A 144179-nucleotide genomic window follows, 5' to 3' on the forward strand; every position below is an offset into this window, starting at 1 on the left:
CCCCATTCTCCCGGAGCTCCCTAGCTGCTCCCAGCCCCAGTCTGTGCCCGTATCCTGCTCCTTGGCGTCCACCTCCTCACAGCCCCTCTCCCTACCCCTTTTCCCTTCATTCCAAATAAACCTTTTGTTTTGAACTGAGTTGTGCGTTTGGGTCCGTTCTGTCACGCCCCGTAACATATACTGAGTATAGGCCTACCTGCGTATCACGTAGACTATTCCACTGGTAGCTACTTGACATTAGCTAACTTTAGCGGACCTCTATAACCTCAGTTAAGTTAACCTTAACCAGACGTGTTCTATGTGGAAAACAACATAGATTTCTTATTATGATTATGTAAGTCACGCTGCCCTTGCCTCCTTCACTCAAACTCCACTACACGCCAAAACAGTAACAGAAAGTTGAGAGAAAAAACTGACAATGAAAAAAGAGTGACATGACACTGAAGTCTTATCCTTGTTATCCCAAATTACACGTTATAAAGGAGGACAGGGGATTTTTATTTATTTTTTTTACACCGTGGTATCGACTTTGGTATTGAGTATCGTGTACTTTTGGTGGTATCAGTACAGAGTACTAGATTTTTGGTATTGTGACATCCCTAGTTGGTCGTCACACTGATTCCGACCAATGGTGGAACTTCATCACTCATTGACAGAGCGACAGAATTTTGACTCAAAAACATATGTACTCAGTTACCTTTTGTGGTATCTAGCAATGCAAATAGATTTCCCAGGGAATATTTGGGAATATTATTCAACAGCAACTTTTTTTCTTAATACAAACACATAAGTATGCGACACCGTTGCACTGGGTAACAAGTACCTTCATTACAATGAACACACACACACATTTTGATTCAATCTGCACTGTCCTGCGGCTTTAAATAACCACAAGGGCCCAGTTTTTCAAAAGCAAAAGAGGGCTGTTCTGGTTCTACATCAGGCTCCAAGAGTCCAATAGGGTTAATATTGCTTACATTTTAAGTAAAAGTTATCATTGTTATCATAACATTGTAATAGAAGTTAAGGTCATTTGCCTTGGTATGACCATTTGTTATTGTGGGCAATGCTAAGGCAGAATACAGTAACTTCTGAAACATGGTCAAAAGTCAAATTTTTTTGTATATAGATTAATACAGGTATACACTACAAAATGTGAAAATTACAATATTATACCTATAACTCAATATTTACCCGGGGTTTGTAATGTCTATGGGCACGCAACTGTTAGAAACACTGTTGTTGTTTTTGCACAGTACCTTTTGAAAAGATGCCTTGGAAGTCTGGAATGTGTCTGGGGACACTAGTTGTTGCACTATGACCATTGATTGCACTTTATTATGTCGTTGCTATGCTCTATTTCACGTTTTGCATGTCTTGTTATGACATTTTGATATTTTTTAAATATTTTAATAAAGAAGTTCAAGTTTCATTTTGTATCATGGTATCGAAATTGGCATCGAGAATCGTGTTATTTTACTGGTATTGGCACAGACTACTGAATTTTTGGTATTGTGACACCCCTACTCGCAAGTAGTTAAGACACGCAAACAGAAAAACAAAAGAGCAGAAGTTCAAATTGAACTGGGTAAAGAACAAATCTTGCTTACCCAACTGCAGCAGACAAAAGTGCAGATGGAGATACATCTCCTAAAGGCAGAGATGTAAATGATTTTTGACTATTGGATAGTATTGTTTTTGTTTTGTTATTTCACATTATAACAAAATAAGGAATGTAAAATGTTTTTGTTTCTTAAAATTAAAACAAACAATGGCTATTTGTGGCCACAGGTATTTGCCTACCTGTTGTTCTTTGCTAAGCCAGTAGGCTACACTGTTGGTTCCATTTAAGGCTCTGGTAAACAGGATTTGGTAATCCTGAAATTTGGTATTTGGATCACAGTGATCCAATCCAATGTTCCTTTAAGAGCCTAGAGCACCAAATGTAGTTCAAAATAGTCCCAAACAAATAAACAAGTCACACCTGTTTAAGGTACATTAGCTAACAACTACAGGGCCCTGCTGTTTTAGAAAAGTAAGCCTTTATCAAAAATAACTCTTTGTGACCTTTGAGGGTCCCATATTGTAATAAGTGAGATGTATCAAAACGCTCTAACCACAGAAAAATGCACACGGCCCATATTCAGAAACGGTTGTGATGTCGAAACTATAGTAGCTATACAGTAGATAGAAAGTGCAGCTACAGTGCCATTACAGTCATTCCCTGGCTGCAATGATGATGCAGAGACTCAGAGAGCATTGATATATATATATATAATGGACCCACAGACCCCGTTGCTCTGGACGGAGACCAGTGAAGGCTATTAGAAGCACTTTTCCGGTGATCTCTTGCTTTACTGCGCAGCCTTCAACTGAGAGAGACAACATAAATGTGACGTGAGCAACGTGTCTGAAAGTTGTAAGTCTTCTGGTAGCTGTGCCAAGAGAAATCTCAATCATTCCCAATCTTACAGAGACGGAGAGCGTAAATATATGTAAGGAGATAACATAGGCACAGGCAAATTATTGCTAACTAAAATGCTAGTTAACATCAGTAATTAAACTTAAACAGCTCATGTAAATCCAAGCTGCCTGCGAGCTTCTCCTGTACTATACGGTAATAAGATAAGTACCTCTACTATGTGACAGTAAGTCGCTTGGTTATGACACAATCGTTTGCCTATTTTTACAAAAACGTCTGCTACGGAGCCATAACGTGAGGTACAAGGTAATGGAGCATTTAATTTCTTTAGAAATGAACAATGGACAAATAGAGTCTTTAAACGGTTCAGATGTAAAGTTATTCACTGTCAAAGTGACGTCAAAATGAATGGCAGTCAATGGAATGCTAATGGCGGGTGATCAATTGTTAGCATCAAAATGGCGCCGTAGGAGCTAAGCATTCCAGACACTCGCTTACCCCCTTTTCAGAGAGCGCAGATGCGGAAGACCCGGAAACACTGACCAATCAGAGCAGACTGGACTTTTTCTGGAGTCTGGCTTAAAGAGACAGGCGCTAAAACAGAGCGTTTCAGACAGAGGGGGAATACAGGTATATTCAGATAGGCAGTATGAGAAAAATAAAGATTATTGTGAACATTAAAAAAGGTAAACATGTTCTAGTAGAAACCCCAAATCCAAGTTTGAACCTGAAAATGAGCATAATGTGAGACCTTTAAAGATTTCCCTCTACACTGCCACAGACAGGGTAGGGAAGTCAGAAAGTATTCTGAGGCAGACAAGTGCATTGTTTGCTTTTTGTGGGATTGGTTGACAATAAGAAAAACATATTAACATTTTATGAGTTGTCATAGATGGAATTTTGTCCCTATATAAAGAGGACCTATTGTAAAGAGATGTTATTACCTCAAAAAGGACCACCATAGACAAATATCTGTGGAAGCTCATAAACCACAGTTTACTGATAATACTAGTCCAGCAACATTTTTTTTTTTTTCTTTCTAAGATATCAGGGTGTGTATAGATATCATTTAGATTAGAGATCTTCAATAGGGGGTTAGGGACCCCTAGGGGGTCCTCAGAGTTACTGAATTTGTCTCTTAACATGAATTCAACATATTATTAGCAAATATAAATCAGCCTATTTGTGAAAAAAAAACATTGATGATAAGCTTACTGGCCTATAGGTAAGGTAGTCTCTGAAATAGCTAGCCACAGATAGTTAATCCCGAGGATTCACTGTGCCACATGCATGTTAAATTAAAACACAATTTATAAAATCATGCCAAAAATTATTTGAATAGCTTAGTATCCTAAAAAGCGTTTTAGGCCACTGATTTAGATCACATAAAAAAAAAGAAAAGAAATTCCACATGGTGTGTAACTCAGTGTTCATTTGCTTTTCATGCAGCGGTTATAAACGGTTTTCTCATTCATCTTTTACAAAGACACATGTGCATGCTTAGAGTCACACACATTGTACAGTTCAAAGCGTTGTGGTCTGTCCATTCATACAATCGGGGGAAGCCCAGTAGAGATGCACTGGTGTGTCCCTGTACACGCAGGCCCCTCTTCCCTTCAGCCAAGCACAATAAACAGCCTGAGAGGTCGGCTTGAATCACCATTTCTTTGGTTTGAATCAAGTGGAGACCAAAATCACACCCAGCCGTGGTAACATAATAAAAGAGTGAAAACAACCCACCCTCAGGACCCCAGGCGTCTGGGTGGGGGCCACCAAACATCCCCTCTCTGTCAGGGGGCTTCAAAGGGATTGGTGGGGGTTGAGACAGAAAGGCAGTGGTCAATAGTTTTCATTTTCCAGCTTGTTCCTGCCCTGGTTCACGCTAAGACAGGATTTAGGCTAGGTGGGTCTGCAGGAGGAACAATGGGGATGTAAACATTCCCTAGAAAGTTTATATAGCAGCACCTTTGAAGGTTTCAGACTTCAGTTTGGTATTTTCTAGCATTTTAGATTTGGTTGTAAGTTTGAACAGATGTCATGACAATTAAAATGTATCACACTCCATAGCAAAGCACTCCTGTCATGGGGACACAAATACAAAAACACACAGAGATATACATTCTGTTTACATCCCACATTACTTTATTGATATACATCTATTAATACATCAGTCTTTTTAAAATCATCTTTACATCTATATCATGTCACATTTTTGGTGGTTTTCTACATACCCACACCAGCAAAACACATCCTGTGGTTGCATAGCTGGGCGGGGGCCTATAAGAAACCATCCAGGAGCAAAGCATGCTGGGAGGGTAGAGGGGGCCTAGTGAAGCCCTGCAAGGCAGGAATGTCGGCTGCCCACCAGACAAATAAACAGCTAACTACGGCATACAGTTTACAGCATACACCTGCTAAAACATCACACTGAGCTACAGAAGGCAAGGAAAGATGTAGCATAAAACATTATGAGGTAAATACAGCATGATGACAGCTTTCGGTTATACGTTCATGTTTAGAAAGGCAGACAGTGATACAAGTCAGGAAAAGATGCAAGAACAGGGAGATTTTAAACTTTAGAAGATGTAACTGTGATGCAAAAAACACTTATTAGGAATCAAATCCTTGAACAGTCATCTTTAAATGTTTTCTGAAGAAGGCTGCTTAGACATTTTTCACAGACTGGATAGACTTTTTTTTTTTTTTTTTTAAAGGCATAAAAAAGGAAAATTAATATGAGTAAAATGCCATGACACATGAAGGCAAATCATGGTACACTATTCAAATACAGCTGTACAAGATGAAGGCAGTACTGGGTCCCTTGTCTCCGCGTTTGTATAATACATTGAACAAAGATTCTGTATTGCATCAACAACCATGCAACATTTCAAAGGGTTGTTGATGCACCCAAGTATACTCCTTCGGCGTTTATCCAGCAAATCTGCTGCCTTCACCACAAATTAACATCATTCAAAGCACATTGCATAGCGTCAGATATTCTCAATACATATTCAGTTAAGTCTATTCAATGTGGGGCTACATACTGGGCCTCCCCTGGGAAGCCAGTAGGGCCGTGGAACAGGGTGTGTATGCCTGATGAAAGCGTCCATGCATGAGGGGAGGAACAGCTATTTCTAAAGAGGTGGAGGGCCAGTTTGGACAGTTACATTCTCCCTCAGGGATTATATAGACAGCCGTGACCCCTGCTTTCCTGGTTTGTAGTGCAATGATATTCGTTTTCAAAATTTAAATCAGACTAACAGTTCATTTCATGTCGTGTGTCCAAATCAGAACTTTTATTGCTCTTCCCCTAACTTTTTATTTACCCTCCTACATCTCTTCCCCCTCTTTTTTCTCAAACCTCTCCTTCTCTTTCACCCGGTTCACCACAACTGCTGGACGCAAGCCAAAGCAGGCAGACCACCAGACTTCTTTATATAATGCAAATTTGCATAAGATAGCTCTTAATTACAAAATCCTCATCTGCACTGTGTGTGCAGTGTTGTTGGATTACATTAAAAACACACAGAGGAGTGCTTGATTTACCTTACTTAAGTGTAGGGCTTCTGAAGCTCCGGATAAGGTACTAATATCATTGTTTATATAAGATCTCTGGTTTACAGTGGCCTTTAACAAACACCATTCCCCATAAACCCATAGCTCAGACATGTCTGTAATAACAGTGAAGAGAGGTGAATGCTGTAGGAAATTTTAGACTAGGGATCGACCGAATATAATAATAAATAATTTTGACTAAAAGATTTTTTACTGTATTGTAAATGCATATCGTTTCCAAATATCCGTTATCGGTTTCATTAACTACTAATGATCGGTAACGATATCGGCCCTGAAAAACCAGTATCGGTCAACCCCTATTGTGACAGTACAGATTACAGCCATAAAATTGGAAAAATGACTTTAGAAGAAAGCTTTGCTGATTTCTTTTGGAGATGAATGAAACCAAGGAATGATGACGTAAGTCCTTGCACTTCTGTGCCTGTAAACTGCGTTGGGAGCTGTAGTTTCTTTTTCTGTCCTCGCAAAGTTGTTTAGCTTCATTAAATCACAAATCTCAAAGGCAGCAGCTGCTGTTGCTGATGCCACTTTCACTAAGAATATGGAAAGTAAAGCCTAGGAACATGCTTCATTTCTCTCAGAAAGACCGATGAAAGGATTTCTGAATGAAAGATTGCATTGAGTTACAGAGGCTAGTGAAACAGAGGCTAGCCCAGACATGACTTCAGCTCACTATAGCAGTGCTAGACAGGCAAGGTGATACACCATGCTGTTGTAGTCAGTTGGTCCCGCTGTGTCAATCCAGCTCGTTTAGAAAGTCTCCTCTAAAACAATCATAATCTTATGAGTCTACCACAGTTATACATGGTAGTATCATTTGTGCGTTCTAACCTAATTTGAAAATTTGAAAAATGTAGATGTAGTTTAGATTAGTTCAGAGATTCTACATTACAGTACAATATGTGTAGTCTATATCCTTGACATTCCACTTCCGGTGCCGCCGGAAAATCCGCTGGATTTCACTCATTTAGGCTGGATATCCGTTGCCCTGGGCTTCCTTTGTGTTGGCATTTTAAACTCCGGTCGATTTATGAGGTTAACAGGTTAACCTTTTCTCAGATCTCTGCAGGGTAAATCCAGACAGCTAGCTGGACTATCTGTCCTATCGGAGTTTTCTGTTGCACGACTAAAATAACTTTTAAAACGCACACGTTACACCAAAACAAATTCCTTCCGAGCCTATTTTGCACTGGCACCGCGGCTTTTCTCCGGTGCTTAGCGCCGCCCAAGACGACTGTGATTGGTTTAAAGAAATGCCAATAAACCAGAGCACGTTTTCCTCCCATACCCGAATGCTATGTGGAGTAGCCAGACCCTCCTCCAACGCGCTTTGGAGGAGGGTCTGGCAAAGCAAGACTACAATATGTGTAACTCTTTAAGCCCTTTCCCAAACCAAAAAACAGTAACATTAGATTTGTCTTATTATGTTACTTTGATTCATCTTATGCCCTATTTGCACAGGACTAGTGTTACCTGGGGACCTCTAGTAACTTGCGTATATATTGCAGAGGTAGTCTGAGATCTTAATCCCCTACGAATCTGCCATGTCTGTAATTTGTCGAGTCAAGTGCAAATAACCTACCATATTTTGCCAAACACAGAGGTTGCGTGATAATGATAGTCCCCTGCAAATCGGCATCTGTGATTTTGGGTCGTATTGGTTGCGTTGGCAATTATAAATTAAAGTTTTGACTGCCGAGTCATAAACTTGACTGAGTCCATTTATTTTATTCAAAAAGATGATAACCACTGTACTTGAACCATACCTTATTGGAACAATTGTGCGTCTGTTTGTTTGTGTGCGTGTTTGTGTTGGAGAAACTCTGCCAATAGCAGTGATTCACAGAGATAATATTAAAGTGGTCATATTATGCTTTTTGCCTTTCCTTTGTGTTATATATCGGTTTTGTGCACATTATAGGTTTACAAAGTGAAAAAGCCCAAAGTCCACCCCAAAGGCACTTACCATCTCCAACAGAAAACACTGTTCACAAACTGCTCCAAACAGCTCTATTGTAGTCTAGCCTTTACTTCCGTGACGAACGTGCTTCACTTTGTAACACACGTTATAATGCTCGCCTAGCTGCTAGCATGGCAGGCCCTCATACTCTGCTTCTGACTGGGCAGTAGTCCTTACCTAGCTACTGCGCATGTGAGACTCCCAACAAAGATTGAATAGAAGTGTGATGCCTCACTCTGTAGCCAAATAAGAGAGCTCAACACACAGGGTGAAAAGAGGAGCTGCAGCAATGTGCAGTACAACAAAAACATGGTGTTTTTTGAAACTTAAACCATGTAAACCTATTCTGATATAACCTCTAAATACAATTATGAACCTGAAAATGAGCATAATATGAGCATTTTAAGGCACTGTGGTGGTTATGGTACTTAAAATGGATGTAAAAAAAAAAAAAAAAAAAAAAAAAGAGTCATGGAAGAAAACTGCTTCTTTCAATCAGAATATTCTGAAAATGCATGTATGTGCTGCTACAGTAACCTGGGATGTTTGTCTTTATTAGTAACATATTAATAGGTCTGAGTAGAAGATCCCAGGCTCAGTAGAGTTCCTTTAATACTTTAATGTATGTGAGGGATTTCTGAATGTCACATACTGAAAGAAATAAAGGTTTCTGAATGTCAGATGTAATGCATATACTGTAATATAATCTCTTTGTAACAGATACAAAAAAATATACATTCTAATCATTTTCCTAATGTATAGATGACCGAATTAATGATAAACCCAATAACCCACCATATGGAATTTAAAAAAAGCCCTTGATGATATTAGATACATTTTTTGATATATTATGTATTCTACTGGAGAGACACACTTCCAAGGTGTCCGTTAAAATCTCCTGGGCTTTCTGCTGTAAACCAGCAGCAGCTGTGGTTTCCTAATATGGATAAAAACATCACCACTGCTGTTGAGTTTTCACATCAGCTTAGCATAAATACAATTCCAGTTAAGAAAGTTAGTAAAACTACATATTTTCCACACAGCAAACATCCCTTATTGGTTATTGGTCTGCAACACTCCAAAAAAAAATCAAAACAAATTAAAAATCTCAACTACCCAGAAACAGAAGTATCCCTACATCATCCACGTAAAAACGCTTTACCGTTTGTAATTAAAAAATGAATAAATTCTCTTCACTCTATGAAAGAAAAAACAGCAATAAGTATAACTGAAGGTCCTCTGAGGAATCTTCGTCATACTTAATATGTTTTCTGCTTCAAATGTGATGACAGACAGAGAAAAGAAAAAAAGAATCTTGGCAAATGATCAAATAGTGAAGGCAGTTTTGGTATGGTCACTGCGTGTACCAGTGGTCATGGTGTGCGTTACTGTGTGTACTGGGTCCAGCGTTGTCAGTGGGTGAGTTTGTCGTCTTCAGCCGACGGCGCCTCCTGTAGGAAAGGAGTGAAAGAAGAGCGGACGGTGCGACCGCAGAGAGACTGCTGCACACGGAAGTTGTTCACCATATTCTTCTGTACTTCCTCCTCAGCTGATGTAAACAGAAGGCTCCGGAAGACAGCCAGCTAAAGGGGGCAACAGAGAAAATGGGATTCAGAGTCTTAAAAAGGTCCCATGGCATGAAAATTTCACTTTATGAGGTTTTTTAACATTAATATGAGTTCCCCCAGCCTCCCTATGGTCCCCCAGTGGCTAGAAATGGCGATAGGTGTAAACCGAGCCCTGCTCTGCCTTTGAGAAAAAGAAAGCTCCGATGGGCCGATCTGGAATCTTGCTCCTTAGGAGGTCATAAGGAGCAAGGTTACCTCCCCTTTCTCTGCTTTGCCCGACCAGAGAATTTGGCCCACCCATGAGAGAGCGACATCATGGCTTTCAAACGAGCAAAGTGGCAGTTGGTCAAGGCCACACCCCCACCCTCCACCTTGCCGCCCCCCCCTCTCTCCTCCTCAATAGCTACAGACATAGAAATGGCACATCCTATGGAAAGCTCATTGTGGGTCTGGCTCTAGTGGCTGTAATTCTACACCAAGGCTGAATTTCAGGAAAGAGACTTCAGGTACAGTATTAGGGGACCACTAAGGTCTATATAAAAGCATCCAAAGAGCACCATGTCATGGGACCTTTAAACAAGCTTATAAAAAAAAAAAAAAAAAAACATACACAGACTGATTTACTTTGGCTATGTTCACACCGCAAGTCTTAATGCTTAATTCGGATTTTTTGCTCCGATCCAATTTTTTGTTTGACTGTTCACATTATCTTTTAAAATGTGGCCTATATCAGACTCCAGTGTGAACTGTTTGCGGTTTTGAACTGACACACATGCGCAAAAGAACAATAACAATGACATCAGACGCAGCACGCTGTTGCACTAAAGTTAGGGAGCTTATGGAGGAAGTAAGCATTTTTACTTTTATTTCAAAATGTTTGTGTAATGGCAGCCGTAACATTAATGAGCAGGTGCTGAGGAGAAGAATGAAGAGAAAGAGAGCCAAATTGGCTATTTTGGTGGGACTGTGTTGTGAATAGCTTAGGTCTAACACCTCACTCTCCCTCCATTGACTTGCTCTATCACTGTTCTCCCGCCGGCAGATAATTGTGACAAATGCCTTAGTTGTTCATACATTAAAAAAAAGAAAGAATAAGTCTGACCTGGTCACTTGACCAAAAAAAGAAAAATCTGATTTGGGCCACTTTTGACCTGTTAGGTCTGTTTGGCTCTCCACCAACTCCTCCGAAAAATACTGTCTAAATGCTGCACTGTTCACCAGGTAGTTGCTACCTTTGTCTGTCTGCTGTTTGGTGTGGCAGAGATTTTAACAGAGATCTTTAGCTCCCTCCATTGTCTGGGTACAGGGCTGATGAGAGCGGAGACTGTAGGCCAGAAATTCAACCAACAATTAGCTAAAAGAGGCTAAAAACTCAGATGAATTAGATTATATATTCAAATGAATGTATTCTTTGATTTTGGGGTGCTAGAAAAGAAAATCCTGACAATGACTCAATTTTAATTAAGGGTAACGCCGACTATATACAGACTCAAAATCAAGCATTTTTGCTGTATCAAATTGTTTGCAGAATTGGCAAAATATAGCCCCACATCAAAAAGTCCCACAAATGAACCTGGAAATAGCTACATTTCTAAAAACTTGAGGTGCGGTAAACCTTGGTAAGTTCAGCTACTGTATGTAAAATATATATAGTTTATATGTATGGGAAACAAAATTGAGAGAGCACAATGTTCTTCATAGATCTAGCCTCTTAATTTTGTGTGCACCAGATTGATGCATTTAACTTTAGAATGTACAACATTTTCTTGTGGCCCCACAAATCCCTGTGGGAAACACTGAAACTTTAAAGCCAAATTACAAACCTTGACAATTATTCATGTACACACATACCTGGTCGTGGCTGACTTCTATATGCTGCTTCATAACGATCCAGGTGACGGATTCTGTCAAAGGGGGTGTTGTCAGAGAGCCGTGGTAGGTCCAGTAGTCATCGGTGTTGCTGGGTAACAGACAGACCGGGTCGAACCTGTTAAACTCCACTATACTGTCCTACAGACAGCCAGAGACAGACACAGGAAGAAAACAACACACACGGTCATTTAACCCTCGGAGGTCTAAGAACATGTTCACATATCTTCTTAAATTGACCTTTTAAGAGTATTCGCATAAAACTGATCCCCATGTGCTTCGTATCAAAATGTTCAGAACAAACTCAGCTTTCCGTAGAGTGACGCGGTTAGAAAAATTATGCTTTAGAACGGTTTTGCTTCAGTTTCTTTGTTAAACCATTTGCATCCAAACTGCTGTTTCAGTATTTCTGTCTTTCATGTGTTAATCATGAAAGCTGAGTGACCTCACAAAGAGCACAGGATGTATCCCTGAGGGCAGAACACATAATGTGGAGGAGATGCCAGGCCTGACCAGATATAAGAAGAAAGCTACTGACTGCATGAACCGAATAACTAACTTGACTCCCAACTCCTTTAAAAAGACACTGTTGTGAACAATCTTCAGTTATGCTAAAGTGCTGTAAACTGACTCTACTTGTTGCAAGTAAACTTTTTGTCCATTCTTTGATAAATAATTATCCTAACAAACACCCACATTTTTTCTAGCGCAATGTGTAAAGAGATAATTTGGCACCAAAGCTGAAACGTTGATGTTGGCTTTTTAAAAGTCCTCAAATCTCTTTTGAAAACAAACCTTAAGTTATGATGTGTTGTACCAATTTTTCTGGTGCTTGAAATGAATTTACCAATGTCTTTATATAGGTTAATAGTAAACCTGAAATGTCTGAAATTAAATTTTGTAACATCGCATTTGGATGAGAGACAAGCAAGAACATCGCTGAAATGTGTTACACTGTTCACACAAAAGTTCTCATGATTAAAATAGAATACAATTATATTTAAAATATTCATATAATAATTATATTAATAAATGTGCTGCAATCTTTATCTGTAAAAAACGTCAGTATCATTACAGCAAAGATAATATAATGCTACAAGACTGAAGCTTTTATCTAAATACACAACTATCATTATCTAATCATTATCCAAGATAAAATACACAAGTGCTATATACTGAGGGTTATACAACTGTCGCATTTGCTCTTATTGGACAAACAACGACCTTATCAGACACTATTACTGATAAGCAGTGTAGTAGCAGTGATGTGAACGAAGGGAAACTATTACTTCCAGCCAGTCCCCTAAACATGTACAACCACCAATATACAAAGATATTTAAACCAATTTTCACACACCGCTTCAATTAGAAGTTAGAAGCTCATGCTGCAGTTATTGGGTCTGAAGAGGTTAGTTATACAGAAGAGAAGCCAGTCATCGGAGTGTGGCAAAACCTTTCACAATGCTCGTTTTTCATTTTGTGACTTTCGATTATATAAAAGACTATTTTTCCAGTCATTTCTTAATTGAAGTTTTCTTTAAAATAGTGTTAAACTCTTGTCTCGTTCTCGTGAACCCAATCTGATGTCTCGTCTAGTGAGCTGAGTGTCTCGTCACACCCTTAGTAACTACCAGTATAAAGAAATGCCACTGAATGAGAAGGCTGTTTTATGTTGGATGGCTCCGATTGGTCGTTTTATTGATTGACTTTTTGTTTGAAAAAACAATTAATTACGTACTTTTCTTGTACGCACACAATAAACGGTGTGCGTACAAGAAAAGTACGTAATGAATTGTTTTTTCTGTTGGAAATAAAGTTTAACAGAGAGAAGACGTTAGCTACCAGTTCATATTGTGTGTGTGTATGTATGTATGTGTGTATGTGTGTATGTATATATATATATATATATATATATATATATATATATATATATATATATATATATATATATATATATATATATATATATATATATATATATACACACACACATAATGCATAAGGGAATTTATGGGAATATGGTTAATTTCTGTTAACTGCCCTGACTGAACTAAACTACCGTCATGCGCTGTGTATGGTGAGGCAAGGAGGCAGGTGTTAACAAAGTAAGGCTAACCCCCCTGTTACGAAAGTAGTCAAGCCAGAATGGCAAGTGCCTTAAAGGAACACGCCGACTTATTGGGAATTTAGCTTATTCACCGTAACCCCCAGAGTTTATACAAGTCGATACATACCCTTCTCATCTCTGTGCGTGCTGTAATGCGGTCTGACGGCTCCAGCGGCATCAGGCTAGCACAGAACATGCAGGTAATGGTTCCAGTAATCCTACTGCTCCGAATAAGTGACAAAATAACGCCAACATGTTCCTATTTACAGGTTGTGATTTGTGGAGTGACAGCGTGTACAAAAAAACAACATAACATGAGACACAGCCATTTTCTAACCGTAAACAAACATGTTGGCATTATTTTGTCACTTTTGTCACAATTCGGAGCAGTAGGCTAGTTGGAACCAGTTACCTGCAGGATCTGTGCTGGGCTAAGCTAATGCTGGAACCGTCAGACAGCGTTACAGCACGCACGGAGATGAGAAGGGTATGTATGGACTTGTCTAACTCTGGGGGTTACGGTGAATAAGCTAAATTCCCAATAAGTCGGCGTGTTCCTTTAAGTGAGGGACGTCAGTGCCTGTGTGGTTGCACAAGGAGAGCGAGTGCGCTGCCCCCATCAAAATTCCATAAATATAAATGTATACAAAAATGATATAAAAATGAAATAAAAAATAAAAAATAAAATAGTTTACTCATAACTGGTAGTAAGAGCCTCAGCATTTAATACAAACTGGCTTTAATCGGTTAACTATTTTCTATGTTTCAATAGGTTTCCTCCGGTTTCTTGGCTGCAGCATAGGGCTGCAGGGACGCCGGCCAAATGGATGTGTATGCGAGTCCTTAAACTTTTGGCCAGCATGTGACCTGAAGCTGGTCTCTAATTGGTTTCTTAAAAATTCTCCTCCGGACGCACCTCGCTGCGTCCCTGGCGAATCAGAATTGGAGACATGTTATTTTATCCAATCTGATTGGTTCTCAACACCTGTCATTCAACTCTTCCCCCAGCCGCTACCGGAGAGAGAAGGTGGACACAATAGTAGCGCCAGCAGGTTGCTCTTGTGTTGCTGAAATGGTATAACCACTTTGATTAAAGTAGGAAACTAGCAACAATAAACAAGGAGAGATTCGTGAAAGAGAAGTTATACAACGTCGTGGAGCTGCCGGCCCCGTCCAAACGGCGTGTGAATTGAATATTCCGGTGAGTTATCTTAGCTGCTAGCTAGCTAACACTAAATTACTACTATCGGTGTTGATAACCTTGAGAATTGTTGCTTGATTTGTGTTTTAAAGCCAGTCGGAATTAGCTACTAACCTGATAAAAGGGTATGGTTAATATTGAAATTGTTGTTGTAAATTTTAACTTAGCTGTTGGTTAATTCAGCTAGACGCGTATGTATTTTCCGTCCTTTAGTTGTGACTGCTATGTTTTCTATAAGCTAGTCAATTAAGATGGACAAATAACATTGAGTTTAAGCTAAAATGTTGAAGTGAAATATGGTTAAAATGTGTAGAATGTAAGAATATGTTGTATCTTGAGGAGAAACCAGGTGAACTGTTACGATGGACAACTGAGTGATTATTCTTCACGTTTTGTGCAGGCTGTTTTTTTTGGTGAGACTCTACTGGGAGACAGAACTGTGCTGCTCAAGTCACCGCCGCCATACTGCCTTCTGGGTTTCATCTTCATCACCACCATCTTCTTACCGCTCACTAGACCTTCGCCATCATCATCTCCACTACTCACAGGATTTTCACGTCGTTTCCCTACTCTATTCTCTGAGGAGCCAGGATGGACAGTTTTACCTGCTAAGGGTGGTGGTAGGAACTTGAGTGCACTCAAACTAATGAAACAGGGTTGAACAAACAGACTGATTTAGTATTCCCCTGGTTATCTTTAAGTTGTGGTTTGAGTACATTGGGTTTGAACCTAATTGGCCTATCTACCAAACTGATTTTGATTACCATACTGAATCATTTAGTTTAGCCATGCTAGACTTCTGGTAAAAGATTATTTTGCATAATCTCAAGTTTTAAAGTAGTACTGGTCGTGGGTGTTATTTGTTTCATGCCCAAGCTACGAGTTAAATGAAGACAGGAAAAAAAAATAACCCTACAGTTAAGTCAAGTTACTCTGTTGTGAGTTAAAAAAAACTCAGTGAGTCACAATCTTATGTTTGTAACTTGAATCTTGAAAGCTCTTTTTAAATACATAGTTGTTTAAATAAAGTTGTGCTGGTTGTTTTGCCCAGTTTCAAAGTACTGCTTTGTATTTATTTGCCCCCACCACCAAAAATAAGTGCCCCCCCAAAAAATAATTATCACCAGCCGCCACTGGTGCTGAGAGTAGTGTATGAGTGCGGCTGTGATGAAAAGCAAGAGGAAAAAGAGATTGCCTCCATACCTAGAGATTGGCATGGTTTTATTGCAGTTAGCTTAATAGCTGGTTTGATTTGCATTGAGAGATGATTTTATGGAAAGTACCCCATGCCAGTCTCTAGGTATGGTGAAGGGTATGTGATAATGTGGGGCTATTTTAATTCCAAAGGTCAAGGGAACTTTATCAGGATGCATAGTATCCTGGATCCATGAAATAACTGGCCTTTAAAAATAAAAAAACTGCCTGCCTCTATGGGAATTTAACATAGGGGTGTACTTACTTATGCCCCCTGTATTTTAAAGGAAGAACATTTATTTATTTACGATACATTATTCAATCAAAGAAAATTGGTGTCCTTAAAAGGTCGGATTTTTCCTAATTCTTTTTATTAAGGCATTAAGATCAATTCCCAAAAGAAGATTTTTTTTTTTTATTCCTCTTTTTAGTCAACTTTAACATGGATTCATAAACTTATGAGCACCACTGTACATTGTTGTAATTATTGTATACGCCTGTCTGACCAGTCCTGTAATGTCTTTACTGAATCACTAGAGGGAGTCAGAATTTACCCTCTAGTGTGTGGTTACTGTTCATAACCAGATTTTAAATGGATTTTATAAGGGTCAATATATTTGGACGCTAGACTATATAGTACATTTCAGCACGTAACTTAAAAAAATTCAAATAAATAATGTGGTATTTATGTGTGTGTGAGTGGACAAACCTTGTGTCTGATAGCAGGCAGAGCATCTACCAATTTCTGCAGCCCCTCATGTCTCTTCCCCACCTACACAAGGATTAGACATTAATCTGGATTGTAGTCACAGTTTAAACTGCATATATAACACACACACCACATAATGTATACAGCATTGCTTTTCATAACCAGGTCATCAACCAACTGCAAAATGTGTATGTGTACAGTGTCATTGCACAACAAGGTAGACGGAAACATGTCTGTGTACATCAATCAATCTTTCTTCTGTAAATATTGCAGGCATTTTAAAGTGCACACGTGCGTAGCGTACCTTAAGAAAGACTCCAATAACAGCCAGTCCGTTGTCCTCCATCACTGCCTCCTCGAACAAACTGTACTTGTCAGAGTTCCAGTGGACCAAGTGGAGCTGAGAACACACAGAGAATACAAACACTTTAGTCTGTGTGTGTGTGTGTTGACTGTAAACCATTACCTTGGCTGCGGTCGAACAGTCAAAGACAACAATGTCCTAACCACTTTTCCTTAACCTCTATAGAAAAACGTCAAAACGTGAAGAAAAGATGTGAAGGAGAATTCATAAGGACTTGGGAAAAGCCAACCATGGTGCTAAGAGAATCCGACCGCCATTACACTTGGTTACGTAATTATGTGAAATGCAGATGTTGGGTCTGCCTTGGTGAAACTACAATGTTCCGAGGATGGATTTTGCCCTGTGTGTTCTTACGTGGACAACTTGATGGAAACTATTACTTATTATAATTTTATTTTCAATCTTGTTCGGCTTTAATTACAGCATTCTATCCCTGTATTTAAGTTCATTTTATGTCTATTTTGAAGGCCTCAGTGCATGCAATACTATTATCAAGTCGGTTTTATCGATGTCTATTCATGTGAAGCACTTGGTTTATAGAATTTCCTTGTTGTAGCTGTAATGAGCTGTAACATCATTAAAGCTACATTGTGTAAAAATCCTTGCTCCTCATGAGCTCTTTCCATCTTGGAAAAGCCACTCCAATATTAACTTTTGGTCTTGTTGCTTTGCTTCTCTTCTTCTTTTAACTTCCTTGGTGACTCCGTTACATGTCCTCGGGAATAGGCGTGATCCTCCATCTTCAACAGGCTTTCAAATCTACCGGCAGTTGTGAGTAATCTCCCCCGGCATTCCTCACGGTGCTACTGCAACATGGCTGCCGCCATTTGAGCGACTCACTCGTATGTATTCTGAATGGCAGATTCTACGCTTACGAGAATACTTTGATTAGTTGGTGCAAGTAATTACACATGAATGAGCACATATTTTTCAAAGAACAAAAAGGGTTTTTGCAAAGAATCAACTCAAAAAATTACACAATGTAGCTTTAATGATGAAAACATTAATAATTTTCTAAAATGTGAACATGTCAGAGAGCAGAGCTGCTGCTGTGCGCATTTACGCACAAGGAAGAGCAGTCAGCATCACAACCTCATTGATTATTTACAGAAGCTAAAAGTTTAGTTCTGCTTCCTCTGTCAAATTTCTAACTACAGTTTTTAGTTTAGCTGCTTAAATTTCCCACGATATTTGCTGCAGTGACATTACTGCGCACATGGAAACGTTAATTACTGAAAGCGGCCTTTCTAATCATTAAAGGAAATCGTTAAAGAAAACACTTGCATATCACTACAATACATAATTTAAAAAGCAACATAGCCTAAAGGGACTGGTAGAGTGGGAGTGAAATGTAGGAATGGACAATACATGCCAGTTAACAAAATTCGATATAACCACAACTCTAATCATTTGCACGTTGTCACTGACAGCAACAAAGATGGCACAAAGTTGTCAGTCTGTACTGTAACTTGACCCTCCGCACACACACAAAGACAGCTGAGTGATGACAACAATGACACGGACACATACCCAACAAGAACTTGGCAGAACACTGGACTGACAACACACACAAACAGATACTCACACATCATATGCACACACACACTCACACGTCATATGCACACACACACACACACACACACACACACACACACACACACACACACACACACACACACACACACACACACACACACACACACACACACACACACACACACACACACACACACACACACACACACACACACACACACACACACACACACACACACACACACACACACACACACACACACACACACACACACGTCATATGCACACACACACACACACACACACCTTGTTACCTAAGTGTTATATAAGTTAATGGAACAACATGAAAATAGATGTTCTGGGGTCAAACGCAAGGTTGGACAAACAGTATCATATTCAAGTCCCACCCGCTGAGAGCCAAAACACTGCCTATGTTTGACTTTAGCTATATTGCTATAAAGTAAAATGGAGAAAAGTTCTGCTGGATCAAAGACCCTGGCAGCATGCCTGATACCAGCTAAACAACCAGCAGAATATAGACATAGCATCATAAAGCCTGTCCTTCTCTAAACTTGATGTCTTTGATACAGTGCTCTCAGTATTTTTCCAGGCATTTCAAGGACACGTGGATAGAACATAAACGGGACTGCCAAGTAAATCAACATTTGCAATGTTTAAACAGTGCAGTGTTACATTTATTTTCCTCCAAGTCTCCTTTCTTCTTTTAACCCTTAACAGATCATTTGGCCAAGTGGAAAGTAATTACAGAGAACTATCTGTAATTTTAGTCTCTATCTTTTCATTAACTGCTTTCTTGAGCACTATACAGTATATATTGGCTTTTTATATTCAACCGCCTGGTCACATGGTCATAGACACATACCTGCCATACATAGTACTGTACATGCTACATTAATATCGTCAGTCTAGCCCTGTACCTACAATTGCTTCAAAAATGAATAAAGCTATTGCTTAGCACCATGTTGTTCCCATGTAGCACACACCATGACATTGCTTTGGGCTCAGCCTTAGAGATAAGGTGAGGAGCTCAAACATCCGGAGGGAACTCGGAGTACAGCTGTTGCTCCATCGCTTCAAAAAGGAGCCAGCTGAGGTGGTTCGGGTATCTGGTAAGAATGCCTCCTGGGCGCCTCCCATTGCGCGTCCAGCTGGGAGGAGACCCCGGTGTGGACCCAGAACACGCTAGAGGGATTACATATCTCATCTGGCCTGGGAACGCCTTGGGATCCCCCAGGAGCAGCTGGAAACCGTAGCTGGGGAGAGGAATGCCTGGGCTACCTTACTTCACCTGTTGCACCCGGAACCCGAACCCGGATCAAGAGGATGACAATGAATGGACGGATGGATGGTAGGGGTGTAAGAAAAAAATCGATACACTTGAGTATCGTAATGTTTTATTTTGCAATACTGTAGCGATTTTCAAAAAAGCAATATGGATTTTTATTTATTTAGAATTTAAATTTTTATTTTTTTTAGTTTATGTGCAAAAATATTCATGTAAGACAGTGGTTCAAGTTTATGTTGTGTTTAAACCCCCTACCGCTAGATGGCTATGCTGAGACGCACCAGTAGTGGTGGTACCATGCTTCCTCTAGGCAATATTATTAGGAAACACTCAATTAACTTTCACTGTTATGCGGATGACACCCAATTATACTTGTCAATCAAACCAAACGAAACCAGTCAGTTAGCTAAATTTCAAGCGTGCATTAAAGATATGAAATCCTGGATGACCTATAATTTTCTGATGTTAAAAAAACTGAAGTTATTGTGCTGGGCCCTAAACACCTCCGAACCTCATTATCTAAAGACATAGCTACTCTGGATGGTATTGCCCAGGCCTCCAGCACTACGGTCAGAAATCTAGGAGTTATTTTTGATCAGGATATATCCTTTAATGCCAATCTAAAACAAACCTCAAGAACAGCCTTTTTTCATCTTTGTAACATTGCCAAAATTGCCAAAAAGGAATATCCTGTCACAAAACGATGCTGAAAAACTAGTCCATGCATTTGTTACGTCCAGGCTGGACTATTGTAATTCCCTACTGTCAGGTTGCTCAAATAAGTCCCTTAAGAATGCTGCAGCGCGTGTTCTCACAAGAACTAAGAAAAGAGATCATATTTCTCCTGTACTAGCTTCTCTGCACTGGCTTCCTGTTGAATCCAGGATTGAGAATCCTTCTCTTGACCTACAAAGCTCTAAATGGTCTAGCACCATCATATCTAGAAGAGCTCTTAGTACCTTATTGTCCCACTAGAGCACTGCGCTCCCAGAATGCAGAGCTACTGGTGGTTCCTAGAGTCTCTAAAAGTAGAATGGGAGCCAGAGCCTTCAGTTATCAGGCTCCTCTACTATGGAACCAGCTCCCGATCTGGGTTCGGGGGGCAGAAACTGTAATCGCTTTCAAGAATGAACTTAAAACTCTTCTATTTGATAAAGCTTATAGTTAGGGAGTAAGGAGTTGCAGTGTTCACCTAACTGGCCCACCTGCTTCTCTTCATAATTGTTAAATTAATAATACATAAAGTAGAGGGAGACAGGCCAGCCAAGCCCGATCCGGCAGGGGGAGAGTTCTAAGCCCGAAAAAGCTACCTCTCCTTATAACCTGTCTCTCTTAGTTACGCTGTTATAGGTACGCTGTTATAGTTCTGGACTGCCGGGGGACTTCCTTCCTTCCTTTGACACACTGAGCTGCTCTCTCTTCTCCCTTTCTATTACTATTACTATTTGTGTGTATCCCGTCCCAGAAATGCTTGTTATTAATCCTAGTAAACTCCCCAGAGTCCTTATGTTTTTTTCCCCAGCGTATTTCCTTGGAGAACGTTGGCACCAAGATCCTGGTTCCAGCTGTCGCCGTGCTCCTGCTGCACTCCCTGCTGAGCTCAGCGGTGCCCTGCAATGTCATGCTGCTTCCTGCTGAACTCTGCAGCTTCCCGCTACATCCAGTCACTGTTCCATTATTAATGTGACTATTATCGCCACTGTTCATCACACCCCCAACCGGCCCGTCAGACATCGCCTACCAAGAGTCTGGGTCTGTCCGAGGTTTCTTCCCAAGAGGGAGTTTTTCCTCGCCACTGTCACACTGCTTGCTCTTGAGGGAATTACTGTAATTGTTGGAATTGTTGGGGCTTTGTAAATTATAGAGTGTGGTCTAGACCTACTCTATCTGTAAAGTGTCTCGAGATAACCTATGTTATGATTTGATACTATAAATAAAATTGAATTGAATTGAATAGTGTCCTTGCGTAACAGTGCCTAGCAGTGCCTGACTTTTTGATAGAAGCTAACAATGTAGCTATGGCTGAACTTCGGCCTACTTCAGCAAATAAAAATTTGCTCATTGTGAACCACAATCCCAAATTGGCAGTTTGATTTTCTGTGTATTGAATTGTTTACCTAAAGTAAACTTCTTTGACTTTTATGCACACCATGTCTTTTTTTAAATTAGTTTTTCTAAAATTATACTTTAAAAAAATCCCAATATATCGCCTTACGCACAGTATCAAAATATATTGCAATATATTGAATCGTGATCAATGTATTCATGATACATAACGTATCGCCAGATTCTTGACAATACACAGCTCTGATGGATGGATGGATGGATGGATGGATGGATGGATAGTGGTATTTGATTGATATCATATTGATATTATCGAGAATCGTGGAATTTCATTGGTATTGACCACTACATTTCTGGTGTCGTGAAATCCCTAATCACATCGGTCCGCCCTAGCCTCAATGTAAACGGTACAGCAAAAAAAGTGAAACTTAAAATGCTTTAAAGGGCAACTATTATATAGCATTTCAGGATAATACTTGCATTTTGTGTTTGTACTAGAACATGTTTACATGCTTTAATGTTAAAAAAGCCCATGGCTGCTGCACCTGTATTCACCCTCTGTATGAAATGCTCTGTAGGAGCGCCTGTCTCTTTTTAAGCCCCCCTGAAAAAGCCCAGTCTGCTCTGATTGGTCAGAGTGTTTCCTGGAATTTGCACTCCACTGCTGTTTCACTAGTTGAAGCTGGAGCTACTGTAACAGAGTATAGCACGACTTTGTACCGTGAAAAATCACCAATAAAAAGGATTCTAAACCAAATATTACACAACCGGACACGTCCCAGCAGTAAAGTGATCCGAATTTGGGGAGAAATGACCAGCATTGGCCGCGAAGATTACAGCTATGAAGTTTTGGCCACGTTTAACATGAAAATCCAACATAAAATTGTAGATATGACAGAAAATACGGAAAAGCATAATATGTCCACTTTAAATGTATCACTGCATCAGAGTGGCTTTGGCGATGTTCTGTAGGACTGTATTATACTGTAGTAGTAAGTGTTTTGTATATAATTGTGTACACCCCCTCTACATGCTCATAATATTGTGAGGCAGATAAAAGCATTGCCTAAAGGGTATAGGACACATAATATTATAAAGAGAGAGAGATATCCCACTTCCTGTCTGTTTTGTTTTTTAATCAATGTGTTTTACAGCAAATTTTCTTTTCTATCTCATTTTTATGTTCTTGACAACATTACAGGAATGTGCCGCATACCAATGTCCCTGCAGGAACGATTTAAGTTTCATGCTCACTACCTGCTGTCTGCTAGTGTATGCATGTCACAGCACAGTACCTCTGCAGGGAACAGCCTCCTGTCCACGGTGTGCTCTGACCCCCAGGCGTTGCTCTCACCCCAGTGGAAGTGGAACTGGCACAACCTGAATTTGTCTTGCAGGGGGCCACCTTTCAGCGCTGACCAAAAAAGTAAAAGGACATATAGATCAGTGCATCATACTTTGACTTTACAGATCGCCAATCCTTTTAAAAGAATAAAATGCTCGTCCTCCAAAAGAATCAGATCATATCACTGTCTAGTATTTGTTTCCTTCTCCAAAAAGAGGAAGTTATCCCACACAAGGGCGTCAGCTGAAGACGGGTTGTTCAGGCACTAACTCTGACCTAGAAACATCCAGGAAATATTGTGTAGCAGAGACAATCACCTTTGCAGCAATGAGTTTTTATTATGCCTGTAAACGGTTAATCAACACTAGTACTACTACCATCAGATACGGAGGAGATACGGCAGCATAACATGTTGTAGTCAAAAACATCCATTTGAAGACTGAAATCTGTAGTTGAAGTACCTGCAGTTGTGCCTAGATCACTCCATTGTTTCTCTGTTTATTGTACTGGTGATAAAATATGGTTCTCAACATTTCAACCTGTTTTTGTTCTCTCAGTACCAGACTAAGCTCATAATACAAAGCCTGAGGGCATGTGACACCTATGAAGTGGTGCATTTTGCAGCTTTATAACATTTGTAATTAGTTTTAATGGTTTGGAAAGTTATATAGTGGATTTTGGTGTAGCCCAGCAATTATACATAAAATGACCAATACTTTAAAGACAGACTATATGACTACATAGTAGCAGGACAGACACGTGAGTCACATGACAGTCACCAGATCCACATGACATTTCAGCAGCTTTAAGTGTAGCATTGATTACAGGATTTTCCTACAGACAGAGGGCTCTTTAAGGGGGGTGAGGAAGGAGATAAACCTTGTGTAGCTCAAAACATTGCATTCCCCTGCCGAGATCTCCTTTAAGTCCATTCAGATTTAAAGGGAAACTACCGACTTGCTCCCAACCTAGTAGTTAATGATTGAATTAAAAGGAACAAACCATTATTTACTTTTTTAAGACAATATAGATATAGAAGACACAAAAGAAGACTTACTGGACTTGTCTGTAGTGTCATCATACTCGACCAGAAAGGAGTAGCCATTGTTCCAGATCTGTTGGCAGGTGTGGGGGTCATAATCTGTGACCAGAGGCTTCAGCTCCGAATCGAAGACGCTCTTTCGCACAACGATGTCGATCGGAGACTGACGATCACCTCCTGGTATCGCGAGGGGTCCCTGCCACATGGGATGCACTGGAGGAGAGAAGGGAGGACGAGAAGAAGTAGTTAATCACAGAGGAAAGTCAGAGAAATTTTAAATGTAAAACAGCCAGAATTTACAGTCTATGCTGTTCGTGAAAAGAAAAACTAAAAATAAAAATGCTGACACCTACTTTTCATGTTGTGCTCGGCTGCTTTCTGCATTTTAAGACAGTCCATTTTGAAGCACAAAAGCTCTAAGTTGCCTCATTAAATAAATACAAAAACTACACTGTGTCAGTGCTAGATAGGCACACACAATCCTTCCTTGAGCAGTTTGAAGGAACTGAATGAAACAGGAGCAAGTGAGGAAATACTTCCTTTTAGTCCTCTTATTTTGTAATTTCCTTTTAGAAAAAAAAATAAGAGAAAAGTGGGCTGGCTGTATAGAAAGTACGACGCGGAATGTCCTGGCACGCCCCCAGCGCTGCTCCACAGCAGGGGAATCAGAGCAGGACCTCTGGCCGGTCAGACCGTCAGTTCGGGCCAAAGTCTGTCAACGGACCTGACTTCTAATTACCCGAAACTCCGCTCATTTTTTTTCTACCTCCCTCCATCTTATTTTCCTTTACCTTTGAAATCCACCCAAAAAAACATGACCTCCACTTATAAAATGTTGTACTTATAAATCAAAAAAGCTCAGTTTAAAAAAAAAAAAAAACTTTCCCTCCCTGACCAAGATCTACACAAAAAAAATAAAAAATCTTTCAAGTGTTGTTGTCAAAGGGCACAAAAGCAGCACAGTCCATTTTCCTCTCCTTTCATCCAGCACCGGGCTTAAGGTTTCCACTGAGAGCCAAGCTGAACAGGTCTGGCTGGGAGATGACCTGCATCTACGCCAGATTTCAGCGGCTCCTCCTGGGGGAGTTGGCTGCCTGACTCTGTTATTGCACGGACACACAAAAACTGCTTGCAAAGCCATTCATGCTCACTCGCTGGGTAATTGTCAACTGTGAAGATATTGAAGTAGATGTGTTCAGCTAGTTAGTTAAGCATAAGAAAAGGCTTTGATTTGGGGTAATGAGGAGTAATTTACATTACTTGACATTGTTTTCCAAAGCCTTGAATTTTTAAATATGTTTTTCCTACATTCCAGGCAGCCACTGGTTTCCAATTATTTCTGGACAGTAAGAAAAACCACTTGCAGACAGCAGGTGAAAGTGTGGACCCATTTGAAAAGTCTGCACTGCACTACCATGTCACAACAGTGTCTTTTTTATTTTCATACACCAATATCCTCCTATTGACCAAAGACAGGCAGGTTAGGTTAACTGGTGTGGGAAATGAACATTTTAGATTCAGTAATCAATTAGGCCTATGATTATATGTGTTTTAAGTTGTAAGATTGTTAGATGATCACGATGAGCAACTATTCTTTTTATATATATATATATATATATATATATATATATATAATTGGTCAAGAATATCGCGATATCTGATTTTCTTTACTGTATATCACCCAGCCCTATTGGGGAGACAGAAACTGCATCATAGCTTTAAAGTTATAAGAAAAAGTAATGCTGTGAAACGTAATATTATTGAAGAAAATGAATAAAAATGAACATAGCCATGCTGAGAAATACAGAGTGTTTTGGGAGCTGATAGTCTTTATTAGCTTTGTATCAACTCATTTGGCAATGGCTTGAATGTAACGGACATTCATTCATATAAAAAAAGTTACGAACTAAAGCTTTAACAAAATTCACATACAAACAATATGGCTCAAAATTCTTTACAGTATTAAAAACGAATCAGCTGCATACAAAAAGTGCAAATGTATAAAACCAAATAAAGAAAGAAGAGGGTAAAGCAAAACAATAATAAATACAATAAAAATAAAGCTATAGGGCTTTTTTGTTTTAAAAATTTTAAATTACTTAAATCTAATAAATCGGGAAGCCTCTGTATGTATGTATGTATGTATGTATGTAGGGTTAGGTGTGTGTGCGTGTGCGTGTGTGTGGTCTGTCTTTGAAATATCACATGAACCGTCCAATCTACTTCACACTTGGTTTCCTGGGTACCCAATGAACTTGAACTGGAATTTGGAGCAATTTGGACAGCGTTTGATAATTAACTGAATAAAACTAAAAGGCCGCAAACAAAAGGTTGAGGGAAAAAAGAAATGCTGGCTCTTCCATATCTACCATTCACAATAAAGGTCCATCTTAAATCCACTCAGCATTACGCTAAGAGAAAACTCAATGACAACCTGATTTCCACCCTTAATAATAAAAGCACAGTTTAAATTCACTTGGATCATTTCGCTTAGAGGAAACTCAATCAAAAGGCATTTTTGCTGACAGTGTATCGTATTAAGTTACTGTGAGTTGTAAATTCACCACTTCTTACTTCTCACTCAGAAGTCCTGCTAAGTAACACTAATACATTACCCCCGCGAATCAAATCCATACTTCAACGTTAACCGTCAAGCACCTAAGCCTGTTTGAAGATTACAAATTACCTCTGTTGAAGTGTTAAATTTGTTAAATATAGGCTATATGACGAGACAGCACCGCCGTCATTAAACACTGACTGTGGGCGATATCAACATGCAATATCAACATGCAATATCGTTGGCGAAAAAACACTAAACTGTAGTTAAAGAAAAAAACTCTTTATTTGCATTGCCTTCCCCCCCCTCCTCTGTCCACACACACACACACATCCTAGCTTTACTATTACCTGGTCCATTTTACAAAATATATATTTATTTGAAGGTAGGCAATGCTACTTTTTTAGAATTAGCTTATTTTAAGTTCTAATGGGAAATTTATGTTTACATTAAACAAATATTAACTATATCTATCAGATTGAATCAAGTCAATTTGACATTGAATCAAACTGAATAGTTTCATTATAAAATGTATTGTTCCTGAACCGTATCGTAGTCCATGCATCTAGATACGGATCGGATCGCCTTATAAGGAAGAGATGCACACCCTTACTTATTATAGTGAGATTTTTGCAAGGATCTGTACCAAACAAATATGTTTTCTCATGTCTGTAGAATATGATGCAGCATGACAATATTTTTAGTTTAAATTGGTATTTTGACTTCAACAAATATTGCGACTCCTGCAATTTGAAACTTTGAATATGATGCAGCATGACAATATTTTTAGTTTAAATTGGTATTTTGACTTCAACAAATATTGCGACTCCTGCAAGTTGAAACTTACAGTGGGCCATATTGCGCATATATATATATATATATATATATATATATATATATATATATATATATATATATATATATATATATATATATATATATATATATATACACATACACATACATACATACTCTGCGATCTCAAGGAAAACAGAACAAATCAGAAATCACACCTTGCCTAGTCACTCTCCTCTATTTCTTGTGGCGCTGAGGTCATTAGGTCTGATATTTGTGCTGCTGTGCTTTTCCATAGGCTGATAGTCGATTATTTGGCTTTGTTAATCCTTGCTGTAGAGAGCTCAAGCATAACTATGTCTAGAAAATACGCCAACCACTGTTTTATACAAAGCAAGTGAGGGGGGAGCCAGCGTTGAGCTTTAATTTTTTTAGAGCTTCAATGACTTTAGAGACATAGGCTATCTCTTCTGAGGAGTCCAATATGTCCTATGACATATGTTGAAGTGGATATACTGGTGGTTTGGATTCTTGGAACAGTGGAAAATGTTGTCCCAAACTGTCTCCCAATAAATACATACGGATACTTGCATCAGTTTAGCATACATCTTGGACACTAATCCTCTCACAAGAAAATCAACAAACCATTTAATGACTGGGTGCACCTCAAGACTCTTTCCCCATGGCACTCCATAACATTTTAGAGTTGATCTTAAGCGAAGTTAAAAGAAGAAGGATGTCCTGGGGATCTCAAACCTAGCTCTCAGGTCTCTGGAAAACGTTTTAAACAATGAGTGAATAAAGCGTGCCATGTGAATACAACGTCTCCTGCAGCGGGGAGTGAGGCAGACAGACCGCAGGGTGCGCTAGCTTCTCTGACAAACAGTAAATTGATCAAATTCAGTGCCAATAACGCTATTTTTTAAGCTACTGTAGCGGTCATATTTCACTGGGACATGAGCATGGTTTTCATGGGATATCAGCCGTAGAGGCTTTCATCGCCATTTGTCACTGGTCAACTGTTGGTTGAGGAGAAAATGCTGTACTCGTGGTTTTCATAACTTTGCGAGTCCTGAACTGTTCCACTTTCTCACCCTCAAAGGAGAGAGAGCCTACATACCAACGGGCTTACCAACGGGCGTACCAACGGCGTAGATTTCACGCAGAAACATAAATCAGGACTAAGGTGTTGGGTCTGCTAAACCCACAGAAGGAGGCCAGATTTGTAACCTCTTTACCTGAGAGGACCAACTCAAGGATCTAAGTTCTCAATCCCTACACATCGCATGTTGAAAGGACGGCATCATGCCTCCATACTTCAGGAGTGGGGAAAGCAGAAAGGTCTTTTTACCAAAGAAAATAGCTTGACGACAGTAGGCAAGGGCAATGGACAAAGGGAAGGCCAATGGAATGTCAAGAAACCTAATTTCTAGTGGACCACTTCAAAGCCAAACCAAAAGCCCTTCTATAAAACTTTGGACAGGCAGTGCCCAGTACAACAGGCTTGTTAAAGTTAAATATGAACCTTGTTTATTATCATGGTTGAAAGCTCTGCTACACTGGCCTATTTTTCCACTTTTAAACTTTTTGTTTTTTTGCCTGTTGACTGAGGTTTCAGTTTGCATGAGATGGCATACAAGGTTGGGTGTCTCGAATGTTCCATGGGCACATCAAAATTAAAGGGATGGTTTGGAGTAATTTCACCCTAGGGTCCTTTGCACCATGACCTTGAGCCAAACACCCCCCCAGAAGCTTTTTTCCCTTGGTCGAACACTGGGAGACTTAGCGCTATCAGCCGAATGGCTTAGTGCAGGCGCAAATTGGAACTAAAGGTGTATCTCGTAAATTACCCCACTAATAATGCCCGGAATGGTACCAAACTTCTAAAGTAGTACACATAGGTTCTGTACTCATAAAACGAGGCATTGGAAAGTGTAGAAGTACACCAGGAGTTTATTTAAATTCACTTGTTTAAAAAACACTGCCTGATGGCTTCTACTCTCTGCTGCTACCGCTGCGTTAACGTTCCTTCCGTGATTTGGGAAAAGCCCGTGAAAGTCCTGATAGAAAGCGATGCATAAGAATGTAGTCTAATGACGCCCAGTTCCAGGAATGCAGTAATATTTTGTTGGTAGTACCAGTTTGAAACAATTATTAGTCAACACTAAGTTGTAAACACTTCGGAAAAAATAATTAAAAACTTTGGATATACCAAAAAACTTTTTCCAGCAACACCGGGTGATCGCGCGAGATCACACACAGAGCACACACAGAGCACGACATCCCGCACAGAGCACGACATCCCGCACAGAGCACGACATCCCGCACAGAGCACGACATCTATTGCCGGAAGAGACTACAGGTAAAATAGTGAAGAAGGAGCAAGAAGCGAGAGAAGAGTAGAAGAGATCAACGAAATGGCAGAGTTTGAGGTTAGCATCAAACGCGACTAGTGCTGGGAAATATGGAGAAAATCAAATATCACAATATTTTTGACCAAATACCTCCATACCGATACCGCAACGATATTGTAGTGTTGACTATTGGTGCTTTCACAAAATATTTACACAATGACATTTTTGATAAATAGGCCTAATCATCAGTAATGTGGATATAATGACTAAGTGGGTAAAGGCAAATAATAGAACAGTTAAAACAGTCTGGTAAGTTCAGAAAATGTCATAACTTTACTGTAATGCAGCCTTTAAAACCAGGAAAAGACACCACTTATGCTATATTACGATATTACAATATCCAAAATCTAAGATGATATCTAGTCTCATATGACGATATCGATATATCGCCCAGCTCTAAATGTGACAATGACAATTTCGAAGGTCGCCCGTACCTATTCGAGCCCGAATACATGGACGAAGAGCTACAACTAAAGGAGGAGAATCGGAGAGCTGCAGAAGAGTCTGACCATTAATAAAAAGAGCTTTTACATTTAGCTTTAAAATGCTGTACTCCGATCAAACAAAAAATACTGCTAAATGTGGTTTAAGGAGTACTTCAGCTACCAGGTTGACTGTTGAAATGTGAACTTGACTGGGCACATTGAACTTCTTGAAATTAGGCCCTTTCTTTTTAGAACTGTGGCCACTACAGTCCATTCAACAGAACTTTAGTTTTGTGTCAGAATCACATAATGGATACACATTTATGGGTGTGTGTGTGTGTGTGTGTGTGTGTGTGTGTGTGTGTGTGTGTGTGTGTGTGTGTGTGTGTGTGTGTGTGTGTGTGTGTGTGTGTAACCAGTTCATAATCCACCACTGGCTGGAATCTGTACATTCTTTTGCAGAAACAGAAGCTGTTCTACGTGTTTTGGAGTGAGCATGCTCCGCTGTGCAGTTGCGATGTCCCCGGCAGCTGAGAACACTCTCTCTGACGCAACGGTGGGAGTTTAGAGCATTGACTGGCACGGTACTTAAGGTTGTTGTTCGTCCACGTCTTTAATGTTACTCTCTGGGTGATGCCGTACCATGCGAGTTGTCAAGTTTGTGGTGTTTCCAAAATACTTAAGGTAATGTCATTTCAGGACAATAGTGTCACAACGAAGAAAAAAAAATAATATGAATCGATTTTGAATCTGTAGTGCTTGAATCTCGATTTAAATCGATTTTTTTGCACACCCCTATACAGAACCTATTTGTACTACTGTAGAAGTTTGGTAACATTCCGGGTATTACGGGGTCATTTACGAGATACTCCTTTGGTTCCATTAGCGCTGCACTAAGCCTTTCGGCTGATAGCACTAACTCGCCCAATGTTCGACCAAGGGAAAAAAGCTTCTAAGGGGGTGTCTGGCTTGAGGTCATGGTGCAATGGACCCTAGGGTGAAATTACTCCGAACCATCCCTTTAAGGGAAATGACTAAAGCCAGAGGTCTAACATTTTTATCATTACTTAACCTCAATAAAGGATATATACAGTGGAGATGTGATTGCATAGAATAATAAGTGGGTGGTTTTATTTTCAGATGGCACACATTGGAAAAGAACAGGCTCCAAATGTTCTGTGTGCATTTGCAAACAGCATCCCTGATACTTAACATAATAGTGACTTATAAAGGCTCCTATGTAGGTCAAAGGGCTTCAAAAGGTTCCTGTAGGGGTTTCAACACTTGTTTGGAAAACCTGGAGCTAGACTCTGTCTCAAACACAGATTAGTCAACAGAGTGTGTTGGATCCAAATCCAGTAATGAGGAAAATCCAGTCCGGTGCTCTCCATGCACATGGATGACAACAAAAGTAACCATTAACTGATGCTGTGTGACCCACAATGATAGGCCTTAGAGCCTTTTTACATCTTCAAAGTAAGCATTTTAACCTCAGAAACTTTCGCCAACAGCGGCATTGTGTGTGTATCAGCATGGCAGTGGTTGGTTTAGCGTTTCATTGAGCTCAAAATGTTCCCTTTGAAGCTGTATGATAATGCCGTGTCGACACGCTGGAAAAAAACAATAAACATTGTGTAACTTACAGCTACAATACATGTACTTACTCTGCGACAGCACATATTTGCTTGAGCACGCAGTGAGGTTGCATCTCCTGACAGGCGTTATCCGTTGACTCTTGGCATGTCTGACGAGCTGTCGGTTAAGGTTGGAAGCGAGAGGTCTTATTACGGATGACAGAGTCACCATATTTGTCAAGCTGACGTTATATCAGGTTCACAAGAAGCGCTTTAATGTCTTTCGTCGCGCTGTTTTATTTGAAGCTAGTGGTTAGCTAAGCCTTTTTAGCTCCACAAAAGTTAGCTCTCCCTACAATGCCTGTTCAAAACAAAACTATCCGTTCGGCTGGCTGTTTTCCTCTGTCTCTGCCCTCCTGCCGTTTGCCTGGAGGCGGGGGAAGGGGCAGGCTTTCGCTTTACACACATTCAAAATGTGGCCGCAAAAACCAACAAGCGTGAACTCCCGAAGCTGTAGTGTCGGTATTTAACCCGGTTAAATAGCGTCCTTGCGGGCCCACACAGACACTCGACAAATTATAATATAGGGCCGCTGTTGGAAAACAGTTTGCTCTGCAGGACGGAAGGGGGGGCACAGTGTTGACCAATCAGAGGCCTCCACTGAGGGGCGTTAGCAATGATGATGATGATGATGATGATGACGACGTGTTTTTTATGCAAATTAATTATATTTGTATCTTTACATAATAATAATAATAATAATAATATATATTCCACAATTGTAGTCATCATCATACTTCATACATCGTGCTTCTTTTTTTGTTTTCCTGTAAATCATTTTATTAATTCTGCTTTTGTGGTGTAAATGTAGTATTTCTGCTTTTACTTTCTGTGAAATGGACTAAATTATTAATTAATTAAAGTACATGAGTATTATTAGTAATATTTAGTAATATGTATCCAAAGTAGAAGTACTCATTATGCAGAATGGTCCTTTCATGCTGCTAAATGATAATGTAATATAGTTGTAATATAGTTATATAATACTGCTGCTTTAACATGAAACCATCATTTTAGTGTTGCAGCTCTTTGGGAAGGAGTGGGTATTTCAATTTTAACAACGCATCATATTTTATAGCTGATCATATGATTTGTATGAAAAATCTTAATCAGCTACAATCATTATAGCTATAGCTAATTTTAGCTGTCAGTAGGCCTATAGTGGGTTAAAAAGTGTAGCTTTCTTTTAAATGAAGTGGACTAAAAGTATAAAGTAGCTTGAAAGGGAAATTCTCACGTAGAGTACAAGTACCTCAAAATTGTATTTAAGTACAGTATTTGAGTAAATGCACTTAGTTACCTTCCACTTAAATAGAACAGAGCCATCATTATTAGTAACACCTGTGCATTATCTTTACCTATCCTGTATTTACATGTCTCTGCTCTTAACTTTTTAATTTCCTTGAAAAATCTTTTAATTTTATTGCATTGTAAGGTTTAGTTTTTGCTGTTATCCCTTTTTAATGTATTATTGTCAATAACTTTGAAATTTGCCTGTGTATGAAATATGCTATACAAAGACTTGCCTTTCTGCTACAGTATGACAAGTCAAATGTCTATGAAAAATGTATTTTGCAAAGCCCGAGCCTGTGAACATGTTCTGCTTGCTCTATATAACTGTTCATGCAGATGCAACTTCAAATTTCTTCCGTTTCTTTATATTTATTTTTGTTTCGACTGTCCGTCTTTATCCTGGGGCCTGTTTCACAAAACCAAGATAAGGGATTAAGCCGGGATTTCCTAGTTATCCTGGATGAATTTAGCCTTGACTCGGTTTCACGAAAGCAGAGGCACATAAATCACCATGGAGATTTATTCTGTGCCGCTAGCCTGGTCCTGACCAGGCTAACAGCCAGGATTTATTTAATCCTGGAACCTTTTCTGTTCACTCAGCAGTGGTTTTACCCTTTTGTTATCAGCCTGGATTAAAATACAACAGGTGCATATTGCTGTTCATTTAAGTACTGTTATTATTTAAAGTTGTGACTCGCGGTATTTTGAGGAAATCCGTGGACGCGAATCTATCTGAATTAGTTCAGCCTGGCTCGACCTAGTCGCTTCTCCTCAGCCTGGCTTGGCCTTTGTGAAACGCACCAAGCCAGGATGCACAGATTAGACTAGGTCAAGCCTCGCTTTATCAGTTATCCCGGATTTATATATTCTGCTTTTGTGAAACAGGCCCCTGTAAGCTGACTCATCATCCCAAAGGAAACGCTGAAGTTTCATCTAATCAAACATTTAGACATCAAGCTTGTTTACAGTAAAGTGCTGTGTACGTGCGTTTGTGGAGGGGTGTAGTGTTGCATCATGGTTACCTTTCTCAAGAATGTCACACTCTGTACAGAGTTGACCACATGACTGTCCAACTTTAATCCCTTAACTGAACAAATGTATTCAGAACACCAAAACACAGATTCATGTGCCGAAAAAAAAAGCTCTATCAGACATGCTATTCTGTGTGTGATTTTAGGGTTTACTTTAGAATTGTTTTATATCAACATGAAAGACAGACAAATAAACAAGACAACACAAAGCCTCTGCATTTGTTGAGTTTATTGTCTTCACCAAATTGGTCCAAAGGGCTCTCATAACTGTTCAACAACATTATCATCACAATGAAATAATGGACACTGAGACGAGAGTTAGACTGGAGAAGACAGCAGGAGCTCAACTGCTACACTTTGTGCAAGACGTTATGTTATTTCAGTGCAGGACTCCACTGCTATCATCTGCAGTATGAAAAGGAATGACTGGTTCTGGTCAAAGCACTACTCCATCTCTGGTTCTAAGTTCTCTCTTACCTTGAATTTTCTTGCTCTAACAGAACCAAGTCATACTAATAAAAAGCAACTGTGACATGTTAACATTAAACTACTACTAGCCTGGATCTAAGCCACTTGTGCTTAGCCAGAGCCTTTAGGATACAGTGCAGTTATTGCAGTTTCACAGGGAGCCATATTAGCGCCACTGTGCTGCTCTGAAACTTTTTTCATTCTCTAAGAGCTGGATGCCTCATCGTGGCGGTGTTATGGAGAGCATGGGCACAAATTTGCAGCCAAAAAAATTTTAGGTCTAGAAAAGAGGTAGCAAATTAACACCCCAATGGCACAATGTGGCCAAACTCTCCATCAGTGCCTCTGTGCTTTACCAACCCGATCACAGACATCAACAGCATCTACCAACAGACACGCTGGTAAGAGTACCACAGGCTGCAGACTTCTGTCTGTCGGTTACCGTCCCTTCACAATGACTGAGATCAATATTACAAGAAAATGTTTTGGTTTTTAAATCTTTTGTTACCGACAAAGCACAAAAACACCCTGACTTGTATAGCATGAGAAATACAGTACGTTTATAAAAAATACAAAAAAAAAAAAGAAGCATTTTTTTTTTTTATAACTATGAAGAGAAGCATTTTATAAGGACCAGAACTGAATAACAACAAAATAAGTTGTATGTATTTTTCAAAACGTAGAATCTATTTACAGCATCATGTGAGAGCAGAGGGAGTATGAAAGCACAAACACAGAGAGGGGGGAGGAAGTGAGGAAAGACGAACCAGGGCAGTCAAAATGTTCTTCATAAAAAGAGGTGTTTTATTCAAACCTACTGTCAGTCTTGAGTCAAAATGAAAAGCGTTCAAAAGAGTTCTCAGTCCTTCAGCAGACGAGGGAGGAGGGGTTAGTCCAGAGCGATGATGTCATCATCGTCATCGGCTGCTTCACTTGATTGGACCGTCCGCGGGCGCTTGGTGGAGGTCTCGCCAGTTTCTGCGTCCGAGTGCTTCCTCTTGGTGCCGCTGGTCGCTGCTGCGGAGCTAGACGCCGCCCCTTCTTCCTCGTCAGAGTCGACGATCATGACGTCATCATCTTGTGCTGGAGCTGAAAGGGGGCGGACAACAGCGTACATGGATGAAAAAGAAGCAGATACAAATTTGGTTCTACAAAAGACAAGAACAGTAGTAAAGGTCAGTTTAGGGCAGAAGCACGTTTCACACAGCCTGTTCAAGGCTTTTAAGTGGCTTGTGTGAGAGGTATGAAGACAGAACGGGGGGGGGAGACAGAGTTGGTGCGCCTTTAATACCTCTTTCACACCACTGACCAGACTTGGGCCTGGGTCGTCTGATCAGGGTTCAACCCTCCTTTTGGAAATTCAAACCGAGCCAGTCTACATGGGTATTGTCCCTGGTCATGACAATTCAGAGATCAACTGGGTCACAACCCAGGGCTTTACGCGTCATATTCAGTGAACAGCTAACTTGTAACATGCTCCCCGACCAGCTGTATAACAAGACATAAACATTAAAACACTTATCAGATCATTTTGTGATCCTCCTTTGCATATTTATTGCAGCAGCTGGACAAGGGGGTTCCTCTATCGATTTTTGACCATTTTAAGACGAGGGGAGAACATTTGATTTCATTAAAAGTAAAGTTGGGATTTGCTGTTGGCTTCACAAGTCATAAAAAAAAAAGAAAAAAAAAAGATTCGCACTATCCAGCAGTCGCGCTGAACTGCAGTCTGCAGACGGGTGTCGGTGGTGTCGAAATAATTAAACTTAAAATGTTTATATGTTTACGTTCTAACGCAGGTTTTTACAGGCACTTTTGCCTGTAAAACTCTGTGCGCCAGACAACAATCTTCTGAACATAGCCATACTGAGAAATACACAGAGTTGTGGGGAGCTGATAGTCTTAATTAGCTTTGTAGCAACTCATTTGGTAATGGCTTGAATGTAACGGAAGTTCATTAATGTCAAAAAAGTTACGCACTAAAGCTAAAATACGTTATGCTGTGTGGCCCCATTCACAGTACATTGCTTAGGGTCCGTGTCGGCACTCCTGCCTGCTCATCCAAAATGGGGGCATGCAAGCTGCAATCTACTGTAGCACAATGTAGACAATGGTTAAGTACCTTATACAACCCCACTTCAAAAGATCAGAACTATCCCTTTATCTGAAGTCATGTCATCCAATAACAGAGTTGCAGTAACAGCACTTTCAAACCCGCAGCTCTACACCCGCACCACATACTGGCAACAGTGGTTACAGCCGCAGCATTTAGGACTGCACCAACTACAGGCGACACTTTTTTGACACTTGAGTTTGTGACTCAAACACACATTCGCACTGCATAGAAAAAAAAGGCAGCGCCCCCCCCCTCGTTTGAATGAGACCAGTCTGCCGATGTGGAGGGGGTGCTGCGTTGGCCAATCACATAGGTGCGAGAGCACATTCCTGGTGGATTATTTTGTAACATGAATGCTATATTTCTACTGCTTACTTCATGATTATCACAATGAAAGATAAAATATCTTTCCAGAGTTGTAAATCCTATCTTGGAGTATTACAAACCATTGTGCAGTGTCTTGGCGTCTGATAAGCCTTCAGACTCACAGATCAGACTTTGAAATCACTACAAAATAATGAAGGCCAGTAAACACACACCGTGGAGCAACAACACAATATAGCACATACATTCCTGCTCAGTGTATTTAACAAAGAGACAGGACTACACAAAATTAGCAAGCACTGTGATTTGAACTAAGAAAAACATTTCTCTCCTGCTGACCTTTAGAAGAGGTGGATGGCTGAGCGGAGTCCTTGTTGCCATTGGTGATGCTGTTAACATCTTCCTGGTTAGTCTGAGGGGGCGGAGCTTTGTCTGGGGCCTCGCCTACTACCTCAAACTCTACATCCCGCTCTAGTTCCTCACTGCCAATGAAAAGACACACACACACACACACACACACACACACTTCATTTGAATGTCACCATAAAAACAAAACATGATACATTAAACATACACATGCAAATGTGCACAATGTACCGGTATTTCATTCATATGCACAGAGGTACTTACGTATGCAGGACATTAACGAGGAGTGTGTAATCTTGGAGGAAGTCATCAACTTGGAGACGGCTGCCGTTACGGATCCCAAAATCAGCAAGGAATTTGCTGTTGTTGGCTTTGGAGGGACAGACACGACCCAAACACATTAATACTCAAAGGCCAAATGTTAAAGACTATACAAGACGATACCTTTCGAAAAAGAAAAAAAAAATTTAAGGATTGGAACAAGCCCCAACTCTATAATAGTGTATATAGAATTTATTAGCTATTCCTACATTTTTTATTTTTTTTATCTCCTCCTGTCCGGATAGAAGGTGTGTTAGTTGAAGACTAATTGACAGATGTTGCCACAGTGCCCTCTTCTGTCTGAATGACAGAATCATTGTGTATGATGCATTGCTTTCTATTTTCCCCTTCCTCCTTACTTTCCGTCTCTCCTTCCTCTGAGGAGATGAGGATGGTCCCTTTTCCATCCTCTATCTGAACATCTGGAGCCACCATGCCAAACCTCTCCTTCAGTATCTGATCAAAACACACAAAAACAACAAGTCAACAAGTAAGTAAGGCAAGAGTAATCATTTAACCCCCACATGACACCATTTGAGTCCAGTTTACAATTCAACAGAAATAAACCGGCTTATCACAGGCTGCTACAGCTAGGCACCATATTTAGTGTTGCCAGATGATAAAGAAAAGATGAAATATCATCCAAGATATACAGTAAGAATATGTGGGTGCAAACCATATTTTGTGATTGAACAAAAGTGCAGCGTGGGAGCTATGATCTGGAACAATATTTCATTATAATAATCCAAGTCCAATTAGGACAATTAGTAGAATTAGGACAGTTTCAATCAGATCACTGGTGTTCAGGATTTATTTTATGAATGACAACATCACTTTCATTGAGGCAGGTTGGTATATGTGCAAAAACAAGCTTATCATATTACCCTGTCCTGTAGAGAGAGAACCGTGGTTTTGTGGACGTGGAGTTTAACGGTGACTTCGGGTTTGCTGGCGCAGACGTAGCAGTTGACGCTGGGCGGATCCAGGACACATGGGACCAGCAGCTTCTTCCTAAGGTTGGGACACTTGTTCAGGAAGATCTGGAGAAGAGACAAACACATTTGTTTTCTTAGGTGCATTATTAACATGCTGAAGTAGTTAGACTGCATGCCCCCACTGCTAAAAAAAAAAAAATTCCTAAAGGAAACACTGGTAAATCTGTGATCGACCTTGCGGTCTGTTACAGAAAGACGTGAACGCGCATCTATCCGAATTACTTCAGTCTGGTTTGACCTAGTCGCTCCTCCTCAGCCTGGCTTTGCATTCGCACCAAACGCACCAAGCCGGGATGCACAGATTAGACTAGGTCAAGCCTTGCTTTATCGGTTATTCTGGATTTAGAAATTCTGCTTTTGTGCAATACCCCCCAGGTCCCGAAAACTGCCTGGATTAATTTAACCAGTCATAACAACTTTGTACTAACCGTGCGACAGGATTCCAGTTCTCCAGACAGGATCTTCAACCCCTCCAGAACAATGAGTCCAGCGATGACAGCGTTGGTTGTAGCAATAGCTGGAATAATGTTACCCGCCATGGCTGAAACAAACAAATCAACAAACAGTACAATTAAATACTCTAAGTTAGGGACATTCATCTGAATGTGCATTATAACTGTATAATGTAATTAGGATATCCAGAACTAAATTACATCATGTATAATGTGTCCAATTAAAAACAACATTGTGTAACATTTTTTTACCACCGCAAATTCTACAGGATATTGTTTCCTGTGTTACCAATTCACTGTTGAGAGATGTGAGACAACCAACTTACACTTTACATCAAAGGGACTCCTCATGTTCATGCTAAAGATGTGCATACGTAGATTGGCTGCTGCAGTAACAAAGTCCATGGCTGGAGGGTCATCCTGAGAACAAGAGGGGGCGGTGAAGGCACTAAACTCACACAAGCCATTAAAACCACGTAAAACGATGTACTCTAGCAAGAAACTCAAAATGGTCAAAAAACTCATTTAAAGTTGTTTTTTTTCTTCTTTACAATGCTTTTGAGTTTTTACAATTAAAAGACATATGTATGCATCTCTCAGGGTTTTTCTAGAAGAGCTGAGATATTTACAGAAGGTACGCAAACATTCCCTCTATGACTTTGTGCTAGTGTTTTTTACCTTGTCCCACACCAGCTCGGCTCCTTCTCCCTTCTCCTGCAGCTGTGAGCGGAGAGTCTCCACGCTGTGCTGGAACAGCTGACAGAGAGCCCAAACACCCAGAACCTGCTGGTCCTTCAAGCCTGAACCCACAGACTCCTCCTTAGGATATGCTGGGAGACACAAACCAGTATGAATAAACATTAAAAGGTGCTGTAGGTAGGATTGTGAAGATCCAGGACTTAGCCAAAGAATTTGAACATCGACAACTTCTCAGTCCCTCCCCCGCTTTCTGCTAAAGCACAAACAATCTCCTAAGCCCCTCCCCCCACAAGGGAGAATGAATGCATGTGCATGAGCAGCGATTGACACGCTGTTAGACACCCCACTCTGGCCCTGATTGGAGGATCTGAACAGGGAGCAGTGGATTTTTGCAAATCGCACTACAGGCTGTAGATGGTGCCAGAGGAGCTGGACTTTTTTCAAAATTAACCCTTTCATGTAGTTCTACTCAAACATAGGGTCAGTTTCAACAAATATGACAGAAAGTTAGTTTTAAGTCTTACCTACTGCATCTTTAACACAAGCCACGCAATAGCTTTTAATATGAAGCAGCCAACAGCAGGAAAGGTTCAGTTTGCATCAGCAGTAACTTAACATAGCTTCAACAAGACTGAAAGCAATCAGTAAACAGTCAAATAAGGCTGATATCTGAGAATACAAACAGAAACACAGGAGTGAGACTAAACTCCAAACCACATTGTTAGCATTGTTCATTTAACCAAAAGCTAAAGTTTTCCCCGACATAAATACTTAGACATACCGCTGTTCTCTAGCTGCTGCCAGTCCAGAGGTAAAGGAGCTTTCCTCTTCTTCCACAACTTGTCCATGGTCAGCAGGTACATGATGTCATCTTTGAAAAGCTGGGGAGAAGGGCCAATCAGAACCAAGCTTGTTTCTGTATGTCTTTAGTTATAATATGCCAACATAGTACTGATTAAATCACTCAAACTGCGATGTGTTAAAATTTAAAGAAGCGTTAGTATAAAAAGGTAAAGCACATTTTAACAAAACCCTTGAAAACCAGACCCTTTTGACAAAAACAATCCAATTATACCAACACAAAAACTTTAACAACACACTCTTAAGTTTGATTTCCATCCGCATGTTTCTACCATGGATTAGTGTGAAAAACAATTTCCACCTAAATGAGATATCCTATTTACAGTACAGGCTAAAGGTTTGGACACACCTTCTCATTCAATGAGTTTCTTTATTTTCATGACTCTTTACATTGTAGATTCTCACTGAAGGCATCAAAACTATGAATGAACACATGTGGAATTACTTAACAAAAAAGTGTGAAATAACTGAAAACGTGTTATATTTTAGATTCTTCAAAGTAGCCACCCTTTTTTTGATAACTCTGCAAACCCTTGGTGTTCTCTCAATGAGCTTCATGAGGTAGTCACCTGAAATGGTTTTCACTTCACAGGTGTGCTTTGTCAGGGTTAATTAGTGGAATTTGTTCCCTTATTAATAAAAAAGCAAAGTGTGGCTACTTTGAAGAATCTAAAATATAAGACATGTCTTTTGGCCTGTACTGTAGGTTTTATGTCTCTAATTCATTAATACATTCATCGTGTTCTATTAGACGCTGTGTTTTGTCTTCTGCAAGACACCAATGAAAACAAATAGTAAAAGAGCAAAATTCTAAGAATATATAAAGTGGAAACTTCCCAGGGGAATTAACTGGAAAAAACGGAAATATAGGGTTTATTTGCTCAGCCTGTATTTACAGGGTTGCTACTCTTTTGTAGTGATGCATTTCAAGGACAAATATTTCAGAAGTAAGGGCCTGTAATTCAAATAGATGTTCACATATACCAGTTGACCCAGCACAAAAAAGGGAGTTTTTCCTTGCCACTGTCGCAATAGCCACTGCTAATGCTTGCTCTTGAGGGAATTACTGTAATTGTTGGGGCTTTGTAAATTATAGAGTGTGGTCTAGACCTAGTCTATCTGTAAAGTGTCTCGAGATAACTGTTATGATTTGATACTATAAATAAAATTGAATTGTGATATATTTTTAATCATTAAAATATGCACATAGAGCTGTGCCATATAAAGAAAAGAAAATATCACAATATTCTTTACCAAATACATTGATGGCATTTTTGACAGGACAGCTGAAGACATGAACGTGGGAATGACAAGCAGCAAAAGGGCCACAGGTTGGAGCCGAACCCAAGCCCGCTGCATCGAGGAGTAAACCTCTATATATGGGCGCCCGCTCTACCAACTGAGCTATCCGGCAAATAATAGAAAAGCTAGAACAGTCTCGTAAATTCAGAAAATTACATTACTTTACTGTAATGCAGCCTTAAAAACCAAGAAAAGACAACACGTGTCATTACCATATCCAAAATGTAAGACAACATCTAGTAATGTATCCCACACACTTTGCATTTGAATTTCTGAAACCATCATACAAGTTTGATTTGTCTGACTGGTACCTTGTTGAAGAGTTTGACAGGGTCGTATCCCGTGGAGCGAGCCCATTCCTTGGTGGAGACTCGCTTGATGTCCCCATCCTTTTCTGAGGCTGTGGCGCGAGCTGCCGTGTCTTCTGGATTCCCTGTTTACAGAACACACACATTTTACAGTGTAGGGTGCTTGTATGTATATTTCTAGCTGTATCGCTATCCATTTCTGTTGTTTGAACAAACAAATTGCAAAACTGCTGCCCCAAACTGCTAGATCAAATATCAGAGCCAAAGAAATATAACTCATTAGGGGTGTGACGAGACACTCCGCTCACGAGACGAGACACGAGAGTGGGTTCACAAGAACGATACTGAGACCATTTAAAAAAGGAAAATTAAATGCTGAAATACGACTGGAAAAAATAGTCTTTTATTCAATCAAGTCACAAAATGAAAAATTAGCAGTGTAAAAGGTTTTGCTACAAACTAAAATGACTTCTCTCCTGTATAACTAACCTCTTCAGACCTAATAACCGCGGCACCCCTCTCTCCTCCCAAACCCATCCCTACAACCTATTAATCAAAAAATTATTAATTTCTTACACTGCACTGTAACTTTTTTTCTTGTATTTTATATTATTATTCTTTGTTAGCCTGTTTTATTTCCATGACTGTTTTGAATTGCTCTTTAATGTTTTATGTAAAGCACTTTAAATTGCCTTGTTGCTAAAAGGTGCTATAGTAATAAAAGGCTTGCCCTACAACCCAACCTGTCAGTCTGTCGGCAGGGCATAGGAACGCTTTCGTCTTGTGCCTGTCAGTCGGTCACCAGGGCAACAGAGAACACCCGTCTGTCTCGGAAGTGTAACATTAACTGCATGGCGATCTCGCTATTATATTGCAGCAAACGCTGTCTGCGTGAACTTTTGAAAACTGTAACTTGTGTCTGCTTACTCGGCATTGCCGTGACTCACTGTGACTTTAACACACTGCAGAGGCCCTTTCGTCCCGTCTGCACCGCACCTCTGTGTGTGTGTCTGTGTGTGTCGGAGCTGAGCCCCGCTCTCTGTGAAACATGCAGAGAGGACAGAGAAGCTTGAGGTTACGCGCTTTGAGGTACCAAAATTTGACACCCATTGATTTAATGTGAATTGGTAGTACCAACATAATTTTGCACTCATGCACGGATATCGCGAGACAACTTTTAACCTTGACGAGAAATATAACGTTTTAATTGAGATCTCGTCACACCTCTATAACTCATTAGATAGATATTGTGGAACAACTGCAATGCCACGCTCTCACTCACATGAAGCCTCTGGGTCCGCTGTGTCAGGGGACACCTCTTGATCTGCATCCTCTTCTCCAAATAGCTGGCTATAGTGGCAATAGACAAACAATGCAAGATGACCAATAGGACACAGCATTCTGGCCTCTTTTGTTCAGCGCCACATAGGGCCAGTCTACTGAAGGTTTATTGTGCAGTGTGCCTATGTTTGAATTGGTGTTAGTTATGATGAACCTTACTTGAAGAGATACTTGGCCCAGACGATGCAGTGAATGGGCTCAGACGGTGTGTTTCTGATGGTGCATCCTGGGAAGGTCTTCTGGGTGGGCTTAGGTTGGCATTCGTAGCACTCCGTCATTCCCTGGGGAACAAGGAGAGAAGTGAGAGGAAGGAATAAAAGAAGGAAAAATGGCAGACAGAGACACAGTGAGAGATGGAATAGTCCATGCCCATCAACATTTTACTGGATAGGAAATCTATGCAATGGATGTTATAACAAGTAACATACTGATGTGCATGTTCTACCTTCTTGATGACTGTGACTTGTCCCAGGTATCCAGCAGTGCCACTCTCTATCAAAGGGATGTCTGCTGCCAAGCACATCCTGTTCACATGGTTACGGGCCACTACGGAGACAGAAAGTGTTTTATTGTCCTCATCATTTGAATGTGTTGGCAGTTAGGAGTAACACAAAATGTCTGGGTAGTGAGGTCACGTGAGAATACCTCGGTTATCCAGAGCATTCATCACTAGCATGAAGTTTCTGAAGAACTCCACGTTGTAGTCAGGGCTGTTGGTTGGGGGGACATGACCAAATCAAAAGGACAACACATCAACCAAGCACAACAATATAGCAGTAAAACAAATAACTGACCCTACTGACAAAGTCTGCAACTTTTTAATTAGTTTAATAAAACGGACTGACTGAACTCACTTCATGATGCTGTCATGGTAGGCAGTGATATTTGCAGTGGGACAAAACTGCAAGGCGCTCTCCTTGGCCACCTGCAAAACAACAGGAACAAAGCAACCGACTGAGTCAGAATATGTACAAACAGTACAGCGAAAACGATTTTGTATATATGGTGTGATGTAACAGAAATTGGGCTGCACAATATATTTTTTTTTTTTTTTTTTTTTTAAATCATCATCGCCATATCAAATGGCGCAACAACCATATCGCGAGAGACTGCAACATATCGCAAAAGACACTCTTTTGTGTTTGTTGAAAGAAAATATCAATAGAAATTGCACTTTAAAATGTAACAGTCATTCTTTATTTAGTGGTGCCTTTTATATTCAATTCATTATTTGAATTTGTTCAATAAAAGAATGTTCGAAATGATTTTCTTTCATTCGTTTTAAATTCAACAAGCCATTTGTTGTATTTAGCACAATACTGAGAGCAGCAGAAATTCAGAATTGAGTGCACTTTAATATCAGTTTATTTATCGCGACTAATATCGTTATTTCAATATTCAACGTTATTGTATATCGCATATTTTCCTCGCATTGTGTTTTGGGTGTTCAACATAACACATTGTCAGCTCAAACAGGATTAACAACACTACATCATCCCTTATATTTACATACCTGTGCTTTAGACTTGCCAACATGCTTCTTCTGAAAAAGGAACTGGCGATTGAGGTTGCTGACATCAATTGTGTCCAAGTCAATCTGTCGAAATCAATAGGGTTCTAATGTCAGTCAATTATACATGTAATGGGATATGACGACAGCTTATTACAATCAACCTGTCACACAAGCACCGCGACAGCTTTTAACAAAGCAATTTGTTTAAAATGAAATTTGGATAAAATTATCTGCCTGTACACATGACAAATAGTAACAAATCCACTATATAATAAGGGTATTCTCCATATCTTTTAAAATACTGATGGGATGTCTGCAAAATGTTACTGTGTTAATAAGCTGCCTGTGACGACACCATTGAATCTTAAATTCATCTTACGGTTTAAGAAGGTTCGTTTCAAAAGTCAGTCTCATTGCTTTTGTTATGAATAAGAATTGTAAAAACAACAGAGTTAAGAAATGTAAAACATTGATCCAAACAGTCAACAACAGTAACGTTACCGACAAGGTGGAATAATCCTCTTGTGATTTTCATCTATAGAGCTCTACTGTTAAAGCTTTCAGACTTCCTCAGAGCCGTTCTTTCATTTGACTGCTCTGCAGCGCCACGTTACATCCCGCAACGCCCTGCTGTGATGTTCATACGCACAGAGTAGTCAGGATCCGGTATAGGAGACTGCACTACTCAGTATGACACGATGTGCCCTGCTATGACATGAACTTCCACGATAACCTTCGAAGTCAATGTGACTTCTAATGTGACTGTTATCACCACTGTTCATCACGCCCCCAACCGGCCCGTCAGACACCGCCTACCAAGAGTCTGGGTCTGCCGAGGTTTCTTCCTAAAAGGGAGTTTTTTCTTGCCACTGTCGCAATAGCCACTGCTAATGCTTGCTCTTGAGGGAATTACTGTAATTGTTGGGGTTTTGGAATTTATAGAGTGTGGTCTAGACCTACTCTATCTGTAAAGTGTCTCGAGATAACTTTTGTTATGATTTGATACTATAAATAAAATTGAATTGAATTGAATTGACTACAGCACACAATCATTTACCTTAGATACAGGTATTACATATGTAGGCTAACTGAAGTGCTAATTTTGGCAGAACTAGTCTCAGGTAACCTACTATGCATATTTTAAAAAGAGTTGCTTACAAACTGCCCTCCAGCAACTGTATATTCTTTTATTCCCCTTGGAGAGTTAAAGGGCCTCCTATCTGATGTTTATGAATCGCGTCATAGTTTATTAATTTCATTTAATTTGCTGTTCTTGTAACGGGAAGTTATGCTGGTTGTGTATTTGTTTGACTAGGAATGTGTCTTGTTCTCAGCTCTTTTTTGTAATGACACAAAATCTAATTAACGGACACAAATTTTGCAAAAAATTTGCAGCACAACATAACCGGACATAACCAAACAAACGGGGTGCCCAAGTGTCTGTGCTGGTATTTAGCCACTAGCCAGCCTGCCGTCTAACGTTAGTTGGCCGTAACATTTCAAAGAAGTAGTCCAGCTAACTTAACATTAGCAGTGTTAATGGCGCCAAATGCTTCCGCTACAACTGCTATGGCAGTGTTCATATTTGTACGACTTCATGGCCGGGCCTGTCCACTTGAATATACACTCGGGGACGGAGGGGACAACAAGAAACCACCACGAACACTCGTATGTTTTACATATTTAAATGCCATGTCCCAGGAGTTAGCCGGAGCCCGCACACCTGCAGGCGCAGTCTGTGAAGCACAAAGACCTAGCATGATAGCCAGCAAGCTAACAGACACACACACAAACAAACATAAGTATGACGGACCACTTCGATGTTTTTGAAGCCGGTGAGGACGAGGTTCTTCAGCAACTCGCAGCCGATCCCCCCCGCTCCCACCACTAGCACCTTGCAGGTGGAAAGGGAGTCAGACAGTTCTTTTCGGAGGGAACCCACCAGTTGGACCATGTTGATCAGCTAGCTAGAGACAGAAACAGAGCCTGCAGCACCAAGAGGCTAGCGGCTAGCTTCATCTACAGAACAATTAAGGTCTCGCCTACTTCCGGGTTAATCAACTTCTTCTGTACGATTCTTAGGCGCTTGTTTGTCATATTGGCGCCATTAGCGCCCTCTTCTTGAAGGTCGGCAATTCAACGTTGATGTGCGTTTGACGTCTATGGTTTGAACAGGAATTATTACAGGAACCCATAAATGTAATTAACATACATTGTAGTTAGAGTAAGGCTGGAATGAAATGTACGGAAACGTAATGAATTCACTTGAAAAAAAAATATAGGCCTATTTTCCCTGTATTGAGATATAGCTAGCTATAATTTCAGAAATTCTTAAATAAGTGTCATGAAAAAAAAACTGGTCTGTTTTTCTGAATTAATTAGATAATTTTTATCAGAAATTATGAATAACTAAATGAAAAAAGTCTGCTAAATTAAAGTAATACTAATACCAAAATTAAAATCCTGCCAGAAGCTGTCATCTGCATACGGTTACTGCTAGATAGATAGATAGATAGATAGATAGATAGATAGATAGATAGATAGATAGATAGATAGATAGATAGATAGATAGACATTTTTGAGTAAATGTACTTTTGTCATTTTTCCAGGGTGAACACAAAACTTGCTTGGAATGAACGTGTATTATTAATAATAATAATAATAATAATAATAATAATAATAATAATAATAATAATAATAATAATAATAATAATAATGAAATTGGGACTCCTTTAATGATGTTTTATCATTTTTATTAATTAATCTTTTGGATAGCACAATTTAGATGTAAAGGTTAAATTATCTTTAGAAATAACGTTTTAATGCAGTTATTTGGCCTGAATGATTAAAATTACTGACACTACCAATTAGGCTACAACATTATTTAGTAGACACAATCCATACCTTGGACTTTAAAAAGTTTGAAAAGAGGAGTTGCAGAGGCAATGAGAAACACAAAGTCAGAAAAATGTGGTTGGGAAATAACAAAAGTAGGTTCCACTTGATGTTGGGCTGGTTCAGTGAGAAATAAGAAGATCCTTTGCCAAGGTCAATTAGTCACTAATAAATATCTGCCTATAGCCTATCTGACATCACTATTTCACTTGACTACAATACAGAGGCTACAGAGAAAAATAATATTCTAAATATTTATTCTAGGATACATTTAAAAAATGTAGAATGTGTCCAGTAGGCCCATTACCTGGCTAAACATTGTTAGAAAGAAATTGCCTAACATATAGTGGAGTGTGGGAAATTCTAGATAGAAAGATATGAGGCAATTATCACTGAATCAAACACATCCATGTGCCATACAGTGTCCAAGCATGTTCTAATGCTCTGTTGTAACCTCACATGAAGCAGGTTTACTGTCGGGTGTGCCTGCACGCACGAGCGAAGCAAAATAGCCTAGGTGAACAGTGTATTATGGTCAGGATGCCGGTTAGCAGCTAATATGGTAAAAAAAAATTTAGGTGCAGACTTTAGGCCTACTGGTAATTGTAATGTATTTTCTGTCAGCAGCCTTAATGAAACAAATAAGACTTCATGCCAACAATCTAGCAAAGCGTATAGGCTATTCTGTGCAAATAAGCACACTACTGGTCAAAAGTTTGGGGTCACTTAGAAATTTCCATTCCACTCCATGACAGACAGAATTCCAGCTGAGATCAGCTACATTGTTCTTTTAATCAGGGCAGCAGTTTTCAGATTACGTTATGTCCTTACATAATTGCAAAAGGGTTCTGGACTGTTGTAGAAAGAAGTGGCTAATCTTTAATCCAATATCTACATTACCCATTATCAGCAACCATTCATCCAATGTTCCAAAGGCACATTCTGTTTACTAATTTGATATCATTTTAAAAGGCTAACTGAGAAAACATTGGAGAACCATTTTGCAATTGGTTAAAAAAAAAAACAATGCAACTGATCTCAGCTGGTATTCTGTCTATAATGGAGTGGAATGGAAATTTCTAAGTGACCCCAAACTTTTGACCGGTAGTCAAAGTACAAAGACAGCTTAAATTGTAAATTTGGGAGTTACAGAGCCTGAACAACAATTAATGGTTTTAATCGTTAGCCCAAACATCTTATTCATTTTTCCCCTCTCTTAATTTAATTTGCTTTTGAAACAAACTAATTGAAGTCAAATGTGTTGTTCCATGTTTTAATGATGTAATAACTTAGACTAGGGTATATACTGTTACACATTATTATCATTTTCACACAAAAAGTCTTAAAGAACTGGAGTTTATGCGGAACGTGAAAGCCGCACCGCACCAGTTGACCAGAAAGTTCTCTCCGTCACAGCTGGACCAGCAGGAGGCTACTCTGCTAAGTGTGTATGCTTTGCCTTTGAAGTAGCCTAAGTTATTTCATGCAAATCACACAATGTCATTTAAACATCTGTTTAATCTAGCAGGTAAACGTAGCCTAGGCTATGTGAAAAAAGCGAATAATAATTAGCGAAAGATTCTACCGCTGGATTAAATTGGATTTAAGGATTAAAAAAAAAACTTGCAATTGACAATTTTTGGAAACACGTTTTTAGTTGTCTAAGAAAAATGTTCTTGTCTATGCTCTTCTTTGTCAATCATTTACATTCTGTTGTGTAAACAAATACGTGTGATTTGGATCAATAGGGCAACGGGTAAACTAACGTTACACGTTGTATTTGTCCCTGTGCCTGCCTGCGTGTGTTCGCGTGGACTGATGACAGTATTATTAATTCCAAGCTGGGCCTCCATTAAAGTTTATCGTAAAGCAGGTGTTTCAGAGTAGTTTCTTAACAGTTGGCCAGGTAATATAACGTTTCCACTGGTCTGAGCTCACGGTTTGTGTCCGGACCGCCTCTCCCTCCGCCTCCAGCAGCACACACACACACACACACACACACACACACACACACACACCGAGACAAAGCACCGTCCAACACCACAGCTGTTTGAAAGAAACATGGCATCCGCAGGACACCTCTGCTCGGTGCTGCTGGTTGTATGTATACTGGGGCTTCATCACTCCTCAGGTTTCTGGATTGTTAACGTCGTCTTCCCGCCAAACGCCAAAGCCAGAATACCAAGCAACAGCACTCCACCGCTCATTATCGGTAAGCGTAGTTGTGTGTAGAATTTTGGATGTCAGACTATTTTTTTTTGCATTTCTAGAATTCAAAATCTGTCTTTAAGGTCTCAATACTAATTTGCTAACCTCGAGGCCCTGTGTCAATACCGTTGGTTCTGTAGGCTACTTAGCCTACTGCATTTTATACCTAAATACCTTTTTATCAAATTACGACACAGTCAACATATGAGCTAGTGGGCGAAACGAGGGGTTAATATCGGCCAAGTAGTTTATTTTTCTTCTTGTTCTACTGCTGATGTCTAGGCAATCAGGGAGGTCTACACTGCAATCTGTACATTTGACCCTGTGGTTTAAGGTTTGTGTTTGTGTTAGAGCCACAACAGTGATTGAAATAGTCACTATCCCACTGATATTGGTCTGGGTCTTCCTACTTTTTATTTGTAACATTGAGGTTTTAATTAAATATTATTCTGTGCAGCATATAGTCTTTGTTATAGGCCGCAGCTTAAAAAGGCACAAGACAGCAAATTTGGTTTTAAATGTAGCTTCACAATTACCCAAAGAGTGACACCTCACAACTTTGGTCTGATCATCTGGGGGAGGGACCTATACAACTTTGACACATGATGCTAAACCCTTGACTGTACTGTAGATAACAGTACATGTTTATATACCTGTTCCTTGGACTTTTTGTCCTTCTCTCTTCATGTGGCCAGGGACCAGTTTGACAAAGACAGACTTTGACTAGTAGGCTATGGCTTCGATCAATCTTCAAATACTACATTTTTTTTAGATGTCTAAATGCATCTGTTGCACATAGCTATGTCTAATAGAATTCTGACTTTAAACTCAGAATTCTGACTTTAATCTCAGAATTCTGACTTTATTCTCAGAATTCAGATTAAAGTCAGAATTCTGAACTCAAATACATTTTTCACCAGTGGCCCTAAATCTCTTCCGTACCTTTCTCACTTAGCTGTCCTGTCAAAAATTAAAGGCAGAAAAGCCCCAAAAAATTATCTTTAAAAAAAAAAAAAAAAATGGCCCGAGTGTAACTGTGACTGTAATTAAGACAGCACGAAGGTTTTACAATTAATTGTACAAGTGGTTGACGTGCCAAGTAATATACAGCAAAATGTGTTAGTGTTGTTAACTACTGGCCTTTAAATTACTACCAAAAAAAAGCATGTCACCCAATAACATTTAGTCTGTGACATCTAAAGGCAGTAAAATAATGTATTGTAGTCCCTTGATTGTGATATGTTAGGGTAAAAACACATGCACCACCTGCACATCCTTCTTCATCTTCTACACATATTTTAGGTGTTATAAAAGGTTTTTGGGCAAACTGGGTGTACGTACGTAGTGAAAGATTAAACTGATTTATTATTTAAGACCGTACATTTTGTGTACATTGCCATTATTAGGAATCAGATTTGGGTGTTAATTTTAAGATTACACTGCAGGGCATTTTCTCTTCCTACTGCTTATGACTCTTTGGCTATGGCTTCGATCAATCTTCAAATACTAAATTTTTTTTAGATGTCTAAATGCATCTGTTGCACATAGCTATGTCTAATAGAATTCTGACTTTAAACTCAGAATTCTGACTTTAATCTCAGAATTCTGACTTTATTCTCAGAATTCAGATTAAAGTCAGAATTCTGAACTCAAATACATTTTTCACCAGTGGCCCTAAATCTCTTCCGTACCTTTCTCACTTAGCTGTCCTGTCAAAAATTAAAGGCAGAAAAGCCCCAAAAAATTATCTTTAAAAAAAAAAAAAAAAAAAATGGCCCGAGTGTAACTGTGACTGTAATTAAGACAGCACGAAGGTTTTACAATTAATTGTACAAGTGGTTGACGTGCCAAGTAATATACAGCAAAATGTGTTAGTGTTGTTAACTACTGGCCTTTAAATTACTACCAAAAAAAAGCATGTCACCCAATAACATTTAGTCTGTGACATCTAAAGGCAGTAAAATAATGTATTGTAGTCCCTTGATTGTGATATGTTAGGGTAAAAACACATGCACCACCTGCACATCCTTCTTCATCTTCTACACATATTTTAGGTGTTATAAAAGGTTTTTGGGCAAACTGGGTGTACGTACGTAGTGAAAGATTAAACTGATTTATTATTTAAGACCGTACATTTTGTGTACATTGCCATTATTAGGAATCAGATTTGGGTGTTAATTTTAAGATTACACTGCAGGGCATTTTCTCTTCCTACTGCTTATGACTCTTTGTTTACAGTCAAAAGGTCATTGTCCAAACCAGAATCCATGCCATCTACTGCAGGGGAGCTCCAAGTTTCCACATTTTGAAAAGTTAACAAATCACTTGGAAATATCTGACAAAACACTTGTTGTTTTGTCCCAATAAACATTTTACTATGCGCTTTAACTGTTTTTAGATCATCAGTCATTGTGAATATTTGCCAAAATCCTCATATTCAGTTATGAAATGAAGGAGTGTTATTGCAGGGACCAACGTTAAGATTGTACATACTTACATTGTACATCGTTACCTATATTATTATATATTTATATTTTATACCAACCTTTTCAACTGGTGACCCCTTAAAATAAGAAAAAGTTGCCTTGCGATTAGGGTTGGGCATCGAGAACCAATTCCTACTTGGAATCGTTTCAAAAATTATGATTCCAGTGGAATCGTTTCTTTATTGGAATCGTTTGGAGAATTTGGTTTCAAATCTGATCATGGGTTTCAGATTTAACATGCGCAAGTTTTGAAGAATCGCAATTGGAATCGGAATCGTTAAAATCCAAACGATGCCCAACCCTACTTGCGATCCTTGTCACAGCTTGCATATGTTTACCAAAGAGTGATTTTCCCCTCTAAACTTTTCAGATTGTTTCATTTCAATACTTAGTAGAGGCCCGAAGAGGAACAAATCTCCAATATTAAACATCTTGTGACACCTCAGATTCATCTTGTGACCATTGGAGGGGTTGTGACTCCCAAGTTGGGAATCTCCTGACCTACAGTATTCTTTCAGTGCTTACCTAGCAATGTGACTCACTCATGTGATGTGTATGTGTGTGTTTTTGTGTGTTTGTCCAGTGCCAGGGAACTTGGGGAACCGTCTGGAAGCTAAGATAGACAAGCCGGTACTGGTCCACTGGATGTGCTACAAGAAAACTGAAAATTGGTTCACTCTGTGGATTGACCTCAACATGTTCATGCCTGTAGGTGTAGACTGCTGGATTGACAACATTAGGTAAAACTGACTGCCTATCCTTTTCTGTATTATGCATCACTTTCGAGCATCATAATGACAACATTGTCCCTATACCTCTGCTGCCCTAAATCTTCCTGTCACTATCAAACATTCTCTCATGTGACTATGGGAATATATCTGAAAAAGAACACAAATATTGTGCTGTCCCCAGTATAACTCTGTCGGGTAGTGACTAATTCGGTCAGACAGGACAATTATACTCGGGGAAGCACAATATTTTTGTTCTTTTTCAGATATTATTATAGTCACATTAAAGAATGTCTTTGGCCAGCTAGACTGACAGGAATGTCCATGTCCATTTTTCGTGCCCCAGACTTGTTTACAATAGGACGACTCGGCGCTCATCCAACTCCCCAGGGGTGCAGGTGCGGGTGCCAGGATTTGGGCAGACATATCCCATTGAGTTTCTTGACCAAAACAAACTGGCTGGTGAGAAAAAAAATGTGTCTGTACTGGTAGATTTGGAGTTTGAGATTAGTGGATTCTGTCATCTTGTCCATACATTTCTGTTTTGGAACATTACAGAAATGTCAAACGATTTCATAAAAAAGCCATGTTAGATATCCTACATGCACTTTGCAGCTTAGCTGCTTTGTACCAAGTAATGTTGATTTAGACATCTGGTATTGACTGGGGCTGCTGCTCGTTTTTGCAGGTTATTTTCACACTATGGTGCAACATTTGGTCAACATGGGCTACACCCGAAATGAGACGGTCCGAGGAGCACCATACGATTGGAGATTAGCTCCTAGTAAGTAGCAAAACTGCACATGCACCCTCACATACACACTCACGCTGCACTCTAAAAGAGCTCTTTGTACAGTAGATCGAGCCTTTGTTGGCTTGGAAATTGTAGAAAAAGTACACCAGACGGAAAAAAGGAACCTGCAGACCAACTCAGCTTGTCCTGTGTAGTTGGCATTTGGGCTCCCTTTCCCTACAATGGTATTAGTGGGTAAAACAACAGAATAAAGTGAAAACATTAGATGAGAAAAGAAAAAATAAATGTGCCTCTTAAAGGCCCCTTTTTATACAAAAACTGATTTAAAGCTCCACTGATCCATCTTGTTTATATTAAAGATGCATCAATTTCTTTTGCCATTTAGACAGTGGAACAAGCTTTACTTTAAACACAACACTGACAGACAGTATTAGCACTATATAAAGTTATTATTGCACCATGTTATCTGACAGTTGCTAAGTTACACATCCAGCAAACACCGCAGCATTAGCATTCATTTGTAGTTGTGTTTCTGGCCTCCTAATAAATATAAGTCTAAAATTCACTCTCTGTTGACCTTCAGTAGTCTATATGGTCTATATCCTTGATGTTCCACTTCCGGGATTGCTCCGGTGGTGCAGGAAATTCTACCGATATCCCTTACCTTTCGCTTTCTTTGTGTTGGAATTTTAAACTCCGATGGATTTATGAGGACTATGGTTAACTGCTCCTCAGATCTCTGCAGGGTAAATCCAGACAGCTAGCTAGACTATCTGTCCAATCTGAGTTTTCTCTCGCACAACTAACACAACTTTTGCACCACCCATAACGATTGTGGTTGATTTAAAGAAATGCCAATAAACTATAGCACATTTTTCTCCCATCCCGGAATGCTATGTGGACTAGCCAGACCCTACTCCGCGGCGCTGAGGAGGAGGGTCTGGCAACGCAAGACTAGGCCTCCACTAACTCCTGAGGAAAATGTATGACTCTCTTTAGCATCTAAATGCTCCACTATGTTCCCAAGCTAGCTATTGTCTGTCTGTCTTTTGGTGAATGAACAGTGCCTATTGCGACTTACATTACAAGTCATTTAGCTGACGCTTTTATTTTTTTAAAACAGTAAAGCTGTGGACTGTAAAACCAAAACAATGAGTGGTCAAGTTTTGGTTTCTTAGCCTCTTTTAGCACATTGTTTTGTTTCCATGGCAGGCCGACAAAGTTACTAGCTGGTGAAGGAAGTCAAACATCTAGTGAATATAATGCTGCATTTCCACTGCATGGCACGGCATGGCTTTACTCGACTCAACTCACTTTTGGTAGCAGGTGCTTTTCTCTATTCAATTTTCCACTGCGGATAGTTCCCCCGTAATGTAGGCGGATTCTTAGCTGATCGCTATAGCGACGCTGCGTGAAATGGCTTGGTTGCCGATGAAAGGATCCAGCGAGTGTCTTGTTGAAGACAATGTCACGGCAATGGTGCCTTCACTGATGTGCAAGTTACCCCCCCACCCCACTCCAATCCCATCACAGATGCTGGCTTTTGAACTTTGCGCTGACAACAGTCTGGAGGGTCCTTTTACTTTTTGGCCCGGAGAACATGACGTCCATGATTTCCAAAAAAAATTTGAAATGTGGAATTGTCAGACCACAGCACACTTTGCCACTTTGCGTCAGTCCATCTCAGCTGAGTTTGAGCCCAGAGAAGCAGCCGGCGTTTCTCGGTTTTGGACTGTAGATGAAGATGTCTTGCAATCAGCTGCAGTGTGAGTGCCATGAGAAGCAGCAGAACGTCTCTCGTCTCTTCTTTTCCTCCATGTTCGGTGCTATGTTAATGGGGTTCACAACGAGTAGCCGCTGTAGCATGCTGCTCCGCCAACAAACATCCCTAAATTCCTTGCAATTGTACGTTGTTCTTAAACCGTTGGTCTATTTGCTCACGCAGCTGTTCACCAGTGGAATGTTCCAAATAGGTGTTTTTTGAGCATTCCTAAACTTTCCCAGTCTTTTGTTGCCCCTGTCCCAGCTTTTTTGAAATGTGTTGCAGGCATCAAATTCAAAATAAGTGAATATTTGCAAAAAAGAGTATATCAGTTGGAACATTCAGTTCAATTGAATATAGATTTAAAAGGATTTGCAAATCATTGTATTATATTTACGTTTTACACAACGTCCCAACTTCGTTGGAATTGGGTTTGTACATTACACACACTTATACATGCACTTATCAATGTTCCTGCTCCCACAGATGAGAATGCAGAGTATTTCACAGAGCTGCAGGACCTGGTTGAGAAGATGTATGACGAGCACCAGCAGCCTGTTTACCTGCTGGGACACAGCATGGGCTGCCACTATGTCCTCTACTTTCTCAACCACCAACCTCAGTCCTGGAAGGACAAGTACGTCAGGGGCTTCATCTCCCTGGCAGCTCCATGGGGGGGTGCTGTTAAACCACTTAGAGTCATGGTGTCAGGTAATGGCAAAGTATTTACATTAGAATACAGTACAAGAACAGGCTACTAAATGTATCTACACCTGGCAGAAAAAAAGTGTTCCTATATATCTTTTATATTTTGTGTTATCTTTATTACTAATAAATATATAATAACGATCACAAACTTCACAGGGCAGAGTTAACTTTAAAACAACCACCTGATTTGATTTAAATCAAGCATGACCCTGCAAACCTGTACATTCTTTTTGAAAGTACTTTATTGCAGATCAACTATGGGTACAGACTGCACTGGTTCATACAAGCAACATTATTTTTTTTTCCATTTTCTTATTCATACACTAGCAACAGCAGCAACCAAGAACATACAATTGTAATTATTTGGCAGATTCTAAATACATCAGTGGTGAGGCACAGTAGCAAATAGCAAGACTTCTATTAAGAGACTAAACAGCAAACCAGGAGTCAAAATAATTCCTTTGAAACTACCACTATTACAGTATTAATATATGTTACCCCTCATCCCACACCTTCTTCCCTCAGCCCCGATAAATGTTTCAAAACTGGTCCCCATGCCCTATCAAACACACTCCTCCTCCCTGCATTCTTGAATCTAAGCTTCTTCAGATAATCCTGTACATTCTTGCTTTAGGTGAAAATGACGGCATCCCGATGATTTCCAACATTAAGATCCGCGAGGAGCAGAGGATGACAACAACTAATCCCTGGATGCTACCATCTGATGTAGCCTGGCCGAAGGACCACGTGTTCATCTCCACACCAACCTTTAACTACACCAACCAGGACTACCAGCGCCTCTTCACAGACATCAATTTTGAAGATGGCTGGTAATTAACAGCTTTAACGTTATTCCACAGCCTTCCCATTATCCCACCTCAATTTTAGATGCACTATATTCCCGATTATTTAAGTGACTAAAATACTTTTGAAATTGTAATGATTTGCAGAACAGTGACTATCTAAGACATTGTGCAATGTATCATACTGTACTCTGAAAACCACACCCACCGGAGAGGAAAACCACCAGTATCACAATATGCAACCAAGGGCTGAAACGCTAACAAAATGCCTGTAGCTAGAAAACACACACACACACACACACACACACACACACACACACACACACACACACACAAACATTAGATTAAAGGTCCCATGACATGGTGCTCTTTGGATGCTTTTATATAGACCTTAGTGGTCCCCTAATACTGTATCTGAAGTCTCTTTCCCGAAATTCAGCTTTGGTGCAGAACTACAGCCACTAGAGCCAGTCCCACAATGAGCTTTCCTCAGGATGTGCCATTTCTGTGTCTGAAGCTATTGAGGAGGAGAGTTGGAGGGGCAAGGTGGAGGGTGGGGGTGTGGCCTTGACCAACTGCCACTTTTCTCGTTTGAAAGCCATGATGTCTCTCTCTCATGGGTTGGCCAAATTTTCTGGGCGGGCAAAGCAGAGAAAGGGGAGGTAACCTTGCTTGTTATGACCTCATAACAAGCAGATTCCAAAACGGCTCATCTGAGCTTTCATTTTCTCAAAGGCAGAGCAGGATACCCAGGGCTCGGTTTACACCTATCGCCATTTCTAGCCACTGGGGGACCATAGACAGGCTGGGGGAACGCATATTAATGTTAAAAAACCTCATAAAGTGACATTTTCATGCCATGGGACCTTTAAAGCATTTCAATGGATTATTTTAGCAACCTTATCTACCAGAAAGGACAAGTAAGCTGTTAGTAAGCTAATGTTAGCTATGTGTTAGCAAGCTAAGGCACCATTGTAAAAGAGACGACTGTAAAACTTCTGCCAGGGCACCTTGAACTGCAAACAAGGTTGGTTATGATTCTTCACATTCTGAATTTTTAATCCATGGACTTTTTACATTTGAAAAACTTCCCTCTAGACAAGAAAAGCAATTTAAAAACCTGGGATGTCACTATAATGTAAAGTCTATGGGCCGAGTGGAAACTCGTGGGCAGGGCCATTGGGAGTGACACTACTATTACAGTATTAATATATTAATTATATTCCGAGGGCTGCATATCACGGGAGTAAACCCAGATGCTTAGAATTTTTTTTGATGTATGTGCCAAGCAAGAAAAAAAAAAGTATCCAAATGTGAATACAAAATATAGCGTATATCTGTATATAGCCGTGAACTTGTTTTTGGGTGTTGTCCATGTTTTTATCTTAAACTTTGACCCTCGTACTGTGTTTTCAAGTTAATTGGGACATTTTGGTCACCTAGAAATGCCTTATTCAGCGTTGCAAACCAAGCTAGCTAGCTACCGCTAGTGTTAGCTGGTAACTTAAGGAAAGTTTGCTGTTTTTCTGTACTGCCGTACATGCAGATAAATGGTGGCAGTACCCTGAGTCTGCGTTAACCAGCAGGCCATTGCAGCATTAAACAACACTGGCTTGGCCGTGTCATCTTCCCTAGCTCCAACCTCTCTTCAACAATTATCACATCCTGTTGCAAAAGAAACCAAGATGGCCCGTATCGCCAAACTCGAGGCTTCAAAACGGCAGACCACAAACCAATGGTTGACATCACAGAGGCTACATCTACTAATTTTATATGGTTTTGGCTATGCATCAACCCCTGCTTAGGACACATTAGCACCTGGTCAATTATGTAAATTAACTGCTTTGGAAGCCGATAAGTGTCCCTCCACAATAATACACAGTATACTGGACAGTTTTTCATTGTGGTAGCATCTGTCTACATACATTATTGTGAGAGATAGCAGTTAATGATAACAAACTTTAAAGCCCCAAGGGGTAGAATTTTCATGTTTAGAGCATCTTTAAATCTAACATATGCAGTAGGGGCTTTAAACCTGCAATAACAGATTGGTGGCTCCAGAGGGGTGTGTGTGAAGTCTGATAAATTGCCTAAAGTGATGTCACTTGAGTCAGATGGTTGGGGCTGAAGACTAAAAGTAAAACAAAAAAAAAATCTTCTGGGGGTGTGGAGTTGGAACGAAATGAGCTTACCAGATCTCTCCTCATCTCTACAAGGCTACATTAGCTGCTACTGCATAGCATACTTAAATCTGTGCAGTTGAATGAATCGAGTTGAGTTGCAGCCGCAAAGTTTTGACAAGGAAGAAAAATGCATGGAATATAAAACAATTGATCTGGCTCTGCTGCATCGATACGTATGTATTCTTTTCTTTTCGAACTGTCCCTGTTGGTGCAGCAATGTTATAGAAATGCTAAAGCAGCAGAGTACTTGAAGGGAGCTGCAGAGTCAGGTGATAATTCTCTGAGGGTTCATCACTTCCAACAACCCCTTTCACAAGTAGTCATGTGATCCATTATTAATATAAAAATATTGATCATAACTGCTTTAAAGTTTTGTGTCCTTGTACCACTCCATTTCACAACCCCACTCTCCTTCTTGTTGGTTGCAGGCACATGTGGGAGGACACCAAGAACCTTACTGGCGATCTCCACCCACCTGGTGTTGAGGTGTGGTGTATGTATGGCGTGGGGCTTCCAACTCCGGTGACATACATTTACGACGAGGAGTTTCCCAACGTGGACCCAGTGGACTTTGTTTACGCCGATGGGGACGACACAGTGGATAGCTTTAGCATGAGTCTTTGCAAACGTTGGGCGGGCCAGCAGGAGAAGCCAGTCCATGTTACAGAGTTCCGAGGGCTGGCCCACCTAAACATAGTGTTTCATGAAAAGGTGCTCAACCAAATCCAACATATCCTGGAGGGGAACTCGGATATGCCCAAAGAGGTTGACGTACGATCTGTAGCTTAATAGAAGACAACATTATGGAAGAGTTTAAAAAAACTAAAACACATGGAATGCTGGATTTTTTTTTTTTTTACATAGTTGACTTTTGAGTCTTTTCAGCTGTCAATCAAAAAACACATTTCACATAGGTCCAACATATGTTAGCACCCCCTCTTAGCCCACGGAATGGTTCTAAACAGATCTGGACTAGCAACCAATCTTACCTTGACCCCCAAGCCCATAACCATGACACCTTATCTAATTTAAAGTGTGATGACTTGCAGTATGGGTTTGACCCTGATCTGTTTATTTTTTATTTCCAATGTGTTTAGTTTGTTGTGTCTTCCTTATATTTGATGGTGCTCATGATGAGACTTTATACACATAAGACATGGTACCCATAATTATCACATTAATTACAAACATCAAGCATTTTTTTTTTACCATGGTTCAGTTATTGTTGTAGTATGTGTAGTTTTCTCACAGTCCATTCAGGCAACTTCAAACCCTGTTACATCTTTACAAAAATACACAATCCTGCTTTGTTTACTTTTGATGGATGATGAATTAATCATTACAAAGTAGCCATTGTGTCATATTCTATGGGTAGATAGTGTGACTGTAATGAATAGCTCATAGGGACCTCGCCAGTAACCTATTTTTTTCATTGTCTATGATGTCACTTTAATATTTCTATTAGGATTTATATATATTTTTAGATATAATTTGTTTCGAAAAATTATTATAAGATCACATTTTTTTTCCTCAGGCTCATGTACAAGCATATTCAAATAGTGATGTGAATTGAAATACTGTTCTGTAAACATGTATTTTAATGTTTCCAATTTTAAAAGCATTTAATTTCACAAATGTCACGCGTGTCAAATGATTACCGGTAGTTTAGATCCAGTGCAAATGTCAAACTGCCTATCTCTCTTTTCGTCCGTTTGATTACATCGGCGGTCGATTACTTTCGACTTGTTTGCTGAAGTTGCATTGATGGGTACAGTGCTCTGTAATCTACCCTACACCTCGTGATCATTCACCTCCTTGTTTACTGCTTGCTTATCATCAACCGTGGTAAACATAAGCAGAGGGCTTTAACTGCAAACCAGAAAGACTTCGCTGCAGACGCACACACGCTCCCAGGAGGCGACCATGTCTGCTTGGCTATGAAAAATCGGGACCCATGGAGGCTTGGCACCGGATAACCGCCCTCTCTTTGCTGCTCCAAGTCGGTTTGTTATTGTTGCTGTTGGCTGGGAGCAGCGGGAGACCGCTGGAGAAATGCCTCGGCGGCAATTCTTGTTCGCCCCCGAGACCCCCCGTGGTCCTCAGTAAGTGTTTTCTAGTCTTGTTCAACAAACTGTTGCTAAATAATTACTCAACTTATTGCCACCCGTCAGCCAGCTCATCAACAGCTAGCTAAGGTGGGCAATATTCAAGATAGGCCAAACTCCCTTTTAAATTAAACCAAAATAGAGCTCATTTCATGCCGCAAACGATATTAGCTAAAGCTTCAAGTAAATCTAAACAATTTTCAAATTACTATTAGTCATTTCGGCTTGAAAATATTATATAAACTATGGGCATACCTAACATTAGTTTACATTTCAACTTTTGTAAATGTTTGGCCTGTGGGTCATTTTTCTCAGCCACTCCTCGTAGAGAGCCGCGTTTACCTGTATGTCGAATTTTATTTGAAGAAATGCAAATTTAGAGTATTGTGTTGCTGTATCGTAACTCGTTTGCATCCATTCCGAAAATGTATTTGGTCATCGTTTGTTGAGGATTTAATGTCGCGGAAGGCGTCTTATGCCATGTTGTGAAAGCAGTTTGGCTGGCCGTTGTCACGGAAAGGAACTCTGGTAAAGAAGAAAATGCACTCATTTTGACATGTAGGCCTATTTGCGAGATAAGTAAACAGTTAAACCGTTTTGTCTGCAGACATCCTGCAATTTGTCCTGTCCAATGAGAGCTGTGTGTGGGTTGTTTTTTAATCAGAGCAGTAACGTACCCTGATCATATATGGCTGAGTTGGAATAGTCATATTCTGCACTACAGCCAATAAGGTTCCAAGAATACTATGGAAGTCTCCATCTAGACGTTTCTAGACTCTTCTTTAATCCTACAATAAAGTGTGTAATTTGTACATTTCAATTAATAATCCAGGTTTAAAGATGTAACATAACACCTCTGAAAATACTCTTCTACATTATTGGGGTTACTTTTTCATTGACTAATATTAAATAAAAAGGCTGGGATGTCTCTGCAGCAGCACAATACTTAATTCAGAATGATTTGACACATATTTTGCCTTTAACAAATAACATTAACATTTGGATATTGCACTAGTCCATATTGCGATTTTGATAATTGTGCAGCCCTAGTTTAAAGGAACCATATCTGTGTTTAAACAAGCTCCAACCGCAGCCTACATGAGTGTGATAAGTCTGTGTAGCTGCTTGATCCACAGTGAGCTCTTGCTGTTTGATTGTGCTTGTGGTTAAACACCAGTGTGCCGTGTATGTGCTATCTGTGTGAGGAAAAAGTTAAAGGTAAGTTGTCTCTAAATAAAAACAGAATTATGGTTTTAAGATCTATTTATTAAAGATAAAATATATGTAACTTTGCTGCATCGATATGTCTAAAAACGACTGGACACATGTTATATATTTTATTTTGTGTACCAACATTATCCCAAATGTTCCCAACAATGTTCAAATCTGTCATATTAATCAAGGACACGGTCCATGTCATTTGGTCGCCGTCTTATTTCAATGGCATATCCTCTTTGCGCATGCATCAATCATTGATTGTTCGTATTTTACTCAAGAGACCCCCAGCAACAGAAAATGATATATTGTATGTTTAACATCTTGTGGTGACAATGATGTTGCCGATATGTGATTGATTAATGATGATTAATGTGACTCTTTGCAGTTCCGGGGGATCTGGGAAACCAGTTGGAGGCGAAGCTGGATAAACCCAGTGTGGTCCATTACATCTGCTATAAGAAGACGGACTTCTTCTTCACTCTGTGGCTCAACCTGGAGCTGTTGGTCCCTGTAGCCATAGACTGTTGGATCGACAACATAAGGTATGACACAGCGGGTCTGGGTAGTACACACAGCTTTTCGGAATGGTGGAGAAAAACACGGTCTGGTTTATTGCCATTTCTTTAAACCAATCGTCATAGCAAGCAAAGCCACGGTGCCGCTGCAAAATAGCATCGGGAAGGAACTTGTTTTGGTGGAACATGTGTACGTTCAAAAGTTGTTTTAGTCGTGCAACAGAAAACTCAGATTGGACAGATAGTCTAGCTAATTGTCTGGATTTACCCTGCAGAGATCTGAGGAGCAGTTAACCATAGTCCTCATAAATCCACCGGAGTTTAAAATTCCATTACAAAGAAAGTGGAAGGTAACGGACATCCGACTGAAAAAGACATCCAGAGGAATTTCTGGCGAAATCGGAGCAATCCCGGAAGTGGAACGTCGTGGATATAGACTACCCAATGGGTAACTCGCAAAGTAGTGGTGTAACATAGGGCTGCTCGATATTGAGAAAATCATAATCGCAATTAATTTTGGTCAATATTGAAATTGCCACTATTTTTGCAAAATTACTCATTGACTTTTGGAAAGATGTTGCTTTTATTGAATTAAAAAAACAGTGAAACAGTTAAACAAATCAACAGTGAAAACACCTTGAACGGTGAAATTTCCCTTAATACTTTTCCCCTTGAACTTTTTGAACTCCCCTTAAAATAAATAATGTAAGAAACATATTCCAAAAGTTGTTGATGTCCGGTGTCATTGGAAATCTGATGTTCTTTTCAGCTTACATCGCTATTATATTTTGTGTGAAGAGATCAGGAACATTAAATTTATAGTTAGGTTTTATTATTGATGATCACTGTGGTATTTATTTGCTATGGTAAGCGTGACCAAATTGGTTGAAATATTTTGCCTTTGCTTGTTTTTGTAGGAAAACACTTTGATTTTCTGTAAAAACATGCTGTGGTGCAAATTCCAAAAGTGCATATTCCTTCCTAGAGGTGCTGTCAATAGGATCAGGCGGTGGGTAGATGGGATCAATGACTTGGTTGGCTTTGTATTAATAGTTATCTACCTACATTGGAAAGACTGACCTTTCGGACCCTCCATTTATCAACAACGTTAGTTCTCATCTATATAACTCTAAACTCCCAGCTTCCTAAACTGCAGTTAAATGATTGATTTGCTAATTTGAGACTTAAGTTATCTTGACTAACGACATGTTTTGATTGTAAAATGAAGTCAACATGAGTAGATTAAACAAGTTATCTACTCATGTTGACTTTAACGTGTCATGAGTAGATCACTTTTAGAGCTGGCTCATCATATGATTGCACTCATGTGACTGGCTGGCATGGCATTGAGGCTACAAACATCATTTTTGTTGCAAATACACAATAGTTAATTAAGAGCTCAGGAATCACCTCAAATTTGAGGAAGTATAAAACCAGAGACTAGATTGTATTTCAGCAAAGCGACTTCGGTAATCAATCTGATTTTTAAAAATCAACCTATTATTTATAAACTGTCTCCAATTTAAAATTGAATGTTTCAATCTAAGTGTATACAGCACTCACAATAGAAGTACATTTAATATATTGTAATGTTTAAAGGGTTAATCTTAAAAGTCTGGGTCATGATCCAGCTAACTGTGATGTTCATAAGGGGGCACTTAAAAGTGCAAGTTTGGGTGTAAAGCTAGCTATTGTAACTTTTGCTAACCATGTCCACAAGTGACGTGTACAGGATAATGGGACTTGCTCAAACAGTAGAGCAAATAGAGACGAGTCATTAAAGGCAGGGCTGGTAATGTTGAAAAGCTAGCCAGATTTGAAAGTAGCAGTCCTCGGGGCTCCATCAAACCCCTGCCCTTGGGGCTTCGACCCACACACTTTTATATACAGTACAGGCTAAAAGTTTGGACACACCTTCTTATTCAAATGCATTTCCTTTTATTTTCATAACTATTTAAATTGTAGATTCTCACTGAAGGCATCAAAACTATGAATGAACACATATGGAATTATGTACTTAACAAAAAAGTGTGAAATAACTGAAAACATGTCTTATATTTTAGATTCTTCAAAGTAGCCACCCTTTGCTTTTTTTATTTATAAGGGAAAAAATTCCACTAATTAACCCTGACAAAGCACACCTGTGAAGTGAAAACCATTTCAGGTGACTACCTCATGAAGCTCATTGAGAGAACACCAAGGGTTTGCAGAGTTATCAAAAAAACAAAGGGTGGCTACTTTGAAGAATTTAAAATATAAGACATGTTTTCAGTTATTTCACACTTTTTTGTTAAGTACATAATTCCATATGTGTTCATTCATAGATTTGATGCCTTCAGTGAGAATCTACAATGTAAATAGTCATGAAAATAAAGAAACACATTGAATGAGAAGGTGTGTCCAAACTTTTGGCCTGTACTGTATGTCAATGCCCACACACAGATGTGCATGAGCACCGCTGCTTCAGAGAGGAGAAAGGAGTGCAATTTCACTCCTCAAAACCTACTAAGTTACTAAGTAACCGCGGCAGTGGCAACTTTTGGTGAGTTTTGTCCTCCATTCTGCAGCAGACTTGCAGTAACTCCGGTGGTGACAATGCAATATGAGCTCAGGCTCGTACACGGGAGGGGTAGCGTACGCGCAGCAAGTAGGCATTTCATTGGTTCTTTCCAAGCGGGCCGCGAGACAGTGATATGCTTCTGCTTGGCAAAACCACTTCTTCTCTCACATCTGCATGGTAGTTTTAGAGTTAGGGAAGTTGTTGTCACACATAACTAACAAGGCGGTGGGACAAGGGGGATTTGAAAGGGGAAGTGTTGCCTCGTACTAGTAATGTATTTGTGAGTGTGACAGTTGTGTGGTTCGCCACAGTTGCAGAACTGACACGGATCAAATTCCCATTGTAATAACTTGTGCGTGTGCAGGCTGATCTACAACAGGACCACACACAGCACCTCGTCACCGCCGGGTGTGGACATCCGTGTCCCGGGGTTCGGACAGACATTTCCACTGGAGTATCTGGACCCCAGCAAACACAGTGTTGGTGAGTTAAAGGCCCAAAACCAAATAGTTCTTTAGAGAATTGAGAACTGGGGCAAAATGTCAGGAATCTGATTATAACTTTTGTCACTGCTTAAAAGGGAAATTTCACCGCTGGAAAGCTGAATATATCTTTAAACTGGGTCACTTATGTAGTAGAAATGTGAAAAGAAAATTGAAATTGGTGCCTTCTAGGCCGAGATAAGCCAGAAAATGTGTTTTTGGCTCATATGGATGAAAGACACCCAATCCCTGAATGCACTTGCTTTGCTGCTGTATGAGGCCACTCCCAAGCCACGCCTACCCTTTACAGACAGACAGTGAGACGATCAACTCAACAAGTGTGTTTTATTGTCATTTCAACCATATACACGAAAAAACGTTTCACCGTGGCTCAAGTGGTGTTATACATTTAAAACATATACTTTTTTGCCACAGCTGATACATTATCCGGACTTCTTTCAGCGGATTGATTGATAGCTCCAGAGTGAACAGAACTGTGTCCATGGCAACGCTCTGCTATGCATGGCAACGGTGTGTTATCCTTAGTAGCGGTCTGTTGTCAAGAAATAACAGACCGCATTCTACATTAGAATTCAACCAAGCCATGTAATAAAAGAAGGCTAACACATAGCTACTAGCATTAGCTCTTGGTGGGCTGTGGTATAAACATCGAGTATAAACACAGCCGTACATTTGCGTGGGATGTAGAATTGTCGGTATTTTACAGTCACAAACTCCACCAGCAGTTAGTTGGATACAAATCACCCCATTTCTGCAACAGGCAGTCCGGGGTAACACAGCCCACCTCCACTAGTAGTCTTACCCGGTGACAGCACCCGGTGACGTGCCTGTAGCTAGCTTCCCCTGCTAGCTGATAGCCGTTAGCTGCCGTGTATTCAGACAGGCTTCTGTGATAATCATCCCAATAACAATCCACGGTGTTTTGGCTATGTCCTCCAGAGGACCGGTCATGTCAGGTCTGGAAGTGTATACCCCCAAAAAAAAAAAAAAAAAGCTAGCTGCTAGTTGTAGCAGGAAAAGGTAAACAGTATAGTAGTAGTAGTAGTAGTAGTGTGTTTGGAGTGAAGGGCAGATTTGTTTACAAGGGAAGAAGCTTGGACATGGCAAATGCTTGTTACTCCAAGCGCAAGCTAAAGCTAGCCTTCAGTAACTGGAGGACATAGCCACACCACCGCCGCTCCATTAATTGTTATTGGGATGATTATCACAGAAGCCTGGCTGACTACACTCACCGGACGGCAGCTAACTGCTAGCGGGGCAAGCTAGCTACCGGCAGGATCGAGACAGGGACCAGGGTAGGTGAATTTAAACAATGTCTGGAAGATGACGATAGTAGTAGTAGTAGTATTACAGTTTATTTAGTGTTATTTATTTGAAACTAATGAAACTTTCCGCTCGTCTACTACACTGTTTAGCTTGTGCTTCCGGTGATTCTGCCGTCCGTCATGGCGTCGTCACGTGTTTGCAAAGGGTCTATACACAATGAATACAGGCTGTAGTCTTTTGCCTCTGGGCAAAAAAGCCTCAGATGACGCAAAAATCGTCATTTTGCGTCATCTGAGGTTTTTTTCCAGACCCTCAATACAGAGATTTCCCCTCTCAGGGGGACATGAGGGAGGGAAGCATGGTCATTCAAAAATACTACCAGGTTTCTACTGATACAAAGCTTAATGCTAATCGGTGAAGTTTCCCTTTAAGTGTTGGAATGAGACTGAAATGTATGATGCTTTATATTTTCTTTTCTTGTGTTTGTGTGTGTGTTTGTCTCCTAGGCATTTATTTCTTTACCATAGTGCAGTCGCTGGTAGACTGGGGCTACACCCGAGATGATGATGTCAGAGGAGCTCCCTATGATTGGAGGAAAGCCCCCAGTAAGCAACCACTCACTGACGTTCATCTCCTTAGCCATTCTCCTAACCCACGACTGATGAGACCCCACCTGTAAAACCCCAAATACACTTTTTCATTCTCATGGTTTTCACAAGTCTCCTAAGATGATGTCAACAACAACACTTGTGTAGCTGCTCTTCACAAGGACTGAAGTACACAAAGCATATTAGTTGGTATTTGGAGAATGTATCTGTTTGTGTTTTGTGTGTTAAAATGGGACATTTAAAACATGTGACACACAGAAATACACGCAATGCATTCCTGTGTTAAATCCAGCATTTAAGGAATCTACAGAATCCAAACCATTTAGCATGCCTGCTAAATGGTTTGGAGCACAAAGAAAGACTATAAGTCTATAAGTCTATAAGTTTTGGGAGTAAGAATTTTCCAATATGAGGAAACAAACAATGAGCAGTGTTCTAGCCTGTATTGGAAATTGTGGGCTTTTTATTATGAAAGGGGTATTCTGGGCAGAATGTATAGGGATACATAAGCTGGGGAAGTGTAGGACATTTTCCCCATCAGGCCACATATTTCAACTGGTCCACTCCTGTTAGAGCTTAGCTTAGCGCTCCAACTTCTAATGGCAATACAGGGGGTTTCACAGCAGGGCCAGCTTTGTTAACTCATTTACTATGTCGATCTTTTGTCCTCTATCAGATGAGAATAAAGAGTATTTCCTGGCGCTGCAACAGATGATTGAAGAGATGGCGGAGAAGGCGGGTGGGCCCGTGGTGCTCATCGCGCACAGCATGGGCAACATGTACACCTTGTACTTCCTCAACCAGCAGCCACAGGCCTGGAAAGACCGATACATCAAAGCATTCATCGCCCTGGGAGCACCATGGGCAGGGGTGGCCAAGACCCTCCGTGTGGTCACCTCTGGTAAGATATGGAACCGGTATTATGGGGGTCTGATCCTGCAGTATGTTTTGTAGTAGACAAGAACTGGTATCTCCCTGCCTTCACAGGAAAAGTTCAGGATGAAAAAATGTAGGACTGGATAATATATATCTATATAGTAGATTATGGATATCCTAATATCTTTTACATGGATAGTGTTATGTAATTAAAATTAATGTAAATTTCTTAACGTACCAGATTGCTCTAGCGGTTCTATTATTTATGGCTATTATTGAACTTTTAAAGACACAATAATTAAAACAATTATTTTTCCACATTTCTTACAACTTCACCTACTTCTTTCACATTTTAACCAGCAGTCCAGTTTAGACGTGGGCGTGGCCAACATGGTTTAGGGTCTTTGGCGTGTCCTCATTTAAAAGTGTAGTGAACGTCATGTAAAATCTATGTATTTAAACTAATTTAGTAATTACTTACGCTTACTTTTGCTAACATGAGATATTTACACAGCTAAAAGCCATATTTAGCGTTATGGAGATTAGTTGACGTTAACTTATCAGTGTTGCCAGATCTCGCGAGAGTTTGTTCCTGAGACAGGAACAGATCTCAAACAAAGTTTAGTTTCAGAAAAATGCTTTTTTAATGTCCAATATTTACTTCTTCTTTTTTTTTTTTTATTTACGGTTCTAAACCATCTTTAGTGTTACGCTACATCTTTACTGGGCAGTGAAGTCCCTCAAACAAACAATCTTTGATGTTGACAAGTGCAGTTTCAAATGATGCGATGGAAAACAGCCTGTGTAAATAAATAAATAAATAAATAAATAAATAAATAATGTGTGGAAACTGCTCTCCTTGTTCCTTTATCAGATTCCTTTAAACTGCTCAGACCAAATTGCAACAAAAAAAAGACATTTACATCAGATCCTGTATGTTGGTAAATGTTTTTCTACCTATAACCCTGACATAATCAGGATTAGACAATACTGTGCAACACATTCCACTGTATATTTGTATGTCATGGCTTTCAGGCATGTCTCCCAGGACATGAGTAGCGTGTTTTATTTAAAGAAGCCAGAAAATGAAATGCTCCTCGTTGGTTTTGGGTCTGTGGCTGGAAATTCTTTGCTCAGTTTCTCTGTTCTCTGTTACGGATTTCTTTTCTCTGCCCACAGGTGATAATAACCGCATCCCCGTGATAAGCCCGTTGAAGATTCGCTCCCAACAACGTTCTGCTGTCTCCACCACCTGGCTGTTCCCCTATGCCCACTCCTGGCCCAAAGATCATGTGCGTATATATGTGTGTGTGTGTGTGTGTGTGTGTGTGTGTGTGTGTGTGTATGTATGTATGGATAGGCATAATTTTCCTTCCTATCAAGGAGACATTTAGTTTCCATCCTTCTCTCTTCTTTCTGTTGCCAACCACTCTGCCTAAGCCAGAGATCTTCAACAGGGGGTTAGCAACTAGCAGGTGAACATAGTGGAGCATTTGGCAGCTGAAGAGCCAGATATTTCCCTCAGGAGTTGGAGGAGACACAAATTGAGCTAAAAGAAGAATGAAGATTGCACTAACATTGGTTAAGTAGAGAAAAACAAGACTTGCATGTTAGCCTAACCGCTTTTTGAGCTAACCCTGCAATAAAGTCAATTAACGCAGCTTTAAGAGGCAAAGGTGTAGATTATAAAAAATAAAATCTTAGCATGTTGGAGTAATGGAGGAAAAAACAAGCATTAATGCAGCTATATTGCTTCTTATATTAGAATGAATCATTTAGAATCTTTAGAAATTCCCGGATGGGCGGGGACTATTGATGAAAATATAACTGAACACAATGTGTTCTTCTTAAAGCTATAGTGCGTCGTTTCTGTCGCCCCCATGAGGAATTCTAAGTAATGACAACAAAACTGTTGTTGCGTCCACATGATACTCTGTCATTGGCTTGTGTAATTGATGAGAGCATGGAGTTGAATAGACACCTGGAAGCGCTACTGGCAGTCGAGCAGGCAGCTTTCTTTGACAGCTAGTCTCGTGTTATTTCATGGCACACTGACGGAATTACTGATTAAGGTTCAGCTTATCCTCGTCTGCTACAAGACTCATGGAACAATTTTTCCTGAGCATGAAAGGGCATCTTGCTTTAAATGTTGTACTGCCTTAGTCTGATGTTCACAATTGAGGATTTCAAACCTATAAACATATAGGGGTGGGGGAAAAAAAAAATATGATTTTTAAAATTGATTCTTTTGCCTAGAATCGATATTTTTAGTATATATATATATATATTTTTTAACCAATGATTCACATAAATATTTTCTGTTTATAAGATACCACTACATCATATCTGTTTCCAGCATAACTGAAAATGCAGATATTACATGTTATGTTCTTCTTCTGACTGACATGTAATGTGCATTCTTCTTAGAAAATAATTAGTTTTTAGAAATGTATCATGATATATTGTCTCTAGAATTTTATCGCAATACTCCGTACTATTGAATTGCAATACTTCTACAATCGCAATATATGAAAATTGCAATGCAAATCGAATCGGCACCCATGTATCATAAAATAATTGAATCGGGACAGAAGCGTATTGTCCCAGCCCTACATACATAGATGGGGAATAATTGATGTTCAATTTTATTTAACATCATCCCAGCCCTGAAGGGTGAAAATGTCAAACCGCAAAGAAAACTGTTTAGAGCTGTAGGGGGAATCCTCTTGAGATACTGCTTGTCTTGTTGGGGGGGGCATTTTATATCGTGTCTGACTAGAATGATACTAACCAGGCAAAGGCACGAATCAAACATCAGCCCAATAGCAGCTGAAGAGCCAGATATTTCCCTCAGGAGTTGGAGGAGACAAAAATTGAGCTAAAAGAAGTGTGAAGATTGCACTAACATTGGTTAAGTAGAGAAAAACAAGACTTGCATGTTAGCCTAACAGCTTTTTGAGCTAACCCTGCAATAAAGTCAATTAACGCAGCTTTAAGAGGCAAAGGTGTAGATTATAAAAATAAAATCTTAGCATGTTGGAGTAATGGAGGAAAAAACAAGCATTAATGCAGCTATATTGCTTCTTATATTAGAATGAATCATTTAGAATCTTTAGAAATTCCCGGATGGGCGGGGACTATTGATAAAAATATAACTGAACACAATGTGTTCTTCTTAAAGCTATAGTGCGTCGTTTCTGTCGCCCCCATGAGGAATTCTAAGTAATGACAACAAAACTGTTGTTGCGTCCACATGATACAAGCCTTCCGTGATCGCGCACCCAAAGAGAGTTTTGTGGCGCTGATAGTCCTAATTAGCTTTTTAGCAATTAATTCGGCAATGGCTTGAATGTAAGAGACGTTCGATAATATCAAAAAGTTACGCACTAAAGCTTTAAAGGAACACGCCGACTTATTGGGACTTTAGCTTATTCACCGTAACCCCCAGAGTTAGACAAGTCCATACATACCCTTCTCATCTCCGCGCGTGCTGTAACGCTGCCTGACAGCTCCAGCATTAGCTTAGCCTAGCACAGATCCTGCAGGTGACTGGTTCCAGTAATCCTACTGATCCAAATTGTGACAAAAGTGACAAAATAATGCCAACATGTTCCTGTTTACATGTTTTGATTTGTAGAGTCCCATCGTGTACAAAAACCAACGTAACATGAGACACATGTAACATGTAAATAGGAACATGTTGGCGTTATTTTGTCACTTATTCGGAGCAGTAGCATTGCTGGAACCAGTCACCTGCATGTTCTGTGCTGGCCTGATGCCGCTGGAGCCGTCAGACAGCGTTACAGCACGCGCGGAGATGAGAAGGGTATGTATGGACTTGTCTAACTCTGGGGGTTACGGTGAATAAGCTAAATTCCCAATAAGTCGGCGTGTTCCTTTTTTTAAGCATTTGGTAGAAGTAACCAAATCAAACAACTGAGAAAGTAATTTTTTTTTTCTCTATCCATCACCAGATCTTGGTGCAGACACCCACCACCAACTACACTGTGCTGGACTACAAGCGCTTCTACTCAGACATCGGTTTTGAGGACGGCTGGCTGATGCGGCAGGACACGGAGCCGCTGGTGGCCGACCTCAGGCCCCCCGGCGTGGCCGTCCATTGCTTGTATGGCAGCGGTGTCCCCACGATGGAGGCCTTCCAGTACTCTGACAAGTTCCCCGACGTGGAGCCCACGGTTGTGTTCGGTGACGGGGACGGGACGGTGAACCTACGGAGCGCCATCCAGTGCAGGCGGTGGGTGGGAAAGCAAAAACAGCCTGTGACGTTAAAGGCGCTTCCAGGGAACGAACACGTGGACATGCTGTTGAACGTAACGACTGTGTCTTACATCAAGACTGTGCTGTTCCCCCCGTGATGCTGGCATAAACTGATGGCTTATGGCTTTACACACACACACACACACACACAGGCTCATCTCACCTGTCTCTCTGAACAGTGACTGCCAAAATATTCCTGTGTACATGCCTCATTGCTTGGGAAAAATAATGGAAATTTCGGAGAACTGTTGGCAGAATTAAGTTAATTGAAATAACTTTTATAGCTGTAATTATACAACTTATGTTAATGTCATATTGTTTACTGCTGAGTGAGCCCAAATACAATAATGTTTATATTGGTCTCTACTTTTAAAGAACTCCCGAGATTTTATCTACTAAATCCACATATTAATACATTACACATAGGACGTTTATGTACAAGTCAATCACAGGGATATCCTCTATGTGCCACTTTCCTGAGCTATTAATCAAAATCAGATGTTTTTATTAATGTTGTGTGAGAGATTTCTGAACTCCTTTGACTCTAATGTAGTTACGCAAAATGGTAAAGCACATACTGTATTTTGTTTTTAAATATCTTTCTCTGTGCAACAGGTCAGGTTTTTTGTCATTTGACTTCTATTGATCCTTTTGCTGTTCTTTTTTTTTTTTTTTGCATGCAGCCAAACTGCAAGTTCCCTGATGGTCTGGAGGTTTTGTTTATCTTGTGTTGTGCACATTACATGAGTCGTGCATTGAAGGACTGGATACCTTAGTCAGGTTGCAGCCACTCAAAAGGTCTAACAAAAAAGATTAAACCGTTTTTGGACCGAAAATCTTAACTCAAAGTCCACTTACTAGCTTTTTCAGGAGCTTTGAATAACATCTCACGGTCTTAATCAATGAAAGGAGTCTGCTCCATCCATTGAGTTTGCTGTGTTCATTGATGAAGACCAGAGATGCAGTTGAAAGCTCCAGGAAAAAGCTAGCAAGTGGACTCTTAGTCACGATTTGTTTTGTCAAACGCTTGAAAAATTGACTCAGACATTTAAACAAAAAGATTTGCCAAAAATACAAGTTACCTCAAGGTCCAATTACTAGCTTGTGACAAGGCTTTCAACTGCCTTTCATGGTCTTCATCAAAGAGTTTGCTCAGTATTTGTGGCGATAGCTCAGTTCTGTCTAAAGCTCAGACCAAAGTTCCATGCTTAGGCCATGTGATGCTTTGTCCACTGCTGAACATTAGATGTAAGCGAAAGCACCAGTTTTTTATTTTGTCAACCGTCAAGAGATAGCTTTTAAGCTCAATTTTCTAAGAGTTTAAAACCACGTTTCAATTCTGCTCCTGATGTATTGCTTTCTAATTGTATCAAACAACAGCCAAATGGTATTGTTGTTCATAAATTAAATGACCTGCTATTTAAAGCTATTTCTCTTCACTTTCCATGTCCTGTACAGTACATGTTGGATGGGTCTGTACGTATTTTTTGCCCAGGTTTGGTTTGAACCAGGTGCCTAGACGGACTGGATTTACACAGGCACAAATGAGGGGACTTTTATTGTTTTATGGTATAAATCTTTTTCCCGGTTTGTTTTTTCTGTATGCAGAGTTTAAAACCTGACTCCTACTCCTTGTGTGACATGCAGTGAGAATCACTCTGACCTAAATGATTTTACTGTTCCATCAGGCTCTCTCTGCGCTGGACCAATGTGATATACTCTTGAGTGTCCTATCTCCTGTGAACTATCATAAATGTGTGTTGCCTTATATGGAGTAAAATATTACATTCAGCCGTTGACCCTACCAATTCTCTCCTTTTGTGTTCATGTCAGTGAGGTCATTGGCAAGATAGGACTGTGTTGGAACCACTCAGTGAGGTTTCAATACTGATTAAGTCCACAACTTCCTTTCATTGAGGCTTTTGCATGTCACCCATTCAAATGTGCCGCACGCATGCGTCGTGTTTCTCTAAAAGCTACTTTCGGTGACACTTTCTGAACACATCACAAAAAATAGTTAGGCAAGTATAAAACCAGTAGCAACTTTATTTTTCATACAGTATTAAAATACAATACCCAATTTCCATTGAGCCTTGTATCATCTTTGTTGTAGTCTCGCTTTGCCAGACCTTCCTCCACAGTGCTGCGGAGGAGGGATATGGCTAGTCCACACAGCATTCCGGGATGCAAAATTACGAATCCCACTACGGCCACGCCCCGCCCTACGAAGCAGCTCGATTGGTTGGGGTTAGGCATTTCACCTCGAGTGGTTAAGGTTAGGGGATTGGTCAGGGGCTAGGACCTGTACATGTAAGCATGGACGCCTGGCCAATAGTAGTCTGTGAACGCTATTGAAGGGCGGGTCTTGGCGTGGCCATAGTGGGATTTGTAATATCGCTTCTAGGATGGTAGAAAAAGGTGCTCTGGTTTATTAGTATTTCCTTAAACCAATCTCAATCGTTTTGGGCGGTGCTAAGCTTCGTACGCAACCACGGTGCCACTGCAAAACAGCCTCGGGAAGGAACTTGTTTTGGTGGAACGTGTACGTTCACAAGTTGTTTTAGTCGTGCTACAGAAAACTCAAGATTGGACAGATAGTCTAGCTAGCTGTCTGGATTTACCCTGCAGAGATCTGAGGAGCAGTTAACCATAGTCCTCATAAATCCACCGGAGTTTAGAATTCCGATGGAAGGAAGCAGACATCGCACGAAAAGACACGCATCCTGCGATATTTTCTGCGGGAACGGAGCAATCCCGGAAGTGGAACGTCGTGGATGTAGACTATCTTTGTTGTGACATGCCACATATCTGTCAGAAGTTATTAATGGAATACAACATGTCATCTTTGCCCCACTCAATTGGTACGTTTCCAGCTCATTTATGTGACTCAGAGGATCACAGCTGTAAAGGGGCGAATGGTCATGGTATACATATGTCCAATTTTAGGGCTCCAGAGGGAAGCGGAAGGTCTTGTTTCCCGTCCTGCAGCGCAGCTCCACGCAGTCCAGCCTCAGCAGAAATGGTCCTTCTTCGTGGTCATCAATCAGTCTCTAACAGTCAGAGATATGAGCAGTAATCAGCTGGTAAATTATGTGCAAGTCGTTCAGTCAAATCACCTGTATCTGAGTCTATACCCTGCATTATCTTGCCTGCTATCAGAATGGTCAGTAGTGTTCAGAACAATACACATGCAAAAAGTACATTACCACCACAACATTACATTTGGTTATTAAAAGGTCTCCTACTGTACCACGCTCATTTCCAGGTTGATACTTGTATTTCACCATGATGACATCATATATTTGGAATTTTTGTGCTGCAGTTTTGAATTGGCCAACACGTATACGCATTTCAATTTGGCTGCGATAAACTGCTACTATATGGATCAAACACACTGGGGCACTTTAAAATGGACCGAGGCACAACGGTACACTTTTGGATTTCGAATTGACTGTCGGTTTACGAAGAACAGTGAAATTATTTTAAAGTAAAAATGAACACAGTGATGTCAGTGTTGGAAGTTAGGACAGACAGACACAAGATGTCCCAGTACCTGCATCTCCTGAATGCACTCCTTCATCTGTCCTGTCAAGTCTCCAACACACCAGGCCAGACTTACGTGGAAAGATGGATCCTAGAAAACACACCAGTGGGAACATTATGGCGGTAAGGCACGGAGGTGTGCACTACTTCAGATTCTTTTGGACAATTTATCAGGGTTTCTGCAGGTTTCACCCAGTCAAATTTAAGACTTTTCAAGACCTTTTTAATACCATTATGAATAAAAATTTAAGACCTATATTGCGACATTCAAAAAATAAAATCAGATGTCAGAGTGTGGAAACAATGTCTGAAACAATTCCCTGATTTCCTCATTGGCATAATAGGACTGGTGTCTAGATTGGCTGCAAAATAAGTTGCTTATTGGTCTAATTTATACTCATAATACAGTAAATTATAATTGGACTAGCGACAGAAAGAACTAAAACACCACGGAATTAAAAAAGAACATTGTAAAGCGCTGCGGGAACATTTCAATGAGCATAAGAGGTAGGGGAATTAAGACCTATGACACAATACTTAAGCAAATTTAAGACTTTTTAAGGCCTAAACTTTTGATTTTGAAATTGTAGACTTTTTTTAGACTTTTTAAGACCCTGCGGAAACCCTGATTTATTTATATTTTTAAGACAAAACATTGCTTTAAAATCATTCATTGACTCATAATTATTTCTACACTAAATCATATGGAACAATATGAAAACACAACTGCCCTATAAGCTTAAATCAAAATTAAAATGTAATAGTTGCTACAATATAGAAGAACATCCCATTATCTAATTTACACCATGTGGATTCACTGTATATACACAGGTACCAACACTTCAGAAAAAGACTAATTCAAACTTAAAGAGTGACACACAAACTGGTCCAGCTATAGATCTCAAAGGGTAAAGTCTATTTGTGTGTGTGTCGATCACTAACCTTATAGAAAGTGTCCAGGTGAAACTCTGTCATTGTTCTGTCCAGTACTTGGCTCAGGTCCAACAATTGAGCATGCCCAGTACACACTTCCATCCCCAGAAACGTCCTGCAGGGGACAACAGACAGAGACACATGCAGGCAGTCGAACCATGAAGAACTGATGCTCAGGGAATTAAACAGACACATTAGGAATGAAAATGTATTGTTGACGGATCTTTTTGGCAACAGTAACAACTGAATAGTGCCACAGATTTTTTTGTTTATAGCACCTTAGCCAGTAACCAAGTTTTTAATATATATATATATATATATATATATATATATATATATATATATATATATATATATATATTTATTAAGGATAGACTGATTCTCTGCCTTCTTTTTGGCAGTTTGCAGATTATCTGTATCGGCATTTTATTTGCCTGATAACCGATAAAGTTAATTTTTAAAAAGTGTCTGTCCGTCTACTAACTTAATGTCCCGCCCACAACACTATCTGACTATCTTTTACTGGGTATTATGTTGAACGTTTCTAATTTATTAAATAATTGCTTAAAGCATTTCAACAAAGTTTTGTGTTGGAGTTTGTAACATTCCAAAATCTCAATTTTGACTCTGTTCCGAATATCGGTTATCATTAACTTCTAATTATCGGTATCGGTCTTGAACAAACCAGTATTGGTCGATCCCTTATATATATTAACTATGAGAAAGAGAGAGAATTAAAGGCCGTGACTGTACCTCGTCCTCTCAGCGTTACAATAGACCCTCAGTGTCCCTGCTGAGCACACAAACCTGGCAACGAGAAACACAGCTAGAATGCAATTTCCACCATAGTCAGCTTCGGATGTTACTTTCACATCTTTATCTAATCTACTTTCACTATTCCACCTACTGAAGCGCAAGTGATCCACTAGGCTGCTGCAAATGAAGATTTACTCACCTTGCCCTGAGAAAGTTAAATTATTTATAGTAACACAATGATTATATATGTATATAAACTCTCTTCATTGTTCAATTTCTCTTCATCATTTCATTTCCTTTTGTCTTACTATCTTTGCATGTTGTGATACAGGTTTTTTTCACCAGCTAAACCCTTTTCTAATATCTTTTGCATTGAGCATTTTACACTTTTAGTCTTTAGTGCAATTCAATTACCCGTCCTACAAATGACTCCCTGTACATACTGCATCTGCTTTGCAAACTCAAGGGCTAACACTGTTAAGCAAAAACAAGTTTTGCTCCGGTGTATGGGTATGTGAGCAAACCTCTTGCAGTGCATCAGGCCTGCCCTGAGGCTCTGGGTGAAGGTTTGGATCCAGTGGTGTCTGAGCACCACCGTCTTAGACAAGCTGAGGTGGAACTCCTCCTGCGGGGTCAAAGCCACACCATGGTCCCCGGCTAGTGAGAGCAGCTCCTCCAACAACTCCCTGAACTCCTCCTCAGGATGGTCTGATGTGCAGAGGAGAGAGAGAGGGGAAAACAAGAAAACACACACACACACACACACACACACACACACACACACACACACACACACACACACACACACACACACACACACACACACACACATCCAAATGAGATTAAAACAATGATAATTGACAAATCAATCGTCAGTAGTGTGTTGGTCTTACATGGCAAATAAACATAGGTAGCCCAGTTGCCTCTCTCGTGTTTAAAAGAGCGCACGCGTCCACCATGGAGAGAGCTGTCTTCAGTCTGTGAACCCACTTCATCTGGAAACATGGCCAACAGGCAACCAGGAAGAGGTAGCCTAATAAAAAACACAGCCCAATAAGACCTTACAGTACCTTGAAAAAATAAACAGTTTCAATAGGCTTATCATCCAGGGGTTGGCTATGGCGAGAAGTTGGAAAATTACAAAAAGGTTACGTACGGGACGATTGATCATACACGTTTAATAACTACTCTTGGACATACGTTTACAATTTGTGTTTTCTGTCTCATCCTCTTTCTCCATACAGTCTCTGGTCAATCATGTTGTCCAACTCAGGCTACAGAAAGCCAGCACAACACACACCTCGTTTTAGGAACCTGTTCCTCAATTTTGTGTTTCTTTCTCGCTGGGCTGCCATTGTTAGCATCATCTTCCTCTTGACACTTTCGAGAAGAACTTTTGTTTCGATCAGTCGCTGCTGCCGCCGACGACTCGCTTTCCTCCTCCGAGCTGCTGCTGTAGCCAACCAACATCCTGTGGTTTGTCAGGACATATTACACATTAATTATATATGTACATTTGCTAACTGACTGAGAGGGATTAACATAGGTATTTCATGTTAAACTATAGGAAAAAGAAACATGTTTGCTCGGCTTTAAAACGTATTTTCCAGCGGCTTCGAATAACAAAACGCCGGCTTAACGTAGTCCTGCGCTTCCGACGTAAACAACCTGTTGTAATGCTCATTTAGGTCCCAGTGAAACACAGCACCACCTCGAATCAGTTCCACTTTCATACTTCTCAGAGGTTTGCCTCAATATACGTATAACAGTGCATATATGAGGCCTTAAAGAAACCCTTAAGTCAAAAATACAGCTAGGCCTATCTTTCATCGTGACGTTTAAAAGCGGTGACAGATTCGGTTAAACTGAAACTAAAGTTGGCTTCCGATTCGTTGCTTCCGATTCGACAGTTAAGGGAAAATTTAAGGAAATATTAAAACTGAAGTAAACTGCCCATTCTCCGCGCCTGATTCAGCGTTAATTAGGTCTAAAACACACTTTTAGATTTGTGAAAGCTTTATTGTCTTCATGAGAACGCAATAAATGAAGATTTGATTGTTTTGTCACATGTAGACCACATTGAACCAGGTCCAGATTAAAGCCACTATACCTAGATTTTACTAATCTGGTCTAAATTATCCCAGAGAGGCTAAATGTTCTAAAAACACAGTTTCAGATTAGTGAAAGCTTCATTCTATTTGTGAAAATGCAATAAAGGGAGATTCCATGGATTTCTTCACTTATAGACCACATGGAACCAGGTCCAGATTAAAACCACTATACCTAGACTTGTTAAATCTGAACTACATTATCCCAGAGAAGCTAAAGATTCTTAAAAACACTGTTTCAGATTAGTGAAAGATTCATTCTATTAATGAAAATGCAACAAAGGGAGATTTCATGGATTTCTTCACACCTAGACCCTTTTGGAAAAGGTCCAGATCGAAAACCACTATACCTAGACTTGTCAAATCTGGATTTAATTATGCCAGAGAGGGAAGAATCTTTAGCCTCTCTGGGATAATTTATTCCAGATTTGATAAATCTAGGTATAGTGGTTTTCGATCTGGGCCTGGTCCAATATGGTCCATGTGAAAAAAACAATCAAATCTCCCATTGCATTTTCATGAATAATTTTTAAACTGTGTTTTAAAGAATATTTAGCTTCTCTGGAATAATTTAGTCCAGATGTGTCAAGTAAGTGGTTTTTAATCTAGACCTGTTTGAATGTGGTCTACATGTGAGGAAAAAAAACAGTCAAATCCCCCTTTATTGCGTTCACATAAAGATAATAAAGCTTTCACAAATCTAAAAGGGTGTTTCAGACATAATTAACACTTTACCTAAATATCTAACACGCTTTCACAACAGTAAAAGGTGCACAAAACGGAGGATAAGTCGCGCAGCAATGTAAGTTATGTACGCTGTGAATGGGAAGCTATAATCAGCTTTAAATTTCCCTTAAATTACCCCTTAACTGCCGAATCGGAAGCCGATAATCGGAAGCCAACTTCAACGTCTTACTTACTACTGGAAGATAAAATTATTTTTCATGATAGTTTTGACTTATAAACAGCAACACCTTTTACTCGTTAGGAAAACCGGAATAAAAAAACGTTTGCAGTGTTACATTAAAGCCATAATACACCACCTTTCCCGTGTGTGTGTGTGTGTGTGTGTGTGTGTGTGTGTGTGTGTGTGTGTGTGTGTGTGTGTGTGTGTGTGTGTGTGTGTGTGTGTGTGTGTGTGTGTGTGTGTGTGTGTGTGTGTGTGTGTGTGTGTGTGTGTGTGTGTGTGTGTGTGTGTGTGTTGTGAGCATGCCAATTAGCTCTTGGTTTATTCATGTTCCCGTGCGCGGGCAGGGGCTCAGAAGCTAGGCGATAGCTAGCTAGCAATTTCTAACAAAATGTATACGTTTTCGTTTGCCGAGAGAATGCCCTAGGAGCACAGCAGCCAAAGAAATGTTTACGTGAAACGATACCGCTTATTTGGGAAATTGCGAAATAATCTTTTGCCCATTTTAATGACCAGCAAATCTCTTTTTTTTCGGCCCCTGGAGCCACAGCGCTCGAACAAGAGAGCATCCGAGCACCGTTTGCGGATGTGAAGAAGTGACCTGTTATTTGGGGGAGTAACGTCAGCTAACCTACAGTAGACTGTTATTTGACTGGACGCTCCAGGTATGTAAATGCAGAATTTCTCATCACTGTTTAAATTCACCACTCACTAACAAAGGCTGCGCTGCAGCAGTTACTACTAGGCTATTATTTCCTGTGGCTAGTCCGCTAACGTTAGCTAGCTCTTTTCTGCGCCTCTGTGGCTGCGTTAGCATGTGGCTATGCTAGCTAGCTAGCTAAGCTATCCTGATTACAGTGATCTTTGCCTGGAAACGAAAAACGTTATGATGCGCAGACGCTGTCTTCCACTTTTCTTTTCTTTTTTAACCGCGAATCGTTGAGCATTTTGATTGCTGCATAGGCACGGGGGGAACTACATTACCAGTATAATAAAGATTTAAATGTACGGCTTAGTGTTTATGTGTTGTGTCCAAGTGTGTATGTTAATGATTGATCACCTTCGATGTGATTTTGCGTTTACGGTGCACATCCTGAAGTTGTTGTAATCACATTTTATTGCATTGGGATGCTTTTGGCAATGTCAACATGCAGGTACATATCATTGTAAGGAGGATGTTTTACACGATTCTATGCCTTTTGACTGACAAACACGCTATGATCAGCTCTTCTGTCAGAGTAGTTTAACGAGCAGACAGGAATAATCTGCTGTGATATGTTGCTAGAGAGGTTGCCATCATAGTCTGGCACCCATCTTTTGTAAATCTAATACTGCAACACCTCACAGTAATACTAACTCACAAGTTGTTGTGTCTCAGTTTCTGCTGAGTTTATACCGACCCATTATAACTGGCTGCTAAAGCTGATGTAGCCAAATTGTAACTGTAAATTAGCAATCTTTCTATACTTTTTAAAAGCATTTTGCTACACAAATGTTTTTTTTTCCGACCAGGGTGTACTGTCTATTGGGTCAGTGGATGTTGGAGAATCAACATAATGCTACACTGTTGTTATTGAGTAACCTCTTTCTGCACATTGATAATTTAACGTGCATTGATTCTGTTTTCCATACAGATACCACTTGAAGGCCACAAATGAAGTGAAAGCAGGGGATTTTCTTCCATCTTTCCCCACAGGTCTGAGCTCCACACAGCTGTTCTCCTCTGCACTAGCTATATCCTCCATCACAGCCCCTTCACCAAGCACCCTTGCCAGTTCTTCAGTTCGACTTGCTGAAATGGAGTGAGTGTTTTTCTCCTGTTTTCTTAACGCACTCTAAAGCCTTCAGACCGTTATTTAAATATGTTCCAATCTCCCATTCTTACTGCAGTTGGGCCACACCAGCTGCCAAACTGAATCCCTACACCCGAGCCCGCATGACAGAGGCCTGGCAGCAGCATGCGGTTGCTCCACCTCCAGTCGTCCACACCATCCCTCCAGGAGCTGAGAATGCGTTGGGCTGTGCAGTGTATGGCATTGTCCTGCAGCCAGATGCTACGTCTTTACAGCAGCAGCCGCAGACCCAGCACGGACAGCACAGCCAACACAGCCAACAACACAGCGGGAGTCAGCAGCATGGAGGCGGGCAGCACAGTCAGCAGCAGCACCCTGCCCAGGCCCAGCAGACCTCCCTACAGGTAGGGGCCGAAGGAGGACACAAGTGTGGGGCCTGTGGACATGATATCTCCCACTTGGCCAACCCACATGAGCACCAGTGCATGGTGAATCAGGACAGGTCATTCCAGTGCACCCAGTGCATGAAGATTTTCCACCAGGCGACAGACCTGCTAGAACACCAGTGTGTTCAGGTGGAGCAGAAGCCGTTTGTGTGTGGGGTGTGTAAGATGGGCTTCTCCCTACTCACCTCTTTAGCCCAGCACCACACATCCCACAACAGCACCAACCCGCAGAAGTGTTCAATATGTGAAAAGACCTACCGACCCGGATCTTCTGGCAACGTCACACCCAACTCAAATAATCCCCAGCAGCCCAACAGTGACGGGGCGTCAGCAAGCAGCAGCTCGTCCATTCTACCCTTTCCCTCAGCCCGAGACCGGCCGTACAAATGCTCCGTTTGCCAGAAGGGCTTCAAACACCTGTCAGAACTCACACGGCACGAGAGGGTGCACACGGGAGAGAAGCCCTTCAAATGTGACACGTGTGACAAGGCCTTCAGCCAGTCGTCGCACCTGCAGCACCACCAGCGAACACACAGCAGCGAACGCCCGTTCAAGTGTGCCGTTTGTGAAAAGAGTTTCAAGCACCGCTCCCACCTTGTGCGCCACATGTATGTGCACTCTGGGGAGCACTTGTTCAAATGCAACTTATGTGAGCTGCATTTCAAAGAGTCGTCGGAGCTCTTTCACCACCCCTGCCACCCGCAGGGTTCCCGCCCGTTCCGCTGTGCCACGTGTGGTAAGGGTTTCAAGCGGCCGTCCGACCTTCGGCAACACGAGCGCACACACTCGGAGGAGCGCCCCTACCACTGTGACGAGTGTCAGATGAGCTTCAAGCAGCAGTACGCACTGGTGCGCCACCGACGCACACACAAAGACCCTACTGACCGGCCGTTCAAATGCAATCTGTGTGACAAGGGCTTCATGCAGCCCTCCCACCTCCTGTACCACCAGCACGTCCACGGCATGGACAACCTGTTCAAGTGCGCCTCGTGCCAGAAGGAGTTTAGCCAGTCGGGAGAGCTGCTCAGGCACAAGTGCGGCGAGTCGTCCAACACCTCGCCCGACAAGCCGTACAAGTGTGACGTCTGCGGCAAGGGCTACAAGAAGGGGTCGACGTTACAGCGTCATCAAAATTCTCACTGCCAAGAGAAGCCCCTCAAGTGCTCGCTGTGTGACCGCCGCTTCCTGTCCTCTTCGGAATTTGTCCAGCACCGCTGCGACCCTTCGCGGGAAAAGCCGCTGAAGTGCCCTGACTGTGAGAAACGTTTCAAATACTCATCAGACCTGAACCGACACCGGCGCGTGCACACCGGGGAAAAGCCGTACAAATGCGGCCACTGCAACAAGGGCTTCAAACAGCGCGAGCACCTGACCAAACACGCAAGCACACACTCCAGAGAGGGCCAGTTCAAGTGTGTTTGGTGTGGCGAGCGTTTCAGTGACTTGGGCTCTTTGCAGGATCACACTGTGCAGCACACAGCCGATGGAGGGGGTTACCCAGTGCCCCAGTGCATATAAATCCTTTTTCCCTTGAACAGACAGTCCCCTAAACTCCTGTCTCCTCGTCCATCCCTTGTAGGCTATTTATTCAGCCTAACTATCTCCGCATTTGCAGGACAGTCCAGGCTATTATTATTGCATTCATTACTACCAGTGATACATCAAGTTTTTTTTTGCTTTACTAACCTGCCCCAAGCCCTTTAGTACTTTAGCCCTGTCATTTCATAAGATCCTGAGCGTTTCTCACTCCCTGCACTTTCCTCTTTGTTCCACCTCTTTTTCTTCTTATACCTGACCTCTACCCTTTTTCTCAGCCCCACAATTAGACAGTTGATAGCAGTGAAGAGGCCACAACCACTTAAACTGCCATAAGTCATACTTAGGCTGCATTCACATCAAATCAGGCGTTGTGCAGTGGTGTGAGAGTGGCCCATTTGTTTCTCCATTGTATTCCTATGGTGCTAGCATTTAGCCATGCTGCTAGTATGCCGGGTACTATGAGTGATTGTCTGTCCGCATTGACAGATTTAATAAATAAAAAAACATTTACTTTCACTAACTACCCGGGATGCAAGGCAAGACTTAACATTATGGTGGGATTTAAACTGGTGCACAAGGCCAAATTGAGTGATTACACGTGAAACATGATGTTACACTTACATTGTCTTTTGTCTGATTGGCAGTTAAGTGATATGTCACCACAGCGTGACGTCGGGTTGCGTTTCTCCAAAAGTCGAATGTATCTCAACTTTTCGGCATACCCTGCGGTCCCCACCGCCGCAGCCTAAATGCACTTCCCATATTCAAATGAATTGTAGGACTGCCGTTTTTGCAGCAACGCCTGATTTGGTGTGAATGCAGCCTTAATCAGACTGTTGCAGACAAAAACGGGTTCCATAATGCAAGTTGATCCAGCAAATATATCCCTCCTAAATTTCTCCCCTCAGAAAAGGAAAGATTGAATGTAAATCTCCCTTAATTGTTATATAAGACAGACATAGTTTTTTGTGTGTGTTTTTAAGTAGTTTGGCATTAAGTAGGTTTTAAGGTTTACTGAATAAATCAATAGAGTTAAGTTCAGTATCCACCTAAACTGACGGGGCCAAAGACTTGAAAGTCTTGACTGCTAGAGTGTCCACTAGAGGGGGATCATTTCCTTGTTTTTATCTTTCCCCCTCTCTTTCTCCGATGACCTCTTTTCCCCGCTCTTAAATTACTCCCCTCCCCTCATTCTTCCTCTCATCTTTGCTTCCTCCTCTTCCTGTCGCTGTTTAGTATCGGAAGACTGGGAAGTTTGACTAACCCCTCAGCCACTTTTGGTTTTCATCTCCCCACAGTAATTCAGAAACTGTGTATTGTCCTGACCCGACTCCCTGTGTCCACATCACTTTTTTATTTTTTTATTTTTTTTTTTATGAAATAGCCAGTAAACTCCCTCAACGTATGTGAAGGGAAACCATGTAGGGGGGAGTTTGGGGATTAATTGTCCTATAGTGAAATACCAAAACACCAGTATGAAGAGGCAGCACCTGATCCCAAAGGTGTGTAGACTAACCAACCAGATGAAGTTAACCGTCAATAATAAGAAAAAAAAAACCTGATGATTGATACCAATCTCACACTCCAGTATAGACAACTATAGAAGCATATCTTTCTCACTAATATAATGGTCATATTCCTGCAGACATCAGTGCTGTTAGACTTCTTTGTACTGAAAATGTCCAAGTTTGAACATTACACTTCCTCTCTCAGCCTGTACATACTATGGATCTGTGGGTGTACTTAGCCAGGTAAGTTGAAAATGTCAGAACTAGTCTTTCTTAAAAACAATATGTAAGAGCTGTTTTTGTATTCTTGCTACTTTTTACTATGTGAAACATTTGGACAAATGCTCTTTTGTTCTTTTTGTAGTCCATGTAGTGATTGTATCTGTATGTTGCAGGGAATCTTAAAGAACACCGTGTGTGTGTGTGTGTGTGTGTGTGTGTGTGTGTGTGTGTGTGTGTGTGTGTGTGTGTGTGTGTGTGTGTGTGTGTGTGTGTGTGTGTGTGTGTGTGTGTGTGTGTGTGTGTGTGTGTGTGTGTGTGTGTGTGTGTGTAAAATTCTGTCAAACAGGGACATTCAGACTGTAGAGAATTGTATTAGAAATATTTCAGCAGACCTATTTTTTATTAAATGTACTAATCTTACTGGTCTGTCCGAGTTGGTTTTCGCAGGATGAACCTGCACTTTGTGTTAAATATTTTCCATGTTTTGAAAGAAGTTTTAATACTCAGTTTTTCCTGTTACATGTTGAGCTGTGTCTGTCAGTGGGTTTCTACCAGAGTGAATGACGCCTTCCTCGTCTTTGAATGCTATGAGATTCTAGTTGTGCTTAAGAAGCCCAGAGAACAAGTTGGTTTACATGTCCACTGTGATCACCATGGTTCCTTTTTCTGTTCATCTGCGGAGCGGTTCCCTCTCTCTCTGTTGAATCATGGTTTGAGTGCAGTATTGAAAACAAACGGAGGAGGCCAAAAAGACGGAAGTAAAAATGTTTTGGTTTTATTCTGGCTTGCAATTCTTTTCTTTTTGTTTTTAGCCTTAAAATGAGGCCACGGTGCCTCTCTGCCTCTTCCTCCTCTTCTGCTTTCTGTCTCTGTCCATCATCATGTGAGCTCAGACGGTTGGTTTCATTAGCCATCGTATTTTTATTTTCTGAATCTGGCATAAGACTGACAACATCTTGGACTTAAATAAGTACTGTATGCTTTTTTTTATGGTTTCACATGTTTGTATTTTTTTTTTATTAATCTTTTAATTTGATATTAAAATCTATATTCCTCGATGGAGAGACCAGGGCCTTGGGTTGGTTTGGGATAAATATGGCTGTATTTTTTTTTTTTTAATACGTCTGCCAGAGTTGTACTCGAGCTTTTCCCAATGTAGAATTGTTTCTAACGCCAAATCCCAGAAGAAACCATCTCTGCACAAAGAATTCGGTAGGGTGGTGGTGTAAAAGTTGAATAATACAACACAAACACATCAGGAATCGATACACGCGGGTTCATATTTGCCAAGTGCTGGAGGACTTTGACTTGTTAATTGGTGCTGACACATCATCATGATGTGCATAATAAAAAAAAAAAATAGTCACTCCAGGTGCAGGACAAGGACCTCACACACTAGTGCAGACAGTACACTTAATATGTATTATTAATAGTACAAGTGTACGCTCAAAGCCTAAGAATAATTCCAGCCCAGTGGCGCTGGTTTAGTCGCTTTTATTGCTGAGGGTGACTGTCTGGTAGTGCGTTACTCCTGTGTGTATTATAGAGTGCTGATCAGGTATAGGTACAACATTAACTGACAGTGAGGAATATTGCAAAGTGAAAACAAGAACTGCACTTGTTACATCTCCATCAATTCTTGGTTTAAAAACTCCACATCCAACACAGGCAGGGAAAGGAGAGGAAAATCTCTGGTCTAAGCACAAATGAAATAAACCCACCCTTCTGCATTTTCACTGGTGGTTGGCTCCCCCCTCCCCACCATCCTTTCCTTTTCAGTTCCAATAAATGAACCTGTCAGACCCTGGTGTCTCTAGCTCTCTGCATGCTTGCTGTGATAGTTCCTGTGTTCTGTCCCTGGGAACTGGTGCTCCCCCCCCCTTTCCTCACAGCACTGTTCCCTCCTATAGCTTTTTCAAATTGTATTGTAGTTTATGTGAATGATGTTGGAAAAAAAAAAAGGACAAAAATCTTTGTGGCGACGTTCAGTATGTGTACATTCATGCTAAGATTATCTGTATGTATGTAGTATTCAATTACACACAGCACTAACAAATAAAACTTTTTCATCTATAAACTTACAGGAGTCATGAGATTATTTAAGAAGGAAATACACTCTTCTGAATCAAGAGAGTTCTTGTTGACATTTGTTAGCTTTTTTTTATTTTGTTCTAAATGATGTATTATATTAAAGGTTATCTGAAAAAAATACCACACAATGTCTCTAAAACAGAATGTTACAAAATGCACTGTAATTATCAGAAGTAAAAGTATTCATTATGAAGGATGACCAGCCCCTGTTATAAATTTAATTATCTTTCTATGACACTGATTTATATCATTGGGATATTATTACTGTTGCATTAACATGTTAAGCAGCATTTTAATGTGGTCTAGCCAAGGAGATCAATTGAATGACTTTACTGTTGAGTATATGTAAAGTAATACATCATAACAAGACAATCTAATATTCTGTATGTAAAAATCTTTTTATATATAATCTGTAAAGAATACCATAGTAACTATGGCTGTGAAATAAATGTGGTAGAGTAAAAAGTACAATATTTCCCTAAGCCATAAAATGGAAATACTCATGTAAAGTACAGGTAGCCTATCTAAAATTGTTCTTAAGTACTTGAGTAAATCTACTTTACTACTATCTAGTCTACTACAGGTGATTACCTCATGTAATTGGTTTTAATGACGGAGATAGCTGATTTCATGTCAGGCTCCAACATTAATCTAAACAAATATAATATTATCTTTAGGTGATTATTCATAATTCGGAGTGCAGTGAAAAATATTGCGGTGTCCACACAAATTGTGACTTTTTCTTCATGACATCCGTTTAATTATATGAGGTTTTGGGGAAACTCTTAAATACGAATAAAATCTTTGACAGAAAAGAATGCCTTCAAATATTTGCTCCTCTATCAATCACATCCTCTTCACTAGAGGGCGCTGTGTCCCGGCTGCTCAGTCGAACATCCCGTTATTCCTCATCTTCACTCGGGCAGCCACAGGCTTCACATCCGGGCGGCTCTCTCGCTCCTCTTCAATCGCAATCCGCTTCCCTTCCCTGCGCTCTCGACCGGGGAGGTCTGTGGCTGCAGAAGAAACCTCCGAATCCCGGACCCTCCGTCGGCGTCTGGTACCGGGCCCCTGAGGTGCTGCTTCCCCGCACAGCTGGTCGCACATGACGCGGGCTCCGCCGATGGTGGTGCACGGCGCCGAGCGCTCCCAGTCGGTGCGACATCTCCGCGCTGAAGTAGCATCGCTGGCTAACGTTAGCTAACAACATCGATCTCTCTGCTCCCCCCCCCCCTCTCCCTCCGGTCGGCCCCCGGTACCGATCCGTCACATCCACAGTTGATTGATAGCTAACACTAGAACACCGAGAGCAACCCCCACCCCACTCCCCGACCGTCCGTCGGCTAGCGCAGAAAGCCCACCGGTCACCTCCCCTAACGTTTCGGATTTAGGGCCCACAACGACAGTTGCTTCGGAGTTTTAACCCTTGATATTCAGATCACCGACCCCCTTTCCTCTTCCACTGTGGCCTTTTAGGGGTCCGTTTCCTCTCTACCTCAACATCCCTATGCCTCCCCGCCTCTTTGCGTAGCTTACCTCAGCTGCACAATCACTCCGACTCTGATCAGCTCCCCTTCCGAGCCCCACCGACATCGGCTCTGCAGCTTCTGACAATCCGACCAAGGAGCGCTGCTCGGCGGGCACTTAATTGCATCGAACTGCAGCGGACAACTCCGGTTCTCTCCCTCCCTGACCTATTCCACTTCACACCCACACAGTCAGCAAATCCAGTTACCGGTCTACCCCTGATACCCCCTCCAGTTTGTCCGTGAGCCCCCGACCCCAGCAGATATCCGTGACAAACGTCCCACAGCGCCCGAGCCACGGGTCTCGCCATGCCGGGTCCGGTGGCCGGTAGCAAGTCCCGTGTGTACGCAGACGTCAATACGCTGAAGAGCCGGGAGTACTGGGACTACGAGGCCCACGTACCCAACTGGAAGTGAGGACATTTCTGTTCAGGTTGCTCTAATTGCATGCATGTCATGTCTAACCACAGAGGTCTCTGTTTGCATGTGTTGAAGAAGAAGAGGGAACGTGTGGCAGATGGGTGTCTATTATTATGCATCTCGCTATGAGGGTATGATGACATTATAATAGTACAGTCTCCCAGCCCACTACCCTGCTGCTCTGCACTGTCTTGACACTTTCCTCCCCCTTACCTCCATTCCTGTCCCCATGTCTGTTGACTTGAATTACATCTGTCTAAAGATCATAACCAGAAATCACTTAATTCCCCAAGGCTGAGCTTCATCGCAGTGACAAGAACACTTAGCAACAGTTCTTACACTGACTTTCATTGCATGCTGATGCTAAAAAATTTTTTTTCTCTTTCTCACACAAACTCTGCACTGTTTCTCTATCTGCCTCTATAGCAACCAGGAGGACTACCAACTAGTACGTAAACTGGGCAGGGGGAAGTACAGCGAAGTGTTCGAGGCCATCAACATCACCAACAATGAGAAGGTGGTGGTCAAGATCCTGAAGGTGGGCAGCTAGATCTCCTTAAACTAAATGCTAGAGATGGCCCGATACCACTTTTTTGCTTCCCGATTCCGATACCTGAACTTGCGTATCGGCCGATACCGAGTACCGATCCGATACCAGAGTGTCATATATTTCATTATGTTTTAACAGCTGTATACTACTATCCCTGTATGGATGTGATATGATTTCTATTTTTGTTGTCGGTCTGGCTCAGGTTAAACTCTTTGTGAAACATGAACAAACACAAACAATGAATGCCCCAGAACTTTCTTTTATTCTCCAGTTTGACAGTCAGTTATAATGGAAAAAGAACATCAATAAACTACTTTAATGTAGATTTTCTTTAGGGCTTTATTACGTATCGGATTGGTGCATACACTCCAGTACTTCCCGATACCGATACCAGCGTTTTAGGCAGTATCGGAGCCGATACCGATACTGGTATCGGAACATCTCTACTAAATGCTGAACGCCAATGTCCTGGCTGAGTGTGTGGTTTAGAGGCCTCCACTTGAAATTGAGTAAAATATATACTGTAAATGTCAGTGTAATATGGGGAATGGGAGTGCTTGATTATATTTTTGATTAATCAACTAATTGTTTGGTCTATAGAATGTCAGGACACAGTGACACATTTCTATCACAATTTCCTAGAGCCCCATGTGATGTCATCAGATCTCTGGTCCAAAACTCCAAATATATTCAATTTAATTTCATTCAATACAAGGAGTAGAGCAGTAAATTCTCACATTTGTGAATCTGCAGGCTTCAGCCATAGAATGTTTGGCATTTCTGCTTGAGAAATTACCCGAACAAAGAATTGATCATCAAAATAGTTGCAGTTTAATTTTCTGTAGATCAACTAATCCTTGCAGAGGTCAGTCCATAATGAAAATAATTGTCAGTTGCAGCCCTGAAAACCAGTGGGAAAATGCAAAAAGTTAGTGTTGAGCTTCTGCCCGGTTTGCCTGGCAAATATTTACAGATTCATCTAGGATTAATTTATTGATCAATTAGTCATTTTTCTGTCCTCCATAATGAACACAGTAAAGCTTTCTGTCCACTCAGAGAACACCAGTGTTCTAAATCATAATCATGTATTTAATAATGGATTATGTAAAGGAATCAATGAATTAATAATGAGTCCATTATTGTTTTGCCTCAGTCTGAAGCAGTGGTTAAAATGTCTTAACCTCGGACTTCCTGCTGCATCAGCATCTGTTGAGCCGTTTCACCAGAGATCATATCGCTTTAATAAAAGTAAGACGGGTAATGTTTGGAGCTGTTGTCGTGTGTTTTCAGAAACAAATTTTGAGTGTGCTGCCCAGCTGTAATTTGAGAAGGTTGCTTTGCCAGTCTGGCTACTCCACATGGCATTCTGGGACGGGAGGAAAACGTGCTCTGATTTAATGGAATTTCTTTAAACCAAATTATAACCAAAATATTGTCCTGGGCGGTCCTAAGCACCGGAGAAAATAGGCTCGGAAGGAACTTGTTTTGGTGGAACGTGCGCGTTTTAGACTCCGATTGGACAGATAGTCTAGCTAGCTGTCTGGATTTACCCTGCCAAGATCTGAGGAGCAGTTAACCATAGTCCTCATGAATCCACCAGAGTTTAAAATGCCAACACAACGGAAGCCCAGGGCAACGGATATCCGGCTTAAATGAGTGAAATCCAGCGGATTTTTTTCGCCGGCAACAGAGCAATCCCGGAAGTTGAACGTCAAGGATACTACCGCCCCAACTTCTATGTGTCACTCAGTGCTACATCACACGTTTTGTCGCTCTTGATTGGTTGTAGGTCTATCCAGTTGCATCCAGAGGCATTTTGGTCTGCGCCGTTGAAAATTGAAAAATGAACAGAGTTTCCAGACTAATACGCATTTGCAAATAAGTTTGGCAATGCCAGTGTCAAATTATCCGTCAGTCATTTAAATGTAAACATCAGCCAGCCGCCCGCCCTAAATGTCTTTTGTACAAAAAGATTGACCGAGTGGAATGCAGCAGCGACACGACACGCAGAATTGGCAGGTTCACGAACAGAAGTCGGAAATAGCACGTGGACAAACTTCTGCTTATACATCTCTTGATATGATTTCTCTTCTTCTTCTGTCTAGTACCCTAAGACCTCTCTTTTTAAATCCATGTCTTTGTTTGCCTTGCTTGTTTTTCTTCTGGAGTTAGCCGGTCAAGAAGAAGAAGATCAAGCGAGAGATCAAGATCCTGGAGAACCTGCGAGGGGGGACCAACATCATCCGACTAGTGGACACAGTCAAAGACCCAGTGGTAGGCTCGCTAATGGCGTGTCTGTCCTTTTTTTTTTTTTTTTTTTTTTTTTTTTTTTTTTTATATAAATGAAGGAAATGAATGGAGAGTGTTGGACTGAAACGTATCACATGTTGGGAATACTGGTAGAAGTTAACAAGTACTCCATTTAAAATCTGTAAACCTGACAGCATGGGACTGACTGCGATCATTCTTTTATGTGTAAAGTTAAGTTGAGGATATAACTACACATCACATCTTAAAGGTGGGGGGGTATAAACTATAAATTAAGACAACAGAAACCGGTTTCCCGTGAAGTACAGGTGGTTAGAAAAGTATTATTATATTCACAGTTTTTGGGACAGTTTGCTTGAACTCATGCTGCTGATGATTTTACTATATGTCAAATTGGGGTCCGGTTCACTTCCAGCAGGTTATTGGTTAAGAACACACCGTGGGGTTTTGTCAAATCTGGTGGTTAATCAGGGGGCTGAATCGTCAACGAGCTACATGCTGCTCTGTTTTTATTCTTGTTTTTGACTGATTTTATCTCACTGCCACTCCCCGTCCCTCTCTGTCTCTCTGTGGTGGCTGTACAGTCCAGAACTCCAGCGCTTGTCTTTGAATGCATCAATAACACAGACTTCAAGGTACAATGATCACCTCTCTTCTGCATGCTTCTGGGGGTGCGCTGTTTGGTCTTTGGCGTCACATTGAGTGTTTTCTGCCATCGCTGACTGTGTCTTAATCATTAGCGGGCATCGGCAGCTTTTTCCTTGAACTAAATTTCAAATTCAAGGCTCAAATCCTGATCTAACTTTGTTTTTCCCTGCAGGAGTTGTACCAGAAGTTGACAGATTACGATATCCGTTTCTATATGTACGAACTACTGAAGGTGAGACTTTTTTGTTGAATTGAATGAATAAGACATTTTCCCACTTAGTCTCAATTTTTCGTAAGGTTCATGGGTATTCAAAAGACTGTACACATATTTATATCTTTGTCTGCTGTGATGTTACTCTGGCCAGGCTCTGGACTACTGTCACAGTATGGGAATCATGCACCGTGACGTCAAACCCCACAATGTGATGATCGACCACCAGTTGAGAAAGGTAGGTGGTGCCCTATATAGTCTGTTTCAGATTTTCTTCACACACCCACACACTGTGAACATTATCTCAGCCTGCTATTTCAGCCTCTCTCTCACTGTTAATTTTCTCTCTGGCTCTTCATCCTTGCATTCCTCTCTCTTTTATACTCTATCCCCCATTTAAAAAGAAGTTTATTGTTGGTTGGTAATGCGTTAGTATTGGCTTACACTTGGTGTCCCTGTAATGTGTTTGAGTGCAGTCGGAGTGCGATCCTTAAAATAACCGCAGATGTAATTTCCATCTAAATAGATGTTTGTTCTGTTGCTCTCTTTCGGTTAACCGCTACAACACAATTCAATCCGTACCCAATTCATGAAAGAACAAATTGTCTCTATTCTGATCATCTGACAAAGAAATGCCATCCGGCCACAAATAAGCATTAGCAGTCATGGCAGAACAGACAAAGTAAAGCGCGCCACCTATAGAAAGTTTATGTCAATCGAGAAAGAAGAGGAAAGCCAAGCAAGGACTGTAGCCATAACCACTGGCTGTTACTACAAGCGCCAGTGCATGGGCCTCTTGCTATGGCTGTAGCTAAATGGCTATTGCAGTAGCTGTAACATCAGCTGTGGCTCTTTTCTTTTCTTCTGAACAACACCAAAGATTGTTACATTGGCCAATAAAGCATTTTACACTTCCAACCTTGGCCAACCGGGGACAACCGATTAAAACAGATGTGAATTAATCCTACAGAATACTTGTCACACACACAGGTTATAATAGGTTACACCTGTTCAGTGGTCACTGTGAAGTTCAATGAGGATAAATTGTGTGTTTCCATAGCTACGCCTTATAGACTGGGGTTTGGCAGAGTTCTACCACCCATCCCAGGAGTACAACGTCAGAGTGGCCTCACGGTACTTCAAAGGCCCCGAACTCCTGGTGGACTACCAGGTAACAAACACACACACACACACGCACACAGATTGAACCAGCTCACATTTAAACACCCTTTAGATATAACCGACGCACAACATGTACATTTTGTACAACGTTGACTGTCGCACACCTTTGAGAAAATGTTGTCAGCACACAAGGATAATTCTGATGTCTGTGTCTCATCATCGGCAGTGCTGTTTGATGATTTTGTGTTTCAGATGTATGATTACAGTCTTGACATGTGGAGCTTGGGCTGTATGCTGGCCAGTATGATATTTCAGAAAGAGCCCTTCTTCCACGGACAAGACAACTATGACCAGGTGCGTCCTGACACACACGTGCAGCTCCTGCACACCATTGAAAACAGCAGCATGTTCATGTCGAGAGGAGGCAGATAAGTCACGGCCATTTATTACTAATTTTATAAAACGCGTACTGAAAAACACAAGAAAAGAGATCAAAACGTCTGCTGGCTTGCTTCTCAGCACACACCGAGCTTCCTGTGTCTCTGTTAGACAGAATGTCCCCGAACATGTAATGGAGAACATGTATTTGTGTCCTGGGCCCTTTATCGGATGTTGTCTGTGGTGCCTCACTCTCAAGTGTCAACTGTAGTTAACAGGAAGAGGGCACTCATTCAGCACAAACAGAACTCGTTCTTCGAGAGTTTCTCACAAGAGAGTGGAAGGTGTGAAAAATGGAAAGAGGGAAAACAAATGCAGGTTGATGAGAGAGAGAAGGAAGGGAAACAAGTCAAACTAACAACAACAACATATATTTAACATACAGGCTAACAATTGTCTTGACATTTGCAAATGGTTGGTGAATACAGTCATGTGAAAGAATTAGGACACCCATGCTAAAGTTGACTAAAAAGAGGAATAAAAAAATCCTCTTTTGGAAATTGATCTTAATGCCTTAAAATCCAACCTTTTAAGGACACCAATTTTGTTTGTGAATGAATAATGTATCGTAAATAAATAAATGTTCTTCCTTAAAATACAGGGGGCATAAGTAAGTACACCCCTATGTTAAATTCCCATAGAGTCAGGCAGATTTTTATTTTTAAAGGCCAGTTATTTCATGGATCCAGGATACTATGCATCCTGATAAAGTTCCCTTGGCCTTTGGAATTAAAATAGCCCCACATCATCACATACCCTTCCCCATACATGGTTTTATTTCAGTTAGCCTAATAGCTGGTTTTATTTGTATTGAGAGATGATTTTATGGAAAGTACCCCATGCCACTCTCTAGGTATGGTGAACGGTATGTGATGATGTGGGGCTATTTTAATTCCAAAGGCCAAGGGAACTTTATCAGGATGCATAGTATCCTGGATCCATGAAATAACTGGCCTTTAAAAATAAAAATCTATTGGAATTTCACATAGGGGTGTACTTACCTATGCCCCCTGTATTTTAAGGAAGAAAATTTATTTATTTACGATACATTATTCATTCACAAAGAAAATTGGTGTCCTTTAAAGATTGGATATTTCCTCATTTTTTGTAATTCAGGAATTAAGATCAATTTGCAAAAGATGATTTTTTTTATTCCTCTTTTTAGTCAACTTTAGCATGGGTGTCCTAATTTTTTCACATGACTTAGCCATAATGTGACAGAGATTTCTTTATATTTCAAAGTGGTCCACAGAGTTTGAACCCCAGTGTGTTGTTTTGTTTTATTTTTTATTTTTTTAGTTGGTGCGAATTGCCAAGGTCCTGGGGACAGACGAGCTGTTCGGCTATTTGCGTAAATACCACATTGAACTGGACCCGCGCTTCAAAGACCTGCTGGGACAGTAAGTCCACTCTCACTTTGCCTCTGGGATTCCCATCACACTCCACTTATGGTGACATACAGTAGCTGCTCTGGAGCCGAACGTAGCGTAGAAGTCAAATCAGAATACAGGCTAAAAATATCCAAAGGGGCAGAAAAGTAACTTATGATACAATACAGCTTTATTGTCAGCCAGGGCTGAAATTCTTTTTGCATCCCTGTTGTCTTTTCCTGGTTTTAAAGGCTGCATTATAGTAAAGTGATGTCATTTTCTGAACCTTCCAGACTGTTGGAACTGTTCTATTATTTGCCTTTAGCCACTTAGTCATTATATCTACATTAGTGATGAATATTTATCAAAAATCTCATTGTGTAAATATTTTGTGAAAGCACCAATAGTCAACACTACACTATTGATATGGAGGTATTTGGTATATCGCCCAGCCCTGCCCTAAAATAGTTGTCAGGAAATCGTTTAACACCCCTGTTGATAAAACAAAGACTAATAAAATGGCATTTGAAATTATCCTTAAAGCGTAATTCTTTTTTATTTGTCTTTCAACCAGGACCCTATTTTCCCATGCATTAATGTCTTAAGTGACTAATGTGTACAATGTACGATTCCAACGGTGTTTGATCTTTTATGTTAAAGAGTAAGATCCCTTTTGTTTAACCAGAAACGGTTCCAAGAGCATTATCGCTAAACCCACCAGACTCTATTTAAATAAACCGTACTTTTAGCATGTACAGAGGCAGCATATTTCCACATCTAAATCGGTAAGTTATGCGTTTATTTCAACCAAACCAGAGTAGTGATTGTTGGAACAGTGGAAAGACGAACCAAGACTGCTTTTGATAGTTCTTGTTTGTTTCTGTCGACTTTAAATAAAGTGTGTTTTACGATGATACAATTACTGTTTATTTAAATGGAGCATGGTGGGTTTGGCAATAGCAATTTGGGGGATGTTTTAATGTTAAAAAAAGGATCTTACTCTTTTAAATAAAAAAAAAAGGTCAATCTCTGTAGGGATCCTTTCCATAATGTTGTCATACACTTGGAACAACAATCTGAGCATGTCCATGGCAAAACAAGCACTTTTGTGGATGTAAATTGAAGGTGCCCAATTGCCCAATAACTTACATTGTAGCTTGTTTCGCTTCTGCCAACTGCAGCGATATTGCTTAATACTGGACCAATTTCAGAGATTGTTGTCAGTCAGTTAGATACAAAAACTTGGGAAATTGGTTCCAAGTTGGAACCCCCGAAATGACCCTTAAATAGAGTAAATGAAAGTAGGTTTTAACATCTGGAAAAGGAAGCCTCATTGTAACTTCTGTTGAGGCCCTCTTTGTGATCCAGGCAGTCCTTAATAGAACCATTCATTTTCACTTTCCAGCACACAAAGAAATGTGTTTAAACTGCATCACAGTGGTAGTTACAAACACAAGTTCACCTTTTTCCACTGCAGCCTTTATGTAATGTGCCGAGGGAAACGTCTTTGTCACCAGCTTGAGCCATATAATAATAATAATAATACATTTGTTGTATATAGCGCTTTAGATGGTACTCAAAGGCAGTTTTCAAGGTAAAAACAAAGAAACGATAAGATCAGAATAAAAACCACAGTAACAACTAGAGATAAATATTAAAAAGGTGCAGCAAAACCGCATAGAAACAAATGGAAACCGCTAAGTTTACAGGTTAAAGCTTTAAAGAGATGGATTTTGAGTGCGGTTTGGAAGTTACCAAGTGATGTGGGGAAAGTCTGCGGTGTTGGGGGAGAGAGTTCCAGAGGGCGGAGCCCGCAACAGAAAAGGCCCTGTCCCCCCCCAGGTTCAGTGCTTGGGGTGGGTGAGAGGGGAGGTGGTTGGCATCTCTGGATCTGAGGTTTCGGGTGGGAGTGTGACAGTGCAGGAGGTCAGTGAGAGCTTTGCAGTTGATAAGGAGGATTTTCAACTGGATTCTGTGTTGGATGGGCCAGTGGAGGTTTAGGAGGACTGGAGGGATGTGGTCTTTGGTGCTGGAGTGAGTGAGTAAATGGGCGGCTGAGTTTTTGGATATATTGTAGTTTATTGAGGAATTTGGTGGGTTTGCCGCCCAGAATGCTTTAGCAGTAGTCCAGTCTTGAGGTGATCAATGCACGGATGAGAAGGAAAGGGAGGGACGAAGGTGGGCAATATTTTTAAGATAGAAGAATGCAGATTTTTGTATTGTGGTTGATGTGGTACTTGAAGGAGAGGGTTTGGTCACAGATAACGCAAGGTTGCGGAGTTTTTGTGGATGCTGGAAGAGTGGAACCATCGATGCAGAGGGAGAATTTTTGGGTTCTGATGATGAGGATTTCAGATTTGTCACTGTTGAGTTTGAGGAAGTTAGCTTGCATCCATGCTTTTATTTCTGTAAGGCAGTTTGTGAGGGTGGAGTAGGTGGCAGCAATAATTGATTTTGGTGAAGATGTAGAGCTGGGTGTCATCGGTAGGGATGCAGTGGTTAACCGATTTCAATATTACTGGAGCTTTACAACGGTCACGGTTAATCGTAAAGGCTCCGCTACGGCGAGTGTTAACTGACTGCAAGTTATGTGTAGCAGTGTGTGCAATTCTTAATAAACCTCCTCGACAACATAAACATTAGCGTATGCGCACACACGTCCCATCAGACGGCGAGTCCGGTCACCGCGAGTATTGCCTGTCAGAGTGATGTTCAACGGAGTCCGGTGCGGGGATAACTTACTGCGGCAATTTAACATCAGGAAAACGCAGAGCCAGTGCACTGGAGATAACATTCGTATGAGTCAAAACTCTTGAACAGCTCAAACATGTCACTGACGTTACCACTAAACGTTACTTACTTACTACTCCTCTTCATCCCCTCTTGGACATACGACTGCAAAAAGATCACTCCATCGCATTTCGTTTTTGGCAACATGCTGCGAATCTCTCTGTGACAGGTGCATCTTGGCTAGCAGCTCCTCCAATTTTCAGACACACCAGCTGGCTCGGTCGTTTCTAGCCCAAAAAGGGCCAACTTCTTGTTTATGACAGCACTTTTGTTGCCATCTTGGCCTTTGTTTGCGGTGTGACTGATTCACCTCTTTAAATAAGAGGTTAACGATTGATCATATAATCATTTTCTGTTTCAAAAAGCAGCAATAAATAACACATTAACATCTAGAGTGTTCATGTGATTTCATACATTAGCAGTGAAATTAATTAATTCATGATAATCGTGAAACTGTGATTATTCTTCATACATTCTTCAGACTATAATCGTACCGACAAAATCTATAGTCGTTGCATCCGTAGTCATCGGCATAACAGTGGAAATGGAGTCATTGGTGGGGTATGATGTGACCAAGGGGGAGCATGTAGAGGATGAAGAGGAGGGGACCAAACACCGAACCTTGGAGGACTCCCTGTGAGACTAGGGCAGTGCATGATTTGGATTTGTTGATGCTAATGAACTGGTGGCAGAAGGAGAGGTACGATTTTGAACCAGGAGAGGGCAGTCACAGACTCTAGAAGGTACACTGTCAAAGGTACACTGTCAAGTTTTCTTGTACACATTCAGTGTTTCTTATCAAAACATCCTTGAAGCCTAACACACCTTTTTGAATGCAATTCCCTCCTGATAAAACACTTGCAAAATCCTTTTTAAACCTGCATTGTTCACGTCCATATTCATATCAGCTAGCTTTTTATCTTCTTCTATATGTTAAATTTTTTTGGTGCTTTTATTTATTTATTTATTTATTTTATTTTTTTCCACTGACTGTTGACCAGTGGATCAGTGCGAGACTGCAGAAATGCCCATCCCCTTCACCAACGTGCTCCTGTGCATACGCATGGGTCCTTTTTGTGCATACTGGTACCTACTCATCAAAACATTGCTCTCTAGCACCACGAGTGGCCAAAAACTGCACAGTGTGCCTACAAGTTATGTGTTGCTGCCGTGTCACTAGAAAAGCCCTCTGCTCCCTGCTGCTTCTTTTGCTCACAGCTCAGCTGTTGTAATGAATGTGTGTGTGTGTGTGTGTGTGTGTGTGTGTGTGTGTGTGTGTGTGTGTGTGTGTGTGTGCGCGTGTCTGCCTGCAGGCAGAGCAGGAAGCGCTGGGAACAGTTTGTGCAGACGGAGAACCAGCACTTGGTGAGTCCTGAAGCCCTGGACCTGCTGGACAAGCTGCTACGCTACGACCACCAACAGAGACTGACTGCCACAGAGGCCATGGAGCACCCCTACTTCTGTAAGCATGACTGAAATGTGATCGTAGTTTGTAGTGTAAAGTCTAAATGCTACGTCGCTGTGGCAAATTCTCTCACTGGTGAATGCAGCGTAACATCACGCGTGTTGGTTCTGAATACTGAGCGTTCACATCAGTATCATCATGAATGTAAACACGCAGGAAATGTGTAACATTTGGCCCTACCATTATTCTATCCATTCCTTCATAATAATAGGTCTGTCTACCGCCCGTATAGTCTCTTTTAAATGCTCTAATTAGCATTAACTGATGGTTATAGGGAATTCTGAAGTGTTGTTCCTCTCTCCTCCTGCAGACCCAGTAATAAAGGAGCAGTCTCTGTCAAACTCTGACAACAACATGGTTTCCAGTGGCAACACTACAGCGCGATGAAACCCCGGTAAACACAGGTTTGAAAAATGACTCGCTGCTCACTGTGTATGTGGATGATTATTTAGATTAAGTATTTTTTTTAAAGATAGAAAAGTTCAACATAATGTACATGATAAAATAATTTGACAATATACAGGTGGTAGGTGGTATCTGTCTCACGCACACTTATATTAAATGTGCATGGATTATTTTACGACAGGTCAGCTGCCGTAAGTCAATTTTATGGCAACAAGTAAACGGGAGGTCTGTCTTTTTTTTTCTTCTTTTTGCTAAAAAGCACAACTTGGTTTATATTTTGTGGTTAGTACTTGTGGAGACATCATATAATTAAATGTAGATGAAGTGTGCAGAATGTTTTTTACACTGGATATGGCTTTTTCTGTTTACGTCCCCATCGTTTTAGCTTTTCTTGGTTAGAACGCCGCTCGAAATAGGCTACCGAAAAGAAAAAAATACAAAGTATCTGCACTCGAGTGAAAATTGTTACAGAGCAGCTATTTGGCTATTCTCTCCCATATCACATAACAAGTCGTGGTGGATGAATGGGTCGGATTTAGGCTCAACAAGAATTTAATTTTACTCTTAATTAACGTGTTAATGTTGTAGTTTGGTTAGGTTTAGGAAAGAAAACTTGATAGATGGATTGATATATTTATAGTTGACGGCGAATCAAGGCAGAGTTGCCGACAGATTGCCACTGTGGTACCACTCAGTTTGGCTGCTTGCTTGCCACTGTCCTGGCACCTGGCACAGACTTGCCACTGAGGTGCCAGTGCCACTTGGAAGATCGCGGCCCTGCTGCTTTTTTTTTTTCTCCTCATGCTGTCTCTTGTGTTCTTTCTCTCTGCAGACGTGAAAGAAGAAGAAGTTTGTTACCTCAGCTTTGTACCCGGTTGTGACAGTAACTTTGACAAGTGTACAGTGACAATGGATCAAAGTAACTCTGACCAGTTACACACTGACAAGATATGTGCATACAGATTACACACATCTCTACACACATACACACATCGATGCAAGCACACCTCTATACAAACACACATGCAGACATGTATACATAACACTCTCCTCTGTATCAGTCTGCGATTGGCTTGTCCTGGTTCCCTGTCCAGCAGCCTGACCAATGAGCTTGAAGCTGCTCCCCCATCCTCCCCCAAATCGTCTTTTTCCTCCCAGCTCAGTAGGTCATGTAGGTCAAAAATGGACAAACTACTTTTAAAGACAATTCAGTCGCTCCTCCTCTCTCTGTCGTTCCTTTATATCATCCCCTCTTTGTTTGCATCAGCATGGAGAATGAACAGGAGTGTGAGCCTGTACAAGTCCCAACCACCTCCCTCCCAACCTGTTCATCCATCTGTCTGTCTGCCCCCCTTTCCCCATCCTGTACCCAAACAGACAGACAGATGTCTTAGCACTACTCCAGTTCTGAAAGTGGCATGGTGGACTCTCTCTAGATAGAATGATGATGATGATAATAATATTAATAATGAAAATAAATGATTTTTATTTAGATGAAGTCTGCCTTTGTCAAGAGTGAATTATTGCTCGTTACTTCTCTGTAGGTGTGGGAAATCCTTTTGATTTGAGGTGATCTTGAAGTGATGAAAGTGTTTATTATGATGAGGAGTACTACAAAGTCTGTGAAAAGAGTCATACAGGATCCGGCTGGGAAATGTATGATCCAGTGTTTTTGGAGCTTGACCCATACTAAAAATCAGATGAATCATGTTAACGTCTGCTGGTTCAGTTGTGACATTTAAAAAAAAAAAAAAAAGAATCTGTCCACCAACTTTATGGAAGTGCAATATTAAATAGTTAAATGGGGAATTGTGTGGCAGCATAGTCTCTAGCTGATCTCAAAACTCAATGGGGCCTCCAGTTTGTTCTGTTATTTTCTATTTGTGTCTTTTCCTCTCATGTCTGTTTAAAATATTTCCCACTCGCACAGATGCGTGCCAATCATGGTCAATTTATTTCCGCTGTAGAGGTGGACATCAGGAATCACTTTGCGGTTACTGAATCACTTTGTTCAGTTCAAGCTTTTGTAGTCACTGACTATTTACTTTGTTCACTCTCCAGAGTTGTTTATTATTGTGAGGCGTTTCTTTTATTTTGTCCATCCCATTTACTGTACCCTTTTACCCATATGAATGCAGGTAACAGAAACACCTCTCTGTATAACACAATACAGTTCAACAACTCTACAAACTGCATCCTTCAAAAATAACCATACAGGTAAAGCAACACATCTAAAACAATAACTAAAACATTATAACCTTCTTTAAGGTAGGATTTATTTCTACTAACTGTTGCTTTAGTCCAGGTGTACCTAATATACATTTGTACAAGCAACTGAGTGTATACATTAGGAGAGAAAAAGCCCAAGAAAATAGCCGATTTGGCTGTTACGACAGTAAACATTCAAAAAACTGACAAAAATAATTTACACCGGATCAAAATTACGATATATGTGTGCAAAGTTACTTTTTATTTAAGAGGTCTATGGCAGTGGGTATGAAGGCGTATTTGTAAGCATTTTTCTTGGCTAGAGGACTTGATAGCAGCGGCCTGATGGAAGTAACAGGAAAGAGTTATGCATGGGCTGAGTGGGAGTTTTTGTAATGTCATTGGCTTTTCTTTCAACTGCTTGGGTGTGAAGTACTGATACCGGACTTTGGGTTTGGCCAGTTATTTTACTTGCTTGACTAATGATCTGGAAAAGCTTAGATTTATTCTTAACGGAGATGAAATTGAACCAGGATGAGATGTTGAAAGGGAGTATGGATTCAATGAGTGATTTGTACACACCTGTTAAAATGTCCTTTCTCACATCAAATCCTCTGAGTTTCCTCAGCAGGAACAAGCGTTGTGCCTTCTTGTACAGTGAGTCAGTATGTTGGGAGAAAGACAGAAGGCTGTCAATCTCTGTGCCCTGGTACATAAAGGCCATTCACCCTCAGGGGTTCAAAGAGACTGTTGTGGTGGTCACCCCACAGCTCTTTAGTCTTGGTGATATTGAGCTCCAATGAGCTTGCTTTTATCCAGGTTGTTTACCTGCTGGTTGTATGCAGCTAGGGAGTCCTTAATCTTGATGTGGGCAACCATGGCCATGTCGTATGCACAAGTGTGTTAAGATGAGATTTAATAGTTTGAATTTGCAACTTCTTTCAGCATCACTCCCACTCCCACACAGAGAGAGTAATCAGAGAAAACCTATCACTGATTCTATTTTAAACACCAACCTGTAACCTCTACCCTGATTCATACCTAGTGTACTGTAGCCCACACTGAAAACTAAACCTTACGACTAAAGTGTTCCATGACACGAACTTCTGCCAAGCTGACGTTGTACAGTAAGACAACACCTGCACTCTGTTATGACATATGACACATCCTCTTTAATGGGAGAGGTGGACACACCAATTAGCTGATGAACTAAGTGTGTTGGTGAGGGTGTGAGTATGAAAGCCTAGCTTGAGTTGTGTAAAGCTGCTACAGTATGTTTGCGCTCTCTGTTACTTCCACAAATACAGGATAGAGCTCCGTTCTGTAATTTTTTGAGTTGATACTTAGCACAAATATATATAAATGGACTTCTAGTCTTAACAACTACTCAAAGCGCTTTTTAGAAGGTGCCACCTGCTCATCAGATAAACATTCACATACATTTACACTCCGATGCTCAGCATCAGGGGCAACTCAGGGTTCAGTGTCTTGCCCGAAGACACTTCGACATGGGACTGCAGGGCCAGGGATTGAACTACCAACCTTCCGATTGGCAGGTGACCGCTGTAACGGGGGGCTAGAAAGTAATATTCAGTTCGTTGTCATATACAATTTCACCGCTAGATAGGAGAAATTCTTACACAATGTAGCTTTAATCTAGCAACACCAAATATCAGTCTAAAAAAGAGCCAGACATTTCGTTTACAAGTTGGTGGAGACCAAAACAGAGCTTAAACTAGCAAACAGTTGCCTGTTTACACACCCAGTAGTTACGGAGCAACATTAGCGAGTTCTGTTTGTGTCTACCTGCTGAATATGAGTCCAATATTTGAAAGGTGATAGTACAGTGCATTCAGACCCCTTTGCTTTTTCACATTTTATAATCCCATATGCTAAAATGCTCATTTAAATTAAAATTTGCCTCATCAAAGCAAATTTATTTTAAAACAAAAAATCAACTGAAATATCACAAGGACATAAGTATCCCTAACTCAGTACTTTGTTGAAGCAAATTTGGCAGTGACTACAGTCTTGAGTCTTCCTGGGTATACCGCGACAAGCATTACACACCTTTGGAGATTTTATGCCATTGTTCTCTATAAATCCTCACAAGCTCTGTCAGGTTGGATTCTTGTTGGTGTATTGAAGTTCTTGGGAGAAGATAGGAAAATGCATGAATCAATGTCAACATCTATCATTTTGAAAATGGTCCTTGGCAGTGTGACAGATAACAGTGCTGCCATTTAGTTGTACCATCTTTGATAATTTAACCTTGTATCCGATTATTTACTGTATGTGGTCAGAAACACTAAATTAATTTTGAATTGTACTTGATTGAATTATATAAGTACCAATATGTCTATACTTTGAACATGCTCATTCTAATATAATACATTTTATCACATCACTGCCTATTTGTGCATTGCAACCTGTACGATGTAAGTTATGGTTAATTAAAATGTATAACAGCTGTTTTAAACAGGTCAGTGTGTGTGTGTGTGTGTGTGTGTGTGTGTGTGTTTGAACAAGGAGTCAGGTTGTAGAACAGGAAGCCAAAGCTCTGGTTTCCATACAAGGAGGTGATACTTCACACACGCACGCACACAGATGGTGGCCAGCTCCCTGTTTTCCGTGTGCAAAAGTACACGTGAGCTGTAGTTTCCACGGTATTTAGTCAGCAGATGAATAATTCTGGGCAGTAAACAAAGCCGGTGACTTCTGGACATTGTGGTTGTTTTTCAATCAATAGGCCTACTCTATTTGACCACGTTTTCTTAGGCTCACTTGATACTTCCTCACATGACTCTCTGTACAGTACTCCAAACATTGTTTACTAAAATGGTGTTCCATCGGCATTGCAATGTTGTTAGTGAATATTTAGTTGTAGTCAGAGGGCAAAATATGAGATGTGACCCAAGCCGTCTGCCTGAACGACTACCATCATAAAGCGCTTTGAGCGGTTAGACAAAATCATCACCTCGTCCCTCCCTGACTCACTAGACCCACTCCAATTTGCTTGCAGGCCAAATAGATCGGTGGACAATGCCATCACCCTGGCCTTTCACTCTGCCTTCTCCCACATAGACCAGAGGAACACGTGAGAATGCTGTTCATAGACTATAGCTCAGCTTTCAATGCCAATAGAGAGGTGAAATCCCTCCCCTTTTGGGACCTTATTTCGGAAAAAATATGTTCGGTAGTGAACGTACCATGAATTAAAAAGTCGCAATCGTCACGTCTTGCTGAAGCCACGATGCCTGTGTGTTTTATACTGTGATGTACCATTACTCACACGAGCAATGGGTCTTGCTTATTCTTTCGCGTCTCAGCTTATAAAAAGATGCTGGATAAAACACATCAGGTAAGATAATGTTAAATGTGTTGTTAAACATAGCTAAGCTAGCTAGCAGGCAAGCCAAGCAGCAAGAAAGGTGAGGCGATATATGTAGTTCACTAAGCGGTTTCACACAAAACTATGTGGTACTATCACATACGAAAAACTGCGACTTTCTACACTTGCAAAATTATCTGTTAACTTGACAAACATCATATGTGTAATCCATTGTTCAATACAATTCGTACATCTAAAATAAGGTCCAATGGGTTCCACCGGAAGGGTAGGGACTTTGCCTCTTTATTGTGCCCTCCAAGTTCGTCATCAAGCTCAGAGACCTGGGACTTAACACCGCCCTCTGTGATTGGCCCCTGAGCTTCCTGACGGACAGACCCAAAGCTGTGTGGATAGGCACCAACACAACACTGGTGCCCCTCAGGGCTGCTTCCTTAGCCCCCTCCGTTCTCCCTGTTAATACATGACTGAGTGGCCACCCACAGTTCCAACACTATCATGTTTGATGACGACACGACCGCCATCGGCCTGATCCCTGATTGCGACGAGACAGGACAAAAACGTCCATCTCAAAGTCAGCAAAACGAAGGAGCTGATAGTGGGCTACAGGAAGCATTAGGTAGAAGGACACACCTCCATCTCCATTAACGGGACTACAGTGGAGAGAGTCAGCTGCTTCAGTTTCCCCTGGGTGCACATCAGTGAGGACCTCAACTGGACTCACCACATGGACACTATCCCTAAGACAGTGAGACAAGGGATCCTCTTCCTTACCAGGCTGAGGAAGTTCACCATGGACTCCAGGATACTCTGCAACTTCTACAGGTGCACCATTGAAAGTATCCCAGTCTTGCATTGCAGAGCACCAGATGTCAGGCTTTATCCCAGCAATGTACATGCGTTGAGAGTATCCTGACCGGCTGCATCACTGCCTCGTATGGCAGTTGCACCGACCTCAATCGTAAGGCTCTACAGAGGGTGGTGAAAACTGTTCACAGCACATCACTAAGAGGGAGTTGCCATCCATGGAGTACCACTACACCCAGCGGTGCAGGAAGAAGGCCAACAGGATTAACAGGGACCTAAATCACCCACATCCACAAACTTGCACTATTTTATGTCTTAGATTCTCATTCCTTTTGCTTGCATGTTTTTTCCCCTATTTTTAACATATTCAATGAGCATTGTTGAAGGGAGCCTGAGATCTAAGATTGTCATTGCCAACGACTGCTTATCTGTGTCACAAGTACTTTCTAGTCTCTTTGTTGTTTTGCCTAGCCTCGCTCTCTGTCCCTGTCCACAGCTTCTGCTCACTTCCCCCAGGCCATGGACATTCCTCTCTTGTTCCAGACCTCACTGAACCCCCTTTCCTCCCTCCCAACCTACACACCTGTTGCTATTTCCCTCTTCAGCTCACCTGTATGTCATTCCCTGGTCAGCCACTCCTCACATGTGCCAGTTCACCTACCTTTGTTCCTGCTAGCCAACCAAATATGCCATATATAAATAACCATATAGGCCTTTTTCCCTGAAGACATTTTGACATGTCACAGTAAGAAAAGCACAGGTGTAAATAATAAAAAGAATAATGGCTGAATTCCATTCTGCTGCTTCAACTTTAGGGTCCTGCACTGGGTTGCACCAGCAATGCGTAAGTTCAAATGTAGGCTAGTTTGAACATAAGTTGTAACTTAAGGTCTGAGTTTATGCGCTACTAACATTTTGAGGGTTGCACCAACTGAAATAGTTCTAACGTAGGCATAAGTTACAACTTACACCTAGCACTTAGTAGGTCCCCCGTAAGATCGGTTGGCAGGGCGCATTGTTTTGAAAGGTGGGATAACTTGGAGGATGAGGAGTAGTGACTGGCTGTTAGGTCGACAACACGTTCTCCGGGATAGATTTCAACCCTTGGATATCTATTATGATTTTGATTAACACTCGCGCGTTTGTTTTCCACAAGTGGATATACAAAGGATGACCAACCGACTGGCAGCAGACTTAGGTTAGATCAACTTAATTAACAGCTACTAACGTTAATCATAACAGTTTGCCAGTTTAGGCTATCATTATGTGTTTATTATAATAACGTCAAAATTTAATCTGCCCATAACGTCAAGGTATACCCCATGTTGTAGTTGAAGTTTCACCACTCAATGTCACTGTTGTTATTTTGCACTAACATTAGCCGTAGGTTATGGTTGAATAGTTATCACCTAATCATAACGCCTTGTCCTGGTTTATGTTCTACCTTTCTGTGGCTATTTGGTGATTAATGTTACCAACGTTAGCTATTTTTAGCCGTTAGATTCTTTGCTATTGCAAAGCTAACATTAAGTGTTCAAAGACAATTGGCAAGAGAGATAACACGGTAATAATAATATAATAATATTAATAAAACACTGCATCAAGAATAGTGCTTTTCACTGATTGGCCACAGAAAGTAAAAACGTCATTTGTTGCGACAAAATGATGGTTAGTGTGGACTTTACGTCAGTGTAACTATGATGAACCTTATGTCTCTGTGGTGCAACCCAACATCTTCACAACTTTAGTATCAAACTAACTAGTTTCAACGTATTGATTAGTGTGGACTTTACACCCAAACTTAAGATAGAACTTATGGACAGCTGGTGCAACAGGCTGCTGGTATCGTGTCACTCTATGCTTTTACTACTAGTCAAGCCATGTCACCTTTGTTGCCATGAAGAACAATTATTCTATGCTGTATCCAACATTTGGATCAAATTGAAGAAGGGAAAAGTGATCCTTCTTGGTGACAGAAATTAAACTTGGCAGCACCGTGTAGTTGCCTCACAGCAAGACAGTTCTGGGTTTGAATCCGCTGACCAGCTCGGACCCTTCTTTGTGCAGTAGGGTCGGCCCTCAACCACAAGATTGGCGGTTCTATCCCGACCTCCTCCGGGCATATGTCAAGTGTCCTTGAGCAAGACACTGAACCCCAAGTTGTTCCCTGGGTGCTGTGTTTGTATGTGTCCACTGCATTGTACTGTCAGTTATATATGATGATTAGAAATAAAGTTGGTTTTGTTTACTGGGTTCTTCCTCCCACAGTCCAAAGCCATACAGGAGCGTGCATGGTTGTCTTTCTCTATGGCGTTGTTCAGACCTGGCATTAACATGTGTTTTGGGTGATCTGATAACAAGTGGACAGCTCTAATTACAGGTGTGAATGCACCAAAGACACATTGAGGAAACATTGGCCCCATTTCTACCTGGTATGAGTACGTGTATTCACACCTGTCAGTAGAATGTGTCTCCAAATGCATATTGAGGGACCACTTGTGATCATATCTCACTTCTATGCAAATAAACACGTACATCATTTCCGTTTGCACACACTGGTTGTCAGTGAGCATGTGTTTGTGTGTGTTTAAACTACAGTTTATACTTTTTAACATATTAACATGAAAGAATGCATTTTACTCCACACTCTTACTCTTCATTGCACCAACTTTATTGTCAAAGGGTCAAACTCCACAATTAAATACTATATAGGTCACAGTCTTTTAACATGGTTTTCAGCAAGTATTTTCTAGCATATTTGATGTGTTTAGAAAGACATGTCTGATTTTACCTTACAGTACCCGGACTTTAATCAATGTGATGGCCTAAACTGTGCCAACATACTATCGTATATAACCTTGTGTATAAGTAACTTTATTTTTAAAAAGGTGTCTGTGACCAGGGTGCAAAATTAACTTTTATGTCCACCAGCCAAATGGCTAGTGAATATTCAAATTTGACCAGCCACTCAATAGATTACCTTTTGTTTTTTTTGGTGAGTGAAGCATATTTTACCAGCATTTGGCGTGTTGGTGTTAATGTTTAACCCTGTCTGTGACAATTTTGTATTTAAAAAGTCTCTGGGCTCTAGTTTTATAACGAATACATATTTTAATGTTCATATTGCTTTGGTAAGGCAGGTATCAGAGCACTATTAGCAAAATTTGAACTAAATCCAAGAAACAGGTAAAAAACAGCATGAGCTTTTATCCATGAGTCAATATATTGATACATTTCAGCAATTTTTGAGTGTAAAATATGTTATATATATTATGTTAAAAAGAAAGTGTTAAACTCTTAATGAATAATACCTACATACTTTTTTAAACTGTTTGCTTTTTATTGATGAATATTGAATGTTAAGTTTAGTGTGCAGTAACAATTTCTTTATCATTGATTCATACCGCTTTATTGCACTTTTAAGAAACAAATTCACAAAAATTCAGAAATAATTTGTTAATTTTCTAATTACTTGTTAATAGCTGTTCAGTATGTTTAATAAAATAAATATAAAGTTGTCTTGGTTTTATTGATACAAGACATTAAAACACAACAAACGTGCAATAAAAAAAGTCTCGTGAGGAGGATAAGAGGAGCAGGCAGGCGGATAGAATTTCACTTCTAAATTCCTCGAGAGGATGCGAGGGAAAAGTGATGACAGTCCTGGATTTGGAGACTGAAGTGGCCCAAAAAAAATAAAAATAATAATAAATAAAATAAAATGCAAACAATGACAGGAGTTTATAAAAGTTCCACTCTAGTGGGCAACCAAAAAAACAAACAAAAAACACCCAGGAAGCCCTTACGGTCTTTTAAAAATAAATTAAATAAAACATCGAACTCCAACATCCAGTCATACGGCTAAGTCCAAATTGTAATTATCTGAATGCACTTTTCCATTGGAGGGTTTGATGATCTCCCATGTCACAGAGTTGTAACTTGGTGGGTAGTTTGCAGTCGGCTAGGACATCAGCTGGATCAGCTGACACGTTTTATACTGCGTTTGTGTCTGAGACAGCTCGGGGCGCATTTCTTCTCTGACTTGGTGCCAGGCGACGCAGGGGCCGGAGCTGCAGAACCCTGCTTCCTGTGCAGAGAGAGAAACCAGACACAGAGGCAGAGAAATGAGGAGGAAGCGGCGTTGAGTGTTTGTTCTGGCAGTGACATGAGGGTATTTAATTATTAACTGCAGACTCCTGTGGCCTCTATGATAGAACCACCTGGTGTGATCACAGTCCGGTCTGGGGCAGCCAAGACCAGCACAAAATGGACTGGTTATTATCCTTCCTCAATGCATCAATAATGTAATAACAGTAATCAGCTTGATGGATGGATGCATAACGTGCCACGTTGTCAACTCAAGCTATTACTCCTGAAGAATCAACTCTTGGTCAAACTGCAAGAAGGACTAAAACATTAGTATACTTAAATAAACATTACATGCATTGGTTGCAGCTCCCACAGCTCTACTGATCTCAACTGTGTGTTCATAATTAGTCCCAATCACAAAGTTTGTTACAATAACTTCCAGGTAGAAAACTCCTGCATCCTGTAGCCTAGGCCTACATACAATTTAATGGCGCTGAGCAAAAGGGGACGAGGAACAACTGGATATATTCTCATCTCATTCATGTAAATTACATGTTTGATGCTTTCATACAGGCCCAGATTGGCTAATCAGGAGCAGCGGGAGAATTCCCGTTGGGCTGGTCTAGTTTTTTGGTTGTGAGGGCCGGTTTTCAGGCACTGGATTGAAATCATAGTGAAATATCCTGAATGCTATCCCTAGGCTGCCTGCACTCGCAGCCCACTCTTTGTATTTACAGTATTTATTTTTTCCTTGCAGCCCACTCACAGAGTGCAGCCTGGTTAATGATGACGTATATGTTTTGAGTCCTCCGACAGCAGTACCTTGCTAAAAACAACCAAAAAAAACTGTCAGGAAAAATGAGGCTTGGTCCCAAAAATGCAGTGTAGAGGATTTATTGAACAACAACTTACATTACAAATGAAGGTGTCCTGAGGCAGGCAGTCAAAACCAAAACAAACCAGAAGACATGACAGGGGAAAAACAACCAGGAAGGAGCAACACAGGGGATGGTGATGGCGCAATGGATATAACGCATGCCTTTGGTGCAGGAGACCCGGGTTCCAATGTATCCCTGAGCAAGACACTTAACCCCTAGTTGCTCCAGAGGCATGCAACCTCTGATATACATAGCAATTGTAAGTCGCTTTGGATAAAAGCATCAGCTAAATGTAATGTAATGTAATGGAAAGACAATGACAGACAAAGGCAGCACAGAGTAAATACACAAGGTAACAAGGGTGAAACAAGGGACAGGTGACACGAGGGATCAGGAACAGGTGAAACACATCAGGGTGGGGCAGACAATCACAAAGGCAAGAAAACACGAGGCAGGAAGTAAAACAAGACATGACAAGGGAGAAACAGAGACTACAAAATAAAACAGGAAACTGAAACATAAACATACACAAGGATGAAAACAAGGTAACACACAACAGAGAACCCAAGAGACCGTAAACAACAAGGAACCGGTGCTTGTTGGAGCATGCCACTGCAAGCAAAAATGAGCTTTTTTTAAATTTATTTTCAATTTGCATACTTTTACAAATGTGTTTGAACAATTCGGCATCGTACTTACAAAACATATCAAAAAGATATTAATTTCCATCCAACGAACATTACAACCTTACTTAATGATAAAAAAAATAAAACTCAAGAAGAAACAATACACAAAAAGAAGGTAAAAAAAAAGAGAAAACAATACAAAATACAGAAAATACACAATACAAAGAAGGTGAAATGGAATGTAGGCTATATAATCACATTTCCTTGAACAAATCTTGCAGTACATCAGCTATATAAATACTTTTCTTATTATTAATAATTTGGATAGACTCAAAAAAATTCCGAAAATCAATTCTGATGTGAGTAAAAGCTGGCCGAAATTTAGAAAATTTCTCTTTATGGATATGAAATTTCTCTTGTAGAATTAATAGGTTTTGTTTTTGTTATCAGAATTAAGAATAACATCTTTTGCTTCCAATTTAATTACCTGATTCTTTTGAATATTGAAATAGTTTTAAATTTTCTTCCAGAACTCCACATAATACAGACACTCCAAGAATAAATGTGTAATAGTTTCTTCTTCAATTTGACAAGATTCACATTTATTGTCCACAGCCACAAATATTTAAACAAATTTGTTAGTGGGATAAATGTTGTGTAGTATTTTAAAATGTAATTCTTTCAGTTTATTGGGGATAACAAATTTGTACAGTAGAAGCCATGTTGATTCCCAGTGAATGTTAGAATAAAAAGAGTTCCAAACAAATTCACCCCGTGGAGTGATTTTGCTTTTGCTGTAAAATAATTCCTTATATGTTTATTGGTTATTGTTCATTTACGACTTTCAATATTTATTCCAGTAACAAAGAAGGTCGGGTCCAATTCTTGCAATTCTTGTGTTTCAGAGTGACATTTCTTTAGTTGAAGAATTCCACTAAGTATAGCATTTATTACCATTTTATATTATTTGTGAGTGACAGGAAAGATTTTAGATCTAAGAAATTCCTAAGAAGTTGAGCTTCATCATTTTGTAAGTCTGCAAGAAAAATGATATTCCTATCAACCCAGTGTTGTAGATATAAAGAGTTATTCTTTCTGGTTATACATTTATTGTTCCATATAATAGTTCTGTGTGGAGAAAAAGTATGAATAAAGCATTATTTTGCAGCGTTAAGCGCCTGCTGATGAAATTTAGACAACTTTTGCGATAATTTAATTTCATTATAACTACACTGTAATCAGTGTTGGGAGTAACGATCTACAAAGTAACGCGTTACTGTAATTCCACTACTTTTAGCGGTAACAAGCATGTAACTACATATTTTTTTTCATCAAGTAACACAATTACAATTACTGAAATTTCAATGAGTTTGTTACTCGCGTTACTCTCTTTTGTGAAAAATTAACGCTTGCAGACAAGAAGACAGATAGGCCTACTTTAGCTGCTTCTGATCTAATGTCGCAAGACCTTATGGTGGCGCAATGATGCACCAATCGAACAATGAGCATTAAACCACAGCATGGCTGACAGTGCGGATAGAATGAGCTTTCTCCCCTGGAAGTATGGACATTGTAAAATGATAATGAAGGAGGCAGTTTATCATTTTGTCTTCTTTACTCTAAACTCCCGATGCAAGTAACAAGTGAGCAGTGACACACACGTTTTGGGTGCTACCGTATATATCACAGTTTACACGCAGGCACATTTTAACTACCATATATAACAGACATTACTTTTCGCTCGTCGAAATTAAAGACAAAAATTTAGTGGTGAGTTGTCAATTACATGCAGGTGTAAAAGAACCTATCCACATAAGAGTAGCAATTCAAATCTTATGAAGCACCTGTTGAAGCAACACGCTTCGACAAAGCTAGTAGCGAAAGACCCCAGCCCTATGGAGGCTGAAGGCACCACTCCATGCAAACAACCAACGTTAGATTTTACGTGGACAGCAGTGCAGCCGATAAGCCAGGCAGTGCTGAATAAATTGATTGCTAGGTATACTGTAAGCCAATCACTTTTATTTCATGTTAAATATCTGAGACAGTTCTTATTTCGTTTTAAGTATTAAAAGGGACTTTTGTACTGCTGCTTGATTTGAAGGTCTGTTGTCCTGTTGATTACAATAAATAGGTCTAAAAATGATGTTTATTGTGTTTGACTGTTCAGTACTGTTCATATTTACATTTTAATAGCCAATTCTCTGATTTTAAATTTAAAAAATTCAGATTTTTGAAAATTACTAAATTCATTGCAATTGAAAAGATCACACGCTGTGGCCGGGTTGGTCAGCAGGTAGAGCAGGTGCACATATACTTAGAGGTTTTATGCATCGACGCAGAGGTCCAGGATTCGAATCTGAATCTGTGTAATGTTTCAGAAACAAATTGCAAAGTAGAGGAGGATAATAACCATGAATCAATTTGAGAATGTAGAGAGCCACTAACATTACTCCATGTATATTGTTTTTGATAAGGATGCAAATAACGCCAAACTTGTTAATAAGTTATTGAAGAAATAAGTTGTTCACACAAATGTGATATAGGTTTAAATCTTGAGTTAGGGGAAATTTTTTGGTCATCTGCTGCGTCATTTAAGTCACCACCAATAATTAAATGAGCATCTTTGTATTTTTTCTTCATCTTTTTTAACTCTACTGCTAGTTGGGTAAACATGTTTTTTGCCAAAGCATTGTTATTATGTCTATATATATTATTTAACACCAGAATCACATTATTCACTCTAAGAACCAGAATAATTCATCTACACTCTTTAGAAAGGTGGGATTCTAACACATCTCCTTTAAATTTATTGAGCAAAATAGCTACTCCTGCTGAGTGATTAGAAGCATGAATTAAGTAAATCTGATCCCCCCATTGACTTTCTCTGACAGAATAACCTTCCTTTTAGAGATGTTCCGTATGCCTTTGACATTGAGAGAAACCACTTTAAGGTTAATGAAAGTAGTGTTTGCCATGCAATCAGTAAAATATATATATAAGTAAATAACAATAAAAGGTAAAAACACAGGTTTGATGCCTACAAATAAGGTAAACAAACAACCCTTAACCTTTGGTAGTGATTAGAAATACCCTGAATGCTGGGAGTACCAAGAAACAAGATATTGAAGACCTTATTAAAATCAGGCTACTTAATTGTCCACTTGTCAAACATTTACTTGCCTGGTTGTATTACCTAGACGACTTAATACTGGGTGAAGATTTTATACAACAAATTTCACACCATCGATGAAGGCGACCAGACCTTGCCATGTGGTCTTCTCTCTGTCCTTACGAGCCTGCTTGACCAGGGGCCACAGTTTATTTCTGCATTCTCTCTCAGAGCATGTCAGGTCCTCGGCGATATGGAGATTCAGCTTCTTCATAACTTCAGCATTGAGAGAGTCCTTCCAAATCTTGTACCTGAAGTTACCCATGTTGAACTGTATAATAATCGGACACGGTGTCTTGTCATCTCCGGGGCGCCCAACTCTGTGTACTGTATCAACCAAGAATCCGAGCTTGCTTTTATCAGCAGGTGCAATCTGACTCATTATCTTCATGACTTCCTCTCTTACATCTCCGTTCGCTCTTTCAGGGAGGTTGATGAGACGCAAATTCCATCTTCTGCTGTAGCGTTCGCCTTCTTCGGTTTTCTCTTTTAGTTCTTCAATGCTCTTATCTAGCCTTTTCACCTTGTCTTCCGTCTCCTTTGCTTGAAAACCAAGGGCTTTCAACTCTTCTTTTACCACAGTGATGTCTGCAGAGTTTTTATTTATCCGTTGTTCAAAGACGGAGAAGCACTCCTTCAGCTCAAAAATGGCTTTGAGAATGTCGGCGTTAGAGACCTTGTTCTTATCTTTGTTGGCACATACTTTCTTTGGGTTTGGACTATCAATTGGAGAATCAGGAATCGGCGAACACAAACCTAAAAAGGCGTCTTCTGGGTCCACATCCATTATCAGTCCCCCTTTTATGCCTTTTTTTGCGTCTCTCTTTGTCATTGTGGTCCACGAGCCCCGTGTTATTAGCATGGTATGCTAGGTACCTGATCGGTCTTTGCACGTGTCGTCTACAAAGGGTTATTTTCGGGCCGTCAAAGTTCTTATATTGGTACTAGTTAACTTGTCGGTGCGTCTCTCATATCTGATAGTTCAGCAAGTTGCGTAATAGCTGGCCTTATCATATAACATAAGTACTCAGCTAGTGTTGCAGAGCTTAGCACATGTCAACCACCACGGTTGCCATCTTGCGCAACCTCTCAAAGAAAGGCGACAATTTAAAAAGAAGAGAAAATGACGCGGTCAGATTAACTTTTTCATAAAAATTAGCAAGAGTGAGATGCCAAATGAAGACGATGAGACGGGTAAGCTAAGCTAGTTAGGAGCAGTGGAAATGGAAATTGATTTAGGGGAGAGTGGGGTGATTTGTGCCAGTGGGGAAGTAGTGCCACCCCTTGTTTTTGGAAAACCATAGAATAAATTGGTCATGTGACCACATCGTTTTGAAAAGCCTTCCATTTTACTCATCCTCCAAAGAAGGGAGTCACATGGCATGAGAAGTAAGCACATTTTAGCTCAAAAACTGTTTTTTTCCTTTCAAAGTAAAATTTCTATGATTAAAGTTTTTTGATTGTAGTGTCCGAACAATTATTGACAAGTTTGAAAACATTTCACACATGTTTTAGTGCCTTAGCAGGCTACACATTGAGTCTATAGAGTTAGCATGATGTTAGCTCTTAACTGCTGGATCATGTTAGTTTTTCAAACTTGTGGGTCTGGGGTGATTTCTGCCAAAGGGCCTGGGTTAAGTTGTGCCGGTGATGAAGGAGTCATCCCTAGAGGTGATGTCCTCAAGAAACTACCCACACCCCAAAAACTTGGTGGTACAGCCAGAAGGGAGCAGAAGTGTATATTCCCCTGCAGCATTGACAAGTGGAATGTTAAGTAGTAGGCCAGATCCAGACCACCTAGACCTACATACTCACAGGGGATAATTTGGAGAAGTGAGGAGATGGGCATGCCTCGTCAGTGTTTGATTTAAGCCTACCTGCCATTTGTTTAATTTAGCTAACGCTGATTTCAGTTTTGAGTTTGCACTATGTTATTAAAGAGAAGTTTTATTAAGTTTTCAAGTGGCCTAAGTCACAATAGGATGTTTAGAAATTAGCCTAGTCACTTTATTCTTATGTTACATAATTGACAGACAGCGTTCTATGTATGTAAACAGGCATCTATTGCCAAAGCCTTTTTGCCTGAAATGATTCACAAATGTCACATATTGTGTATTTATGTTTTTTGTGTTTTCCCAAACTACTAAATATGACTTATTCCAACAGTTTAATAGGGTGACAATATAAATTAAATGAGTAATTGTGTATTGCATTTGTCTTGCTTTCATATAGCATTACAGTTCATAACATTAACATGTTCTGTTTTACTTCAGAAATCACTGGCACAATTTACCCCAACGTATTCCCCCCAAAGGCACAACTCACCCCGCATCAGGGGCAAGTTGTGCCACGAGACCACTTTTTTCCCAAAAGCTATATTTCTGAAACTATTTATTTCAGATCCAAAGTTATTGTTCTCAGGGATGCACCACATCCTGAAATATATGTACATCCTTAAGTTGAGGGCATTACTGTCATGGCTTCACTTTAAAGTCACTTTGAGTTAAAACTGGCACAACTCACCCCACCTTCCCCTATTTGAAACAGGGACAATGCACGATGCTAACGGTCTTGCGAAACAATACAATGTTGCCTTCAATGTTGATGGTACAGACAGTGATGTTTATGAATCAAACTTTTTCTTGTAGCTCTGCAGCAGCAGCCACTAGTCCAATTTGCTGCTAACAGGGACATTGAAGAGCCAGTAACGTTACCAAGCACCAGCTATGAGCCCATAAGGCCGGATACACACTGTCTGCGTGGCGTGAGCTTGTCGTTTCTGTTGCGTGTCAGCTGCATGGCGGCTGCGTGGATTTTTCTATGTCTTTACACACCAGAAATGTGTCTGACGCGGTGCTGCTGCTGCTAGCCTTGTCTGGACACATGTATGTTTCCCATTGATAAAATGAAATACCATGTTAAACATAAATATATACTGATTTGATTACACCAAAGACAACGTCGGCAGTATTGACGGCAAAATAGGCTACAGAATATTTCGTTTTGTATTTACAATTGAAATATTAGAATTTTTTTTTTTTTTTTTAATTTATATCAAAACTTTCAAAGACTTTCAAACATCAACATGTCATTTATTAATATGTATTTGTGTCTAAATGACATATAAACATCTTTTCCTATTCTATTTTGCCTGGAAACGCTTTCAACATGCTTGCGTGTCGCGTGACAAATAGGCGTCGGTTCTATTTCTAGCAGGCACGCATTTTCGGCGCAGCTCGAGACGTGCGTGTCACGCAGGCAGTGTGTAAGGTCTAACCTGTTAACATGGGAGCCGAAATATAAACGGACACGTCACGCAGCTGACATGCTCACGCGACGCATCCAGTGTGTAACCGGCCTAACTCCAGAGTGGGCAAGTAACGTTAGCGTTGCTTATTGACTGAATATTACAAGAATCTATATGAAAAATGCCCTGGGATAATTAATGATGCCAGAAGATTCAGCACTACCCTAATAAAACTAACTTGACTTTATCAGAAAGCTTCGTAAAAAGAGATTTGTGCTGAGAATTATGACAATTTATAAAATGTGATTTTAGAGTCAAGCAGAGCCAGTAGTGTGCAAGGGATAGCTGCTGTCAGTGTGGAAGGCACGTCTACTGTAAGCTGTGTACCACAGTGTGTGAACAAGCAGACATGTTCAGATTAGTTATAATATACTCACTTTTTATGCCCAAATGTTACTAGTGACCCTTTATGTCTTTATCCTCGAAATTAGGATAGTAAATATACAAAGTCCACGACTGAAAGGGAATAGAACGTTATATGAAATATCATACAAAGGAAAAAATAGATTATGGTGTCATTAGAAAGTGCAATACAATTTATCTAATTCTTTATTTAATTTCAAGTTTTGGATATCTGTAATTATTTATTTGCACAGAAAATAGATTCTGATATTGTTGAACATCATTGGGTTGTTGTAAAAATGTTAACTTTTCTAATAAATCTACATTGTGAAGCAACACTTACTGTATTTGCAATGAATTGGAAATAGTGATATTTTACAAAAATTCACTGAAATACAAGGCTGTAGAGATCAGGGCGCTATTGCAGACTTATATACTATGGTTTTCATTACATTTTTTTAATATAGTCAGTCGTGAAGTGAAGTGGGCCGGGCTATGGCATGAAACTCCAGGGCTGAAAATGAGTCCCACTCCGGCGGAGAGTAGGCCTACTTGTTGGGCCACAGACTAAAGAAAATGACACCACCCACACTAGCAGTCACTTTAACAGGTGGTGGTGTTGCTATTCGTAAAGCTAGATTTGTTTTTTCAAAGATGCTAGCAAAGCAACATAGTAGCCTACACAAAATAAGCATAGGAGAAACGTCAGCTATCAGAGCACAGTGTTACAATGTTACAGTTACAGCTGAAAATGACAACAGATAGAAACAAGTTTGATGATTTGACATATCTCCGCCATTCAAATCAACTGCCATTTGTGCACCCAAGGTGATTTTTGTGTTAGCTTGTCGTCACTGTGATTCTGCCTATTGTTATACCGGTATATAGTTATAAGTTAAATTAACATTGTTGGTGTAACAAAAGGGACAAAAAGGAAACTAAATGGTGGTTGGTTTTTGGGTCATTTTAGGCCTATATTTTTTATAGGACAGCTGAAGACATGAAAGTGGAGAGATAAGGATATGACATGCAGCAAAGGGCTGCAGGTCGGAGTCAAACCTACAGCCGCTGCGTCAAGAACTAAACCTCTATTTATGGGCGCGCAGGCACCCCAGACAAAATATCTTGACAACTATTCGATGTGTTGCAATGAAATTTAGTATAAATAATCACGTTTTTCAATCACGATGATGAAGCCAAATGATTTTGGTGATCCCCTACTGGCGCTACCATCAGATCAAAATGTTCACTTATCCATAAAAAATATCTCAACATCTACATGAAGAATTAGCACAAATCCTATTCCAGACATTCATGTTCTGCAAAGGATGTGCAGTATACTGATGACTTTTCCTGTAGCACCACCAGCAGCTTCAGCTTTGTGTTTAACACTAATAAGCAAATGTTAGCATGCTAACATTCTACGCTAATGTGGTAAACACGGTAAACATTATGCATGCTTACTTTTATATTTAGCTCAAAGCTCCGTTGTGTCTAAGAACAGCCTCATAGAGCTGCTAGCATGACGGAAAACTCTTATGCCTCATTATCACTGCATGGTTTGGCTCGTCTTGATTCGACTCAAGTCACTTTTTTGGTATTAGTTACTTTTCTCATTCTGTTTCATCAGCAACTAAACAGAGGAAACATTGTCAATTGTATGGCGTGTTTTTTCCAGTCTGCCATTTTTTTAAGAACTGGCTCAAATTAATAAAAGAATTGCCGTCGCTGTTGACGGTAGCTTGGCTATTTCAAAATGGCGGGTTGGGGCAGGATGTCCCAAGTCGCGCAAGTGACAACACTAGTGACAATTCAATGACCTGCAAGTGTTTCAACTCCACCTTCTAGTATTGGCTCAGTTTGCTTGGGACCTCGACGGCGATGGTACCAAAAAAGTACCAGGTACCAGGTACTATCCGAAGTTTTTGCTCATGGAAAACCAAAAAAGAGCGAATCGAGCTGAGTAGAGCTGTGGAAATGCGGCATTAGTCTTATTGACAAAAAGGCTACAGTGGAGATACATGGTTGTTAGACACAAGCGAGGGGAGAAGGAGCAGTAAATGACGGTACAGCATTGAGACAGTGGGATTTTGTGACAACACTAAACACTATGTATTAACATTTTGTATGTAGAGTTGTTCCTCACCTAGCAGCAGCAGCAGCTGCAGCCTCTCTGTTCCTGACTTGCTTCATCATCTTCAGCATGCGATAGATCTGTCTCAGGGTCATCTTTGGAGCGTAGCATGCCAGGCGGGGCCGAGGGGTGCAGCGAGGGCCCCGGTATGTGAGGAGTGACAGATAGTTACCCTGTATGGGTCCTTTCCCAAACAGCTGCAGGGGCTGAACACCACTGGCATAGCAGGACGCAAACTGGGAGTCAGGGAGGGAGGAGAGAGGGAGAGAGAGAGAGAGAAGTTTGTCACATGTTGTGTTCGGCTGCATAGATAGATTAGATACATACATACATACATATATACTGTAAATAGCCAATAATAAATGAAAGAGTGGTTGCTTTGTCATTTTGTCTTACAGACTGAATTCCCACTCTGTGGAAACAGAAAAAGGGTAATGCAAATATAGCAGTATTTAAATTTCTGAGATTTGATTACTAATTTTAACTTTTTTTCATGAGGTTTATCAACAATTTTTTTTAATAAAAATTCAAATTTTAAAAGTATGCCATAATTATTTTCCATTTGGTCCTAATCTTTTTCTGTACAAAATAAAAACCTAAAAATAGAATGCATGCATTTTATTCTAAGGTTCAGGGGCAACTAAAAGACAAATAATCAAGCAAAGTTAGTACATTCCATCCTTCCTACTATAAGTGCAGTGTCTAATGGTGCACTGAAACATGGAGTAGCATGCTGCTGCACCAGATGATTGTATTACTGCCTAAATTAACACAGTGATAAACCCTAAATGTGCACAGTGATTGTTGTACTCTGCATCTTTGCATCAAATGTTAAGCTGTTTTTATACTACACATTTGTTACTTAGGAAATCATTTGATGCAACATGGGAAAAAGTGATAATGATTTAATTACAAATTGCTTGTATTGGCCTCCCAACATGTTAATCTGGAGCACAAAAGACACTGCAGCTGTGAACAGCTACAGTCTAAGCTGTGTGCCGCTGTCATTCACACTTCAAATGTTACACACTTTGACTAACACACACACACACACACACACACACACACACACCACATCACACCATTTTAATTAGTATATGAGCCACTGTCTTCCTCTGGCAGACTTAATCACCCTCTCCATCAGAAACCCAAGAAACACACACAAAGGAGCTATCACCCAAAGAGCATTCAGTTTTGTAGATTCATTTACAGGACCAACACTTGATCATGTAGCTTTGCCTACACACACACACACACACACACACACACACACACACACACACACACACACACACACACACACACACACACACACACACGCGGACACATACGGACACACACGGACACAACAGCTGACATACTACAGTATCTTAAAGTTGTCATCTTAATAGAAAATAACCTTTGATCATAGTGATGTAATGATGCATTGTGAATCAGTTAAAATGTTATATAAATATAAACTATATACTGTATAACTATATAATCTACTTTTGATGTCACTTGTTTGACTTAAGACATCCCTATGTGTTCTTAGTTTATTTATTTGAAGAGATTTTGTTTCTATTTATTTGGTTATTTTGATGTGGGATTTGTTTTAAAAATCTAATTATTCATTTTTTTAGTTTAATTTTTGTACTTTACGATAAAATACAATTTCAGTTGCACTTTTGATAAGAGGACACATCTGTTGTTTTGCACAGTTTGTATAAATAAAGTAAAATTTGGCTGCAGCTCATTCTGTTTGTGAGAAAATTGTATCATGAACTTAAAATCGTGAATCACATTGAATCATGAGTTGAGTCACATCCCTATTTGTTCATACACAACCCTATTTATCATATCTAACATATACAATATCAATATCACTATTACATTTGACAAATTCAACTGGTTACAAATGCAAGCATAAAAAAGGACGGAAACACATACTGGTATGTTGAAGTGTTGAAGTTCAAAACACAATTACAGTGATGCAGCAGTCTGCATGAATGATACAGCACTTAATAACAGAGTTGAGACGCTTTTCAAAGTTTAACACACACACACACACACACACACACTCACTACATAGATACTTACAGGGACGACAGTAGCCATGGATGAGTGTTTGTTCTCTGTGGTAAAGAAATAATCATCAGAATGGGAATCGTTGCCTTCTTATATATGCCGACATGATTCTTCAGAAGACAAACTAACTCCGCCTACTTCTGACATCACCACAGTAAGGACATGCATGCGCACACACACACACACACACACACACACACACACACACACACACACACACACACACACACACATGTTGCTGCTTCAGGTTACACAGATACTGGCACACAGTCTATTATTGAGGACTCTTTTGTTTAGCAGGGTATATTTAGAAGCAGCTGTAATTCTGGAAATGAGGGGAAAAATAGGGGTGCATAATAACCAAGAGAGAAAGAGAGAGGCTGGAGGAAGACTTGGAGAACATAGGGATGTCAGAAAAGAAGAGAGAGATGACACAAGGGTGGAGTTGAGGAGAAAAAGATGATGGAGAGAAAAAAACAGGTGGACAACAAAAGGCAAGGTGAGGAGGGAAGCAAGCGTCACACCGTGTAAGGTGATGTGTCTGAACAATGTGATCCATCAGTGCGTTACATATCGTCAATCAGTACAATATTACACTGATGGGAAGAGACAATGAAGGTGAGGCACATACTCACTATGATGCAGTGGTGTAGTCTAATGTATTGTAGTGGGTATACTGTACTGTATATATATATATATATATATATATATATATATATATAGGCCAGAATCTACCTTTGGGGGAGGGAGGGCCATATCACCGTGGGGGGTCTGGGTGTCCTCCCCCTGGGAAGTTTTGAGCATTGATGACTTTATTTTCTGTATTCGGATACACTTTTATGGATACACTTGTATGCACCAATTTACGGTGGAAATACCTTTATTTATAGCCTTGGAAAACCCTGACAAACTTCCGGCAAATTTGAGATTTGCTCTGCAAGTCAGTCTGCCCATTCAAGCCCATTTCCAATTTTTCCAAATCGAGGCACCAATCACAACCGTTGAGGCGGGCTTTACTACTTTAGCACTTTATTGATGACAATAGCGCAGTGATAGCTTTTTGTTTACATTTGCCCGCCACGCTAAGGTCGACAACATCATCGTGCATTAGAATCAGAATCAGAATCAGAAAGGGTTTTTATTGCCAAGTACGTTTTTTAACACATACAAGGATTTCATTTTGGTGTTGTTGGTGCACATCACACATTCTCTAAATGTAATATTAAACAATATAAGCATCGGTATAAACAATATAAGTATAAGTATATGTACACAGTATGTATTAAATTAAAAATAAAGATAGAAATAAAATAAATAAATAAAGAGCAAAGAGCATTACAGCAGAGAGAGAACATTGGCATGAAGAGCCAGGTGGAGAGTCAGGGTGGTTTCCGGGCCTTGTTAATTGGAAAAAGCTGTTCATGTGGCGTGGGGTTTTGGTCCTGATGGACCTCAGCCTCCTGCCAGAGGGGAGTGGCTCAAAGAGTTTGTGTCCGGGGTGGGAGGGGTCAGCCACAATCTTTCCAGCACGCTTCAGAGTCCTGGTGGCATAAAGGTCCTGGAGCGGCGGCAGATTGCAGCCAATCACCTTCTCTGCAGACCGAATGACACGCTGCAGTCTGCCCTTGTCCTTGGCAGTGGCAGCAGCGTACCAGATGGTGATGGAGGATGTGAGGATGGACTCAATGATGGCTGTGTAGAAGTGCACCATCATTGTCTTTGGCAGGTTGAATTTCTTCAGCTGCCGCAGGAAGTACATCCTCAGTTGGGCTTTCTTGACGAGGGAGCTGATGTTCAGCTCCCACTTGAGGTTTTGGGAGATGGTAGTTCCCAGGAAGCGGAAAGACTCCACAGTGTCAATTGTGGAGCCACAGAGGGTGATGGGGGCAGGTGGGGCTGGGTTTTTCCTGAAGTCCACAACCATCTCCACTGTCTTTAGAGCGTTGAGATCTAGATTGTTTTGGTTGCACCACTTCACCAGGTGGTCAGCCTCCGACCTGTAGGCGGACTCGTCTCCATCAGAGATGAGTCCGATGAGGGAGGTGTCGTCCGCAAACTTCAGAAGCTTGACGGACTTGTGACTGGAGATGCAGTTGTTGGTGTACAGGGAGAAGAGCAGAGGCGAAAGAACACAGCCCTGAGGGGATCCGGTGCTGATGGTCTGTGAGTTGGAGACGTGTTTCCCCAGCTTGACATGCTGCTTCCTGTCAGACAGGAAGTCAGTGATCCACCTGCAGGTGGAGTCAGGCACACCAAGCTGGGAGAGCTTCTCCTGGACCAGAGCCGGGATGATGGTGTTGAAGGCAGAGCTGAAGTCCAAAAACAGGATCCTGGCGTAGGTTCCTGCAGAGTCCAGGTGCCGGAGGATGTAGTGTAGGGCCAGGTTTACTGCATCGTCTACAGACCTGTTGGCTCTGTAGGCAAACGGCAGGGGGTCCAGGAGGGGGTCGGTGATGGCTTTGAGGTGTGAAAGCACAAGGCGCTCAAAGGACTTCATAACCACAGAGGTCAGGGCGACGGGTCTGAAGTCATTAAGTCCTGTGGTCCTTGGCTTCTTGGGGACAGGGATGATGGTTGAGGTCTTGAAACAGGCTGGCAACAGGCTGGCACGTGACATGTCTCCAGTGAGGTGTTAAAAATGTCTGTGAACACTGGAGACAGCTGATCAGCGCATTGCTTCAAGCTTGATGGGGAGACAACATCCGGTCCAGCAGCTTTCCTGATATTCTGTCTCCTAAAGAGTCTGTTGACATCCCTCTCGTGGATGGAGAGAGTTGTCACTGAGGTGGGTAGGGGGTTGGAGGTGGAGACCTTTAAGGAGGCCATTGGTGGGGGGGCCCAGGACCCTGCTGAGGTGAGGGAGGTGGAGGTGATGCACAGTGGCTGTAGCTGTAGGGAGTTGTCGTGGGGGATGGTGTCAGGACTGACCTTTTGTGCATGTGGGCACAAACGACATCAGAAAGGGATGAACGACAGCACTTCAGAGAGACTTCACCACTCTCATCACCACCCTGATGGGCACAGGAAAACGGATCGTCATCTCTGGGCCTCTACCTACCTACAGGAAGGGGGCTGAGAGATTGTCCAGACTGTTCTGGCTCCACACCTGGCTGGAACCACTCTGCACTTCCCTGAGCATTCCCTATGTCGACAACTTCAACTTGTTCTGGGAAAGGCCCAGCCTGCTGAAGCATGATGGTCTCCACCCAAAACCGACATGGAGCCAGGCTGCTATCTGACAACATAACGACCACACTAAAAGTTAAGTATTGACATTCTGTTGAAAATATCACAGATTCATGCCCCCCAGGTATTGATCCTAATGGCACTTTACAAGTGGAAATGTTTTCTGCAGGGTAACATGTAGTACTAGTACTATTCCAGTTATAATCAACAATAGATCATACAAGGTGGTGAATCCCCTAAGTAATAAGAAATTGACTGCAAACATAGTCAATTTAGCATCCAATTCACGTCAGCCACAGCCTGTCCCAAAAAATTAGACGGTGTCTGTTCATCGACTCAGATCAGTTAAATCAAAAGGAACCAAAAGAGGGGCAATTCTTAACAACCTAATTGGAATTAAAACTACCACTGCAATGATAGAACAGGATAGGAAAATCAGATGTGGACTACTAAATATCAGATCTCTGTCTTCTAAAGCAGTACTAGTAAACAAATTGATATCCGATAATCAAATTGATCTATTCTGTCTTACTGAAACATAGCTGGGCCATGAAGAATATGTTAGTCTAAATGGAGCGACTCCTCCCAGTCATATTAATACTCAAATTTCTAGAGGCTCAGGCCGAGGAGGGGGAGTTGCGGCCATATTTGATTCAAGCTTGTTAATTAATCCTAAACCTAAACTAACTAACTTATAACTCTTTTGAAAGCCTTGTTCTTAATCTTCAACATCCAACATGGAAAAAAGTACAGCCAATTATATATGTTGTTGTCTACCGAGCACCAGGTCCATATCCGAGTTTTTATCATGTGTAGTCCTTAAATCAGACAAAGTACTTATTGTAGGTGATTTTAATATCCATGTGGACGTTGACAGCAATAGCCTTAGTACTGCTTTCAACTCACTACTAGACTCAATTGGTTTCAGTCAGAGTGTGCATGAGGCCAAGCACTGTTTTAACCACACCCTCGACCTTGTGCTGGAATATGGCATCAAAATTGAAGATGTAATAGTATTCCCGCGAAATCGTTTATTATCAGACCACTTCTTAATAACTTTCGAATTCTTAATACCCGATTATACAAAATTAGATAAAAGTTTCTACACTAGATGCCTATCTTACAGTGTTATAGCTAAATTTAAGGAAGCTATTCCAACAGCACTAAACTCATTACCGTGCTTTAATAAAACAGAGGACCTTTATGTTAACTTTAGTCCCTCTCAAATTGATAATTGTGTAGATGGTGCTACGACCTGCCTGCGAACTACTTTAGACTCTGTTGCTCCCTTCAAAAAGAAGACGAGGCAAAAGAAACTAGCACCTTGGTATAACTCCCAAACTCGGAAATTTAGGCAAATCTTGCGAAAACTTGAAAGTAAATGGCGTTCCACCAAACTGGAAGAATCTCATTTAGATTGGCAAGACAGTCTGAAAACCTATAGGAAGGCCCTAAGAAAGGCCAGATCAGACTAATATTCATCACTGATAGAAGAAAATAAGAACAACCCAAGGTTTCTTTTCAGCACTGTAGCCAGGCTGACAGATAGCCACAGCTCTACTGGGCCATCTATTCCTCTAGCTAGAGTAGTGATGACTTTATGAGCTTCTTTAATGATAAAATAAAAACAATTAGAGATACTATTCATCACCTCTTGCCCTCAACCTCTAACGGTTCACCTTTAAATGACAGACTGCTAGAAAGAACGACTAGACCTGACATATACTTAAACTGCTTTTATCCTATAAAACCTCAACAATTAATGTTAAAGGTCTCTTCAGCAAAATCATCTACCTATCTCTTAGACCCCATCCCAACGAGGCTACTTAAAGAAGCGTTACCCGTGGTTAACACTTCGTTACTAGATATGATCAATATGTCTCTATTAACAGGTTATGTACCGCAGTCATTTAAAGTAGCTGTGATAAAAGCTCTTCTGACAAAACCTACCCTCGATCCTGAGGTCTTATCCAACTATAGACCTACAGTACAGGCCAAAAGTTTGGACACACCTTCTCATTCAAATGCGTTTCCTTTTATTTTCATGACTATTTACATTGTAGATACTCACTGAAGGCATCAAAACTATGAATGAACACATATGGAATTATGTACTTAACAAAAAAGTGTGAAATAACTGAAAACATGTCTTATATTTTAGATTCTTCAAAGTAGTCACCCTTTGCTTTTTTATTAATAAGGGCAAAAATTCCACTAATTAACCCTGAAAAAGCACACCTGTGAAGTGAAAACCATTTCAGGTGACTACCTCATGAAGCTCATTGAGAGAACACCAAGGGTTTGCAGAGTTATCAAAAAAAGCAAAGGGTGGCTACTTTGAGGACTCTAAAATATAAGACATGTTTTCAGTTATTTCACACTTTTTTGTTAAGTACATAATTCCATATGTGTTCATTCATAGTTTGAATGCCTTCAGTGAGAATCTACAATGTAAATAGTCATGAAAATAAAGAAACACATTGAATAAGAAGGTGTGTCCAAACTTTTGGCCTGTACTGTATATCTAATCTCCCCTTCCTCTCCAAAATCCTTGAGAAGGTAGTTGCAAATCAGTTATAGCATCATAGCACAGAGACGGCACTGGTGAAAATTACTAATGACCTTCTAACTGCTGCAGACAAAGGACTTGTTTCCGTACTTGTCTTATTAGATCTTAGTGCTGCATTTGACACTATTGACCATACCATCCTGTTACAGAAATTGGAACATTTAGTTGGCATTAAAGGAATTGCTCTAAGCTGGTTTAAATCCTATTCTCTATCCTATCCTATAATCCTGACCGATCTCAATTTGTTAATGTTAACAATAAATCCTCCAGGTACGTTAAAGTTAGCCATGGCGTTCCACAGGGCTCAGTGCTTGGACCAATTCTATTCTCTTTATATATGCTTCCTCTTGGTAATATTATTAGGAAACACTCAATTAACTTTCACTGTTATGCGGATGACACCCAATTATACTTATCAATCAAGCCAGACGAAACCAGTCAGTTAGCTAAACTTCAAGTATGCGTTAAAGATATAAAATCATGGATGGCCTACAATTTTCTGATGTTAAACTCAAACAAAACTGAAGTTGTTGTGCTGGGCCCTAAACACCTCTGGACCTCATTATCCGAAGATATAATTACTCTGGATGGTATTGCCCTGGCCTCCAGCACTACTGTTAGAAATCTAGGAGTTATTTTCAATCAGCATATATCTTTTAACGCCCACATAAAACTAACCTCTAGAACAGCTTTTTTTTCACCTTCGTAACATCGCTAAAATTAGGAACATCCTGTCTCAAAACGATGCTGAAAAACTAGTTCATGCTTTGGATTGGCTTCCTGTAAAATCCAGGATTGACTTTAAAATCCTTCTCCTGACCTACAAAGCTCTAAATGGTCAAGCACCTTCATATCTTGAGGAGCTCTTAGTATCTTATAGTCCCACTAGAGCACTGCGCTCCCAGAATGCAGAGTTATTTGTCGTTCCTAGAGTCTCTAAAAGGCTCCTCTCCTGTGGAACCAGCTCCCAATCTGGGTTCGGGGGGCAGACACCGTCACCACATTTAAGACTAAACTTAAAACTCTCCTCTTTGATAAAGCTTATAGTTAAGGAGTGAGGAGTTGCAGTGTACGCCTAGCCTGGCGGGGCAGGGTGTATAGCTCCAGACACAGCACCCCTACTTTTCTCTGCTTCTCTTAATAGTCATCAGATTTACCTATCATATATTCAATAATATAGTGAGAGTAGAGGGAGGCGCCTGCCTGCCAGTACAGCCCGATCCGGTTGAGGAGAGTTCTAGACCGACCAGGCATCTCTCTTTAACCTGCCTCTCTTAGTCATTCTATTATTATTTTATACTGCCGGGGAAGTTCCTTCCTTCTTATGACAAAATGAGTTGCTCTCTCTTTTCTTTTTTTTTCCTTTTATGTGCATCCTGTCCCAGAAAAACTTGTTACTAACCTAGCTCTGGGGAGTTAACTCCCTGGAGTCCTTATGTTTCTTCTTCGCAGAGCTACAGTATGCCCTGCAATGTCTGGCTACGTCCTGCTGTGTCCACTGCGTCACCCATGCTCTGCTGTGCCACGTTACATCCTGTAACGCCCTGCTGTGCCCGGCTATGACATGAACTACTACGACTACCATTGTAGTCACTGTTCCATTATCTTTATTGTGTCTATTACGCCACTGTTCATCATAACCCCAACTGACACCGTCAGACACCGCCTACCAAGAGTCTGGGTCTGCCGAGGTTTCTTTCTAAAAGGGAGTTTCTCCTCGCCACTGTCGCAATAGCCACTGCTAATGCTTGCTCTTGGGGGAATTATTGGAATTGTTGGGGCTTTGTAAATTATAGAGTGTGGTCTAGACCTACTCTATCTGTAAAGTGTCTCGAGATAACTCTTGTTATGATTTGATACTATAAATAAAATTGAATTGAATTGAATTGAACATGACGGCCACCGAAGCGCAGCAACCCGTTGATGCCGCTGTCACTGCTTTGTCAGCCGGATCGTTGGTCTGATTGATTGAAGGACTATCCAATTGCACCCAGAGGCATTTGAGCGGTGTCCGTTGGTGACGCCCCTTTGGAAAAGCGCTGTGAATGAAGCTTGCCCAGACCCACTCTCAGTTACAACTGAGAAGGGTCTGGTATCAACCAGGCTACTTTATTTAGCCTATGTGAAGAAAGTAAAACACAGATGACAATTCAAAATACACTCACCTAAAGGATTATTAGGAACACCATACTAATACTATGTTTGACCCTATCCTATCAATATGGGCCAACATTTGTAAAGAATGCTTCCAGTACCTTTTTGAATCAATGACACAAAGAATTAAGGTAGTTCTGAAGGCGAAAGGGATCCCCCACACCATTACACCACCACCACCACCACCACCACCAACCTGCCCAGTGGTAACAAGGCATGGCGGATCCATGTTCTCATTCTGTTTACGCCAAATTCTGACTCTACCATCTGGCCAGGCAACATTTTTCCAGTCTTCAACTGTCCAATTTTGGTGAGCTCGTGCAAATTGTACAAAAAGACCAACAATACCGCGATACAAAGCAACCCCGACGCAGAACTCCGAAATGGTCACAACGCCATAGGCGCGACAGCGTTTTGGCTTTTTCGGTGTAACAAAGAAATCTGTGACCCGTCAGAATTTGTTACTGTAGCGCCGTCTACCTGCCACAAATCCTTCTGTGACTTTGCGGGAAAAAAATCGGGCCCGGGCAGATGCCTTACTTAGCCTGACAAGCCACACCCACATCAAGATGTTATGGGTCTGGGAACTCACCATTGACAGGGCTCAATCTGAGGGGTGGGATAAATGGTTGTCTTTCAAATTCCCTCTGCACGCAATAGGATAGCGCTACAAAAAGGCAGAGCAATGAAGAAGATAGCGAAGCTAGTTGATAGATTAAACTTTAGCCGTATCCGGTCGGCAAAACTTCGAACACATCTTCCTTTTTTAAGAATGTTTTCAGTGCCGTTCTTTGTTCTTTTCTCAAAGAAAAGCTTAACTCCAAGTCTCACAGAAGATCGCTGTTCCCAGCAGCAGCAGCCATAAGCCCGCCCACCGACTCTATACACGATGTAATTGGCCTGACTAGAGTTTGGTTTTTCCAGCTCACAAGGAGAGTGCCTAGACCCCCCTGGCTGCAAATTAAATTTGCTGCCGCTAGGGTGCGTCTTGATTTCTAAGCTATGCCTTACTGAAAACTATATAAAAATAGTGTTCATTTACTATTAGTCTTGTTTGCTGTTACAGGTCATTTAAGACCATTGTATGAAAAATGACAGAGCTTCAGAAACATTAAAAAGTTTCATATAGTCACTTTATGTTTTGTTTGCCACATTTTACCGGTAACTCACATCCATTACTGAGTAAAAAAGAAAATGTAAATAAAACAATGCAAGGAACAAATCGCACCCAGAAACTACTGCAGTGAATGATTGGCAGGATGAGCAGCGCCAGTTTGTGTTCACTGGTGCTAAAATCACAAGAAGGATGGAGACAACAAGTCAGACAGCAGTGTTGCAGACCAAGCTAAAAGCAAAATCCTGTTAAATTCTGCTGAAGTGGAACTCAAAGGAAATGAAGTGAACACCTAGCCACATTTGAGGAAATATAATGTAGTATGATGTAAGGAGACAGTAACATATTAATACAGAGAGTGTAGTTTGAGGTATAGGATAGTAGGCTATAGGTGTAATGTAATAGTAACAATACTATGATACGTGTAATATAACATAATTTAGTATAGTATAGCAGTCTAACATTAAATATAAATGTATGTTATATAAAATGGTATATGAATAGTAAGTCTAGTGGCCCATCCCACACGGAATGACACTAATACAAAAGTAATTTCATCCACAGCTTCTTGTCCAATGTCCACATACAACATACACTACGTTGCACAAATTAAGGAATAAAGAAAATGTATTACAGTAGCCACAACACAATAGTGTAACCCATAAATTGTCCAACTACAACTAAACATTTCATACATAAAACAAAACTACAGCCACAGAAAAAGATCAAAGATAGCATACTGGTAATACTACAAGTTTCTTCTCTTACCTCTCATTTAATTTTGTAGCTATAACGGGGTAAGTGAATGTCTTATGTAGTTATGTATTATTTGGTTTAAAAGCCTTTATCTGTGATTTTTTGACTGTAGAGGGAAGTGCTGCTATACTCTATTTGTATCCACTGCTAACTATAGTATCTTGGCTGACAATGTTGTTAAATTCTCCCCAATTTAGTGTTGCATTACTGCTGAAACCTGTCCGGTTGTTTAGTTTTTGGTTTATTTATTCTATTTATTTATTTAGTTAGTTAGTTTTTGGTTCAGAAGCCTTTATCTGCAATTTTTGACGGTAGAGAGTGCTGCTTCGTTCCATAACAATCTAATGTTAGCATACTGCTAACTATTGAGTAGCTGCATGCTAACACCAGATAGCTGTAGTCTTGACGGCCACTGCTGGTCATTTCTCCCCAATTTTGGCTCACGTTACCGCTGGGAAATGTCCAGTTGTGTAGTATTTGATTTATAAGCCTATATTTGTGATTTTTCACGATACAAAGTCTGCTATAGACCTCAACAGTCCCGCCTCTCCTGTGAGAGACCTTGGGTTCTGGAAGTAAATTTCCCATTCATTTCTCCCATTGATGTCTGGAAAAATCCGTACATAAAGAGTTTTAGACCATGCCTTAGGCTAACCAGATGGCACGTGACTCATAAGCATACAACGTACCATTTAGAGTAAAAAAACGAACAGAAAATCAAAAAAAAGTCAAAGGTACAAGACTGGTACATATCGTCATTTCAGAGCGAAGGAACTACTCATCCCATAAACCACCGCGCACCACTGAATAAAGGAAGCTATGTTAGTTCAGCTAACAGCTAATTCAACTAACAACTAGCTGAGACAGCATGTAATAACTTTAAAAGAACCTCAAAATAAAACCTGAAAATAACCGTTAAAATATATAACGGCTGTTACATCAACTGTAGCCTGCTTTCCCCAGTGTTTAGTTTGAGTTAACGTTATTTTAGACTGAATCAAGTTGTCAGCTAGCAGTTAGCCGAATTAGCTGTTAGCTAAACTAACGTCAGCTTCCCGGCAGAGGCTAACGGCAGAAGCGTGGAACAGATTGTGATTCGTGCAGTGTCGTAAATCCTTGTGACGGATCGTGCAGGCAGCTCCATATATCTATGGGCAGCTCCCCCTTCTTCCCCTCCTCACCAGCATGAGTTCTACCAATCAGAGGCATCACTGTGGGATTGTGGGATTGTTCAGGATTGTGGGTAATGAAGTACTTATCCAAGACATCGCGAATAAAAGACGTTTATCTCAAAACAAGGTTGGTGCCCCATGATTTTTGGCGTCTATATGAGCATACAGAATTGCTTAGTCATGTCAGCATGCTGGTTTTAAGTCTACCATCGACGGTTACCATTTTATGGCTTATACTCCAATTTGTCAATGGAGAAATTGGGGGGGGACTGTTGACCTCTATTATGCTATATACTCCGTTGCAGTAGCTGCTACTAGTGAAACAAAACTGCAGCACGCTGGCCAATCAGAACAGACTGGGCTTTTGTCCGGGGGGCTTAAAGACACAGGCTCTATACAGAGCGTTTCATACAGAGGGTGATGCAGGTGCAGCAGCCATGGGCAGTATGAGAAAGATAAAGTATTTTTGGAATATTAAAGCATGTAAACTTGTCCTAGTACAAACACAAAATGCAAGTATGAACTAAAAAATGCTATATAATAGTTCCCCTTTAAATTTTATGAGATACTAGAAGGTATTGTACACCCTTCTCATGACAGCTTTAAAACAGTAACATGAATTAACATTAGCAGCTGCATTGTCTGTAGGTGTTGTGATGAGAGTCTTGCTGTTGTTCATGTTGGCTGTCTGATACAAAATGGAGCCACCCTGAACGATATTTATTCCACCTATGCTTCTCCTGCAATGACAAATCATAATGCTTGCTACTATTCCAAGGCATGGATTTTGTATTATAACATGAATCTGTCTGAGAACCCCATCAACACTTTAGCATCATACAAAAATACTTAGATTAGTGCACAATCTACCCATTAGTAATTATTGAAAGGGAACAGGGAGACTTTATGACTAACATGTCTCTACAGATGCAAAGCTATAATGAGAGCGATGTGCGAAACATTTTCTGCTACAGCTCGTTAGGTGTCATCATCACTTAACACTTCACGTGTTAAATCACCTGCAAAAAATAGACTTAACAAGTCACTTCATTGTGATACTAAACTACCAAGAAGTGATATTATGTGATTTGTTTCACATAATATTTTACCAACTCTCTCAACACCTCTCTACTGCTGTCTCTTTCACATCATCCACAGCCCACCCCCATCACCCAGTTAGGCCATTACATGTATACTTTGGTCCTTTCCTGCCCCCTGCTGTTTCCTACACCACTCTTCCTCAAACAGGGTAGGACATATTGCATTTTGTTGCATATATTTAGACAATAATGCACTGTATATGCATTCATCTGTTATTTTCTTTTCTTATAGTTGGCCAAATATATAGGAATGCATTACTTTTGTACTATGTATTATATTGTATTCATTATTGAAAGCTTAAGTATTATTATTATTATTATTATTATAAAGTATGCAGAGATGTGACAGCATGAATGCCACTGGTGTTGAAGGCTGTTGCCAACAGTCTGAGCCGGGCAGTGACTGAGTATAGTCATATATATATATATATATATATATATATATATATATATATATACATACAACTGCAAACTTCTGTGGTCTGTGGTGTGCGCTTACAAACCTAACCTAACCAAACAAGTGATTATGGCAAGCCATTTTGACATTTAATAGCTAGACTAGATATTTATTTGCAGATATCCGTAATTCAACTCTTCCTAGTCAAAAAGAACAATTCAGATATCCACAATGACATTCTTCCTATCTACAATTGTCATTTCAGATATCCACAACGTCATTCTTACTAGTACAAATGACGTCACGTTTCCCATTCATGTGTATGGGGCTTTCAATTTCAGATATCCACAAAGTCATTCTTCCTATCCAGAACGAACATTCCAGATATCTGCAATAGAATTATTACTAGGAAGAACTCCCATTTCAGATATCTACAATACAATTGTTGCTGGTTACTGCTCTAATTTCAGATATCCAAAATGAAACAAACATTCCAGATATCTATATTGTAATTTTGACTCCAAAATATATTCTGACTAGTACAAAATGTCATTACGGATACGAACAACTGCAATTTTACTAGGAAAAATATAATTGTGGATATCTATAACAGTACAGTATGCTTCCCATCCAAAATGTAATTTTATATACAGTATCTGAAATAGTAACTGAAGCAGTGTTTGACGTTAAGCAAAAATATAATAATGAATGCCAAAATTGCTAACTTTAGTTTTGATCTGACATTAGAGCAGTAACCAGCAACAATTGTATTGTAGATATCTGAAATGGGAGTTCTTCCTATTAAAAATTATATTGCAGATATCTGGAATGTTCATTCTGGTTAGGAAGAATGACGATGTGGATATCTGAAATTGAAGATAGGAAGATAGAAAGAAAAATATAATTGTGGATAGTCAATGAACCATTTTTATGTTAAAATGGCATCCTGTCTACCTAGCAGATATCCACAATATATGTGTGGTTATTTGCAATTGTATTGTTTCTAGTCATAATTCTAATTGTAAATATCTGAACATGAATGGGAAATGTGACGTCATTTGTACTAGTAAGAATGACGTTGTGGATATCTGAAATGAATTCTTTTTGACTAGGGAGAGTTGAATTACGGATATCCGCAATACATATCCAGTCTAGCTATTAAATGTTAAAACGGCCACTTAAAATTTTAAATGATTTTCTGATATCTTAAATTTAGTTTGGACCAATTAAATCAAAGTTGTAGATATCTTGAAATACAAGTTTTACCAGTAAATTTCTTATTTTGGATATCTCTATTGGCATTCTAACTAGTGAGAATACAATTTTAATGAGTAGAAATGCTACTATGGATATCTAAAATATAATTGTGGATACTCAATGAACCATTTTTATGTTAAAATGGCATCCTATCTACAGCAGATATTCACAATAGATTTGTGGTTATTTGCAATTGTATTGTTTCTAGTCATAATTCTAATTGTAAATATCTGAAATTGCATTTTTACTAGCCATAATACGAATTGTTGATATCTGTAATTACATTTTTACTAGTCCGATTGTATTTTGAATAGTCAAAATTACAATATAGATATCTGTTTGTTTCATTTTGGATATCTGAAATTAGAGCAGTAACCAGCAACAATTGTATTGTAGATATCTGAAATGGGAGTTCTTCCTAGTAATAATTCTATTGCAGATATCTGGAATGTTCATTCTGGATAGGAAGAATGACGTTGTGGATCTCTGAATTATTCTTTTTGACTAGGAAGAGTTGAATTATGTATATCTGCAATAAATATCCAGTCTAGCTATTTAATAGTAAAAATGTTATTGTGGAGTTCTTTAATTACCATTCTAGCTAGTGAGAATGTAATTTTATCCAGTAGAAATGTTATTATGGATATCTAAAATTACAGATGGGAATGTGGTTTTATTAAATGTTAAAACTGTTTGCCATAAGTGATACAATGCTAAACAATGTTTATGTCTGCCATTGGTTGACAGGACCAGTTTCTAGGACAATTAGCTTTATCATACAGGCCAATCAGACTTTACACAGGCTTGGTTTTTCTGCCATTCTGGAAACCTCCCACCAAATTGTCAACTAAACACTAGCACTAACACTGGTTGTCTCACTCCAGAAAAAAATACGGTTAGCCTGTTTGAAGCCATTTGTTTAACGCTATGTCTAGTCGTGGATGATGAATTTAACGGTGCCTAATTAGCTCACTTGAAATTCACATCCCGTTGTGGTTTTGACAGCATATTTACCAAAACACGCCGGATGGCGCCAGTGGACAAGTCTCACGCTGCCTTCAGGAGGCCCATATTCCCCGAATTTGTCAAATGAAGTCCTAAATGTCCCTCGTTGCGCAGTAAAGCGTGCATTTCATCGGCAACAATTGCATTTTGTTGGCAGGCCTTCCAACAGCACTGTTTTATACGTCAGGTCTTTCGTATTTAATATCTCATTTAGGTTAGGCTAATTTAACTAAATATCTGTAATTATAATAGCCTATTAAGCCCCTGACAAATCTCCCACGCTGTCCCCTAAACACCCCACCTCGCAAGCTTGTGTAGGCTAATATAGAAATATCGCACATTATTATTAGTAGGCTAATTTCTTTAGCTACCATTTAATTGGGCTTCATTTAGGGCTCACCTGTGGAAAGGATTATTTTCGATGCCACGTAAAGGCACCAGCTGAGCTCATCTGGCTGGTGAAGATTTAAGCTGAGAGAGATGCGTGGGAGACCCAACTAGGCGTATAGGCTGACATTTTGTCCAACATCTTCAAAATGTCACTAATTAGGCTAAATGTAAATGAACATTTTAGTTTTAAAGATAATACACGAATCCATCAAGTGGCCAAAGTGCAGAGCGCACACAGATTTCTGTTATAATTAGGCTTTTATTAAATTTTATTTTATTATTATTAGGCTATTGACAAATAACAATACAAATAATAATAATAAGGGTTGAGAAACTGCTATAGGCTACTAATGTCAGGTTTAGGTAAGTGCAAATTAGATTTACCGTTATTTAGATGTAGGCCTATCTGGTTTAAGGCTATATTTTAAATGCCTCAGATGATTTGACGTCAAGGGTAAATTGAGTAATTCACGTTGGGAGATGTTAATTGTTTATTGAATGTAAATAAATTAAATAATAACTATAATTTTGCTTCTCTACACAGCAGACTTGAGGAGTGTGTTGACCCGAGAGTGTTTTCAGAGCAGGTGCGTCTGGTTTTAATGCTGCATTCATGGAAGACAACATAGGAATCGGGTACCTATGATTGTCTTACATAAAATTCGTCTTTTCTCAGATTTTAGGGGGATAATATTAGGAGTTAGTAAACCTTTGTTTATAAAACAAGAACAGCCCCCAGGGAGGAACATTATTCAGACGTTTCAAGTTTTGAAACACCTGTCAAGCAGCTGTGACTGTTAACAAGTTGCATCTACGATCTTTCCCGAGTGTTTGAACGCCGCACAGACCCCGCCTCTCATCGCTGTCCTCTCGTTAATAGTTAAGAGTTTCGGTGCCCCTGGGTGTCAACGGCGAAGTTTTACTTTCAGTCCGGTAGTCAGGTCGACGGCCCTGCGAGCAGGTCTCTCTGCTCTCCTCCCTGTGTTCAGTTTTTTTTTCGGTTCAGGTGGACGCTCTGCATCTCCACTGTCAGTATGTCTGCGTCCATGTCCCCCCGGTTATTCATGGAGAGGGAGGTGGCCCGCCACTGCACCAAGGACTCCTGTTGGGTACTGCTGGGGACCAGGGTGTACGATGTGACCTCTTTCTTGCGGATGCACCCCGGCGGGGAGGCGCTGATACTTCGACGGTCAGGCAAGGACGTGAGCCGGGAGATGGAAGGACCCCCACACCGGCACTCGGAGAACGCCCGGCGCTGGATGGAGCAGTACTACATCGGGGAGCTGGACAGAGACAGCGGCGCCGACGAAGCACAGGTAGAGTCAGGGATAACGGACCCACACCTAACCATCTAGGCTGACATCACTGATCTCAGAGCATACAAACAAGACCAGAGAAGGATACCGGAGAAGAAAAAACTGTTGCTATAGGCATAGTCTCCACTGAAGGGTCGTAGGCTATGTCTTTGCTGAGTGTTGTAAACTGACAGGGGTCTTAGTTATTAAAATAAATTACACATAGTAAAACATTATCTTGGTAGAAATGTTATGATTTTTGGAATCTTACTTTCACTTAAATAGCTTTCCTTTCCATCAGGCTCCAGAGGTATTAAAACAATGGCCTCTAGGCAAGGCTGTGGACCTGAAGGATAATAGCTCAGAGGAGCCTGTGAGTTACAGGTGTAATTGTCTCTCACTTGACTTTACTGGGCGTTTCTTTGTGGCCGATATAGAAAGAACTCTCTCATCTCCTCTTCCTGCTCCTACTATTGATTGTAGTGGAGGAATTCATGAGTTGATGATCTGGGAGGGGCGTGTAGGTGACATGGTAGACCTGTGGGGTTGGGGTAGGATTGGTTGGGGGCGTCAGTGGTGTTAATAAATTATTCTTGTGTGTGTGTGTGTGTGTGTGTGTGTGTGTGTGTGTGTGTGTGTGTGTGTGTGTGTGTGAGACTTGTTTGTCTTGTCCCAGTTAGGAAACTGGTTTGTCTTGTCCCAGTTAGGATAGAAGGAACAACAAACCTAGCAAATTTGAGTGAAACCAGAAACGTCCCATTACTTGTTGTTTGATGAATCCACACCCAATTGAGCTCTCTCTATCCCTGTGTGCTTCTCTGTGTGTGAGGAGGGAGAAATGAGACAGTTTGCATAAATCTCTTGCCGACAGAGTTGACATTTACATGGCTTGCCCACTCTCATGTGTGTCAGTTTGTGTTCTTGACTTGCCACTTGGTTGCATCTTGGTAGGCAAAGTTTACACAATTGCAGTAACAAAAGGAATTTTCTTCTTTTTCTTTATCCTTTTTTAGAGCTTCATGCTTCATTCACTGATAAGTCACAACTATAAAACAGATGTTAAGACATTAGTGGTTTTTCTGACTTCGCTTCTATAGACCCATCACTCCAAAGGCAAAGGATAATCACAAATTTTTTATTTTAACTTCAACTTGGGCATGAGTTCAGTGATTTGCACAAGTCCAACTCAGTGTAAATGGACTCAGGGTCTATGGAGAGAACCTCGAGGTAAAAATATGTTGAACAAATTGCCATTTCCAAATCCTAACGTCACTCTATGAGACTGCTGAAAGACTCAGAAATGTGACAATGGGGGTCATGAGACGGATTTCTGCTGAGTCACCGGACATTCCAGTTGTTAATGAAATATCGACCCTACATAACTTGTCCTGAAGGTATGGCTGGTCAACAAATAGTGCTCACTTTCTCTTCTCTTTCTCTAGTCACTCCATGTTGGCCTGTTGTTCTCCCTTGATATATTTTATTCTCAACGGAATTTCTGGTTACATAAAGGTTAAATAAATTAAATAAAAAACTGCAAATGTTAAACCAACCCCACATTTAGTTCTTCAATGATTAGCCTAATGGCTTTACCACCAAGCAGCGTGAGTGCAAGAAGAGGATGTATCAACCTTCAGTCACACAGTGTGACTTTAAAGGGGGATTAATTGTGCTTGGAGAGCATCCAGCAGGCCAATTACAGAGGTAATATCATCATGTTAAATACTTTAGAAATATTGCAGCTTTGTCTTTTGTGGTAAGGTTTGATCTCGGCCAACAGTACTGTCTTCAAAGCTAGAGTGAATATATTGG

General features: G+C 40.4%; 8 protein-coding genes across 12 annotated transcripts in view; 5 read left to right on the forward strand and 3 right to left on the reverse strand.

Moving 5' to 3' along the window:
* Nucleotides 1-8126: 8126 nt before the first annotated feature.
* On the reverse strand, nt 8127-32650 carry ca5a (carbonic anhydrase Va). 2 transcript variants are annotated; one of them, XM_028586169.1, is made up of 7 exons: nt 32119-32650; nt 24279-24476; nt 23172-23290; nt 16911-17006; nt 16607-16669; nt 11378-11536; nt 8127-9541 (listed from the first exon to the last, which is right to left on the reverse strand). In XM_028586169.1, the coding sequence occupies exons 1-7, from the start codon at nt 32258-32260 to the stop codon at nt 9371-9373; spliced, it is 948 nt and encodes a 315-aa protein (XP_028441970.1). In that variant the 5' UTR covers nt 32261-32650; the 3' UTR covers nt 8127-9370. The 2 variants fall into 2 exon arrangements, with proteins under 2 accessions (XP_028441970.1, XP_028441972.1); XM_028586171.1 differs by lacking the exon at nt 32119-32650 and adding an exon at nt 24617-24767.
* Nucleotides 32651-34624: 1974 nt separating this feature from the next.
* uba2 (ubiquitin-like modifier activating enzyme 2) lies at nt 34625-47602 on the reverse strand. The gene is made up of 17 exons (XM_028586205.1): nt 47292-47602; nt 45479-45562; nt 44820-44890; nt 44611-44675; nt 44411-44511; nt 44125-44246; nt 43907-43974; nt 42628-42749; nt 40935-41034; nt 40133-40284; nt 39781-39874; nt 39431-39543; nt 38892-39047; nt 38367-38463; nt 37951-38056; nt 37660-37802; nt 34625-35969 (listed from the first exon to the last, which is right to left on the reverse strand). The coding sequence occupies exons 1-17, from the start codon at nt 47430-47432 to the stop codon at nt 35770-35772; spliced, it is 1935 nt and encodes a 644-aa protein (XP_028442006.1). The 5' UTR covers nt 47433-47602; the 3' UTR covers nt 34625-35769.
* Nucleotides 47603-50222: 2620 nt separating this feature from the next.
* Nucleotides 50223-61634, forward strand: lcat (lecithin-cholesterol acyltransferase). Its single transcript, XM_028585464.1, has 7 exons — nt 50223-50585; nt 53651-53807; nt 54142-54257; nt 54484-54579; nt 56798-57022; nt 57654-57849; nt 60434-61634. The coding sequence occupies exons 1-7, from the start codon at nt 50435-50437 to the stop codon at nt 60792-60794; spliced, it is 1302 nt and encodes a 433-aa protein (XP_028441265.1). The 5' UTR covers nt 50223-50434; the 3' UTR covers nt 60795-61634.
* Nucleotides 61635-61732: 98 nt separating this feature from the next.
* Nucleotides 61733-75738, forward strand: pla2g15 (phospholipase A2, group XV). The gene is made up of 7 exons (XM_028584909.1): nt 61733-62107; nt 63714-63870; nt 66768-66886; nt 68679-68777; nt 69457-69681; nt 70836-70948; nt 73631-75738. Exons 1-7 carry the CDS (start codon nt 61960-61962, stop codon nt 74030-74032), a joined length of 1263 nt encoding a protein of 420 aa, XP_028440710.1. The 5' UTR covers nt 61733-61959; the 3' UTR covers nt 74033-75738.
* Nucleotides 75739-76773: 1035 nt separating this feature from the next.
* usb1 (U6 snRNA biogenesis 1) lies at nt 76774-81005 on the reverse strand. 2 transcript variants are annotated; one of them, XM_028585818.1, is made up of 8 exons: nt 80835-81005; nt 80467-80637; nt 80060-80199; nt 79691-79874; nt 79164-79217; nt 78420-78525; nt 77488-77568; nt 76774-76984 (listed from the first exon to the last, which is right to left on the reverse strand). In XM_028585818.1, exons 1-8 carry the CDS (start codon nt 80897-80899, stop codon nt 76877-76879), a joined length of 909 nt encoding a protein of 302 aa, XP_028441619.1. In that variant the 5' UTR covers nt 80900-81005; the 3' UTR covers nt 76774-76876. The 2 variants fall into 2 exon arrangements, with proteins under 2 accessions (XP_028441619.1, XP_028441620.1); XM_028585819.1 differs by lacking the exon at nt 79164-79217.
* A 1477-nt stretch (nt 81006-82482) lies between these two features.
* On the forward strand, nt 82483-87927 carry znf319b (zinc finger protein 319b). Its single transcript, XM_028585072.1, has 3 exons — nt 82483-82846; nt 83816-83983; nt 84072-87927. Exons 2-3 carry the CDS (start codon nt 83979-83981, stop codon nt 85936-85938), a joined length of 1872 nt encoding a protein of 623 aa, XP_028440873.1. The 5' UTR covers nt 82483-82846; nt 83816-83978; the 3' UTR covers nt 85939-87927.
* A 3082-nt stretch (nt 87928-91009) lies between these two features.
* Nucleotides 91010-103912, forward strand: csnk2a2b (casein kinase 2, alpha prime polypeptide b). Of its 3 annotated transcripts, none has more exons than XM_028585945.1 (12): nt 91010-91719; nt 92153-92264; nt 94449-94550; nt 95129-95179; nt 95365-95424; nt 95558-95641; nt 96464-96574; nt 96778-96879; nt 98263-98363; nt 102437-102585; nt 102899-102992; nt 103826-103912. In XM_028585945.1, exons 1-11 carry the CDS (start codon nt 91616-91618, stop codon nt 102973-102975), a joined length of 1053 nt encoding a protein of 350 aa, XP_028441746.1. In that variant the 5' UTR covers nt 91010-91615; the 3' UTR covers nt 102976-102992; nt 103826-103912. The 3 variants fall into 3 exon arrangements, with proteins under 3 accessions (XP_028441746.1, XP_028441745.1, XP_028441747.1); XM_028585944.1 differs by having other exon boundaries at nt 102899-102982; XM_028585946.1 differs by lacking the exon at nt 95129-95179 and having other exon boundaries at nt 102899-102982.
* Nucleotides 103913-141840: 37928 nt separating this feature from the next.
* Nucleotides 141841-144179, forward strand: part of fa2h (fatty acid 2-hydroxylase) — a 49241-nt gene continuing 46902 nt past the window's right edge. Inside the window, exon 1 of the mRNA XM_028585396.1 lies at nt 141841-142388. Within this exon, the coding sequence (XP_028441197.1) occupies nt 142107-142388 (282 nt within the window). The 5' untranslated portion in view covers nt 141841-142106. The remainder of the gene's footprint in view (nt 142389-144179) is intronic.

Source organism: Perca flavescens, chromosome 8 (assembly GCF_004354835.1).
Source record: "Perca flavescens isolate YP-PL-M2 chromosome 8, PFLA_1.0, whole genome shotgun sequence".
Taxonomy (NCBI): Eukaryota; Metazoa; Chordata; class Actinopteri; order Perciformes; family Percidae; genus Perca; species Perca flavescens.

What these genes read in the sequence shown, in the direction of transcription:
- ca5a (XM_028586169.1), bottom strand. Translation starts at nt 32,260, where the DNA reads ATGGTGACTCTGTCATCCGTAATAAGACCTCTCGCTTCCAACCTTAAC. An exon ending in TGACACTACAGACAAGTCCA is followed by an intron (nt 23,291 to 24,278) that starts GTAAGTCTTCTT and finishes TTTTTTGGTCAG; the next exon opens with CGCTGAAAGGTGGCCCCCTG. An exon ending in TGCCTGCTATCAGACACAAG is followed by an intron (nt 11,537 to 16,606) that starts GTTTGTCCACTC and finishes GGCTGTCTGTAG; the next exon opens with GACAGTATAGTGGAGTTTAA.
- uba2 (XM_028586205.1), bottom strand. Translation starts at nt 47,432, where the DNA reads ATGGTCCAACTGGTGGGTTCCCTCCGAAAAGAACTGTCTGACTCCCTT. An exon ending in TTGGCAAGTCTAAAGCACAG is followed by an intron (nt 44,891 to 45,478) that starts GTATGTAAATAT and finishes GTTGTTTTGCAG; the next exon opens with GTGGCCAAGGAGAGCGCCTT. An exon ending in GCCATCCACCTCTTCTAAAG is followed by an intron (nt 35,970 to 37,659) that starts GTCAGCAGGAGA and finishes GCCCCCTTTCAG; the next exon opens with CTCCAGCACAAGATGATGAC.
- lcat (XM_028585464.1), top strand. Translation starts at nt 50,435, where the DNA reads ATGGCATCCGCAGGACACCTCTGCTCGGTGCTGCTGGTTGTATGTATA. An exon ending in TGACCAAAACAAACTGGCTG is followed by an intron (nt 54,258 to 54,483) that starts GTGAGAAAAAAA and finishes TCGTTTTTGCAG; the next exon opens with GTTATTTTCACACTATGGTG. An exon ending in ACTTAGAGTCATGGTGTCAG is followed by an intron (nt 57,023 to 57,653) that starts GTAATGGCAAAG and finishes TTCTTGCTTTAG; the next exon opens with GTGAAAATGACGGCATCCCG.
- pla2g15 (XM_028584909.1), top strand. Translation starts at nt 61,960, where the DNA reads ATGGAGGCTTGGCACCGGATAACCGCCCTCTCTTTGCTGCTCCAAGTC. An exon ending in TGTTGGATCGACAACATAAG is followed by an intron (nt 63,871 to 66,767) that starts GTATGACACAGC and finishes GTGCGTGTGCAG; the next exon opens with GCTGATCTACAACAGGACCA. An exon ending in CCCCAGCAAACACAGTGTTG is followed by an intron (nt 66,887 to 68,678) that starts GTGAGTTAAAGG and finishes TTTGTCTCCTAG; the next exon opens with GCATTTATTTCTTTACCATA.
- usb1 (XM_028585818.1), bottom strand. Translation starts at nt 80,899, where the DNA reads ATGAAAGTGGAACTGATTCGAGGTGGTGCTGTGTTTCACTGGGACCTA. An exon ending in GGCCTGATGCACTGCAAGAG is followed by an intron (nt 79,218 to 79,690) that starts GTTTGCTCACAT and finishes TCTCGTTGCCAG; the next exon opens with GTTTGTGTGCTCAGCAGGGA. An exon ending in AGTGCATTCAGGAGATGCAG is followed by an intron (nt 76,985 to 77,487) that starts GTACTGGGACAT and finishes TCTGACTGTTAG; the next exon opens with AGACTGATTGATGACCACGA.
- csnk2a2b (XM_028585945.1), top strand. Translation starts at nt 91,616, where the DNA reads ATGCCGGGTCCGGTGGCCGGTAGCAAGTCCCGTGTGTACGCAGACGTC. An exon ending in TCAATAACACAGACTTCAAG is followed by an intron (nt 95,180 to 95,364) that starts GTACAATGATCA and finishes TTTTCCCTGCAG; the next exon opens with GAGTTGTACCAGAAGTTGAC. An exon ending in TTCAAAGACCTGCTGGGACA is followed by an intron (nt 98,364 to 102,436) that starts GTAAGTCCACTC and finishes GTCTGCCTGCAG; the next exon opens with GCAGAGCAGGAAGCGCTGGG.